General features: G+C 40.0%; 4 protein-coding genes across 9 annotated transcripts; 2 read left to right on the top strand and 2 right to left on the bottom strand.

Annotated features, from left to right (window-relative positions):
* The first annotated feature begins 1,277 nt into the window (after nucleotides 1–1,277).
* Nucleotides 1,278–28,328, top strand: tfpia (tissue factor pathway inhibitor a). 2 transcript variants are annotated; one of them, XM_061792677.1, is made up of 7 exons: nucleotides 1,278–1,516; nucleotides 16,063–16,263; nucleotides 21,962–22,138; nucleotides 22,598–22,657; nucleotides 24,141–24,203; nucleotides 24,963–25,151; nucleotides 26,611–28,328. In XM_061792677.1, exons 1-7 carry the CDS (start codon nucleotides 1,420–1,422, stop codon nucleotides 26,700–26,702), a joined length of 879 nt encoding a protein of 292 aa, XP_061648661.1. In that variant the 5' UTR covers nucleotides 1,278–1,419; the 3' UTR covers nucleotides 26,703–28,328. The 2 variants fall into 2 exon arrangements, with proteins under 2 accessions (XP_061648661.1, XP_061648660.1); XM_061792676.1 differs by having other exon boundaries at nucleotides 1,279–1,516; nucleotides 22,595–22,657.
* A 691-nt stretch (nucleotides 28,329–29,019) lies between these two features.
* calcrla (calcitonin receptor-like a) lies at nucleotides 29,020–64,048 on the top strand. Of its 4 annotated transcripts, none has more exons than XM_061792641.1 (13): nucleotides 29,020–29,252; nucleotides 48,002–48,110; nucleotides 48,356–48,509; nucleotides 48,667–48,777; nucleotides 48,864–48,976; nucleotides 50,676–50,767; nucleotides 50,865–50,991; nucleotides 51,950–52,103; nucleotides 52,180–52,240; nucleotides 52,935–53,001; nucleotides 54,087–54,273; nucleotides 58,443–58,484; nucleotides 60,833–60,969. In XM_061792641.1, the coding sequence occupies exons 2-12, from the start codon at nucleotides 48,036–48,038 to the stop codon at nucleotides 58,475–58,477; spliced, it is 1,176 nt and encodes a 391-aa protein (XP_061648625.1). In that variant the 5' UTR covers nucleotides 29,020–29,252; nucleotides 48,002–48,035; the 3' UTR covers nucleotides 58,478–58,484; nucleotides 60,833–60,969. The 4 variants fall into 4 exon arrangements, with proteins under 4 accessions (XP_061648625.1, XP_061648622.1, XP_061648624.1 ...); XM_061792639.1 differs by having other exon boundaries at nucleotides 29,026–29,252; nucleotides 54,055–54,273; nucleotides 60,833–61,206; XM_061792638.1 differs by lacking the exon at nucleotides 58,443–58,484 and having other exon boundaries at nucleotides 29,025–29,252; nucleotides 60,833–64,048.
* A 30,906-nt stretch (nucleotides 64,049–94,954) lies between these two features.
* Nucleotides 94,955–108,793, bottom strand: LOC133487008 (protein FAM171B-like). Of its 2 annotated transcripts, none has more exons than XM_061792938.1 (8): nucleotides 108,460–108,793; nucleotides 100,066–100,299; nucleotides 99,875–99,967; nucleotides 99,611–99,769; nucleotides 99,346–99,516; nucleotides 98,919–99,035; nucleotides 98,683–98,806; nucleotides 94,955–96,630 (listed from the first exon to the last, which is right to left on the bottom strand). In XM_061792938.1, the coding sequence occupies exons 1-8, from the start codon at nucleotides 108,638–108,640 to the stop codon at nucleotides 95,775–95,777; spliced, it is 1,935 nt and encodes a 644-aa protein (XP_061648922.1). In that variant the 5' UTR covers nucleotides 108,641–108,793; the 3' UTR covers nucleotides 94,955–95,774. The 2 variants fall into 2 exon arrangements, with proteins under 2 accessions (XP_061648922.1, XP_061648923.1); XM_061792939.1 differs by having other exon boundaries at nucleotides 108,444–108,532.
* Nucleotides 108,794–124,388: 15,595 nt separating this feature from the next.
* lrrc3 (leucine rich repeat containing 3) lies at nucleotides 124,389–125,448 on the bottom strand. The gene has a single exon (XM_061792313.1). It carries the CDS (start codon nucleotides 125,307–125,309, stop codon nucleotides 124,509–124,511), a length of 801 nt encoding a protein of 266 aa, XP_061648297.1. The 5' UTR covers nucleotides 125,310–125,448; the 3' UTR covers nucleotides 124,389–124,508.
* Nucleotides 125,449–138,193: the final 12,745 nt, after the last annotated feature.

Consider the following 138,193-nt stretch of genomic DNA (forward strand, 5'->3'; position numbering starts at 1 on the left):
CACATTTCATGGCCTCCAGAAAGAGTGCTGCAATTTGGCGTCACCCATCTGTCTCATACACCTGCTTCCGATTGGGGGTCATTTGGAATAATTTCCTTGTCGCAGTTCGTTAAAGTACCGCCCTGGAATTCGCCCAAAATGTCTGTTTTAAACCAAAATGATGGACCTCTGGTTGCATTTTGGGAATGGCTCCTTGAAACCTTTTCATATGTCCTGTTATGATAGACAAATGCAAGTGTGTGTGGCCTGGAGAAAATACAGCATGTTTGTATTTCGGGGTTCTGAACATGACCCACTGGATTTCACTTAGTCACACCACCTGAAAAATCTGTTTCACCAGTTTCACAGACTGACAATATCATAACAGGACAGATGAAAAAGTCTCAAGCACGCAGGCCTGAATTTGAAGAGTAAGTTGACAATTTTGGTTTGAAGCAGCCATTTTGGGCTTTGGGATTCGCCATGAAACCAGAACTGCGAGGGCCCGTTCATCACTGTTTACAGCTTTAATTCTAAGCAGAAGTGGTGTGAAGACATCCTTTTTAAAAAAGGTTGTCATGAATTTTTAATCAAAATGAGAATCAATGGCGACCTAGTGGTATATTCTACAACCTTTCAATCTGGATGGAGCAGGTTTGATTCCAAGGGCAGTGCCCTGATAGCCACCCATGACCAGTCTCAAGCCCGGATGAAAAAAGATGGGTCAGTTTTTGTCGTATGTCGCATGTTGCATGCCCTCACGGGCCTTTGATGTAAAAGAATACAAAATGTGCCAAACAAATCATGCGGGTGACTTGCTGATGGAAAAAGCCGAAAGGCACAACAACACTTAAGTGTCACTTGTAAACTATGCAACTGTTTGAAATGAAAATCAAGAAATACTTGAGGACAGATGGAGTTAATCTTTCTTTACTTTATATACAGTACGGTTCAAAGGTTTGGGGTCACTTAGGAATGCCATTATTGTATTTATTTATTTATTTTTCAAGAAAAACAGTTGTTTTTTTTCAATGAAGATAATCAATGAATCCAAATACAGTAGTCACTGTCGTAAACCAACGAACAAACAAACAAAAAAAAACAGCACTTTTCTTATAAAAATAAGTGAAATTTGTGAAAACATGACATTTCTGGTTGACCCCTTTGGACGGTAGTGTACTTTATATACTTCGCCTCTAATGACATCACCTAATGTAGTTCCTTGACGTCTGTGCACAGGAAATGACTGACCTCTTTTTATTATTGGACTATCATCGGGCGTGCAGCCAAGCGCGTCTATCAAACGGAAGTACGCGCCCATACCAGCTCACAAGTTTCGAGCACTTCCAACAAGTCCTGGTCGCTCCCAAACGTGATCCTCGCTGCGGATCAGGCTGCCGCCGTCTCTGTTAAGCCAGCCAACCAGCCAGACCTGGAACTATGCTTCCTTGCAACGACTGGAACAAGCGGTGGCTTTTGTGCGCCTTTTGTCTCTCCTGGGTCTGCCTTTTGGGGACTTGCAGCAGAGCCGCGCAAGGTAAGATAAGACAAGACTTTTCCATTGACGCCACAACGCGTCCTATTGTTTATTTCACATCCCCTGAACGTCGCGCCAAGTTTGAGCAGGTCACCAAACTTGCGCTAGTTGGCACACATATGCAACCCTGCCAAAACGCGTCCAAAGTCCACTTTCACACACGCACGCACATACACACACACTCACACAACCACACACACACTCACTCACTGCACTTTCACTTACAGCTTTGCAAAGAAATAATGAGGCTGTTGGAGTTTGATGTCAGGTAAAGGTGGTGTGAGACAAAAGGGGAATTTCTTTCAAGGTATTATAAAAAAAAAAAAAAAAAAAGCTTTCACATATTGTAGTGGAACATGTAATCTGTCGTTTACATCTGTGGTTGGCAAAGTATAGTTCGCTGGCCACACACAGCCCGCTCCCTTCTTTAATTCGGCCCACTGAGCATTTACATTATCAAGAGCCCTGTAATATTTGTTGAATTAATTTAGCCATATTTAGCCGAAAACTGTTAAGTGAAAATGTTACTTCATAATTTATTAACTTGTTTATCTTAAAATACATGATTCATTTGATTTATTGCTCCCTTAAGACTCTTTTCAACCAATTAGTACCTTTTTAGTCACTGTATGTGTTCTGTACCAAAAAGAAGTATGGCACGTACCTAACCGGGTTTCATCCGTCTTCTTTTAAAATTGTTGTTTGACACTTCTTACTTGTCTAAATCATTTTCTCAACCCCTGCTTCATTTCCTTTTCACCTGGTAAAAGAAGTCAAAGTGTACCAAAATGCATAAAGAACAAACCATCAACAATCGATCCTTGAAATGTAAGATTCCATTCAGAATTGTTTACGTTCAACAATCTATTTTTATCCCACCCGTACTATGCTATCACATACTGTAAATAATACATTAATTAAGCAAAGAGGTTTATGCTCCTTACATGGTGGCTCTCCACTAAGTTGTCTTCATTGTCAGATGTCAACTGTTTTCATTCAATATGCTGCTCTTTAGATGCTAATCAGCAGTATCATGGGGCGTATAGTTTTGATGGACTTGGTTAGCTGTCCCACTGTGACATTGTGTCTTATTTTGGGGAGGCAAGTAATTGGATGCTCGATTGCCGTTCAAGCCTCGGGCCAAAACCGCGCTTGTCATATTCAGTCTTAATTTGCAAGAAGCAGTATGATTAAATCATCACACATAAATAATACGCTTTTCTGCCAAGACACTGTTTGGCTTTTGCTTGTTGTTTTCATCCCCTGACACACGTGAAAGTGTTTTCTTGAAATTGTCATATTCAGTACAAAGTTGGAGGAAGCACTACTGGAATTACAGTAAATCACATTTACAGTACAGTAACTATGCTTCTCTGCCTGTCCATTGTTATGGCTTTGCTCGGGGTTTTCTTCCCGTGGCCCATGCAAAAGTGCTGTTTCCATGAAATATGAGCTGATCTTAAACCTCGGAGCAATGCTTGTTGGAGCTTTGCAGCGATTTTTGTCGGGCGTGACGCTAGTATTGTTATCCAGATGATGAATGACGCATGACTGCTTGCAATATCAATGAATTGGATCTCTTATGTTTGTACACGCACGCACGCATGCATGTTGAATAAGAATCACAGTTGAGGCATACTGGACTTACTGGAAACAAAAACACTGATTCCTTTGCCTCCGCCGTATCAGCTTTTGATTTTTGATTTGGTTGTGAGAATGAAGAATTAGAAACTTGAGATACTTCATGTGGGATTTGATGCCTTTTAATCTTAATAAATTGAACTGCAAAAAGCCTGAGTACGTGTGTTAGTGACCCATAAATTCAGAATAATGTTGCTTGTGTGTACCCTAGCCATGTTGTCAAAAGCTAATTAGCCCGGAACTGTACTATTTATGAAATGGATGACTGGGTGGATGGTTGATTCCAGGGTATGAAAGATTAATCTGGTGAGGACATTAAAGTCAACCCCCCGCTATCTTAATGTTTATAATCGCCTATATTAATCATTTAAACCATAAATGTGCCCTAAGCTATGAGCCAAGAAGACTAATATCATTTCATATTACATTACCCCTAAAAATAAATAGCTTACAGATGATTTGATGTTGAAAAAAAATGCACCGGAAGTGCGCGTGTACGTGCACATGCGGCAAAGACTCTTTGTAACTTCCACTAACTACTCAGGCTGCACTCAGCTCCTCCCTTGACCTATGAAGCTCTCCTCTCCGTCGCAAGGTATCACTACAGCACACAGTGGTGCCTTGAGATACGAGTAACCCGACATACGAGTTCGGACCATTTTTTTGCATCAACTCTGCAGTGGCAGTGAACTCCACTCAACTCACTTCATAAGCCGTAGTCACGTAGATCATGGCCAATTCTTCAAAAAAGAGGCTTCAAGCTGTTTATTGCCACTACCAGTTAATGTTTACTGTCAAAGTAAACATAAAGCAAAGAGACACCACCATAGATGGTCTAATGAACAACATCTATGTGGTAGTGTTATAAACCTTTAAGCAACAGATATTTGAGCATAAACAGTCCAGGAACACATAAAGACCGACAATACAATACTTAAAGGCATATTCTTTATCCTCTGTGAAAAACGGCTCATCTTATTGCAGCTTACGTGGTCACTTACAGTAGTGTTGAGACTCGTGTTTGTTTGTCTACATGACTATACCACATTCTGAGGATATCCACAAAAATTCGAGCTAACAAAAGCCAGGCACACCCTTTGTTTAACACGCTTTGCGGTAGCCCGCAGCTTCCAATTAACTCGACATCGCTGCCATGAAGATGCGGAATCAGTTCAACAGGTCATGTTTTGTGCATCCTGCCTGTGAGATGAATGACACAAAAAGAGGAGAGTCATTAAGGATGCCCTTTCATATGGCCTTGGTGACTCATTAAACTTAGTTTTGAAACTGATAGCGGTGTCTTTTTCAGCCCGATAGGGTTTTGAAGACACTTGACACTAGCCATGCAAAGAGAGCTAAGGCAACATTTCCCTAAGGGTCGGGAATGTCTCACTGTTTCATGAACCAATTCGATTATGATTCAGAGGGCTACAATTTGGTAATCAATGGATCTTGAATTGATACATATTTTATATACAGTTCTTTCTTACTGTGTTCCTGCTTCCTACTTTTAAAGGAGTGTTTTTAACTGCTGAACCTAAATACAGTGGACCCCCTTCATGTTTTTTTCTGTGCATATAGGCCTGGGCGATATGGCCCCAAAAAAGTCATATCCCGCTTTATATTTTTGCTTCAGCCTGGATCGTCGACCCCATGTCCACTTCCCTTGACCTCCACAAATAGCTCATGCTGATCTGGGCCTTGCAGTTCAGTTCAGTACTGCTGCCAAGGTGCTGTGCCCGAGTGGGCTGCTACAGAAGAGCTAGTCGGCAGTCAGAACCACTCAAGTTATCATGGTCTTTTTTTTTTTTTTTGGTCCTGATTTTGTTCCGGTGTGTGTATGCATCAGGAGCTCACCAAACCATCCACATATTTTGGCAAAAATATTTCAGACTGGCTTTTTTAACATGGTGATGGTGAAGTTAAAATGTGTCTGATAGGCTTACAACCAAATATCTCATGTGCCGAAGACCAGGCTCAAAAGGTTTCTGGACCTTCGGCCGGGTACTTCTCACTTAGCAGGGTCTTCTTTTGTTAATGGAAAATTTACTAGTACTAAATGTATGCAATAGAAAACACTAATTACACTTAGTAATGATAATTGAAAATTTGAAAGGTTATACTAACTGCTTAAAATCTTGTTTCTACCCTAGTTTACAAATATTGTAACAAATGCCAACTAATCCCAAATGTGTTTTTTAAATGGAATGATTAAATGATGACAGTACATCAAAAGATTCAAAACATAAAATATAAAAAGTGATGTGTGTAAATAATACATGTTTCAGTACTACGTGTGATGGCTTGGTCAATAACACGTTTTGGAACTGCATCCATTAAACATATAGCACAACACATTTTCACATATTTATTCATCACATGCAGCACGCTAATGCACAGCCACTGCTGTTGCAGGAAAATTGGTTATGGTTATCAAATTTGTCAATCTTGGCTATTCAGGCTCCTGATAAAAGGCTGGCTGCATTCCAATAAGGCTATGAGCCCCGTGTGGGAGAGTGCATGTCCACTCAGGCTTGTCACATTGAGGGAGATGGGAATTGTGCAAAATAAATGGTTTGTGGGTGTCGACCAATGTTTCGATCGATATATGTGGGTATGATAAAGAAGCAACTGAAACAGAAGATATTTGTTTGGGTGCTTGGAGTTTATGCCCAATGTTGGTTGCAAAATGTATAGTATGGAAAAATGCTTGTTTGAACCAAATAAATCAAATCTTTCACTTTCAAGCAGTGGCTGGACTGTTAAAGCCAGGTAGCTATTAGTGGCAGTAGTAGCTTTGCGGAAGGGTTATTTATTTGTAGTCTGGACACATCTCCATGGCATGAACACTAAACAAGGACACAAAATTTGTTGGTCCTTTTTTTTTTTTTTAAAGAGACACGAGCGGGGTTAGACAAGTCACTAAAATTGGTGACAAAGTCTCTAAGTTGACAATGCTGAGACGTCGCTTTCTCAAAGATTTTAGGCACTATTTTCGCAAAGGCCGGCGATCCTGATTTTTGTGCAAACACAAGGCGTGTTTGCCAATTCAGCAGATTGGTCTGAGTCAAGCTGGGCGTTCCGGTGCAGCGGACGGCGGCCGGAGTGACAATTTGGTGGCAGAAAGTCGGTCTAAAAACTTAGGCCTACCCAGATCACGTCGAAGTCCTGGCACAGGCTAGACCGCTGGTCTAATGTGATTTTCGTGAATTGGATCAGGGCACAGGCAGACACATACCAAGCTTTGGAGACATATTTAAGTCACCAGTGGTTATCACCAACTCCATCCATCCATCCATTTTCTGAGCCGCTTCTCCTCACTAGGGTCGCGGGCGTGCTGGAGCCTATCCCAGCTATCATCGGGCAGGAGGCGGGGTACACACTGAACTGGTTGCCAGCCAATCGCAGGGCATATCACCAACTCATTCTGTATTTAATATGTGTATCGGCTCACATTGTCAGTTGCCACATCATGGCAAGAACAGTGACAAAGCTCCACTCATGACGGGTCACTGCGATTATGCATTGCTCTTACAGGTGATGATTTGAGACATACGGTGCGCTTCTATTTTAATTTTAAATTTTAATTTTCAGGCTTTAGGGTAGTGACGAACCATACCGACCAATCACATATGATTCACAATCACATTTTCAAAAAATATGCCAGGGTATGTAGACTTATGAGAACACCTCTACACATCAGCTGCCATATATATTTGTTTAGTTCTGTGTTACCTGACGATGATGCCAAAATGTTTTTGGTTTTCACTGAGCTATTGATTACAAGCAGATGTAGAGATACAACAACTCGGCTTCTTAAATAAAAATCACAATAAATAGACATGAGATTGATCTTCCGGACGTTAGCTTCAAGAAATTTTCTCAATATAGACCATTTTAAATTTTAGTTGAATACCCCTGGTCTAGACTGTCAGTTGTGCCACATTTAAAGAGAATGAGAGGAGCCACTTTGATTGGAAGCATCTGAAGTCTGCTGGAAACACACTGGCACAGAACGCCCACTCTCTTTACACAGTTCATGGAAGTAGAGCGCTTTGAGATAAATGGTTGTTATTAGAAAACCTTTACCATAAACTGACCAAGCGACCCTGGCCTTATGATTCATTCCACTGGAGTTTGTTCACAAAAATATGGATATCTTCACTGAACCTGTAAGTTTATTTCTTGTCTGGAATAACTAGCTGCTATCTGCTGAACAACATTTCTGGCCTGAGTCTTATTTACGATAATTTTTAAGTTTGTCTGAAAAGGAAGCCCTTTCAGGAAGCCCTGAATCTCGTAGGATACTGAACTTGTGAATGATAAGTCACTCTGGAAATACACAAATGTACAAACGGCCTGATAGGATTACTTACTTACTTACTATTTTGCATAAAGTAGGAATTAGAAAGGAATTATAAGGTAAATTGAAACTCTTGTTGCCATAGTAATTATTATATGTGTATATATGTGATATTGATGGCATGTATTTTGGGTGTGTTGTCAAAATAGCTGTGCAATTCGAATAAAATGCATATGCTGTACATACAGATACATAAATATTCACGGTTAAATTCATCAACTGCTACATCAAGGGCGGCACGGTGGCCGACTGGTTAGAGCGTCAGCCTCACAGTTCTGAGGAGCGGGGTTCAATCCCCGGTCCCGCCTGTGTGGAGTTTGCATGTTCTCCCCGTGCCTGCGTGGGTTTTCTCCGGGCACTCCGGTTTCCTCCCACATCCCAAAAACATGCATTCATTGGGGACTCTAAATTGCCCGTAGGTGTGAATGTGAGTGCGAATGTTGTTTGTTTGTATGTGCCCTGCGATTGGCTGGCAACCAGTTCAGGGTGTACCCCGCCTCCTGCCCGATGATAGCTGGGATAGGCTCCAGCACTCCCGCGACCCTAGTGAGGAGAAGCGGCTCAGAAAATGGATGGATGGATGGATGCTACATCAAGGCTTTTGTCATTTGGTTTATTAAAACGATAAGCTCTCTTTCACGAAAGAGCCACTGTATTGATTCCCTTATCCAATCAAAAGTGTGTCTCCTATAGATTCTGTGAAAGATGACATTTGCAGAGCCAATTTGGTCTCTTTTTCAGTCTACATATTGGATTCAGCTGTCCATAGACCACATAATATGACGACAAGAAGACTAAAGTTCTATCAAGTTTATTGGTTATTTTGATATAATTTGATCAATAACAGTAAAGACACTTCTAAAGAAATGTAATTAAATTTTTTTAATGCTGCCTTGCTATGTCCCTTGCGATTGGCTGGCGACCAGTTCAGGGTGTACCCCGCCTCCCGCCCGAAGATAGCTCTGGTAGGCTCCAGCATACCCACAACCCTAGTGAGGATATGCGGTGTAGAAAATGGATGGATGGATGGATGATTTTATATGGGTAAATGTCTCCCATGCTGAAACAGCCACACATAAAGTCCCATTTTCAAAAAGTTATTGATGATTTAAAATTTTAGACATTCTCAGTGAAGGCAAACCTTATTGACAGAGCAAATGGTGGTGGCCCCTTGAAATACACTTCTTTTTATAACGGTATAGACAAAAGTGAATAACGGTAAAGACATAAACAGGTTTTGTGTGAGTTGCACAATTTACATGTATTGCCCTTCTAACTCTGTGGATACAAGTGCATAAATGACCTTAACTATTCATTAAACCCGTTACACTCTTGCTTTTATACAGTCATAATATCGAGAAAGACATGCAATAGTTCCCACGCTTTCATGAATTCATACATTTCATATCTCAGATTCATACATATCATATCTCCAGAAATAACACCATTTATTTTGCAGTCTGCTACTGTGTGAATGCAAAATGGCTGCCTCGTCATGGCACTTCAGCTCACAGATCCCTCTGGTGTATTGCAACAACATAATTAGGCCCTCTCCGGTGGCATTAATGTTAAAGAAGTGACAAAGAAGGACCGTTTGTAAAGTGACAAAAAAAAGAAGAACTCTGAAGACACTAAGATGCATTTGTGTTAGTTTTCATTGAAAAAGCATATTAATTAAGCATTTGGAGAAAAATCCTAAATATCCACATCTTCAGAAAACATGTTGAAAATCATGAAATTGGTATTGACACTGGCATTAAAAGTAAAAAAAAAAAATACTACTGTACAATATTTTTTTCCTTAGAAACAATGATGACCTTTTGACAGATAACAACTGCCAATAATTCAAATACTCATATCAAGAAAATTAATTGATTTTCAAAAGGAAATTCAGTCAGTAATGTCTTTACCGTTATTGATCAAATTTTGTGAAAATGACCCTTGTATATATTCCTTTTCTTATCTTACGTCAGCTAAAATGTATGGTGGAGACACCATGATGTACAATATTTAGCAAAGGACATCTAAACTGCTATGAACACTGAATTCATGCACAAACTGTGTAGTCAAGCTGTACTTGGAGCAGATGACGTGCAGCACGATAAGACGTTAGACTAAAAAAAGATGTATTGAAGAAAGTTTGCTCCTCGTGTGTACGACTCTTTTAATGTTTCACGCAGACTTCGCCATCTCCATTAGACCGTAATAGCTTTGCTTGTAATGAAAATAAGAAAATTAGGCGTGATTGGTTTCTCCATACTGATTATCTCTCTCGGAACATCCTTGTCAATTTGTTTGAACTTTGTCCCTTTTGTTTACTGGTTTGAATCTCTAATGGTCTCTATGATTGCGACCCTATTTGTGCCCTTCTTACCACTAATCTGTATCCTCTTGTGGAGAATTAGCTGAGCCATGATAATTCACGGACAATTGCATCACATCCAGATGTTGTGATTCAGGCTTTAATTGTTTCTCATTTAGCGCATGTTGTGTGACTGAGCAGTAAATATGGCAGGAAAATGTAATATCTCGAATAGAGGGACCAATGTGAGCATGTCAATCGGCGTTATCACGATATTTCACAAAAGCATACTCCTGACGTTATCGGGCAATCGAAGACAGCAACAGCACCAATGTGGAATTTATTGTATAGTCTGATACTATTTCTATGTGGCCTTATTTGTTGTTGTTTTTTCTGACAGGTTTTCACAATGATTTGATTGTTTCGTGCACGTCAATGAATAGTTCACTTCATGTTTTATAATTGGAAATATCGACTATTGGCAGCATGTCTTCCTTAATAAAACACATGTACGTGTTATTGTTTGCCATGAGCTTTGGGCATCTACAGTGGAGATGGATTTTGTAATTAAGGTGTCTGTCATCTACCTTAGCTAAACATGACAGTGAAGAACAAGAAACTTACTGCAAGTGTTTCTTGTTTTGTTGTTAAGACCATGTGGGAATTGCATAATGGGCTCAGTTTAGATTTAGCAATGAGCTATAATGCTGTTGTAAAGAGAGAGGTTGTTATTTAACTTTTCCAATAGGAAACAAGATAAGACTCTTCTGAGGCTGGTGGGAGTAAAAACAAACTGTTCAATCTGATTTGACGCGAACAAATGGCTCGACAAAGGCTCTCGATGTATGGCGCAACAATTTACTCTGCTTTGTGCCGTCTTGGCTCCCTCTCAACTTGCCACATGTACATTCAGGCGCTAATTAAAAATGAATGCATCGCACATGCCTTTTAGATAATTAACAAGATTTGCCTGCAGCCCCTACATTGTACGAGATTAGTTTTTTATTTATTTTATAAACATTAGACAATCAACATCATTCTTGGCAACAGAGTATATATTGTAGGATCTCTCAGGTGACTGTGATATCCTTTATCATACCTACAGTGTTCTAAAGCGTGGCCAACTTTGCATCTTGCACTGTTTATGAAACAATTGGTAGCCTGTTCTTGCCTGTAGCTTTGCCTTGAGGGAAGCCTTTCAGTCATTTTTCCAGCCACAAAATGTGGTCTCAAAACAACCTTTTTTTATTGTTCATAGAAATGACTTCAGATTATTTCCTGGAAGCATGACCCTAGTGAGGATAAGCGGTGTAGAAAATGGATGGATGGATGCTTTTTTTGCTTTTAGATTTCACAATCAAGTAGTACAGAAGACTTTGATCCTCTTAAAGTGAAGCTCAGTGGAGGCAAAGTTCCCTCCCTTGTTTTCAAAAATTAGGTCATCTTTCAATAAATTTCTATAGTCAGGTCTTTATCATGGTTATAGCATGATCTGCTGATCTGCTTGCTGTTAATAGCTTGTTTGATGATGTACGGAATTTGTCAGTAACATTTTATTTGAGATGGGGTTTCACACCCCCTATCTCTTAGTACTTTGATGGTGTGGCTTTAGCTGAGAGTGCAAATACTCCCTCGGCCGAGGAGGTTATGTTTTCTTTGTCTTGTCAGCACATTTACACAGAATACAAAGAGAACCCAGGCAACTCTGAGACGCTGACTATGGTATTAAAATCCACCCATTTTCTGAACCGCTTATCCTCACTCGGGTCGCGGGCGTGCTGGAGCCTATCTCAGCTGACTGTGGGCGAGAGGCGGGGTACACCCTGAACTGGTCGCCAGCCAATCGCAGAGCACCTATTAACAAACAACCATTCGCACTCACTTTCACACCTACGCACAATTTAGAGTTTTCAATGAACCTACCATGCGTGTTTTTGCAATATGGGAGGAAACCGGAGTACCCGGAGAAACCCCACGCAGGGACGGGGGAGAACATACAAACTCCACACAGGCGAGGCCAGATTTGAACCTGGGTCCTCAGAACTGTGAGGCAGATGTGCTAACCAGTCGTTCACCGTGCCGCCCTATGTTATTAACATCCATTCATTCATTAATAATTACAAATTAAAACAGTAATACTAACTATTTTAAAATATGAGTATGGTTTACCACAAAGATTATTTCCAAGCAGAGGAGTGCATTATGGACACAAGGTTGACGACAGTCAGTTTTAAATGGCTAAATGTTGGAATGAACTTGGCAAAGATACGCGTTTTTTTTTTTTACTCTAATCATGACATCTCGAGGTTACAAATGGCATGTAAAGAACTAGTTTGAACCAGAACTGGTTAAGTAGTTTTCATGTAGATATTTTTCCTGCAATTATGACTTTACTACTGCGTCAACATAGGTTAGTGGCTTGTTCCGGTTTCGCCGCTGTAGAAATGGAAGTCTGTCGTAAACCGATGACTCCCTGTATCTCGCAGCGTGTTTCAAAGCCTAATATTGGATGACTGTTGATTCTGAAAAAAGTCCAATAAATTGTGGAAAACAATAAGTCCATACTGTGAGAATTCTGTTGGGAGATTATTTTGTAAACTTGCAGTTTCCTAAAATAACAAACAAGAAAATTTTTAAAACCTCTTGTCAGGTGATTGTGTTCGGTCAGTAAGTTACTAGATACTAGTTTTCGCATAAATAACTTCTTTCCACATTGTCCCACTAATACAAATATGCTTGTACTTTATGAAGAGGTGAGCACATTCAATAACAAACTGTTTCATTCAAATGTCCATTGGGGGTAACCATAGTCATAGCTATGCCATTTATCTTGAAAAACCTAACCTAGAGACAAGCTGTGAGTCACCCATAGCCCTTATTTCACTCGCCTTAGGCAACAGTTCTCCTAAATGACAGTATAACTTGTGAGTCTTATGTGGTGGACGCACCCTTTTCTACAGTGACCAGATGTTGCAAGCCAACCTAACCTAAAATAAAAGAATTGCTTGACTTAAAAAAAAAAAAAAAGTTTAAAGCAAGTTATTAGTATGAAGTCTCAGTGAGTTGTTGAAATGTGTCTTTTAAGATGGCTGGGCCTTATCTCTGGATACTATTATACTTTATAACAAGTCATTTTTTTCCTTATTGTCCAAAGTCTGATTTCAAATACTATTTGTCTCCTTACTATTTGGAAACAGCCACATGCCAGGAAGCAAATATAGGATGCAAATACGGTGAGGATAGTTGGCTATGTTGCATTATAGTTTCTTTATGGTTTGGCCCCCTGACGAGCTGGCAGAAAGATGAGAATACAGTCAAATAGAGCTAAACAAGATGGAACTTGGCCCCAAACCGATTCAACCTGCCCGTGTTATGATCTTCATGTTCTTGGCAAAGTGCTCAGATCATTATCCAAATCTGTGTTTGTGTGTGTTTTGTGTAACTCTTGGCAATGCTCACCATTGTCTGCAGTACCGAGGGAATGAGCTGCCAATGAAAAATTGAGGCAGGAAAATCTGCCTCCTGTTTCTGCAAGTTTAATTTTTCAAACACCTGCATGTTGTGTGTATGAGTATATTTATTCATGTTAACTTGAAAGCTGCATTAGAGATTCTTGAGGGAGCTTTTTTTATTCTCAGAAGCTTGTATATATTTAGTTCCACTGTAAACTAAAAAGCTCGTTTGTTTCTTCAGCAGCTGTTAAAAAGCCACTGATAAGCAGCAATCGGGTATTTGAGCTTGCTGGTTTCTCTGAAGTCCTTATTCTTATCTATACTGTCCAAACCATACAATTTTCTTTCAGAAAACTCTCCTGAATGCTCTTGGGAGTGCATTGCTTTCAGAGGTGATTGGTTGCGCAATGGTTATCATAGCCCTGGATTTAGAACCTTTTATTTTTCAAAAGTCAAGTATGCTATTTACCACTGACTAATGGTCTTGGGACTTTCTCAGTATGTGCTAGGCCTAACGTTGGTGTCTTTGGTGAAAGATTGTATTTGTTGTTGGCTGGGTATTTTTTCTAAAGGACAACTTCAGACTCAGGTTTTGTTTATTGCAATTTAAAACAGCAGTGCCTTGGGGATCTTAGTCTCCCCCATAATCATTTTTCATCACAAAAGGTACTCGTACTGCCGCTTATATTTTTAGAGCTCACAGAATGATTACAATTGAATATATAAGATGACATTTAATGCTCTGTGAGAAAAAAAAACATTCAGTCATTTAATCATTTCCAGCTTTAAACATTTTGCCAATAATTTGCATGCTCTGGCAGAATAGAATGACAAGAAACAATTATTGTGGTGTTGCCATGATTGAGATTTTGCAGTGAGGCATGTTGACATAAGAGAAATGAGACAGGAGACCAGACAGAGGCCCAGACTGGCGACGTTGCTATGTATTTTCCTGTGCTAGGGAACACCAATTCCACAATTTATCGTAGTAAGTCTCTGCAGGGCCTCATCTCGCCAACTGGATGCAATACTAATTCCATTCCAAGCAAAAGGGGTACACACTGGGAGAATTTGATGAGTGTCAGCCCCACTCCAAGGTCATAAATTGAAGTCTGACAGGTTGCACAAATGCTGGCCTCATTCCCTTCATGACCGCTTTGCTCACAGTCCAGAGCCTAGCGTCTCGCTCTTTCAACTGTTATACCTTGCAGGAAGGTAAACTTAATTTCCAAACTTTTCAAGATGTTCCTTTAGGGTTGCATGATAATAGAGATGATGATAAAAAGCACCGACTCAGCAAAAAAAATAAAAACTAATAACAGAAGCAAGTAAAATATGAGGGGCACACATGAGGGCCGGTGCCAATGGCAAGAACTTTTATTATAAACGGCTGAAACAGAAGCTGAAGCTATTTTTGGGGGAGAAAGACTGGCAGTGTAAAATGTGCCTAAAAATCTCCTTGGAGAACAACATTTCTCCCACCTTAAAGCTTGAGTGATGCAGTTTTTGTGTGCTTTTGATTTTGTATTATTTGATTTTGCATATTTTTTCTGACTAGGTTTTGTCCCAGTTTTCATTTGTAAAACTCAGGAAACATCTGTATAACACATCCTGTCAAAAGTTGGACCTTCAAATTAAAGACACACGGTATAATAACACAGTTTCACACTTTCTTAAGCCACTTGGTGTCTTATTTACAGTCACAGTCAATAAACAAGCACAAAACAGTTTGTGACAGCTAAAATGGCCAAAGAAAGTGTGATGTAACTGTTATACTCTCATGCTTTTATTTTGAAGGCCTGACTTTTGACTGGCTGTTACACAGATGTTGCCTCAACTTGTCCAAGTGTTGCCGAGCAGACCGGGAGGCTTGTTGCCTCAAGTTCTTAATAAACCTTTGCATTGTGGAATATGCCTTCCAATTTGTTAAGCCCTTTATACACAATACAGCAACGTTCCAAGTGGCAGCCATTTGATAAAGAAGTCAAAAAACAGCATAGAATTTAGGAAAGAACTTGGACAATGGCTCCAATCTCTCTCCTCCTTGCTACTGTATACGGCATAAGCGTCTTCAATAAAAATAAAAATGATGGTAAATGGTCATATATCCACTTCATTAGTCATTTATAATAATCTATTTTTTGGTGTTTGGAATTGATTAATTGGATTTACAGTATTTCCAGTGGGAACTATTGCTTTCAATTTCAATTTTAGTCTGAAAACTGAGGTTCCACTCTATATTTAAGGACCATACCTTTTATAAAATGCTTTCACAATTTGTATACAAAATGCTCACATTATAGTTACATAGAGTAGTAGAGTTTAAATAGTGTGCAGTCATTTTAATAAAGTGCGTTAAACTAGTCAAAGTCAAAAAAGCTTGGGAAATGTGCACTTAGCATTTCACCAAAGGGATTCATTTTCTTGTATTTCTCAGTGCCAAATTCTGATTTAATTAATATGCTGTAAAATAATTGCCAAGGGCTAATTTAGGGTCAGTTGTGAATAATGTGCCTCTTCCTGCACAATACATGCACAACAGCCCAATTACACCAACATATTTTGCACAATGAGGACAATTATTGAAAGTGTTCCATAATAATCCCATCATCACGGCTAAGGCGGAAATTGTTAATGCTCTGCTGATGTGCAATCTTTTACTACTGCTGATAAATTCTGTGACATTTCTTTTGAAGGGGAAGGATTGATTATACGATGTTCTTATTGTATGTCAATGTCAGACCTCTACCACATGAGGGACAACCTGTTTTTCTTTATCTGTTTTCAGAGGGAGCTCAACCTGAACTGTTCATCTTCAACGAGCTGTGTGCCCTGAAAGAGGATCCAGGGCCTTGCAGGGCCGTGAGGGACAAGTACTTCTTCAACGTGGACACGGGCCACTGTGAGCTGTTTGAATATGGAGGTTGCGGAGGAAACGCCAACAACTTCGAAACCCTGGAGGCGTGCCAAGAAACGTGCATTGTCTCAGGTGAGTGCCACCCTACTGTTGATAATGGATGAAGCCGCTATTCCTGGGGGATTGGGACTGAGCCTTACCATGGATAGTGAAAATCTAGAGTAATACCCTGTCCTCTAAAAATGTCCATAATTGCCTATATTGATATATATTGATGGTGCCTTGATGTACGAGTTTAATTTGTTTCATGACCTCGCTCATAACTCAGTACACTCGTATCTAAAATCATCTTTCCCGATTGAAATGACTGGAAATGCCATTTATCGGTTCCTGTCTCTATTTTTTTTTATTAAGAAAAACAATACTATAATATACAGCGACTGCAATAAGTCTTTAACACGTCACAATTTTTCTCATTAAATATATTTCCAGAGGTGCTATTGACATGAAACTTTCACCAGATGTTGGGAACAACTAAAGTAATCCATACATACAAAGAATGTAGTACAAATAAGATCAGAAATTAATTTGTGTGTAATAATGTCAAATGACACAGGAAAAAACTATTGAACACGCCAACTGGTATTTATTTAATACTTTGTACAAAAACCTTTGTTTGCAATAACAGCTTCAAGACACCTCCTGTATGGAGTAACTTGTCGCATGCATTGCTCTGGTGTGATTTTGGCCCATTCCTCCACACAAGCAGTCTTCAAATCTTGAATGTGCCATGGGCATCTTTTATGGACCTTGAGTTTCAGTGCTTTCCATCAATTTTCGATTGGATTCAAGTCATGTGATTGGCTGGGCCATTCTAGCAGCTTTATTTGTTTTCTTTGAAACCAATTGAGAGTTTCCTTGGCAGTATATTTTGGCTCATTATCCCGGTGAAATGTCCACGCTCCTTTCATTTTCATCATCCTTGTAGATGGCAGATGATTTTTGTCAAGAATGTCTGTACATTTGCCCATTCATCCTACCTTCAATAATGTGAAGAATGTAAAGAAATCTTTGCCACATGTTTTGCTTCAATTCAATGGACATTGTGCTGCTCCTTCTGGTCTGCATGCCTTGGCCACCTGGGATCAGTGTAATTCAAACAGAGACATGAAGAAGAATTTTACAACTGACTCAGTAAGCCACAGTAATATTACTCATTTTTCGCAAAGGATCGAGAATATTTGTCTGTGTGTGTTGTTATATTTTCTGTCTACATGTTTTGCTCTACCGTTTGCGTTCCAATATCCATTGCTTGTAGAGTTATAACACCACCACACAAATGCTATTCATGAGTCGGTCCATGGCGTTTCCCAGTATAGAATGAATTTACCCACGTGTAGTTCTCTTTGTTGCATGTTTAGTTTGACAGTAAACTTCAACTGGGAATGGCAATAAACAGCTTGAGGCTTCGTTTTGAAGAATTGTTTACTATCTGCCAAACAGCTGCTTGTTCTGAAGTGAGTTTTGAGGTACATTCACTGGTACCATACAGCACTCGCATTCCAAGTTTTTGTCAAAAAACAGAAAATCAGCTGAACAACGGCTGATATCTCGAAAAACTCGTAAGGTGGGTCACTCATATCTCGAGGTACCACCGTATTATAATTTTATATTATACACTGTAGTGACCAAAATTATTTTTATGCTTGTTTAATCCTAAAATGTGTCACAACAAACCATGTCACATCCATCTCTTCTCTTATTGGTCACAAGATTTTAAACAAGATGGTTTGCTGTACTGATAAGTGAGTGAGACGTGAATAAAGCAGGACAAATACACACAAAATGGAGCAAATATGGCGTTTGTTGATAAATCTATGAGCTGGATAACCTAGGAGGCTGTACCACATCAGTAAAGCACGATTCCAACACATCATCAGCGACAGACCTTATTGCACTTTGAGTTGCTACTACATATGGTATTAACGATAATTACAATCTGAAGTGGTAATTGTAACCGTTTGAAATGTTATCATGGTTAGCCGAAAAACATTTCATCTTCCAGTGATATAGTGATTCAGGAGCGCCTTTCAAGTGATGACAGGGAGTAAAAGTGTTGAAGGTTAATGTGTGTCTCACGATGACACAAATAAAGGTCAACTGTCAAAGATGCCGACTGACGTTCACTGCAATTTTTTTTTTCTGTAGATTAACTCATTCACTGCCAGCCTTCCCAGTTAACATGAATATTTGACTTCTAAAGCCGTCAATGGCAGTGAATGTGTTAAGAGTGGCCGTGACAGAGACTGAATGCATTATGCCACTCAACACACTGCGTTTGGCTTTTTATGTTTGATTCCAATGTCATTAATATATCACGAACTGGAGCTTTTGAAAAAAAAAACAATGGAAGCAGCAACAAATACAACTTTCACACCGGGGAGCCAACGTGCCAATGTTGAATACTGGGATTGGTTCAAACAAACTTCATCTGAGTGCATCATTTCTGTGATGTGCTTTTCATTGTAAATCCACAAAAGCTATTCAGGAACAGCAGAAGCTCTTCTTGTTAACACATCTTTTCTTTTTTTTTTCCTTTTGGTGAAGCAGCTAAATACAGGATTTAGTATTTTTGTTAAGTTCAACAGGAACCTATTTATATAGCGCATTTCATACACAAGGTAACTCAATGTACTTTACATGGTTAAAAGCATTTAAAAACAAAGAAAAAAAGCTTATAAACAGCGCACAGTGCAAGAAATATAATTTATAAGTGGAAATGCTCTAAAAAGCATGAGGACAAGGCAGTGCTACCAATGTGTGATTGCCGTGGCTATGCAGTGCCAGACGCCCCTGTAAATAATGTGTTTCATTGTGAATCCACAAAAGCAAAAATAATGACTAGCGGAAGCTCTTCTGGTTACAATATTCCTTTTTTCCCCTTTTTGAAAACCAGCTGCAAACAGGATGTGCTGTTTTCTGTCAGGTTCAGCAGGAAATATGCAAATTGGACATGCCGTCGGTACTCAAGCATCTTTGATCTAAATAAATTGCTCTTCCGTGTGCTGGCAGTTGCGCACCTATTTACAGTTTTGGATTGTGTGTTATTCTAAAGTGCTTTCTTGCAAGACTGATTTTGGCTGCCGTGTTGATTTCTATTGAAAATGCTGCCAATGATGCCTGACCATAGGGTCATTGAAGAATTTACATACAAATATGTTTTGTCGTTGATGAAAGAAAGTTTACCTGCACAAAAAGGCACCTGGGGGCGAGGAATGATCGTGTGCAAAGTCCCTGCATACTACCAGAGTTTAAGATTGTATTCATAATGACTAAACGTGAACACATCCCATCATAATTGCTGCTATCTTATTGTCTTACGGTGTAAATATTTACACAGATATTTAATTCTTTGATTTTATTCCTGTGTACTGCTCCTGTCTACTTCACTGCTGTAAATTCTGGATTGCCCCATTGTGAGACTTAAAAAGGCTTTCTGTATTCTATTCTATTCTATCACTAAGTGATGAGAGGCCATATTAAGTTGCTGAAAATTCCATTCTTCAATCTGGCCTGCCGAGCATTTACCTTATCGAGAGTCTTGTAATACTTGTTAAATTAATTGAGCATTTTTTTTCCTAAAATTTTTTTTATTTATATATATTCATTTATCTAATTAATCGTTCATTGATTCATTGTTAATACTAAAATATAAACTTGTAAAAGAAACAATTTACATATACATTTATTTTCATTACATGATTAATTAATTAATTGTAATAAAGTATGAATTTTGAATGCAGTACTACAATAAAATGAGCCTGAATTACAATTTTATTAGCATGATGAACTTTTATTTTGTTACATTAAATTAGCCATTTTCCCCTAAAATTTAATTTAAATGTATTATTTTTCTAGTCATTTATCTAATAAAATCATTTGTTAATTAATTAATTAATTAATTGTAAACACAAAATTTTGGGAGGCTATTAATTATAATTAAATGATGATTAAATTATTTCATGATTAGAATAATCAATACATTTTATGGATTATATATACAAAACAAATTTGAAAGATCAAATGTGGCTCTCAGCACAAATTTCATAAGCATTTCTCATTCAATATCTGTTAGCCATTCAAAGGCATACGGCGTAGAATTACCATCTTAGGGAAATTAGGAAAACTAGCAAGTGATCACATCATAAAAGTTGGTCCCAATACACATACAGGTGATGTTTAAAATCACAGCATTACATTAGAAATAATAAAACTGATGTAAGAGGTTGGAAAGAGTAGTAACTGACAGTGCAGAAAAGGCAAAACGAAGGAAACACTTGAGATGTTCTTGCTGAAAATGTTGACCTTTCCATGTGCAGGGAGTGGATCTGGAAATCTGATTGTATCACTGTGGGGACAGGAAGTGGCCTTGCTGTGACCAGGTGGTCAGTGACTGCAAAGTGGGTCACGGTCTTGCAGTTCATTGAGTGCGTCTTGTGTGCGGACCCTTCGCCTTCATTATGTTATTTGCGTACACCCCGCATGCGTGCAAGTCTAAAATCTGTGTAAACGACTACACAAGCGAAAACGGAGACCAACAACAACACAAAAGTAAGCTATTATAATAATTACATTTAAAAAAAATCTAAAATGTTACACACCATTTAGCTGGCTTAGAACGGAGTAACTCGCTTTTTTTTTTTTTTTTTCAACTTGTTATTGGCAGCTTAATTGCTGAGTGGTACAGCTGTATGCCTTTTCATGCTAGAACACTTTTGCTGTGTGTGGTGGGAGTAGGCATGGCCGATATCAGATTCTGACGGTATGATAATTGGGAGCAAAAATATTGCGATTTCACGGTATTGAGAATACAGCACTAAAATGTATTATTTTGAAATGTTTGGGTAACTTTTTTGTCCATTGAACACACTCCATAGGTGCATTTGCAAATGTAAAAGAAAAAAAATATAAAAGGCCCAAGTATTTATTTCACCATTTGTAAACATGGTAACGGCGCCACGGTGAACGACTTGTTAGAGCGTCAGCCTCACAGTTCTGAGGACCGGGGTTCAATCCCCGACCCCGCCTGTGTGGAGTTTTCATGTTCTCCCCGTGCCTGCATGGGTTTTCTCTGGGCACTCCGGTTTCTTCCCACATCCCAAAAACATGCATGGTAGGTTAATTGAAGTCTCTAAATTGCCCCTAGGAGTGAATGTGAGTGCGAATGGTTGTTTGTTTGTTTGTGCCCTGCGATTGGCTGGCAGCCAATTCAGGCAGGGTGTACCCCGCCTCCTGCCCAATGATGATAGCTGGGATAGGCTCCAGCACGCCCGCGACCCTAGTGAGGAGAAGCGGCTCAGAAAATGGATGGATGGATAAACATGGTAACTTTCGTAGCTGCTGCAAGACAGCGTTACAGTAATATACTGATATTACCTTGAATTTGTCCAAGAGTTATGGAAGGCAATTTCGTAACGGTGATTTTTGTATTGGAAGTATTGCCTCCTATAGCAGCCTTTCTCCGTAAGCACATTTTGCATATCCTTCTTCTACCAAGCCACGGTACCCAAATAAATCCCCAAAAGATATCAGACGTTTTCTTTTTATCCACATTTGAAAGTTGTCTGATTTAAGTTTGATGATTCGTTTTTTTATTCTCTTGCTGCCAGGACGCATATTGAAATTGTGACACTTGGGAGCAAAAAAAAAAAGATTTTTGTCACTTTTCATGTAAATCCAGCTTCGCCAGGATTGTTGGCTCTTTTCAGGCTTCTTCATTGTGACAGCATCTCTCTCTCGGTCTTCCCATTTTTTTCTCTTCTTTTCGTAGATGATAAAAACCCATGTCACTTACCCGAAGCGGAAGGTCCCTGTCGCGGCCTGGTGACGCGCTACTTCTTTGACAGCAACAGTCAGCAATGCAAGCGCTTCTATTACGGCGGTTGCTTTGGAAATGCCAACAATTTCAGGAGCATCGCTGAGTGCCAGGCGAAATGTCAAAAACAAGGTACGTGAGATTATTTGCTCTTTAATTAAATATACCTTTCACGTCAAATCAACTTCATCTGCTTGACATTCGTCAGTATTATATAAACCTCTGAATGTGCCAGGAACAATTACTGCAATGGAGAACTTCACTTTATAGAGTTGATGACATAATCAAAATAGTTCTACCTCAAAGAGCTTGCTGATAGATTAAAGCTGACCGTGGAATCACATTCCCAAATTATTTAGCATTTAAATGATTTCAACGCACCCTCAATTACTCCAGACTGGAACACAGCTAAGAAGTCATTTATCGACTAAAAGAGAAAATAACAGCACATCGTTGGACTGTGAAAAAGTGTACTGGCAATGACTAAATATATACAGGGAAACCTTTTTCGTTTGTTTTAATACCAACTTTTCAATTTTTCTCTTGTCTTGTCTTGTCTTTTTTTTCCATCCTTTGGGGGCAATAAAGAAGACATTGAAGTTCAGACCAGTGCCAAAAGAATCAGTGATGTGCAACCAACTGTATTAACTGGTAAGACAGAGACATCACGTCCCTTCACATTTTAGTGCTAAAATGCTTGAGACTGACAGCAATTAATATTGAATAGATAATCATGTTTTATGTCGGTGTCTGCAGCTATGATAAAGTAATTCTTTTTTTTGGAGGGGGGGGGGGAAATGAATGATAATGAGAAGACCAATTGTTAAATGAATATATGCGCACAAATACACAAAATGGTTGGTAACCTTCAATTTGAAAAGAAAAAGCCCACAATTGTCACTGATACAGCTTGAAACAAAACTATTTCTAAATGTAATAATTACAATACTGAAAATTAGCTTGAGAAAATCTGCTTGAATTGCAGTCCAAAAATGACGAGGCAATCATTGCAAAGGACCGAAAAGGTGACTTTTCTGTGACTTCTAGCTATCCATTTTCTATAACGCTTGTCCTCGTTAGAGTTACAGGTGAGCTGGAGCCTATTTCAGCTAAGGACGACAGGCAGGGTACACCATGGTCTGGTTGCTAGCCAATCACAGGGCACATACACACAAACAACCATTCACACTCACATTCACACTTAAAGAAAATTAAGAGTCTTTAGTGAACCTTACATGCCAATCATAGCCCTTATACACTGTACATGGATTATAAAAGTGTACATTGCAGTCATTTCATTGTTTTATTTAATAGAAACAATTTAATGTTTTATTTTTTAGCTATTGCTGCCACCTAACGCCATATTTTATTTGGGAAATAAGTGCTATTATTATAGAGGATTTCACAAGTGCATTAAAAAAAAATAGCATACCTTTGTATATGAAGTAATACGAATAGAAAATAATTTTATTTTATTGGTGACTTTCTGAGCGCTCAGTGACACCATGCAAACACAATAACAAAGAACCATCCATCCATCCATTTTCTGAGCCGCTTCTCCTCACTAGGGTCGCGGGCATGCTGGAGCCTATCCCAGCTGTCACCGGGCAGGAGGCGGGGTACACCCTGAACTGGTTGCCAGCCAATCGCAGGGCACATAGAAACTAACAACCATTCGCACTCACAGTCATGCCTATGGGCAATTTAGAGTCTCCAATTAATGCATGATTTTGGGATGTGGGAGGAAACCGGAGTGCCCGGAGAAAACCCACGCAGGCACGGGGAGAACATGCAAACTCCACACAGGCGGGGACAGGGATTGAACCCCGCACCTCAGAACTGTGAGGCTGACGCTCTAACCAGTCGGCCACCGTGCCGCCAACAAAGAACCAACCAGTCCAATACAAATAAGAAACATAAAACAGTTAAAATGTCAAACGCTAGTGCAACGGTGAGCTAAAATAAATGATGATTAAGTTAATGAAGTAAGTAGTACAGAATAACTGTGTTTTTAGTCTATTTTTCATGAGGCTTCCAGAATCGGTCAGGTGGTAATGAACTCCAAAGACGACCCGGGAGATGATTCCAAACTGTTTAACTCCTGTATACCTAGAAAAATACGTGTCTTTTTCAGGTGAGCAAACGGTCAACATCGCTGTGGTGCAAATGAACAACACCGATGCAGAGTATTCACAAGGTAACATTATTGTGTTTTTCAGCTACAATGAGCAGGGGATATAATTTTTTTCAGTCCAGGGACCGCTTACAGGGGCGAGATTTTTTAAAATGTTTTTATTTATTTATTTTTTAGGGCCCTGCTCATAATCCTGACACCAATTAATTACCACGTGTACAGCTAAATGCCATAGGCATTTGTGGACCCACAGGTTGTCTGGGGACCCCAGTTTGAGGACCACTGCACAACAACATACAGTACACAGACAATAGTAATCTATTTGGTTGCATTTATTGGTGTATTTATGAGGCTCTGAATTTCCAAACCACAGCAGTCGTGAAAGACATAAATGGTTTTCCTGGACTATACAGAACTGTACTGCCATCCCGCTAACCCTTTTTCTCATTGTAAACTGATATAAAACACTGACATCTTGTGGTAACATCTTGATGCACAACTAGAAACCATGACCCATAGTTATATCTCTCAATTTACACTCATGTGATAGTGTTTAATATAATCTACATTTTCATAATTTTAATCTACAGTTAGAACCATTATGCATACATATTATGCCTACCAACTGATGTTTTATGTACAGTGGGTGAATTATAAGTCATCAATGTAAATATATCACTGCCAATATTATGCGTTCCACTTAGCACTCATTATACAAATATTACTGCAGCATAATAAGATTATTCTTAGATTATTACGGCCTATATATCTGGAATATGACATCAGGAGACCATTAACCAAATGCTAACGTGTGATTTACAGATGTGAAGGTGCCGGATGTGTGTTCGGGTCCTGTGGACAGAGGAACGTGTGAGGGCATTATGCGCAGGTTTACCTACAATCCCAACACCAAGCGATGTCACGAGTTCCTGTACAGCGGCTGTGGAGGGAACGACAACAACTTCAAACACCGGAGACAGTGTATCAGGAAGTGCATTAAAAGTCAAAAGGGTATTTATAAAATACTTCCTTGACATCAATTACCGGTACAGTTTTCTAATTAGCCAGGGATTTGGCGCCATCTTGTTGTTTTAGCCACCCTATAAATGTTTATAATTGCCACTGTTCGTAGTTTGTACCAAAAATATACCACAAATCTTTCAGCTATTAGTTTCGTGATAGGTTAAAAAAAGAAAATCCGACTAGGTGACCTGTAAATAGTGATCTGTGAATATGCGGTGGGATTACTGTACTTGTCATCCAGTGAATAGTGAGCAGGAGAAAAGCAAATAAAAACAGACATTTTCACTTGTGGAGGCAGCACTTCATCAAGCTGCCAAATGAGATCCATGTATGTGACACAGCACAAATAAGCCCTTTCCACTACGTTGATCCTTCAACTTCGCCGAACATTTGAGTGTGTGCCATTAATCACAAGCTAACACCGATAAAACCGTTGCTAATCTCTGCAAATACTACAGCTCTGCTTACCTTTTGGCTTTGACATAATTAGGGTTGGGCATTGAGAATCGAGAACCAATTGGAACCGGGACTAACAGTCTAGATCTCCCGGAATCGTTCAAATTAAAAAATTTCGGTTCCCAGTTTCGATGCCTACAGTCTGCCCACCCCGAAGAAGTGGTGAAAACCAACAAAGAAGAACGTGCATGAAGATGGCTTGTGCCCAACGGCGGCGGCTGCGAACAAAAGTTTGTCTTAACTTTATTAAAATAAAAGACCAGTCGCGTCAGTGCAACACTTGGAATAAGATTACATTGTGCAAAGGAGACTTTCACGATGTGTAGCGTCTGACGCCTCAGCCTACACCGTGCGGAGCTTCAGTGAAGTCAACTCTCAGTCAAATGGGTGAGTGAAACAATAAAATACTATGCCAACAATGAGACAGCTAACAAGGTAAACCGTTGGTTGCACTTTTGCACTGATGGTTTTCAGCGTTTATTTTACTCTTCAAACCAATGTAAGCACCGATGACAGAAAAAAAAGGCTTAACGTTGAGGTAAAGCTTCACCGTGGCAACTTTACATCATAATAAATTGGGATAAAATCCACATAAACGTTGTCTCACAATATCACAAACACTAACCTTGTGCCTCATCGGTGAAATTTGTCAGCCATATGCAACTCCTATTTACATTTCAGATTACAAAAAACAACAGCTTTATCATGCAGTGTAGCTTTCAGAAATAAGCAGCTCACAAATGATTGACTTGGTTGTTTAATTTCACACTTGATGGGTGGGCAAATACTCCAGAGAACCAACTATTTGTATACAAGTAACCAAAAAGTCAAGTTTCCATAAAATAGCCTCTTTAAATAGAAAATATTGGCATTGAGTGTTTTATTACATATGTCACCACCATTCTACTGGTGACATTTGTGCTTCTTCTAAAAAGCTGAATTGCACATTTTCTTTGTTTTAATTGGAAGGACTTGTCATTGTGTGCCGCAGATCGTGGGATGAAGGTGATTCGAATAAGGAAGAAAAATATCCCCAACATTCTTCACGGCTCAGTCAGAAGGCAATGGGAAAATTTGAACTAGATTCTGCACTTCTCTACAGTCACCTGTCTCCACATATTATTTTGTAGCAGTATAGTTTTGATAGTAAGTGCTGGGGGTTTTTGCTCATAGTGACCACACACAATTTACATTTTCGTGCACATGATTTCATTAAGTGGTTGACAAAAAACACTTGTGTTTTGCCAGTCTGAAAAAAAATCAATAGATGATTATATAAACATTGAGTATTGTATTTGCTTTTTCCATTTGACCGATTTAAATAATCATGAAGGTCTACCCTCCTGTTGTGAGTTTCTTCCCAAAAATGTGTTTAATCTTTAAAAAAAAAAGGCTATCAGAATGATATCTAATTTAATTGAATTTTTTTCTAATTTTCAAACTGATCACTTTGACCAACAATATAATAGGAAGGTTAATATACTGTATAACTGTTTATTTTTCCTCACAGTTAATCTCTACAATAGACAGTTTAATCTGTGGACGGGCTTTAATTCTCTGCTTTTAACTCAAACTGTATTTATCACATAGTCAATTCTGTCATGTACTCACAGCTAAAATCCACCATGAACAATTTCTTGTTTTTCCAAATAAAATAACTTTTTTTCCAAAATTGTGTGCACTGATGGTGCTCTTAAAAATCACAGAAGGGGGCAGTGTTGTTCAAAATTGGCTTCATTGGCGCATAGGTCTCATTTCTTCTTTTATAAGCTTGTCTTTACTGCTTTGTTGTAAATTTTGACAATTTTAAAAATGTCACTCACAGGGCCCTACTGATAAATGTTTCAAAATATTTTGGTTTACTTATTGACCCCGTTATCTTATTTACTGTAGATGCCATGTGTTGCCAAATGCTAAAATTAGCATTTTTTTTTTAAATCTTTGTAACAGTTGAAGTTGTACACACGTCACAACCAGGGGTGAACTGACCCCTGCATCTGCTCTTTCAAAGCAAATCCTCAAAATTATTGTTAAACTTCGACGCCTTGCTCCGCCTATAATAGGTGGCGTACCAAAAAGGTGAGTCAATTTAGCCAAGCCCATCTGTCTAGAATACCTGCTTCCTATTGGGGTTCATTCAAACACATTCCCTATTAGTCACTGATGGTGTAGTGGTACACTCGTCTGACTTTGGTGCAGGCAGTGTGGGTTCAGTTCCCACTCAGTGATGGTGTGAATGTGAGTGCGAATGGTTGTCCGTGTCTATATGTGCCCTTCGACTGGCTGGTGACCAGTTCGGGGTGTGGTCCGCCTTTCGCCTCCGGCGCCCCGTGACCCTAACCAGGATAAGTGGTGTTGAAAATGGATGGATGGACATTCCCTATTGGATTTAGTCAAAGTATGAGCAAAAATAGCTCCTATAAACCAAAATCACTAGCATCCCACCTCGGTCTTTGAGACTTTTTGGTGCATCATTGGACATGTTGGACATGTCCAATGAATTCTGTGTTGTTTGGTGAAACTGGTGTTGGAAGCTCATTTTTTCGAATTTTCCAGGGGGCGCTAAAGAGAAGGCTTTTGGGCTTGGTGTTCAGAGCCACTAAAATACATACCTGTACATTTTCACCTGGATACATGAGAAAAATCAGTTGTCGCCCCCAAAACATAATTTATTCTGTGGAATGATGAGAATAAACACAGCTATTCACACATTTTGCAATGTCTTGATAATCTTTGAGATGTCCTTGCATCCTGCACAGATTCAAGCTGTGCTGGTATAGAAAAGCAGCCCCAGAACATAACCGAGCCTTCTCCATCTTGGACAGCAGGTACCACCTGATACAGCAAGTGGTACTATTTCTGCAAAATTTGTATTTTAGATTGACTACAGAATAGTGTTAAAATAGTGTTTAAAAAAAATAAAATAAATAAAAAAATATATATATATATATAATAAAATATATAAAACTAGATATAAATAGACATTTTAATATATCAATAAAAAATAAATGTTTATATATATATATATATATATATATATATATATATATATTAAAACATTGAATAAATAACATTAAAAATATATCATATTTATATAAATAGTGTTATAATCGTTTGAATGAATTCTTACTTGCATATGCTTACTCTAGCCGCCTCGAGTTTACGCTTTAACTCTCTTGTTAGGGCCAACACTAAAAAATGTTCATGGGTCACTGTAACCCAATGCATGTTTAACCACCCAAATAAACAAATATACAAATGAACTTGACTTGATCTCCATTAAGAAACAAATCAAATTTCAATCCACATTAAAGCAAAAGTGTGCGAGTTATTTTATGAATGAGCACAAGCTCCACTGTAGTGCACGTTCACGCCATCGGCAGGCGCGCATGCACGCTGCAGCCGCGGGCTGGCTGTGACATCACAGGAAGCGGTGGGCTGCTTCCCAACGCCAACCTGACAGCAGCGGCGGCGGCGGCTTAATTTTACTTTGCAGCGCTCACCGTGTGAGCGTGTGTGTGTGTGTGTGTGTGTGTGTGTGTGTATTCTATTCTCTTTGCTGCGACGACACCCGAGACTTGGACACCGATTTTACAACGAGATCCTATTCCCACGTTGGACGGAGCCTTCCCGGTAAGACGGCATAGTAGTGAATGGTGTGCGAGTGTGCGTTGTTATTCACGCAGCGGCAGCAGCATCGCGGGTGATACGAAGCGGAACGAATGCGGCGCGGTTGCAGTTTGCTCAGCCGTGCGTGTCGATGCGTAATGCATAGATTCCTGCCACCAGCCCGCCGTGCGCTGCCCTCAATCCAATAGCAATCGCGCCAATGTGTCTAATGACAACAAGAATGCGTTGGGAATGCGCAGCTGGGTTTACACTTGGCATGCGTCTGTCTCGACCTCGCACCGGTTGACTGGGAAATCCCAATAGTCTGCTTGCTGCTTTTTCATTTTTTATTTTATTTTATTTTTTTATGGACATTGCTGTTGTGCTAAGGCGTTATTCGTGCATACTTTTGAGCTCGTACTTAATTGCAGCATCACTACACTGCATGTATTTTGGAGGAGGCACGCACGTAAAGAGTGCAACACAGTGGTTTTCAAACTGGGGTCCGCGAGCTGTCGCGTCAGGACCTGCAAAGTAATTTGCAATCAATTGTTTTATTGGCGCGCTGCACGGTCCCCATGTATATGTATATGATACGAGTACAAACCAAATTACTCCTCCTAACTCAGTTTATGAAGCCAATTCAAAGCTCTGCTATGATTGTTATGCATCACATATAGCTGACATCACATTCTTTTCTCATGTTGCATTGTACAGGCAGTCTTGTCAAATATAACTCAAAGTCACGTCAGCAAAATTACAATTATATTTATTTATTTTTTTCCCATTTTTTGTCTGCATGTGGTTTATGCTAAGACAGACACAATACAGAGATACTTTTTATTCATTTATTTATTTATTTATTTTACAACAGTTTTATAACAGTACAAGTTTCTTAACCGAAAATAACTGGTTCAAGTTAGTCACCTTGTAGAATATGTTGTTGTGATCTTTCATGCATCAAAAGTCACTTGGTTACTTTTACTGAAGTAATATTGAGTAAAAGTCGTCTGGTATTTTCTGTACTTTAGTAGTCAAATATATTTTCTGATATTTCATGTACATACGTATGTAGAAGTAAAAAAGAAAAATTGAGTTGTTAGAATTTTGATAATGTTGATTTATTTTCATGTTATTTTTATTTCTTATATATTTATTTATTATATTAGTTACCTGTATATTACCGGTGCACCCATATTTTCAATGAACTCCCTTTGCAATTTTCCTTAACCCACATCAGTACAGGTACTGATGCAGGACTATTCTTCCGTTCTGTGCATTATGCAGGCATTATGTCAACAAACCTTTTTAAAATTTTTTTATCAGATTTTATTTTGTAATAACTAAATTGGTCAGGGGAAATGTATAGGAGTAAAAGTACACATTTTATGGAGCAGATGTATTGGAATAAAGTATTGAGGAACGTTGCCAGATATCTAAATAACCAAGTAAAGTACAAGTTGTAAAAAACATAAATACCAGCAACCAAATGAATTTTTATGCATGCAAGATCACAACAAGATTGCTCTCTTCTCCTACCGGTGACAAGAATACAGAAAGGTTAGCTTTACTGATAAGCGAGTGACAAGGTAATAAACAGGGGTGCACATTACAATTTTGGTCTACTTTTCAAATGAGCACCAGAAGTGGTTGCTTGGTGCTCATTTTCTTTCATGACCCGTCGACCTCACTGGATGAACTGATGTGTGCTTAAATGTATGTGTGTGTAAAGCAAAGCAAAGCAAATTTATTTATGTCGCGCATTTCATACACAAGGTAAATCAATGTGCTTTACATGATTAAAAGCATTTAAAAACAAACAAAAAAAAACTTCATATAAACATTTAAAACAAACAAAAAAAAGTACAATTATAACAGAGTACAGTGCAAGAAATATCATTTAAAAGTAGAAATGCTTTAACAACCATGAGGAAAAAGAAGAATTTTTAACCTGGACTGAAAAACATTCACACTTGGGGCTGATGTCACTTCTGTTGGCAACATATTCCATTTTTGTGCAGCATAATAGCTAAATGCTGCTTCACCATGTTTGCTTTGGACTCTGTGCTCCACTATTTGACCTGAGTCTGTCGATCTCAGAGCCAGACTGGGTTTATATTCCATTAGTATTTCTTTCATGTACAGTGTTCCCTAACCACTTCGCGCTTCACGTTTTGCGGTTTCAGTGCTTCGCGCGTTTTTCCCAAATATTAATAAAAAAATAAAAGAAATAAAAATACAGCCATATTGGCAGCCATATTGCGGAAACATATTGCGAAGACTGGTTGTTTCATTTTGATGCGCGCGAGAATAGGTTTTCCTGCATGCCAAACAAAGAGATGAGTTGACACAGAGGCTTTGTACATGCCTGTACTGTACGGGCACTCATACAAGGCGTGTGATTGATTCCCGGCGCGACATTGACCAATGAGAGCACAAGTGGATTTATCCTGTGAGCTGATTGGCTGCGCATCATCGCAGCCTCAACCAGTATCTTCCCTTGCTGTGTCTCGCCAGTCTCGTTCACGCTGTTGTGTTCGCAATAACATTTTTGTTTAAGCGATAATTTTTTTGATTAGTTAAGCAAGCCCTTACAATGCCGCCGAAGCGGGGCGCCCAAGAGGAAGAAGAAGATTACGACCATCAGCGAAAAAGTGAAACTTTTAGATTTGATCAAAGATGGCAGAAGTTATGTATCTGCGGCACGCCATTATGGCGTGAATGAATCTACAGTGCGGTACATCAAGAAGGAGGAAGCAAACATCCGCAAAACTGCCTCCAGCAGAAGAGTCTCCGAGTCAAGTGAGAGCCTCTCCTCCTCCACCAACGCAAGCCTCTTCGCCTCTTTCAGGAGGCAATGTTGATGAATGTTAATTACTGTATAATAAATGTTAATTACTGTATAAGTTTTTATAATTAAAGATTTAAGTAAATACGTGTACTGTTGTAATCTTTGTCTTAAATATATAAAATATAAATACTGTTTACATAATTTAAACATTCTGGTACAACACATACACATCCACAAACATTCCTTGGGGGGGCAAATCCTACTTTGCGGTTTTTCACCTTTCGCGGGGGGTTCTGGTCCCCATTAACCGCGAAAAACGAGGGAACACTGTATTTAGGACCTAAACCATTTAGTTATAGACCAGTAGCAGAACTTTATAATCTATTCTAAAGCTGACTGGGAGCCAGTGCAAAGACTTTAGAATTGGAGTAACATACTCTGACCTCTTTGTTCAGGTCAGAACCCGAGTTGCAGCTGTTTAATGCTCTTGGAGACATATGTCCTTTTTGTAACTTACTTATTTTCTGTAAGCAATAAAACCTTTTTTTCGTTTAATGACCTTATAACAGTTTTTTTCCCCCTTTCGGTCTTTTTGCGTATGCTTTACATTCACTATTACATTTTATTGTCTTAGTCTGAGCCAGTTCACAAATGGTAAACAGCCTGTACATACATACCTGTAGCAATAGACGTTCATTTAGACACTTTGTATATTATTTCATACCTTGCATTCTGTACATACCTATATTGTTTTAGAATCCCGTGAAGAAATGTTGGTGTTATTTATTTCAAATTTGTGTCAAATTTGTGGAATCGCAAAGTTTGTGGTTGTGCCAGCCCACACTGCTAGCAGGAAGATGATGGGGGTGGTGTTTATTAATAACTGTAAGAATTATTGAAACAATCTAGAAGGCTAACTTTATCCAAGTGCACTTAAAAAGAACATTTGTGCAGTTCACATAATAATACGCCAATAAGTGAATAGCAGAGGATAGGTTCCACACAAACAAAAATTTGTAAATAACGAACCGCAAATAGCCCGGGTTCACTGTACAGTAATAATCATTTGATATGCCATTGCGGGTTATCGTTAAACCATTTCATCCCTCCAGCGTAGTAGACCGCACATGCACACATTATTAATGGGTTTTCGGCACAGGAATGTGGGGCCGTTTGAAGCAGAATGTCAAACAGTGACGGCACTCACGAGGCTTTGATGTAAGCCACTGTCACGGTTTGCTAAATCATCTGCACCGTTACATAAGCTGCAGATTTGGACACGCTGGAAGTTTGTGGGCTGCCAAGTGTGCACAGAAACCATGTCGAGTGATGGTGATTATGTCTAAGAGCGAGAAGACGGCGTGGTGATGATGATGATGATGATGGTCAGTGTGTCAATTTGGTGTTTATTGGGCTTTGCGGGAAGGGGTGGGCGATATATATCGCCTTTGATATAATCGTTGCTTTAACGATGTGCAATTTTACATTATCGAGTATTCATACGGTCTCGATAAGAAAACAACCGGATGGAAGAGCAAAAGGAGGAAGCGCATGAAAGTCCTCATTCGCCGAATCAGCGGACATGACTTCGTCATTTGACTCAGTGGCAAGCGAAACAAACTCTCGCTCTCAAACTAGTGGGCTGACTGCGAGAAACCTCAGGAGTTTCGCAGCTTAACAAATGGGTCAATGGTCGCTACGGACCTCAATGGAACATTTGTACAGTTTTTTGTTTGCCAACAGGTAAATGACACAGGTCACTGTACGTGCTGGCTTCCCAAACGCGGCCAATTTACAAGCGAAACAACGAAAATGGAGAATGGACGGTGCTTTTTCGATCATATATTCAATGGAGGATTTATTCATTGTGATTAACATTTACAAAGAAACTGCGTTGTCAAAGGCATCCAGACAGCTGGTGAAGCTGGTGGAGGAGCATAGCCCTACGGCCGCATTCTATGTGATTATCTCACTATCCCGTCACTGATCACCCACTGCTTTGCTTATTTAAACACAGCTGCTAAACCTGTCACAGAGAATTAAAAAAAAAAACCTTTCACGGTCATGATGTCACAATCGTCATCGTCATAGTTAACTAGTGACTGTATCGGAATACATTTCTCTTCCCTGAGTATGAGGAAAACCTCAAATTTACGATTCCACCAGCACGACTACCGCTAAAGAAAAAATAAGTAAACCTGCACACCACACTTAGAAGACCCTCACCGAGTCATTTAGCAAACACGGACTGTACCATTTGAAAAAGCAAGTAAACGTTGGCAAGACATAAAGAACGCCATCAACTACATTTCTTTCTGCAGTGTTTCAGCCAAACTTGTAATAGCTGTGTGGCCTGTAGTGACAAAGCAAAATCTATTTGGTTTATTTATTTTTTTCAGGTTAGGTTTACAGTCATCTTACCTGTTTTTGCTTTGTTTTGTTAGAAAATCTTAACTAAAATACTATTGTGCAAACCTCATTTGGCATATCCAGCACGCCCGCAACCCTAGTGAGGAGAAGCGGCTCAGAAAATGGATGGATGGATGGATGGAGCCCTAATCAGAAGTAGGTATCCTAGACAGATGGATTGGATGGAAATTGTAAAGCTTTTTTCCCTACGCCGTCTAATGTGCACGGAGTATGGTGTCAAAGTTTGATGGTCATTTTGTGAATCTTCCATGAAAGGGGGTGCAAGGGCCTTTTCATCCTTTAAATTTTGGTTGTTGTTTGCAGTGATGTGCAAATCATACTTTGAGGTTACCTGATGGATGGATGCTTGGATGGATTAAATTAGAAAAGTAAAATTTGCAGGAGTTCCTGTGTGATGTGTGGTGGTTGTGATGACCCAAGTATGAATTAGTTATCATTTGTCAATACACAGAATGTTAGTGCGCTTGATTTTTAATTGTAGCTATTCTGATTTAAAGACATAGTGATCAGATAAGTGTTTACTGCTGGTATGGTTTATGCGCATCAGAATTAAGCAGACACACAGGATTTGGAAGCATTCATAGCTGCCAATTGGCAGGGATGTTAAATGGGTCCGGGTGACCTCGCTGTGACATCTTCACATGACCTGTACTAAATACATGAGCTGACTATGCAGTAGGAATGGCGAGCAATCCATCATGTATCACCCCCCACCCTCCAAAACTTTCATGCCAGGTGTTTATTGTGCGTGTCCCAAAAACAGCGAGGAAGCGTGGTCCAGACAACGGTCTTGGCAACATAGCTCCCAAAGCCCTGGCGATCTCTATGGCATGGTGGATCTGTTCCTAAACGGTGGCATTTGGAATCTGTGTCAGTGCAATCTAATTCAAAGCGCAGTAACTGAAAAGAAACAACATTACTTGCATTTTTAACAAAATGCCATTGCTAATGTTTTATGCTAGCCATCATGGACCCTTACCCATAAGCAAAAGCTTCACTCATAAATCTATGTGCGATGATTCGCATGTAGCATAACCTCCCCATAAGTTATTGAGGTACAGTGGTCTCCATCTTATCGCCGCATCCTTTATTCCCAATTCCTCAAGGCTTATAGAGAGTACATTTAGCTCAGTGCCTGTCGCTCGTTTTCAAAGATGTTTCGCATATTGCCAACATGTTTTAGAGCATTTTGATTGTCGCCGGGGGTAGGGGACACACCTTTTTTACCCTAAGTGTTCCTATGTGTGCGGCAAAAAGCGCATTCGGAGCAGCCAAAAATCCCCTTGGACTGCAAAAGTGTCCCCTGAAAATGTCGGAATTTGAAATTCACAGACCCTCTTCCACATCCATCACAGTGAATCAGTTAAAAAAAGAACCTGGCAACAATCGTTTGTTTTACTATCCTTCAAAGACGTTTAAGTTGAGCTTTTGTGTTGCAACCCTGATTAAATCAGCAACCCAGGTGAAAAAAATATTAAATTTCCTCAAGCTCAAGTTAACATATAACATAAAAGAGCAATTTACCATTGCAGCAGTATTAATGAAAATTCCACCGTCGGATTCTGGATTCAGTTTCTAAAACCTTTTGAGGTAATATTTCCACTCATCCATTATGAAGGGCCGTGTTAATTTGGGCACACAAGGTGCTTAACGGGAGCTGTCACGGGCAAGGGGAGCTTTGTCTGTGCGCACTGGTGGACAGTGGAAAGAGGCCGTGCACTCTCTAAGGGTGTTCCGTGTTTGTGAGAGCTAAACAAAGCACCGGGCTTGACACAAGCTTCCTGATTTACAGTGTGGGAGGGGTCACCTGGCATACAGCGCATGTAGAGGAAATGGTCCCCAGAGGCTCCGTGTGCGTCCGTCCTCCAAAGGTGAACTTGCGGTGCTGCTTTGTCATGTCGTGTTTCCATGCATAAAATTATTTACATTTCCAAGTGGCCACACATGATAGGCAAAATGTACTATATGGAAATGTTATATTGGAAGTGCATTATCCATCTAGATATGCTGTTCTGGTACAATACATTTTGTATTCGGGAAACATGAAACAAATACACTAAGAGTTTCTGGGATGAAGTTTCTGCTTAAGTCGGAATTATTTATAAACACACCCCTGCTATAGCACAGTTTTTTTAATGTTTTTATTTTTTTACAGTAAACAGGCAAGTCGGAATTTAGAGTTGCGCGCCTTCAGTGTAGTACAACCTTGTGCTGCAACATGCCAGGCAGCATCGAGCCGTGCTGGATGGAGATGTATTGTTGTTGAGAGCACGAAGAAGAGGCAGTGAAGGTCCCTTAAGAAGCAGTAATAGTCATTGTTCCCACAGAGCAGAGAAAACATGTTGTATGAGTGATGTTGTGTACTTTGTTTGAGCAGCTTTGTTGCTGCTCCATGTATGTTAAATAGCTGTTGTTAGAAGTTTTAGAATATCTATGACAGCCATGCTAATTTAGGTTAGCCTGTGTTTCACATTGTACAGTATGTTAGCATCAAACTAGCAGACTTGTTTGATTCTGGTTCTGTTTGCTTAAATATTTTTTGCGTTTGAATATATTCAATATTTAAGTTTCTTTTGTTTTATATGTCAGTTTTTTTAGTATACAAATATTCCAGAACAGTTTCATATCATTTCGCACTCATTTTACAATGTTACCTTTTTTTTTCTCCAAATGACTAAGGAATAAACTTTTTAATAGCCACTCATTCGAGCAAAAACCTACACATGCGGCAAAGACTCTTTGTATGGCTGCACGATTGTGGGCAAAATAGTAATCGCGATTATTTTGATCAACATCGTAATCACAATTACTAGTCACGATTGTTCTTCGTGTTAGAGAAAAACCTTTATTTTTATTGCACTACTTTTCAACAAACAATATGGAACAGTTTTCAGTGCAAATTGAATCTTTCGATGAGATTAAATGATAGATAATATTTTAAAAAATTTACCCCCAAAACCTCTACTTTACCAAGGGCTAACTGAGTAAATATGCTATTACAAAGTGGAGTCATGAATTGGAACCTAATTGAAGAAAATACAATGCATAAAACGCAATAACAGTAAAAATCCCCGTCAGTGTAGTGAATTGTAAAGGAAGGGTCCGTCTCCGTCGTTCTGCTTGATTGGTCAGTCGTGCACGGTCATATGCTGCAAAGAACTTGACACTTGTAATTTCTCTTTCTATTGACTTCTGAAGTTTTCTTACCAGCCGAAAAGTTGAAGGAAGCAGCTACAGCGATTGCTAATGTCTTACCGTGACACACCGCCTCTCTACTACATTGGAAATCAATGCCATTTTAAGCATTCATTTTGAAGTTGGCCAAGGAGCGTGGTGCTGGCACTTTATCAAGCCTTAACCATACAATTACCCCCTGGAAGCTGACGAGGTTGTGGGCACTGCTGCAAATGAAGCACTTTTCATACGCAGCAGTGCCCACATTTTAAGTATAAAAAATTGCAGATGACCAGGCTCATTTAATCATGGCAGCCAAAATCACAATCACGATTAAAATTTGATTAATTGTGAAGCCCTAACGCTCTGTATCCTCCGCTAACAACCCTGGCTAAACATAGCTCCTCCCTGACAAACAAAAATGTTGAACAATCGAGATGTATCACTTCATCATACTTCCTTGATACCAATTGCTACTTTCCTATTAGTCAGGTCTTTGCCGCCATCTTGTGGTATCTTTAGGTTTTAGTGAAAGAGTACAAAAATACACCTGCAAGCTACGGATCCAACACTTCTAGGCCATAAATATAAAACAATCAAATGAAAAACAAGAAGTACAGAGGTAACCTACGTATTATGACTTCGCTGTGCAAACTAGTTCATTACGCACTGTTCGCAACCTTGAAAGGTCGTACATCCGGACCATTGTAAACCGAGGAGGCCATGTATGCGGACTGAGAAGGCAGTGCTACACCATGAGGAACGGACGTGTCGCAGCTAGTAGCAAATAGAACAGCACAGCAAGAGTTAGCCAGCTAGTACTTGCGTCTTTGGTTCCCTTAAAAGGCGGTACCGTATAGAAACCCAAGTTATTATTAATACTGGTTTGTGTTGCAACTGGCTATTGAGTGCCAATCCTCCGTGAAAAGCATTCAGGACAATAAAGTGATCACAGGGGATGTGCATAGCAATTAGAGAAATCCACATTTCTCTTTGTGTAAAGCGGGACTAAACAATATTAGCGTCATGGATGGAATATTACCAATCTGCTTAAAGTAACAGATTGGTTTTTACACCATTATTTGGAACAGATCTAACCTGTAGTCTCTACTGCTAAATACCTGCAGTAGACATCTCAGTTGGGTTCCCATTAGCTAACTTAGTCCAGTGTAAAAATGTAATTTCCATGTCCTGAGTGCCAGAAGCCATGCCAAAGACAGGCCTCTCCATAATTACTGCTATTAATTGTTCTGAAGCTGAACAAATCCAGAAACCGCCTGTGAGCAAAACATATGCTATTGTTGAAGGCTGTCCTAACCTTGCTTAGTGCTATTGATGTGCTTGACACATAAAATCCAGTGACCTGTGAAAATATTGACCCAAGCAGTGGAACAAATTGGTGGAATTAACCATGTTTTCCCAGCAGACTGCACTGCATGCTTTTGGTCAGGGACATACTTAGCAGGTTAAGCAATTTTAAAAACAGTCAATATGTCCCTAAAACTACATCAAAACATTTGTTAGGAGATTTACAAGTAGCTTTGCAGGTGCAGTGCATGATGGAGCTGGGTTTATTTTTAACCTGTGTATTTTTATCAAGCTATTTGTACAATTTTTCCCTTGCGCAGATGAGAGGCCCCGACAACAGGATCCCTTTGCTATGATAAAACCTTGGTACTCTTAAACCCTCCAAAGTCAACTCGAGATACAGCATACAGAAATATAGTTGGGAAATCTGCAACTGCAACGAGTGGCATGCTTGTTGTCGAAGTGCCCCTTGATCATCCTCGTTTTGCAGCTATTTCTTTTTTTTTTTTTTTTTGCTTTTTTTTTTTAATCTAGCAGGAATGGGAGCTCTGTAACAGTCGGAGGCTTAGTGATTTGGTACAGTAATAATTGAGTCGGAACAGATGAATACTTTTCAATAATCGATTATTAAATAGCAAAAGTGCAGCACCCGTGTATTTGTTCTCAAGCGTTTTTGTGAACCATTGCGTCAATACAAGTGATCTACATAACTCACTTATACTAGCTTTGAGTGAATAACAATATGTTTGAGACAATATCATGTAAGTTAGAAACTCGTGTTTTGGCTGTTCCTTCTTGGAGCACCTCTCACGAGCAGAATGAATTCATGTTAATTAAAATGTTACATTTAAGTCCCTCAAAACCCACACCAGCTAAATTAGAAAATATGGCAACATTTAACTCGAGCTGTGGCTCTGGGGTAGGTGACCAACTCACAGTGATGTCACATGACTGCGCAAGCGACTCAGCTTTCTGCGACATGAACGGAGACACACGAGACAGTGTGCGATCACATTGTTAGTTATGTGTTACTTAAGGCACATTGATGTCTAAAATGACAATACACATGGTTGATATCCACTTCTGGATTTTAGTGACGCCGAACAAATGCTGTCTAAACACAATATTTTACCTTATCCACCGCACCCATTCGGTGCGTCTAATATCATTTAAACTGAACAGGAAAAATTAAACAATTCCTTAAAGTCTTGTGCTGTCCAAATCTTTTGTAGTCCTGTTGTTCAATGGGCACCATGGTGACCAGGTTTATGACTTAAAATGTGTTGAGACTATAGTTTGTGGTATAACAACGGACAATCAGGACTGCCGGAAAAATCGTCAGTATCCCCCTACCCGCCCTTGAGGACACGCTGCCATGATTAAGAGCATGCAAAATCCTCCTGGACCCTCCACATCCTGCTCACCACCTCTTCCAGCTCCTTCCCTCAGGTAGGCGCTATTGATCAATGCAAACTAAAACAAGCAGACATTCCAACAGCTTCTTCCCTCTTGCCATTAAATTGCTCAAGGCTAAGTGACTCTCCATAGTGTGGTTTTATGTTTTTGTCTCAAAAGTAATTTTTGTCAAAAGGGCTGTCTATTGTCGTAGAAGAGGGGCTCCAACTACTGGAGACAAATTCCTTGTGTGTTTTTGACATACTTGGCAAATAAAGAGGATTCTGATTCTGATTTATGGTCTAAACTATGACTATAGGCAATTATAATTTTTTTGAGGGAGCCGTTTTTCAGATCGTGGGAAATTGCTGTAGATGTGTTCTTGGTACACATTTCATCAGCTACACTTTCAACAGTTGGTCTCAAAGGCCTGACACCTCACATTGTTTCAAGCAGCCCTTCCCAAACTTGGGACCCAGGTCAGTTTTTACTAGGCTTTACACGATCAGGATTTTTAGGGCCGATCACCGAACACCAATCAGTGAGTTTAAAAAAACGATAACCAATCACCGATCCCATCACACGATGGATCGATGTGTCTATTTAAATGACTTGTTCAGTTAATGTATATACTTGTGTACTGTATACTGAGTATCTTCAAAAGTATTCTCTATCATATTAGACAAAAAGGTAAAACATGAATGACCTCTACGGGCATTCAAGGATTGGCCACTGACATAAGCTTAAGTTTTCAGTCAGGTCAAACCAACATTACAACATGACAGAAATAATGGGTGCTAACTCAGTGTAATTAAATTACTTTATTGCAATTAAATTACGATTCAGTCGATTGTCCGTGACATTGAAGCACTTTTTATTTTTTTTAGTCCAAATTCAGCCATATTACTGCACAGTACAGAATAGTTGTTTTGGAGGTTTTTTTTCTGTGGGCTAAAGCGCCCAGTATACTTCAAAGGTATTGTAAATAAATACAAAAAAGCTTGAAAATGTTTGAATGTTTCACATTTTATCCAAACTTACCACGCCGGTATGCTTGGTCATGGTGACATTGCTGACGTACAGTACTCATCATAGTCGAGTCGCTTTCATGAGCCACGAGGAATTAGTGTGTTTCCGAGTTCCAAATCTGTTGCCAAAGGCTTGACAAAAAAAAAAAAAGTTACTGTCCCAAAAATTGCATTTTCCAGACTATATTCCTCAGAGTTAACACCGCAGCAATGCCGCTTTCGCTCTGCACTCCATGTACTATACACAATATATTTTATAACCATCATCACGTGGCCGCCACGTCAATGCCCCACATTCAACATGGCCGCCATGTAGGCATGGGAGGCACGTATTTTGGAATTGGATCTAGTCATATTGTATATCTGTGACCCGGATATACGTCAGTCCCATTCCCTGCCTGCATTGCATCACAGTGCCAGTAAACAACAGTGTCCAATTCTGGGACTAACAGACTTTGTCAACGTCATTTTAAGTGACAAACGGAAACAATTTTTGGACACATTGTTCAGTCCTGACGGTCTGTTTTATCCGCTATCTGTTATATCGGGGTCCGTTTTATCGAGGTTCCTCTGTACATATGTTTAAGTATAGGTCGCTGTTAATGCAATACTTATTGTATTTTGGTAAGTTTGGGAGGAAACCAATTGTCTACAGGTAAAAAAATTAATAAATAAAAATATAATTTGCGGAAACCCAGAGTAACAATATTTATCAGCAGCCAGTGCCTCATTTCCCAGTTTTTTCCAAGAGCTACAGTGATACTGGCGCAGTCTTTCCGGTCTTCCATTTTCATAGCTGTGTGCACATACAGTATGTGCCTGCCCTGGGACCGCATGAATGCAATGACTCAAGCATTTATGCATCATTCATGTCTGTTAACACAACTTCCCTGAAATACATCGATGCAGAAAATATTGCGTGTATTGGTTTCAATGGTTTGATTGAGAGTTGAACAAGGCTCCTCCCTCACATCTGTGTGGGACTGCTATTGTTTTCCATGACATCTGGTAGTGCCTTGGGCAACTGGGAGGTTTACAAGAGGGTCGTTCTCATGCTCTGGGATGCTTAACATCATTAAAATGATAAATTCAAATTAGTGTGGTTTTTTTTTCAGTCATATGGGAGAGATTATCAAATGCACAGCTGATCCCAGTAGAAATGCCCACTTGCTATATTTGGTATGCCCGACTGACAGAGGAAACCCTCGCAGGGAGTGTGCTTCCAAGCTGATCCTTCCTGCTGTGCAGTTCCTCTTCAATCCAAGCACTTTTCAAGCTTAACTACATCGAGTTTGAAAAGATGTCAATGCCAAAACATTTTTGTGTTAAAGGGAGTAAATATTATTATACTTCTTTTAATGCATGGTATCATTTGCTCATTTGTTTAATTAAGTTTCAGGCACCACATGAACACCTGCACACTGAAAGTTTGTTTCCCACAGAGGATGTTTGATGTTAAGGGTGTCATTAACTATGCTTAGAGCCACGTGTTGCGTGTGTTGAATGTTAAGGGGAAACTGGGCTGGTGTCCAACATCGGAGTGACAGTGAATTCCAGTGCTTAAACGCACAAAGAGGAAGTCCAAATATGCCGTATAGCTTATTGGGATACTTGCAGATGGATGGACAATGTCTATATATACTTCACCATGTCCGAATGTTCAGCAGCTTTAATGTATTAAATATATATACAGTGTGTGTGTGTGTGTGTGTGTGTGTGTGTGCGTGTGTGTGTGTGTGTGTGTGTGCACGCACGCATGCGTGCATTGTCTATTTTTGCCTTCCCACCGGATGTACCTTGATGCAACTGAGCATATGGGATCCAGAGTTTAAGCAAAGTACAGTGTAACCTAGGGATATGAGTTTAATTTGTTCTGTAAACACGCTTGTATCTCAAATCATCTTTCCCCATTGAAATGAAGGGAAATGCAATAAATCTAATCCAACACCCCCGAAAAAAACCAAACACCAAAATTCAGTGGGGGGGTTTTTTTAATAAGAAAAAACTACATCAAAACACAGTAATAGTTTGTGGCATATTTACAAATGAAATGGTTAATTATATACATTTTTGGGAGGTTGTCACAGCAAGGCCCCATGAATAGCAGTACTTATGCAGAATCTGTCAGATCCATGAGATGAGCACTCTACATCAAATAGTCAGCTTATTTAATAATACTTTTGAGTAAGAAATTCCACTGTACTTGTGGAATAAGAAACATTTTTGCTATTTATATATTGATATCTAATATACAGTATTTTTCTTTGTAATGAGGAGGTAGAGGCACTAATGCTGCTACACCCACCTAACAAAGCGGAACCTGGGAATTGCACGGTGCCAGACATCCTGCAGGACAGAAGGATGTTTACAGTGCAGCTTCTCCTCTTTAGGGACAGTGGGAGTCGATAAGTGGCGGCTGAGCTCCGGCATCGGCCACGGTGGCAGTAGCTGTTACGCAGAAGCTGTTCCCCAAGTATTCAAATGGTTGGAATAAGGTGACGTCAACTCTCGGTCAAAACCGAACATGACTAACCACTTCTGTGAGACAGTACACATAACAGTGCGCCGCCCACAGTTGCCACTGCTTTGTGGTCGGCATTAATTGACCTTAAAAGATCAATATTCAAGTGTACTGGAGTTCTCTTAGTTTTCAGCTCCAATTAGCAGGTTGGAATTGTATTTATTTGAACTGAGGACATCCATCCATCCATTTTCTGAGCCGCTTATCCTCACAAGGGTCGCGGGAGTGCTGGAGCGTATCGCAGCTATCATCGGGCAGGAGGCGGGGTACACCCTGAACTGGTTGCCAGCCAATCGCAGGGCACATACAAACAAACAACCATTCGCACTCACAGTCACACCTACGGGCAATTTAGAGTCTTCAATGAACCTACCGTGCATATTTTTGGAATGTGGGAGCAAACCGGAGTACCCTGAGAAAACCCACGCAGGCACGGGGAGAACATGCAAACTTCACACAGGCGGGGCCGGTAATCGAACCCCGGTCCTCAGAACTGTGAGGCAGACGCTCTAACCAGTTGTCCACCGTGCCGCCCTGAAGGACATCCATTGTTTTAATTTCATGCTTCTGCTTAGTATGTTTCTAGTCAAATAGTTTTAAGTGTACATGCAGTATCCTTTTGGTGCTCTCTATAAATGTTTTGATTGGATTTGACTTGAATTAATTGAATGATTGAATTACATGTGGGAGGAGAATGCTGGGCTTCGCATCACTTTTAGAAGTCCAACATAATGGCACACAAATTCTCCTCTAAAAGTACTGGAAGAATGAGGCGAATTCCTTTATTTTTGCTGTAGGTGGAAACATTTGGGTTTTGTCTCAAAGGATGAATGTGAAACAAGAGATCAGCAGTTCAGCACTGAAGATCTTACATCTGGATCCGATACGACTAAGACACATTTTCACCAAAATCTTTTATTGATTATTCAAATAAATAGCTTTGGGTTTTGCCTTTGCATGCTACAGTTACAGATAGATGTGTAATGAGTATAATTAATTAAATTGAAATAGGTTTCTGTGGGCGGCATGGTGGGCGACTCGTTAGCACGTCTGCCTCACAGCCTGCCTCAAATCCGGCTTCGCCTGTGTGGAGTTTGCATGTTCTCCCTGTGCCTGCGTGGGTTTTCTCCGGTTTCTCCGGTTTCCTTCCACATACCGAAAACAGGTAGGTTAATTGAAAACTCTAAATTGCCCGTAAGTGCGAATGGTTGTTTGTGCATATGTGCCTTCGATTGACCGGCGACCAGTCCAGGGTGTACCCCGCCTCTCGCTGGGAAAGGCTCCAGCAGGCCCACGACCCTAATGAGGATAAGCGTTATGGAAAATGGATGGAATGGATGAAAAACAGTATGAAGCTGAGAGAAGAAAATCAACACATTGGCCATAGCCAGTTCAATAATACGGCGTCTATCACTTCAAACTTATCGTACATTATCAAGAAGCACATCTCATAGATGATTAGATTTTTTATTTTTTTTTTATGCAGCGAAGACTTTCTGTAACTTCTACAAACAACCCAGGCTATACTTGCAGTAGCTCCTACCCGATATGCAAAGCTTATCTCTCAGTCGATAAACCACACTAGAACAACCCTCTTGTAAACCTCCCAGTTGCCAAAGGCACTACCAGATGTCATGGAAAACAATAGAAGTCCCACACAGATGTGAGGAAGGAGCCTTGTTCAACTCTCAATCAAACCATTGAAACCAATTATTGTACTACTTTCCTATTCCATAGGGCTTTGGTGGGATCTTGCGGCATCTTACAGTCAGAGCACAAAAAACATGAACTGCAAATACGCACAAAAAAAACAACACGTTTATTCTAAGATAGGTTGGCAGGTATTTAAGTTAGTGGACTGCGATGAAACGAGGAGGGGTTTACTGAAAGTAAGATTGTAAACAAGACGAGGATGTTAAAATAAGGAACAGACCGGAACCAACATCAGCTGCTCTATGACACAAACAAAGATGCACAGATGCACATCCACTGCGGTGCCCACCTTACCACCTGCTTCTTTGACATCCGCCAGCAAACGGAGTCAAAGGACATATGATGTTAGATGACAACACGGAACAGATGTTAATGAATACTTTAACAGTGTTTTTCTTTGAATCCATTTAACCACCCTGTCCAATTGTAAACAGTTACACCCCGTTGACAGGTCAGTTGAATAGAAATCATCCCAGAAAAGACAAAATGGGGCTGGTACACCTTCCAGAAGCTTTATAATTATACCTAAGAGTATTATCAATTGAATAGAAAGAAATATATTTAGGGCCCAAGCACCAGGTCTTGAACATGACACCCCAAAAACTCAGTGATTCCCCTGGAAAGAAACATGATTTGGTTTTACTGTAAAGCACAAGTATGAAATGATTGAAATATTATGCTACTCGCTCTCCTACAGTTGTGAAGTTTACTTTTCAAGGCTTTTTGATCCATTACTTGTTAACAATAAATTGAACAAGGTAAAGCCAGTGAGACATTATTGGCTAGATAGTTGCTGCTAAACTTCAGTTCAAATTATTTCCTGGCATGTGTAAAAACAATCCCACACACAGAATAGACATCTCTTTTTATTGCACATTATTATTCTAATTTAGTATTAATACCCAATCATTCACAAACATCTGTTGAATATCAACAAACAATCAAACTAAAGGAAATCAAAGTGGCCAAAGCCAGTGAATATTACCAAGCTTGATAGTATCATGTCTTGAAATAAACATCTTTTAATCATTCTAGCCTGCAGCTGGAGTTTATACAAATAGCACGTCTCTTCTGGGAAATTTCTGATGAGATTGGGTTCGTGTATGATGCAATTCAAATATTATGCCGCAATCTGATGGCCTTTTAAACCAACGTTAACATTAGCTTCCAACCAGTGCGGCTTAATTTTGTATTTCTCAGTATTTTGCTTGATGACGGTGTCAATGTATAATGTTGAGTAAAGAAAGATGATAAGGTATAAGAACACTAAGTGACACATAAATAAAATTGTGTTACTTAATTATGGAATATAAATAACATCAGAAGCCACTTTGGGGGACAATTTGTGGGTCAAATGTATGGTTTTCTCACTGTTTTTAACTGTTAGGCTTTCTGTGAACGATCATATATTGAATTGTATTTGTTTGGTTAGCTCTACATATTTGCAATGTTAAAGAGAACATACTAATTATTTTTTCAGAATTTTAAACAGTTTCCAGGTGTCTTCATATATGTGACATGCCTTCATCAAAATACCCTCTTTTTTTTTTTTTTTTTTTTTTAGCCTGTTTTGACTCATGTAATTGAGTCAGCGCTCACAGTGCCCTATATAATCTGTTTACAGTTAGGGGCAGAAAATAAAAGATTAATTCTTCCCTCTGCCTCTTCATTTTTTTATGTAGACATATGTCTGCTTTTATCTTTTATGTAATTAAATAAATGAAACAAAAAATAGGCTACTAATGCTTTAATATGTTAATGGGGAGTATGGATTATGGATCAAGTATGGACAAAGACACTTCATCACCAAGATGCTGAATTACACTTGTCAATTAGTGTGGCAGATATGCTCACCTTTTGGCTTTCACTCATTGACTCAATGGCGTTTCAGATTTGTATGGTACAGCTGTGACTTGTAGGTTTAATGGTTTTGAAACCACCCATATCGACCATAAGCTTTTTAGAGAGTTTAAGAGTCAAAACCAAAATTAAACGAAGCGTGAGGAGCACACAGAGAGTCTGAGCGCAGGAACAAATTGAACCACAGGAGGTAGCAACCTGCCAACTTTGATTACCAAATATTTCCATTTGAATTTCTTATCAGCTCTCTCAACACTAACATGAAATCCTGGCAGCCTGTAAGCGTTGCTGCAAAGAAGATATTGTTTTGATGAGACACGAGTGTAACCTTTTGAAATGTTTATAACGAGACTGCTGTAGACACGTTTTTATATGTTTATGATTGCGTGGTTAAATAAAAGGAATGTGAGCTCTAATGCAGTGCTGCTGAAAGTCCCTTCACTTCTTTTAAAGCCGCCTCTGCCCATCACCATCACTTACTAAATCCTTATCTGTACATTTGTGAGTACAAGGGCTTTTGCTTCGGTTTGTAATTTCGAATATTCTGTTCCAGATCTGCAGCTTTTAAATCTTCAAACAGCATCAAAATGGCCAACAGGAAGATGGAGCGCATCGGGAGGAATGGACTAGTGGCACTTATGCTAATGTATTCTTTTACTAAGGTAGGGCTGTCTACAAAACACACATTCACACCACAAAGCGCAGCCAGTAGGATTTTTAACATGTTAACCATTTTTTTAAAATAAGGGACCCTTTGCCTCATGAGGAAAACAATCCTCATGTGGGTTCTTACTGCTCTTATAGTGTACACATAACGGCACACAAATGTGACTGGATTAACAATATATGTGTATTTCATCCACGTGTCAAATCTTGTTGTGCATTTATCTCTTTAATCTCCTTGCAGATATGTGTGAAGGCAAGCCTCGAGGTCAATGAAACTCAGCAGCACCATCCAACCAACGTGTATCACGACTTGGGAATCACCCGGAACAAGATAGTCACAGCACAGTTTGAGTGCTACCAAAAGATCATGAAGGACAACCCTTCCGACAGACTAGGTAACCTAGTCGGTTTAGTACCTTTTAACGCTATCTACAACAGGCTGCGGAAAACAACAAACGCATACAGGGTTTTTTTTTTATGTTTGAAAGCTTTGCTTAGTAGCACTGAGCAGTTTGTCACACATTTTTGTTCCATCTTTGTCTGTGGTTTTAGAGCCCATGTGTAATCGCACATGGGACGGTTGGTTGTGTTGGGATGACACCAAGGCAGGCATCACCTCAGAACAACACTGCCCTGACTACTTCCAGGATTTTGACCCTTCAGGTACAGGACTGTAATGTTTTTGGGGAGGACAATAGAGTATATTTAGAATCCGAATGCATAATGTATTTTCCTCTTATCATCTGCAGAGATGGTTACAAAGATCTGCACTGACAGTGGTCAGTGGTTCCTGCATCCTGAGAGTAACCGCACATGGACCAACTACACACGCTGCAATGAACACACCAGCGAAGGCAGAGTGGTAGGAAAAAGTCCACTAGAATGCATAGACGAGGGGTTCTCAAACTTTTTTAGCCCCAGCAGAAGATTTTCCAAGGCCCACCTCATAATCCTAACGGCAATTAACGCCGTTTAAATATTCGTCAACTGGAATCCAATCCATCCACATACTGTATATCAGAATCAGAATCAGAATCAGAATCAGAATCATCTTTATTTGCCAAGTATGTCCAAAACACACAAGGAATTTGTCTCGTCAAGTAGCTTTTTTCAATGGGTAGGCATGGAAGAGGGTCTAGCCCTCAGGTGTCAAACTCAAGGTCCGGGGGCCAGATTCGGTCCGCCACATCATTTTATGTGGCCTGCAAAAGCAAATCATGTGTGTCAACTTCCATGATTCTTGCTAAAATCTGTTCCAAATTTTTGTATAATATTCATATGTAATAAATAGTAATGAACTATTGTAAGCATGTTTTGCCTCCAAATCCCTTTTCCAGTTACTTGAACAATAGTTGAACAAACCATTATCTTTGACTACTGATTTCAAAACTAGTTATCCATCAATTTGTTGTCTATGTGTAATAATATGATGAGGCGATTAAATATGGATAGGGTTTTACAATCATAATGGTCCTCTGAGGAAAACCGTATCTACAATGTGGCCCGCGACAACAATGAGTTTGACACCCCTGGTCTAGCCGATCTAGTCTGTGAAATTCAGGTTTTTAAACCGCTGTAATAACAAACAGATCCCTGTAGATAGTGGCGTTTTATCGCTTTGGATTTGAGATCCTCACAGCTTTTGCGTAGAAGATAAAGGCATAGGGGATGAATCTCGGCTTATCACTTTGATTATGAGGGAGAGAAATGCCAACACATTGGAAATGTAGGCACCTCACACTCAAATAGAGTATGTGTATGCATGGTAAAAACACAGAATGTGACGCGGTAGGGAGTAGAAAGTGTGTGTAGCAATTGTGAGAAAAGATGCCGCTGCTAATAGAGTGAATAACAAATGGCATGTCAAAAAGGCACTGAAATTCAACTAGAGCCAGACGGTGAGTCAGCGTCGCTAATGTCGTGTTTCATTGTTGTCTATCTGTTAAAAAAAAAATTCTTTGACCATCAAAAGCCCTTTCTCAGTCTTGATTTTGTTGTTTAATAGTTTGAGGCATCACCCGAAAATATATTAGCGTCACAGTTCTGCTTGACGTTTCTTTGCACAAAAGCAAATTTTCTCCACCTTTTGGTCAGAAGCGAGTTTTTCTTGGTGAAAGCAACCCATGTTCTCTTGCTGATTACTAGTCATCCATCCATTTTCCAGACCGCTTATCTTCACATTTTCAATTAACCTACCATACCACAGTACCCAGAAAACCCACGCAGGCACGGGCCCGGATTTGAACCCAGGTCCATAATAGAAAACGCTAGAAATACACTTTTTTTTCTGGTGAAAGAACTGTAGTCTACTCTTTCTTGAACCCACTTTGAAATCAGCTGGCAGTGAATGAATCCAACATAACTACCACGTACACCCCTAAATGTCATGGGAATTATTTATTTGAACTTTTCAACCTAAATATTCATGAGTAATGAATGAATGTGTAATACAAAGTAACTTATCCAAATTCACTTGAGTTGAACTCAATATTTATCCATCGTCTCTGTGAAGTCGCACTGACTTTGATATCCGGTTAACTGCTTCTCTTCCTTTCTTGCAGACAGCAATGAATCTTTTCTACTTGGCTCTCATAGGACATGGACTGTCCCTGACCTCCCTCTTCGTCTCTCTTGGAATATTCTTCCATTTCAAGTGTGTCATCGTTTCTTCATTTCAACATATGCATATCTTGTGACTTGTACTGATTTGTGTAGATGAATCATTTTGTGCGTTTTCCCTCTGTCAACAGGAGTTTAAGTTGTCAGAGGATCACGCTTCATAAAAACCTCTTCTTCTCTTTTGTACTCAACTCTGTGATCACTATCATTTGGTTGACAGCAGTTGCCAACAACCAGGAACTGGTGCAGAGGAATCCAGTAAGTATTTTTGGTTTAATGATTTCATGATATTTATTGTCTTCACCCTTTTTTCTGCAAGAGAGTAATTGTAGGTGTTGTGTGTGTTAGTTTGGCTCTCTTCCCATAAATAACCAAAAGAGCTGCTCACAGTTGCACTCTGTATTTAAAGGAGACATATGCAATTTTTCACAACATAAAACGTGTCTGGCATATTTACGTTAAAAAAAATGCACCAATTATCAAGTATTACAGCACGATATCCTCATGTAACACTGATTGACATCGCTTGGTTTTAGGGGGTTGGGGGTTGTCTGTTACCGTGACAACCAGGGTCAAAGCAAGGGCTAATCAATAATATTAGTAATCCCTTTAATGACTATTTTCAAGGAAAAGCAATTAGCAACAAATCTAGTGACTTTTACTGGAGACTGAGACTCTTCATAGTAGGGTAGCTGGTGATGTTAATCATGAAAATTTGATTGTATTTTCACTCATGGAGGCAGCACTTCATCACCAAACCGCCAGAGTATATTGGGCTAACATTGCAGCTCACCTTATTTTTGCTCTTCCATTTGATAGTGTAGACTGGCAGCCGGACTAAGCAGTCGTTTGAAAATGGCTTCACCCTGTCTAACTGCCAAGTCATGGGCGGAGAAATTCAGCTTGGAGGCAGATGATAAATTTGGGCAAAATTAAAAAGGGCTTGCTCACAAAAACGTTTTCAGAAATACTGTTAGGCAGATAACATATTTATTTGGTTGTGTAATTTCACACTTTGATTGGTGGGCAGGCACTCAAGACACCCAATTATTTGGCTACAGAAAATCTGGAAAATGCATTTTCCATTACATCTCCCTTTTTGAACAGGTGGTAATAGCTTTATTATTAAGGCCAGAGCCTTCAGAACTTTGAACAAAGAATTGTAAATACAAGGTAATTTGTGTAATACTGCATATGAAATACTTTTCTTCCTCAGACAAGCTGCAAAGTGTCCCAGTTCATTCATCTCTACCTGTTTGGTTGCAATTACTTCTGGATGCTGTGCGAGGGAATTTATTTACACACGCTCATCGTGGTGGCGGTGTTTGCCGAGAAGCAACACCTCATGTGGTACTATCTCCTCGGCTGGGGTATGTCAGCATTGCACATTTTGTGTTGTGTACACCAAGTGTCACACTTGTAACTATAGGATTTATTTTTTTCCAGGGTTCCCTCTTATTCCTGCTTCCATCCATGCCATTGCAAGAAGTTACTACTACAATGACAAGTACGGGGTCAAGCACTTGAAGCATTTAGGGATAGAATTCTGATTTTGCTTGTTTCATGTTACTTGTTTCATGTAATGTTTTGTTTAAAGTGTTACATCTGTGTTTCCCAACCTTTATTGAGCCAAAGCAAATACAGTATCCAATTTGTTACCAAGTGTTAGGTCACTGTTTCTCAACTTTTATTGAGCCAAAGCAAATATTTTAAATTAGAAAAATGTCAAGGCACAATACCACACGAAAATGTCACACGCATTTTATACACTGAAATAATGATGATCTCGTCTCAATTTACTTAAAAATGGGCTTACTTAAGTGTGACATCTGGACCTGTTTAGTTGAACACAAAGCTATTATTCTTTTAATAAATGGCAACAGGTGGATAAACAGGTTAATTGTACTGTATCTTCTGCCAGCTAGTGGAAGAGCATTTTATTGTCCGGCCTGTCACTGTACATCGCTGGCATAGATGGATGGACAAAGATACATTATTTGTAGTGAATCATTTTTGGACCAATTAAATGAAATTAGATAATTTCCATCGAATAATTAAAAACGGATAGATTTTAAAGTAGACTCAGAACTGGCTCGACTCTAAAATCCTATTGACATGCTTGCTGGTTCACCTGCCGTATGTCTCATTAATCCTGAATTATACTTTTTTTCCCCCCTCTGTTGTTTTCTTCTGCACATTAGCTGTTGGATCAGCTCCAAAACATCACTACTCTATATTATCCACGGCCCCATCTGTGCAGCTCTCCTGGTAAGAACGCCTTGGTCCGTGTCATATACATCTTTAATCCATTGTTATTGCACAGTGTGAAGCAATTAGCTGACGTTATATCATTCAATACTCTAAGATTTGTCAACCTATTTGTTGGTCTCCTGGGCCCACGTTGCATAATACAAATTCACCATATCAACTTTCGCAGTCCCTAAAAGGAACTAAATGTATACCCCCATTACACCGACGACTTCTCCGCGCAAGCAAGACTGTGTCACTTATCAGAATTTAAGGCTAAAACTATACAGTATGTGCGTCAACAAAACTCAATGCAGCTCTGTTTGGCTTTTGTCTTTTACCTTGAAATGGACGGATCTTCACCCAGTCTAGCTGCCAAGTCATGGGTGGAGAAACTCAGTGCATGGGGTGGTATTATGTAAATTAGACATACTATCAGTGGGCGAAAATTCTGAAATCCTCATTAGAAGCTCTATAAAGCTAACCCCTACCTATTCAATAATTCTAATTTCTGGAACATATCCTCCACTATTCACTGAAAAATGTACCTAGTTGTAGTTTTTTCGTTCCTACACGATTTGTGGGTGCCTTTGGGGAGTCTTTACGGGTAATATTGCGAGACTAGGTTCGCCCAAAAAAAATGTACTTCATTTTCAGTTGCAAATGATTATTATGTGGTAAACTAATATATCCCCTCCTTTTCCTTAAAATCTGGCAAGTAATATATCTTAGTTTAACACATTTTAATCATGTGCAACCGATGTACATGTTCGACTGAAGTAAATTCAAAGGACATTTTTTAGTATTGAAATTATATTTAAGTTTTTGGGATCATAGTTTGTGGTATATTTAGGGTTAAACTATTAAGATAGGCAGTGATTTAAAAAAAAGAATTAGGGGCACAGGCTCGTTCCCCACCTCCGAATAGTGGGAGTTTACTGTATCATGTCAATTTCCACATTGTTACGTAACAAAGGGCAAACTTTCTCAATTCCTGAATGTAAGCTATACACGCCAAATCAGTTTAGTTAACAATGCAACTCTTTCTATGTCACTTCGATTTGCATCCCTCAGGTCAATTTGTTCTTTCTATTGAACATCGTAAGAGTGCTCATCACCAAGCTCAAGGTGACCCATCAAGCCGAGTCGAGCCTCTACATGAAGGCCGTGAGAGCAACTCTCATCCTGGTACCGCTTCTGGGCATCCAATATGTCCTGCTTCCCTACAAGCCGGAGGGGCGGGTTTCCTCAGAAATCTACGACTACATCATGCACATACTGATGCACTACCAGGTGAGAAGTGTGAATGACGCGGGGCTTGCATGTTCCAACATGTTTCGACCTTAATGTTGATACACCGGTGCCAAATACTGTAGTGTTGATCTTTTTATCACCGAAGAATTGGTGTTCTGCACTAATTTGCCCGACCATAGCGCCTACTGTATTTGATCAACAGCTTATGTTAAATTAAAAAAATGGTGAATAATGTATGCATTGTTACTACTTTGTTCTACTAGAACTTCTGCACTGTTTGTCGTGATAATTCTCATTGTGAAATATATCAGCAAACTTTATCTAGAAGCTTACTTTTTAAAGGAGGCATATTCTGCATTTTTCAATTCAAAACAGTTCGCAGGAAATATGACATGCTTTCTTCAAAATATCACAACCATCAATAATCTTTCTGAAATCAGCCAGTTTGAGTAGATGGCCGATAGCAAGAACGACTTTCGTTACCATGACGACCAGGGGCCGCGCTCAGGGTGGTTGCATGTTGAGCCCGGAGTCGAAAGAAGCGAGTGTGAAATGCGTGGTAAACAGGGACCCCCGCACATCAGCATGGATTGTATTTTCCCTCAGGGGGCAGCACTTCATCACCAAGCTGCTGAATTACACTTTTCAAGTAGCGTGCGGCTCTGTCCGTGGCACATGCAGCAAACACATCACTAAACACATACTGTACATAACTGGCGGTGACAATTTTACTGACCATGTTAGCCCAAGCTAATGCGTGCATCCAACAAAACTCTGCAGGTCTGCTTACCTTCTTGGCTTTGACATGAGAGTATTTCAGACAGTGAAGTCTGGATGTGGCTTGAAAGTGGGGGATCTTCACCCATCTTAGCTTCCAAATCATGGGTGGAAAAACAAGCAAAAACTGTTGTTTGGCAAATCGGTGTGTAGTGTACTGACTAAAATGTGTTGAACTGTATTTGTTTGAATTGCTGTTGTGAAAACTAGTTAAAAGTTTGTTTGGTTCTTTGTGTGGATGGATACTGGGGTGTCCTGCGTTCCGAGGGGTCTGTGAACATTTCAGGGTTTTTTTTTTTTAATGATTGATTGAATGGGTGGTGCGTCCAATGGGATTCGGAGAAGGAGGTGGGTCGTAGGAGAAAAGAGCGGGAGATGCGGCGGGGGAAGAAGAGTTTTTTTTTTTGGGGGTTCTGGACCTGGTTTTCCACGCGAACGGATTGGTTGGTTTTTCCACGCGAACGGATTTACTGTTTCAACGCGAACGGATTTACTCTTTCAACGCCACGGGTCCTGCCTGCTCAACGCCACCGGGCTGCCGCTTCGACGCTACGGGATCCAGTCGCTGTGCCTACTGAAGCGTTTTGAGGGCGCGTTCCTACGCCAATCGGTTTCGGTTTCTTTTCGGTTCGACGGTTTTGTGAGTACTGCCAGTGAGGGCTACATGGATCTTGTCTGTATGGATTTCTTGACAATTGAGCCTGACTCCAGAAACATGTGTAATGTGCTTGTAGTTACAGATCACTACACACGTTATGCTCAAGCTTTTGCGACTAAGGATCAAAAGGCGTCAACAGTTGCTAAGGTCCTGTGGGAACAATATTTTGTCCACTATGGTCTACCGAAGCGAGTACACTCGGATCAAGGCAGAGATTTCGAGAGCCGCCTCATTCATGAACTGTTGAGTATGCTTGGTATAAGGAAGTCTAGAACCACACCCTACCACGCGCAGGGTGACCCGCAACCTGAGCGTTTCAATAGAACTCTTCTCAACATGCTCGGTACTCTTGATGCACAGGACAAAAGTAAATGGAGTAAATACATCAGTCAGCTGGTGCATGCATACAACTGCACGCTAAATGAGTCAACAGGCCACTCGCCATATTTTCTCATGTTCGGTCGAGAGGCTAGACTGCCAGTAGATGTGGCATTTGGAGTCTCAAGTGATGGTACATCCACCAAGTCCTATCTGAAATACGTCAAAAACATGAAACGAGAATTACAGACTGCCTACCAGCTCGCCGAGAGCATGGCTAGAAAAAAAAATGAAGGGAACAAACAACGCTACGATCAGAGAGTTCGTTTCTGTCCATTAGTCTCTGGTGACTGGGTGTTAATCAGAAATCTTGGACTGCAAGGAAAACACAAGCTAGCTGATCATTGGAAACCTACACCATACGTTGTGGAGAGTCAACTCCCTGGTTTGCCTGTGTTCAAGTTGAAGCCAGAGAACGGACAAGGCTCTAACAAAGTATTGCACCGAAATCACATTCTGCCCATTGGACAGGAAGTGAAATTGAATGTGGAAAAGAACGAAGATACACTTCAACGCAAAAGGAGAGCCAGCAAAAGACTCAAAGCAAAGAGGGCTGAAAACTGTAATCTTTCTGGTGTACCAGCGTTTGATCATGTTGAAAAGATTGAGTCTGCATCTGACTCAGAAGAGGATGAAATGGGTGTGTGGTATGATTATCACTCCATATGTGAGTCAAGACAACCGGAAGCTCAGGAAACTGTTCAATCAGAACCTGTCAGCCTGGATTTGGATCAAGTTGTCCCTCCAATTAACCAAGAGATGGATGAGGTTACAGTTGAGGCACCTGCGGCAACAGATGACGATGGATCCGTAGTGCAAGATGAGACTTTTGAAAGTACTGTTGATACTGGAAGGGACACTGAAGCACAGACATTCGATGTAACGACTGTGAGACAAGACAGTGTTACAGAGAGTTCCGACGAGGCACGACGGCCTCAAAGACTGAAAAGGGTTCCTACCCGACTAACCTATGACTTGTTAGGGAGTCCAAGCTCTGTGGCAGTTAGTACTCATACTGTCTCTCTAGCTAAGGTTGATGATAAGACAGATGGCTTATCCCCATCACCTTTGAGGTACAAGAGCACTTTTTATAAGTGGATTGGTTTGAGAGGGGAGTGTTTATCCTGTTCATAAAAGGTTATGTTGTTATACATGTCATGAGGGCATGACCATTTTTTTTTGTGGGGGGAGAGTGTAGTGTACTGACTAAAATGTGTTGAACTGTATTTGTTTGAATTGCTGTTGTGAAAACTAGGTAAAAGTTTGTTTGGTTCTTTGTGTGGATGGATACAGGGGTGTCCTGCGTTCCGAGGGGTCTGTGAACATTTCAGGGTTTGTTTTTTTTCCCTCTTTGCTCACAAATACACGAGTGAACAATAACAACCCCGGACGAGCCCCCACATGTAGCCCTCACTGGCAGTACTCGCAAAACCGTTGAACCCTCAGTTCACTGGGGAAAAGAAACCGAAACCGATTGGCGTAGGAACGCGCCCTCAAAACGCTTCAGTAGGCACAGCGACTGGATCCTGTAGCGTCGAAGCTGCAGCCCGGTGGCGTTGAGCAGGCAGGACCCGTGGCGTTGAGCAGGCAGGACCCGTGGCGTTGAAAGAGTAAATCCGTTCGCGTTGAAACAGTAAATCCGTTCGCGTGGAAAAAACAACCAATCCGTTCGCGTGGAAAACCAGGTCCAGAACCCCAAAAAAAACTAACTCTTCTTCCCCCGCCGCATCTCCCGCTCTTTTCCCCCCACGACCCACCTCCTTCTCCAAATCCCATTGGACGCACCACCCATTCAATCAATCATTAAAAAAAAAACCCTGAAATGTTCACAGACCCCTTTGAACGCAGGACACCCCAGTATCCATCCACACAAAGAACCAAACAAACTTTTAACTAGTTTTCACAACAGCAATTCAAACAAATACAGTTCAACACATTTTAGTCAGTACACTACAGGTGAAATTCAGAAGAACTCACTCAACATTTTCGGTGAAATACTTCGGAGATATTGAAATAATTACTTAGTTGTTGACCTTGTCCACCAAGACTTTTTTTTTTTATTATTTACCTTCTTCTGTAAGTTAAAGTCAAGCATGTCCTCTGTTTATGTTATGGGCAGCAGGAAGGAAGGTACAAATTATGCAAGATGAGAAGTGTTGAAGTCACTCGGCTCTTGGCTGAGTTATCTGATCATTGCGAGGGTTTCCAGGATGGGCAGGGAGGGAAGTGCAGGAAGTGGTTGTTATGCAAGAGGCCGTATTAACTAAACAAACTCGCAAAAAGACACCATCTGAAGTTTGGCGTCAATCTCAACAGAATATTGAATGTTTTCGCATTATACTGCATGTTTATCCCATCAGTGCTCTCATGGCCTTTTTATTGGTTTGAATGACAGGGACTGCTGGTAGCCACCATCTTCTGCTTTTTTAATGGAGAGGTAAGACAGAGTTAATTATTTTTTTGTTTCAAACATTCATAGATTTGCATGCAATGCATGCACAAACATATTGATCCATATTTCCTTTGACAGAGTGCGGTTTCTGCATTATTTTCTAATTAGGGCTTTGCTCGAGGACTATAGATTTCTAAAATGTTGGCTAACAACCAAACACTGCTCGTTGACAAGCGCTGCCAAGGTTTCGTATCTATTAATATTGTGTAATTATATTATTGCTAATTATATATAACACACTCCAAGACAAACCAGACCCTAAATTCAGTGAGAACTCTAATGGCAACCACAAATTCCTCTCCTATTTTTTTTTCAGAAACCTGCAATTAAAGACAATGTTGAATTGGTGCCCCATTTGTAGATATAACAGCTTCCACTCTCCTGGAAAAATTTTGCATTGTCTCTGGGATCTTGTTAAGTACTTTAAGTCTCCTGTTATGTTGCGGGTCAAGGTCAAATTGACCAGTACAAAAGCAAAAAAAAATTTTGTTTTTTATGGACGAAACTTATTCTATCCATCCATTCATTAATCCATATTATCTACAGTGCCGTGAAAAATTATTGGCTCTCTATATTTTTGCAAAGTTTCCCCACTTTAAGATCATCAAACAAATGTAGATATCAGACAAATATAACTTAAAATGCTGTTTTTACAGTAAATGGGGATTTAATTTATTAAGGAAAAAAAATATTCAGTTACCTGATCCTGTGTGAAAAAGTAATTAACCCCCTTGTTAAATTGTGAATTAATTATAGTTAATCACAGTTTTTGGTTAAATTTCACTGATCACACCAAAGCCTGACTATATCCTGACCTGTTCAATCAAGAAATCACTTAAGCAGAATCCGTCCCGAAAAATTCAAGTCGGACAAACGATATTAAAACGCTGCCAAAAAATGACAGGATCGAAAGAAATTCCAGATCATTCTAGAAATAGAGTAATTGACATCTATCAGTCTGGAAAGGCTTACAAAAGCGATTTCTAAATCTTTCGGATTCCAGCAAACCATAGGGACAGCCATTATCCTCACATGGAGAAAAAAAAATGGAACAGTGGTGAACCTTTCCAGGAGTGGCCGGCCTACGAAGATTACCCCAAGGGAACAGTGAACAATGACTAATCCAGGAGGGCACAAAGGAACTCAGGACAACTTCTAAAGAAATGCAGGCCTCCCTTGCCTCAGTTAAGGTCAGTTCATGACACAACAAAACGGAAGAGAATGAGAAAAAAATGGCATCCATGGCAGAGTTCCAAGACGGAAACCATTGCTGACCAAAAAGAACAAAAAGGCTCGTCTTATTTTTGCATCTAAAACTTATGAATGATTCCCAAAACTTTTGGAAGAAAATTATATGGACTGACAAGATGAAAGTGGAGCTTTTTGGAAGGTGTGTGTCTCATTACATCTGACATAAATATAAAAATAATTTCAAAAAAAGAACGTTATACCAACAGTCAAACATGGTGGTGGTAGTGTGATGGTCTTGGGATCCTTTGCTCCTTCAAGACCTGGACAACTTGCTGTGATTGATGGAACCATGAATTCTGCTCTTTGACAGAAAGTCCTGAAGGAGAACGTTCAGCCATCAGTTTTTGACCTCAAGCTGAAGCGCACTTGGGTTCTGCAGCAGGATAGCGATCCAAAACACACCAGCAAGTCAACTTCTGAATGGCTTAAATAAACAAAATAAAGGTTTTGGAGTTGCCTAGTCAAAGTCCAGACTTGAATCCCATTGAAATGCAGTGCAATGACCTTAAAAAGCCGGTTCATGCTCGAAAACTCTCCTTTTTTGCTGAATTCAAACAATTCTCCAAGAAAGAATGCGCCAAAATATCTCAACAGAGATGTGAATGACTCAATGCCATTTATAGAAAATGTTTGATTTCAGTTGTTGCTGCTGAGGATGCCCCCACCAGTTATTAGGTTTAGAGGGCCATTACTTTTTCCACACAGGGCCAGGTAACTTTGAATAGTGTTTTTTTTTTTTTCCCTTAATAAATAAAATCATTATTTAAAAGCAGCATTTTAAGTTCACTTGGGTTATATTTATCTGATATTTACATTTGGTTGATAATCTTAAACATTAAAGTGGGGAAACTATGCAAAAACATAAGAATTTGAGAAAGGGGCCAGTACCTTTTCACACCACTGTACTTCTGCATCGCCGAGGTTGGGTTGCGGGGGCAGTAGCGTAAGCAAGGCAGCCTGGACTTCCCGCTCCCGAGCCACTTCATTCAATAGAAGAGTTGAACTGGTTATCAAAGTTTCTTGCAATTCTATATTGGCCGACGAACAGCAGACTGATGCCTTCCTGTGGTTTCTCTGGCCAGGTCCAAGCAGTTTTACGGCGGCACTGGAACCAGTACAACCTCCAGTTTGGCAGCAGCATCGGAAACCATTCGGACGCCCTGCGCTCGGCATCCTACACGGCTTCCTCCATCACCGAGGTGCAAGGATGCTACAGCATCGACGGCCAATCGGAACACATGAACGGCAAAGGATGCCACGACACGGATGCTTCCATCCTAAAGACGGAAAACGCCTTTGCCTGACCACGAGGTGTCTTCCAACTCAACCCTCAGCAGCTTTGGTACTACGTGACCACCAGCTTCCAACCACTGAGACTGGACTGTTCAGGGTTGAAGGAAAAAGACTACATACAACTCACCATTCTGTCACATTGACATGGGCCCATTAATTGTCATGATAAATGTGATTTATAGAAGGCCTTTTATTACAGTGCAGTACAATGAATGCTTTTGATCTGGTTAGTGCCAAATTGGCAAGTCCTTGCCTGCGTCATTCATTAGGCCCTGGAGTCTGAAGGCCCTCCTGGAATTGTTGTTTATCTTTGTCTTATATCTGTCTTCTTCCTTCTAAATTTGTGTTTAGGGTGTGAAAGTTAGAACAAAATTAGCCCCCAACACCAGTTTCACAGATCAACACGAAACTGGCTGGACTGTCACTATTATAACAGGACACATGAAAAAGTCTCAAGAACCCATGCATGAAATTAAACAGGAAGTTGTCGTTTTTGGTGTGAATCGGCCATTTAGGCAAATTTCTCCGCTTGGACTCTTTACAAACTCCTACGAGGGAATGCACCTAAATAAACCCCAGTTGGAACTGACTATCCTATAAGATGAGTGACGATAAATTGAAGTCAGGCGAGTGTACCAGTACACCATGAGTGATCTTCGATATATACGTTCTTGCCAACAGCACATCAATGAGTGTAACATTTGTTCTATACAGCAGCTATATTCCTCTCCTTGAGATTTTAACAAGTGGAACATACAGTATTTTACCCAAATGAGCCCCAATTGGAAGTAGTATCCTCCACACATGGGCGATGCCATATAACATGGTGTCAAAGTTTGATCATCGTTTCAAGGATTCAGCAAGAATATGGAATTTAGCTTTATTTTTTTTCCCCATAAATAACACAGAACAGATGTTTCATGTAATAATATATTCATATTATATCATGTATTTCATATTAATTTATCCATTGGTATTCTTGTTGATAAAAGTAATTACTGTATTTATTTGTGCTGTTGATAAGCTTACTTTTTAGTTCATCAAGTAATACAGTGTACTGTATTAGCTTTGGCAACTTAACAAACCTTTTCAAAGCATTAATGTTTTTTTTTGTCGTCGTTTTAGATTTAAGAGAGAATTGGTTCAGAAGCAGAATTTATTACACTTTTTTTTTAATCAAGTAAACTGTCGTATGTGCTCTGCCTTGGCCAGACACACTGGTGGTATTGGTATATGGAAGTAGGCTGGGGACACATGACAATTATGAAATCTTTTTTTAGACGTAGCGGTAATTATCGTTTTTTATTATCGCAGTGCTTTTTTTATCATATTCATTTGAGAACAGCAACTTCAAACACTGGAAAGAGAGAAAAATGTGCCGCAGAATTCATATTGTACTTGATGCTCGTAGGACTCGCAACATTTGAATGCACAAAAGTTTGTTACTGTTACTGTTGAACACCACTACAGTGCCATATGATTATCTATAAAATGATGCAGTATTAAAACATTTTTTTATATTGCTTGCCATATATTGGAGATTGACTTTTTTCCCATTATGTGTATACCTTCTGGCAGAGTGAAACACGTGAAAGAGGTTGATTTTGAAACATCACATACAGTTGAGTTGTTCCAATTACTAAATTGAATTTGAACATTCAACAACACTTTCCATATTATCCATGATGCCACGATATAAAAAAAAAAAAAAAAAAGAGCAGGTGTAAATACGCTAAATAGAGAGAACACGAGTGAGAACCGTGTGTGGGCATGGTTTATATTTACAATATTTACGAGTGCAATATACTCCGAAGCCTTTAAGTGTGGAGTATTATGTGACAGTGTGTGAGACGTTGGTAGATCAACCAAAAAAAAAAAGAAGTGATAGACAAGGGCAACCGCTGTATTATTTACCGCCATGCTTTGTGAGGTTCTCACATCATTTCTATTGAATGTGGGGAGAATCACCATAGGTTCTCCGTGGACCGCCATATTGTCAGCGAACATGCTGTATGTGTATTTTGTAGATAGTTTCTTCAACCTCCCACTGTGAGAGTAAAACTCAAACAATATTTCATTTTTATATTGGACACAATTCCCATCTGCGAAAGCACCAGACGTTCTGACCACTACCCCCAAACCCCACCCCACCGGCATCTTCACAGTTAGCTAAACAGTATATTTTTTTTAAGTTTTAGTGATTGTCGGCAAACAGGAATAAATACATGCACACATGAAAGAGAATGTATGCGATCGCGAAAGCAACTCAAGACTTTCGCGAAGCCAGTGGACTGATCTAAACCCAATTAAGCATGCAAAACAATTAAAGCTGATAGTCTTCAAATTTAAAAAGTCTGTCACTGTCCAAATACAATGCAGATTCTTTTTATACGATAAGCTCTGCCACCCATAGGATGAAATTGCAATGGTTGCAAGATGTTACATTTCCATTGACAGATGATGGAGGGTTGGAATTTACCAGGTGTTGATATATCATAATGGTCTTGGGAAAGTATCACAACCATGGTGACTCCATTGTGTATTTATGTACAGTTTTACTTCTTTTTATGATGCTAAAAAGAGGTTGCGAAGTCCCAGTGATGCTAAAAGGAGGTTGTGAAGTCCCAGTGACCCTTGTGGTATCACGGTGTAAAGTAGTATGACAAAAGCATTTTGGACGATGTTTGTCGTTTATGTTTATACTGTACTGTATTCTACTTTGGTAGTCTTAAGTGACACCACTCTGCTGTTTGAATGTAATTGTTGGCAGATTCTGTGATGTGAAAAAAAAATCTTTTTACATACGTCTATTTTTTATTATTATTCCACTGAACTGAACAATGTTGCGATAGTGTATTTATCTTCATACAACAGTATAGCACAGCACTTGTTTGTTGTTCATAGCTTATTTTAGTATGTTTTTGTTTATTTCTTTAGTTTATTGTGAATGAATATAACTCACCACAGTTTTCTTACACTGACCTAATAAAGGTAACTACAATATTTATTGTTGCCATAATTTTCCTTATTGTTGAAGGGCATTTAGGTACACTTCCGCACAATCTACACTATGTTCCAAATTCAAGGATTTCCGGATTTACACATTATATGGCATGAAATTTGATACACAAGGTCCTAGATTAGCCCAATAAATCTCAAGACTTGTAGAATACGATTGGAATAAGAAATTGTATTTATTATTAAAATATATATATATATATACATATGTTGTTTTGTTCATTTTCCTGTATAATCAATGCAATTGAAGTTGAATGTTTTCTTCGTCAACAATTACAATGGCTTTACTTATAATTGTGATTTGTGAAGCAAACCATCATGACAAAAGTATTTTTCGGGCAAAATTACACAAAGTAAAGTAAAATATGATGCAGAACAGTTAAAAAACAAATTGGTTATACAGACCTCATCTTTAATGGTCAAGGTACATGTTAAGCAAGGAGCCCCTCTTTGATATCACCTTATCAACACCGCCATCCATTGAACTAGTAAGTCAATGGATAGTTTCTGCCAGGATAACATTTGAGGATGCAAGAGTTGTCTCCAAGAGGTACTGTTTGGAGGGATACTGCCTTCCACCCTCCACAGGTTCTCAATAGGGTTGAGATCAGGTGATGATCATGGCCACACCATGAGTTTTTCATCCATTTATACCCTGAGCAACTAAAGCTTTAATCGTATTCTTTGTAGTGTTGGATGGTGTGTTGTCTAGGATGATCAGTTCACTCCACATAATTTTCAGAGGTCATTTTGATATCTGTAGCACGGTGACCGACTGGTTAGTACATCTGCCTCACAGTTCCGGGGACCGGGCTTCAAATCCCGCCCCAACTGTGTGGAGTTTGCATGTTCTCCCTGTGCCTGTGTGGGATTTCTCCGGGCACTCCGGTTTCCTCCCACATCACAAAAACATGCATGGTAGGTTTATTGAAGACTCCAAATTGCCCGCAGGTGTGAATGTGTGCGAGAATGGTTGTTTGTTTATATGTACCCTGCGATTGGCTGGCGACCAGTTTGGGGTGTACCGCGCCTATCGCCCGAAGACAGCTGGGATAGGCTCCAACATGCCCGGGGATAAAGCGGTACAGAAGATGGATGGATGGATTTTGATATCTTAAGGTACCCTAAAGGTGCTACTTGTAAAATATTACATGACCTGGCACCTTCCTATTTTGCTGACCTAGTACTACCTTATGTTCCATTCCAAGCCTGCCTGTGAAAATTATTGCGGTAGAAATGTTTAAATCTCCATTTAAGACTTATTTCTACACTCTGCTTCCTGTTAAACCACTAGCATGCATGCAACAAATCTCTTTCGCTGCCTCATCCCCTGACATCTGATTTGGGCCTGTTTTACTGCCGCTTCTCTTCTCTCCTTCCCCCTCCTCTCCTGGTCAGAGAGGGGTATCGGCAGGGATGAGCAAAATGTGGCTGTTGCTGTAAGGATTTGACATCAACCGACCAGGACAGGTCATGATGAGAACCACTTCCCTAGAGGAGTCGGCTCTTCATTTCATTAAATGAACTCTCAAGCTGTTTCAGGCTCATAGATGTTGTCCACTCTGTCTTTTGCAGGGTCAGGAGGGTTAGGGTTTTGAGTTTTTCTTTGCCAAAATAGGGGGTCTAGACTAGGGTATGCTGTTGATTTTTGTGAACTGTGGGCCTGTGAAATCCTTTGAGACTCATTTGTGATTAAGAGCTGAAAAATAAACTTCACTCGACTACAGACTTGTTATCAATTATCCATCCATCTATTTTACGTTCCGCTTATCCTCACTAGGGTTGCGGGCGTGCTGGAGCCTATCCCAATCACCTTCGGGCGAGAAGCGGGGTACACCCTGAACTGGTCGCCAGCCAATCGCAGAGCACATATAAACAAACAACCATTCGCACTCACATGCACACGCACTCAACCTACCACGCATGTTTTTGAGATATGGAAGGAAACCGGAGTACCCTGAGAAAACCCACGCAGGTATGGGGAGAGCATGCAAACTCCACATAGGCTAGGCCGGGATTTGAACCCCGGTCTTCAGAACTGTGAGGCAGATGTGCTAACCAGTCGTCCACCGTGCCTTGTTATGAACTATTCCAGGTCAAAATATCCATCAAGCAACCCTGACGTTGCAGCTTTTTTGGGACATGTTGGTCATCACCAACCATACATCTGGACCATCCAAAGTAGCATGGCATTCACAGGTGAGTAAAAAACTGTTAAGGAATCAGTCTTCATGTATTTCTGAGTCCACTGCAAATGTTGCCTATTCCAGATTTGCACACAATTGCAAGGGAAAAAGGTCCCACAGAAACAGTCATTGTACAAGCTGCTTTCAGGAGTTCAGGAGTTCACTCACGCCTAAAGACACACTTCCACCCTCAACATTTCCACACACCACTGCCTCCCACCACTCTTAGTCCCCATATGGAATTTCTTATGACCCTTATCTAGCTGTTAAGCAATGTGGCTGGGAGGGAGGGTGCTAAAGGGGCGGGGGGTGCAAAAAAGGGTAAATGATGTTTCCTGTTGTTTTTTGGGAACAGACATATCTGTGTGGCTTTCTAACACTCTTACATGACCTGAATAACTAAGGCTACTACCTATTGCTTCAAACCACAAATAAGTACACTTCACACAAGTTTGACCCTGTTTTTATAGGTTCTATCAGTGTGATTGGTGAAAGGCTTTTTCTGTTGTGTGGCTCCAGTAGTCTTAAAGCAATGAGTACCTTCTATTAAAAGAGGAGATATGCTGTCGTGAAAGGAACAAGAGTTTTGGAAGGAAAAACAATGAATACTGTATTCTTTGTGAGCCAACTATGTGGACTGATCTAAACCCAATCGAGTATGCTTCACTTTAATCACATGTTGAGCGTTTTATTTCAAATTCATTACAATGGTGTATGAAGACTCAACAAAAAAACAAATGTTTTCCTTAAGATATCAAGGAAGTTAATGCATTTAAAAAACAAAATTGGGGAATAGAGCAGATAACAAAAAAGTCAGTTTGCTTTTTACCCTGCATAAATTGCCTTCAATTCAAGCCTTCAATCTGAATCAACTTTCAGAAATTCCCCCTGTATTTTCTTCAGGCAATGTTAATTCTAGTTTGAGTAACTACTAGTAAAAAATATTGTTCCGGAAAATTGAGCTGGACTCTGTCAGAGCTCCTCCCCGATCTGTGTCAACTGTAGCGGAAGTCTGACTGGATAGCTTTTCAGTAGGGGCCTCCAGGGGATCACAAAATGGACAGGTGCAGATATTTGAGAGTATCGCTGATGCTTTCAGCGTCAAAGTGTACCATGAGGGGTTCACCCAGTTTCCCACTCCTTGAGACTCCCCAAAAAAGGTTTATGATGTGCTATAATAAACATCTCTCATCGCTGAGTTTATTATTACTCTTTTGGATTTCGTCTCCACCTTTTCTCATCACCTCTGTTCCATGTGTCTACAAATCAGCTTCCTCTAGCCCCTCGTGTCTTGTCCAGTTGTGCTTCATTCTTTCATCAATTTGTTTGTATTTAGTTCCCTGGTTTCTTTCAGTCTGTGTCGGTTCATTGTCGTTGTTAGTCATGGTTCCCCAGTCTTGTCATGTCATTTATTTTTCTTGTCATAGTGAGACTATTCCCTGTGTTTTTGTTTGTTTGTTTAATTTTTTTAATGAAATATTTTGATTATTCCACATTATTTTCTTGTTTGCCTTTAATTCCACATTATTTCCCAGTTTGCCTTTTTGTGTTTGAAAATAAATCCTTTGTTGATATTGCACCTCCTCCAATTCCCATTCCCATCAGACTTGGAGTTGTTGGGGAAGTTTGATGACAATTGTGTCGTAACACTGCCAGTGAAGAAAGTGACAATCGAGAGTTTCTCCTTGACCACACACACACACACACACACACACACACGCACACACACACACAAACGCACACACGCACACCACAACAACATGTGTCATTACAACACATTTAAAATACTGTACATGTGCAAAGTGCAGAACCCGAGCGGTGTTGGACTTCTGTGCTCATCACAGATTGTCTATAATGAACACCATGTTCAAGCATAAGGGTCTCCATATGTGCACTTGGTACCAGGACACCCTAGGCCGCAGTTCGATGATCGACTTTGTGGTTGCGTCATCGGACTTGCAGCCGTATGTCTTGGACATTCAAGTGAAGAGAGGGGGGGAGCTGTCAACTGATCACCACCTGGTGGTATGTTGGCTCCGATGTTAGGGTAAGATGCCGGTCCGACCTGGCAGCCCCAAATGTATTGTGAGGGTCTGCTGGGAACATCTGGCAAAATCCCCTGTCAGAAGGAGTTTCAAATCCCACCTCTGGCAGACTCCACCCACGTTCCGGGGTCGGCGTGGGACATTGAGTCCGAGTGGACCATGTTCCGCGCCTCCATTGCTGAGGCGGCTGACCGAAGCTGTGGCTGTAAGGTGGTCGGTACCTGTCGTGGCGGCAACCCTCGAACCCGTTGGTGGACACCAGCGGTGAGGGATGCCATCAAGCTGAAGAAGGAGTCCTATCGGGCCTTTTTGGCCTGTGGGACTGAGGCAGCTGATGGATACCGGCTGGCCAAGCAGAATGCAGCTTTGGTAGTCGGTGAGGCATGGGAGGAGTTCAGTGAGGGCATGGAGAATAACGTTTGGAAGGCTTTGAGGAAATTCTGGTCCACCATCTGGCATCTTGGGAAGGGGAAGCAGCGCACCGTCAACACTGTGTATAGTGGGGATGCTGACCTCGACTTGAGATGTTGCGAGTCGGTGGGGAGAATACTTCGAAGAGCTCCTCAATTCCATTGACACGCCCTCCCATGAGGAAGCAGAGTGTGGGTTCTCTGAGGCGGGCTCTCCTATCTCTGTGGTTGAGGTCACCGAGGTAGTTAAAAAGCTCCTTGGTGGCAAGGCCCTGGGGATGGATGAGATCTAAAAGGCTTTGGATGTTGTGGGGCTGTCCTGTTTGAAACGCCTTGGCAAAATCGCATGGACATCGGGGACAGTGCCTCTGGATTGTCAGACTGGGGTGGTGGTCCTCCTTTTTAAGAAGGGGGAATGGACGGTGTGTTCCAACTACAGGGGGATCACACTCTTCTTGAGAGGAGGGTCCGTCGGGAAGTCGAATCTCAGATTCAGGAGGAGCAATGTGGTTTTCGTTCTGGCCGTGGAACAGTGGACCAGCTCTACACCCTTGGGAGTGTCCTTGGTGGCTCGGGCATCAGATTAGGATGCCTCCCGGACACCTCCCTGGTGAGGTGTTCCAGGCATGTCCCACCAGGAGGAGACCCCAGGGACGACCCAGGACACACTGTCGAGACTACAGTATGTCTCCCGGCTGGCCGGGGAACGCCTCGGGAAACCCCTGGAACTTTTGGATGAAGTGGCTGGGAAGAGGGAAGTGTGGGCTTCCCAGCTAAAGCAAACTTAGTCTTGAACAATACGACTTTATTCACATATGATTACGACTTCTTATCCCAACAAAATACGTCTATGTTCTTGGAAAGATTGTTCTTTTTCTTGAAAAAAATGTTACAAATTTTAATCCCCCAACAAAACTTTTTTTCTCCAAAAATTACGACTCCACGGCTCCAAAATTAAAAAAAAAATCCTCAAAAAATATGAATTTGTTATAAAAAAACAATTCTCAGAAGTAACATTTTAATTCCTATGACATTAAGGGGCATACGTGGTGGTTATGTTTAAGAGGTGTTAGGATTATGGGGGGCGGAGGTCCTTGTTAAATATTATTTCCTGTAAGGGGTCTCTGGCCTCATAAAGTTTGAGAATCTCTGCTCTATTGTTTGCTGCTCAGGATTAATACTCAGAAATTTGCTTACATTATAGCACTGACATCCAGGGGGAAATAGCAGTGCATAATAAATGTTCTCATCCCAGTTTACTTGGGGGAAAATCAAACAATCTGTGAACAGTCACAATGGATTACTCTCCTATACTAATCAAGTGCCTCAAGCTGCCAGAAATGCAAACAAGATCACATGGTTTAGAAGTGTCAGTCTTTCACTTCACAAAGAGATAAATAAATAAACAGCAGATGCAAGGAATTTAGTCACCATAAGTATACAATATCACGGACTTGTACAGGTAGGTGTTCTCATTTCAACATGTTTTCCCTGGTTCGGAATACTATTGGGCAAAGAAATCCTCTCTGTCAGCAACTGGCAGGTTTTTGTTTTGGTTTTTGGATCTGTGAAAGTGCTTTGCTCGTGAGTCTACATCCAGCTTGAGGAGCTTCCAGGAAGCAACAAATTCCCATCTGAGTTGGAGCTGTTGGGGAAGTTTGATGACAATTGTGTCGTAACACTGCCAGTGGAGAAAGTGAGAATAGATGGACAAAGAGTTTCTCCTTGACCGCACACATGCATACACCTACACACACACATACACACACATACACATACACAATGACAACAATATCGTCTCACAACACATTCAAAATACATGTGCAAAGCCTCAAGTGCAGCAATCAATAAAACAACCCTTCCCTTAAGGAGGAAAGTTTTGGGAAAATTGATTTAAGACACCTGGAAACTGTTTAATTTGTGAAAAAATGTGTGTAATATGTCACCTGTATAGATGCATACATACATACACTATACTGTATATTAATAAAAATGGAAACAAATGCACCTTTGTTCAAATGACAGGTTTTGTGGTTTTAAAAAATGAGACACCGGCACGGCGGGCGACTGGTGAGCCCATCTGCCTCACAGTTCTGGGAACCGGGGTTCAAATCCCGGCCCCGCCTGTGTGGAGTTTGCATGTTCTCCCCGTGCCTGGGTGGGTTTTCTCCGGGCACTTCAGTTTCCCCCCACATCCCAAAAACATACGTGGTAGGTTGATTGAAGACTTTAAATTGCCCGTAGGTGTGAATGTGAGTGTGAATGGTTGTTTGTTTCTATGTGCCCTGCGATTGGCTGGCGACCAGTTCAGGGTGTACCCCGCCTCGTGCTCGAAGATAGCTGGGATAGCCTCCAGCAGGCTGCGACCCTTGTGTGGATAAGCGGTAAAGAAAATGGATGGATGGAAAAATATTAGACTAAGGGAAATCATTTCAAACTTTTTCCTCCATTAAACTCATTCACTTTCGTAGAAGTTTACAACTAGAATCCAAGAGTTTACAGCTACCTAGGAGTATCTCGTCAAATATGTTTTTCAACAAGAAGGCTTTGGAAGAGGTTCTCGCCCAGCCTGTCTGTGAATATCTACTCTGCAAGCAATTGTAATGACTACCAGATCCTTGGAGATGGTGGCATTGTATCACTTTGGATTTGAGATCAGCACAGCTTCTCAGTAGAAGATCAAGATTAGGCGGTAAATCTCAGCTTGTCACATCAACTCCAAGGGAAAGAAATGTCACCACGTTGGAAGGGGGGCAAGTTTAGGCACCTCACGCTCGAACAGAATACTGTATGTGTTGCGGTAGGCAGTAGAAATTGTGTGTTGCAATTGTAAGAAAAGATGATGACGTTCATGGAGTGAATGACAAGCACCAAATAAAAAAAGTCACTGCCACAAGTGTGCTTGTGTCCATTTTTAAGAACAAGGCTGATGTGGAGAGCTGTGCGCACTATAGATGAATAAAGTTGATGAGCCACACAATGAAGTTATGAGAAGTAGTGGAGGCTAGACTGAGGACAGATGTATTTGGTAGCAACAGTATGGTTTCATGCCTAGAAAGAGTACCACAGATGCATTATTTGCCTTTGAGGATTTTGATGGAAAAGTACAGAGAAGGACAGAAGCAACTACATTGTGTCTTTGTAGTTCTAGAGAAAGCCTATGACAAAGTACCCATCCATCAATCCATCCATTTTCTGTACCGCTTATCCCCACTAGGGTTGCAGGCGTGCCGGAACCTATGCCAGCTATCTTCGGGCGAGAGGCGGGGTACACCTTGAACTGGTTGCCAGCCAATCGCAGGGAACATCTAAACAAACAACCATTTGCACTCACATTCACACCTACGGGTAATTTAGAGTTTTCAATTAACGTGCATGTTTTTGGGATGTGGGAGGAAACCGGAGTGCCCGGAGAAAACCCACGCAAGCACGGGGAGAACATGCAAAATCCACACAGGCGGGGCCGGGATTTGAACCCTGGTCCTCAGAACTGTGAGGCAGATGTGGTCACCAGTCTCCCACTCTTGGTTGTATATCTGTTGATAAATTATTCTGCAATCAAAAGTCCTTTTTCACTCTTGTTTGTTCTCTTTGATGTGTCCCAAAAGCAAGAAATGTCAAAGTTAATATTCTACGTGACATTTCACAAAGTTCTTGTTTTCTCTGCTTCCCGATCAGAAACTGGTGTTCTTGGTGAAACCAACCCATGTTCTACTGTTGATTACGAAAGAGCTGAAAAAGCTAGAAACAAACTTTTTTTTCTGGTGAAAGAAAGGAGTCTACTCTTTCTTTTGGTAGGTTTGGTAGTTGTTGTCACAGAATAAAATACCCCGAGGGTCTTGACAGCTCAGTCAAAATTCTCTACAACATTTGGCAATATGGAGAACAAGTTAATGTGACCTATAACCTGTACAACTCAACTGAAACAACAATCTTTTGGAGAGAAGTAAAAAAAAAAAAAGAGAGATGTGGTTGCACAACTGTGCACACCCTCTTATAGAGCCGACTGCATGTTCATACACATTTCTATTTTCTATATCATACTGTATTTGGATACTTTCCACATGCAGTGCATGTGTTTGCAGTGCAGACTAAAAGCCTTTTAGTCCAATCTGTTGTTGTGCATTTGTGTCCATGGACACAAACACGCACTCGCCGTGGGCTGTGCGCTCGTCATGCTTCCATCACCCTGAGATAGACACCGGAGGTTCAGGGATTTAGCCCCCGTGCTAAATCTGGAAGCTACGAGAGATCACAATAGTTAAACTGACACCAACAAAGTTGAATTATGAAATACAGTATGTAAGCAACCTCACTTGAACCTGATATGTAGGTCTACCAGCATTCACGCCTGGAACAGATATGACAGAATTGACTACATATTAATTATTGACATTGCATGTGTTTTGCCATCCTGTACAATGGTTTGATCAAACTACAATGCAGCCTTAATTTTAGAAATAAGACTTAAATATCATAAAATGTACATACATTTCAGGGGGTATGTGCTTTAAATGTACATTTCAACCATGTCATCCTGCATAACGGCAGCATCATTGTGTCAAGATTGCAGTAATCCGTGAAAACAATAAATAAATACTGTATACTCTTTGCAATCTCAGTACCACAACTGAGATCGGAATGGGTACACAGTATTTTACAACAATTTAAGCACCGCTTTCCAGTCTTTTTGGAATTTCTCAATTGGACGTTGTCACATGTCAATCATTATAGAAGCACAACTGATCCACAGACAGCACTACGGCCATGACGTCCTTTGTCTAAGTATCAAATAAGGCCTGGCACATGGCAGTAAATGTTTTTACTTTTAAGATTATTCATGAGATTGAATCATTAGGTAACATCATCAATTTGGATACAGTATATAACCAAGTTTGTTTGCTTAATACTAACTAGCAATTTCTCAAACATTATTAGCATTCAATATTATCCCAAAGTTGGCATGTTTGTAACTTCATTCAATTCAATTAAAGCATCCAGCCAGTCATTGAGTATTACTACTGACCACCACTGAATCCTTTGGAGCCCTTGTGTGAAACCATGAAAACATTTCCCTTAAATCACAACTGTCATTCAACAAGTAGCCATAGAATGTCCGTAAAGAAACAATACATTTCAGCTGGGCAACTTAAAGAGGAAGACAAAGCCTGTTTATGGAGCCAACTAGTCGGGACGTCTGATCAATAGACAAAATGCAAAGTCCGGCCTTCGCTATCACTCAAGGAAATGTCTGGCCAGCTCGCTAATGACTAAGGGGTCCACGAGCATTGAGATGTCTTCCTGCAATTGTCATCGACATGCACCGGGCTCGAGATTTACATTTCGTTGAGGTTCTCCACCCAAACCAATATGTCATCCAGTGCAAATTTGAAGGAAAGTAGAAAGAAGAAAAATTAGTAGGTTGGAACATTCACAGTCATTAGTTAGAAATAAGTCAGGGGTTTTCAAACTTTTTGGATCCGAGTACCCGTTACAGGGTGGCAATTTTTTCAAGGACTCTCATAATCTTAATGGCAACTAAACATAACTGCCTCGTTTTCCTGAGAAAGGAGCAAAATCCAACTACATTGAATTAAAATCAATATTTATCCATTGATGTCACTGATGGTGTAGTGGTACACTCGCCTGACTTTGGTGAAAGCAGCGTGGGTTCAGTTCCCACTCAGTGACGGTGTGAATCTGAGTGCGAATGGTTGTCCGTGTCTATATGTGCCCTGCGACCAGTTCAGGGTGTAGTCCGCCTTTCGCCCGAAGTCAGCTGGGATAGGCTCCAGCGTCCCGCGACCCTAACCAGGATAAGCGGTGTTGAAAATGGATGGATGGATTTATCCATTGTCGCTGATGTGCACTGCTTCAACTAACAAAATGGCTGCGAACAGAGAGGAGATAGTTTACTACAAAAGCAGTCAGTGCTGCCAACTTAGCAATTTGGTTGCTATATTTAGCGACTTGTTCGACCCTTGTAGTGACTATTTTTCAAAAAAAGGGACAAGCTAATTCTCGCAAAGAAACAGACAACATGAGCAGAATCATTTTCAACAATGTTTTCCCTACGATATTTAAGGAACGTAATCACGAAGTCAATTGCTCTGACCATTGCCAAAGTTTTGTCTTGGTGATGAAGTGCTGCCTCCATGAGGGAAAATACAATCTATGCTATCTTTGTCTCTGCAGTTTACACTTGGAGCACAACATGCCCCCATCTCTCACCCATTGCCTTGTTGGCATGGTAATTAAATCTATACTCGCCACTGGCTCAGCAGTATTTAGTCCAGGGTGAGCACTGGCTTACTTGCATAACAGTCGGACACCCACTCAAAACAGGCTAATTTAGCAAGACAAAAAATAGGGATGTCAAGTGTCCACTAATTGTTGTTGCTTGGGGTACTTTCACCAAAGTATGTCAAAGACCTTTTATTAAGACAAATGGGAACGGTTTCAACCTGTGGAAAAGTACAAAACATCTCTTTCAAACTGTCATATGAACTTTCTGTGTAGGATTCTTACGAGAAAGATGATTTTAAACTGGAAACTCTCACTGTATACCTGTAGAAGTTCAATTTAGTACTCTGAATGGGGAGCTTCGTGCTAACTTCAGGATGTACAGTAGGTAATATAAAAAATAGAAATCAACTCCGATGCAGTTCTTTTGTCCTGTGAGTTTCCAACACCGCGGCACAGATGACTCATCACAACAATGACTCACGTGACCTCTGAGCCCACTTCAAGTGACAGTCAACTTACAGAAAATAAAATGTGCTCTCACACAACATTGGATTGATTATATAAAAACACACGCAGCATAGCCACCTACGTATAAAGTGTTCAACACAGGCTTTGTCAGGGATAGCCCGTTCTTCACTCCAAATGACATCATCATTCGCTTATGTATGTATGTACTGTATATATCTATGTAATATGTAACATGTATATTCGTGTGTATGTTTTTATATCTACTGTAGCTATATCTACAGTATGTCTCCGTAAATGTATGTGGATGTGTAGAGGCATATATGTGTGTATCTATACGCATATATTTGTATATATTAGGAGTTGTACAGATTAGTCGACCTGTTGACTTTCATCCTCCATAATGACAGCTTGACTTTGACTAGTTGCTCATCGTATTTTAGCTGCTTGCAGCGACAGACTTGTGCTCTGAATAATATGAGTCAGTCACTTTAATTGATTTGGAATGTCTTCTATTTCGGAATGCTCAGGTTTGGTAAGTGAGCAAATAAAGGGAAAAAAAGCTAGGGTCAAGCAGGATTTCAAACAACTTCGGTCGGCACTATCAACATGGAAGGAGAGCAGGGAATTAATTATTTCACTGCACACAAAGAAGTCCGTATGTTATGAAAAATATAACAGCTGAGTTTCTGCTTGTTGTTGATGTACTTGCTGTTCTGCATAAATCAGGAAAAATAGATTATACAACAACAACAACAACAACAAAATGATAAGAAAATCCATCTGGGCCTGAAGATGCTCATCTGGAGTTCAACCATCATCAGATTACACTTGAAAGAGTTGAAAAAGAATTGCTTGCGGTGTAGCGTTGGCCTCAGTATTGTACAATAATGCCAGTACAAAAATTTAAACTAATGGCATAAATTGGCCAAACATCCTGTGTGTAGTGGTAAAAAGTTGGATCTCAACCTGGATCCCCCACAAAATGTAATAAAGTCTTCCTTGGCCCCAATCCCATTTCGGCAGAGAATTTCATCAGCTATCTCGCTTTGCAGGCACGCAGAGACACACACAAGCACCAACATTACTTCGTAACTGCTGATGGGAGTCATTAGTGTTGCTGTGGCTCATAAAACGCAGCTTGTCTCATTGAGCCAGCAGGTCTGGTGCTATTAACTTCAGTGTTAGTAACTCACTTCATGTCACTAATGTAAAATAATATTTTGTCATTATTAGTATTAGGTGTGTTTACTGATCTGGTATCTTCTTGGTAGCTTTATGCAAACATCAAAATTCACTTCCATACGAGAGACAATAAGTCTATTCATTGCACTCTCATGTTTTCAAATGTATACTACAATCTATTTCCCGTCTGGTATTTGCTGATGTTATATTTTCACAAACTGGAACTGTGTTCAGAAACTATATGTGAGGCGGTGGCTCATCCGTAAATACCTTGGGAACAGGGAGGACAGGAGGTCAGAAATTTGAATCCCACCATGGAAGCCTGACCTGGTTCCTGGTTGCTTCCTTGTTTGGTATTTATTTGATGTTTCCAAATATGACATATATTCTCCATCATCAACGTTTATCTGCAACATGCAGATGCCTGCTTAACCTTTCTTCCTTATATACACAAATGTACATAACCATAACTGGACTTTTATCACCCTTTCTTCTTCTTGTATATATACAGAATATTTTATGCAATATACCTGACAAGTAACACGAAAAATGGCAGAGACGAATAATTAACAGTAATAAAGTTAGTCAAAGCTTTAAAAGAAAAGAAAAAGTATGTATTTGTGTTTAGGGATCTGCACACTAATTGAGAAGTGCAATACATGTAGGAAGTGCTGGCTCCATAAATAAACATGCTTTTGTCTTTGGAGGTACTCTGGGTTTTTGGGGTGAAAAGTGTGTGCAGTAATACTTGATCAAAGTATATTTTGCAGTCATGGTTAAAAACATGAAAACATTGCCCCCCCCCCCCCCCCCCCCTCTTTTTAACAGAATCAACATTTGAGGCAGTCAAAGATGTGATGTGAAGATGATTACATGGAGTGTAGGTCTTTGTGTGACCCGGAAATGGTAAATAAATGAACACAGCTACAAAACAGACACTTGAAGGATAAGTAAACACTTTCTGTATAACATTTAATAGGTGTGGCAGGTGAAGATGTTTTTGTATTTATAAATCCTCAAAGTACTTTCTAGGATGGGCAGGAAGGATAAGGTGGGGGGGGAAGAACACATTAGATAGGCTCACACAGGGGAAATATGCTCAATTTCAAAAGACAGCAACTTGTTACTTTCCATTCATTCTTTAGACAAACTGCACTGATATATTCCTTCTTCACAGGTCAGATTGATCGGAACATGTTTCTTATCTGCTCGACGTGTAGCTGAAGTGTTAAACTGCGCTGCCTCGCTCACTGCTGCTGTCCTATACCGTCCTGTCATGTTCTATTTGCTGCTCGTCACGTTCCTTCCTAACGTGGGTGGAGCGCTGCCCATCCAGTCCACATGAAGATAAAATCAAAATCCTATCTAAAGTTGGCGATCTCTTGGATGGATGTATTATGATAAATCAATAAACAAAGCTTTAATTATACAAATGGTTTATTTTTAAATTGTTTATTTTCTCCAGTAAAGGCATTAACCAATTATTTGATTAAATTAAAAAATATAAAAAATAAAAATATGTGAAATGTGTTTCGCAAAATGGTTTGTTATGAATATTTTCTTCACAATTAGTAAATTAACCAATTATTTAATGAGAAATACACATAGACAATGAATGGGTTGGTTGACAATGCACTGCGCTGTGCTAAGTGCAGTGTGAAAAGCCCTTAACACAAGGGTTAATAGTGTTAGTGTTGTTTCAGGGCTAAAAGGGGAAAAGCCACAAGTGAAAAATGTATCACATTATGCTTTGGCTCATTTTCATTTTGCCTCAAATAGAGTGATTAGCCTCATAAATATGTAAGCCCTCTACAAGGTTTTTTGCTCATGGTATGAAGACATACAGAGTGCACGGTGTGACTCTTCCATTATGAATGACCTTTTACCACTCAAGCACAGAGAACAATAGAAATAACAACTGTGGAAGTTCTTCCTGTCCCTCGTTTGTCCTTTCCCCAGAGAGATAGAGAGAGAGAAAGAGAGAGAGAGAGAGAGAGAGAGAGAGAGAGAGAGAGAGAGAGAGAGAGAGAGAGAGAGAGAGAGATACTCTTGGTGTGTTTGTTTTGTAAAAGTGGGATGTGGGGGACCGGAGGGGGCAATGAGGACCTGGCCTGATGTCCATCTGAGAACACAGGAAACTGGGGGAGGAAAAAGGAAATAGTCATACTTTTGTTTTTGTTTTTTACAGGGCTACCAGCCAGTGAGTGTCTGCTAAGACAAAGCTGATTGTCCCCTTTGAAGATGAGTCCACAAAGTAACAAAGTAACAATCGATCAGTCGCAGTTGACATCACAACACATCAAAAGGATTGTTTATCAGTTTATTTTTGAAAGGGGACAATGCAATTTCATAAAACACATGAAGTATACATGGTTAAAAAAGCCAGAATTAGCCAGAAGGCTAGTTTTCATCTGTAGTCTCCTGGCCATGATGTAAAAAAGCAGTAAAATACATCTACAAGACAATATAATACAGGATACATAATCAAACTATACTATTAAGAGAGAATAAAACCATAATTTTTTTGATCATAACAAAAAAACAACATAACATACTTGTCAGGATGGAATCAATCCTGGAAGGAAGTCACGGTGCCAACTGGCTGCGGACTGGCTCCCGACATAATCGAGTACAAGAGACTCCTGCAATCAACAATCTAATAAAATCAAATCAGCCCTAAATTAGAAAAAGTACAATTTAATTGTGCTGTTGCTTGTCAAATATTTCTCATTAGAAATCGTGAATGCCATAAAATCTTCTTTTCCTTTTGGCTTGTTCCGTTAGGGGTCGCCACAGTGTGTAATCCTTTTCCATGTAAGCCTATCTCCTGCATCCTCCTCTCTCACACCAACTGCCCTCATGTCTTCTCTCACAACATCCATCAACCTATCTGGTCTTCCTCATGCTCTTGGCTGGCAGCTCCATCCTCATTACCCTTCTACCGATATACTCACTATCTCTCCCCTGGACGTCTCCAAGCCATCGAAGTCTGCTCTCTCTAACTTTGTCTCCAAAACATCTAACCTAGACTGTCCCTCTGATGAGCTCATTTCTAATTTTATCCAACCTGGTCACTCCTGGAGAGAACCTCAACATCTTCACTTGCGCTACCTCAAGCTCTGTTTTCTGTTGTCTCTTCAGTGCCACTGTCTCTAATCCGTACATCTGGCCTCACCACTGTCTTATAAACTGTGCCCTTCATCTTAGCAGAGACTCTTCTGTCACAAAAAAAACACCTGACACCTTCCTCCACCCGTTCCGACTTGCTAGGACCCGTTTCTTCACTTCCTTACCACACTCACTATTGACCCCAGGTATTTAAAGTCCTCCACCCTCGCGATCTCTTCTCCCTGTAGCCTCACTCTTCGCCCTCAACCCCTCTCATTTATGCACGTATATTCTGTCTTTGGCTAATCTTCATTCTTCACCTTTCCAGTGCATGCCCCCACCTTTTGAATTGTTCCTCCAACTGCTCCCTGCTTTCACTGCAGATAACATGTCTGTGAACATCATGGTCCATGGGGATTCCATTCTAACCTTATCTCTCAGCCTATCATCACCACTGCAAACAGGAAGGGGCTCCCTGATGCAGTCCCACCTTCACCTTAAACTGGGTCAGCTGTGGCCCAATGGTTAAGATCGCCTGCCACCTTAGAGACGTAGGTTCAAGACCCCGACCAAACCATCCACCAACATCTCCCGGATTCACGGCTGTGGTGTCCCTGAGCAAGACACCGATATCCCAAACTGTGCTTAAGTTGGCCCCTGTTCCAGTGTGCGCCACCAACAAGTGTGTGTGTTCACTGTGATGGGTAAAATGCAGAGAACACATTTTGTGTGCATGCATGCATGTTCATGACAATAAAGATGATGATTCTTCTTCTTCTTCTATTCTTCTTCTTCTTCTTCCTAAACTCCTCCGTCACACCTACAGCACAGCTCAACACAGTTTTGCTGCCCTTATACATGTCCTGTATTATTCTAACATACTTTGCCACTCCACATGCAGTGCCACAATTCCTCTCTGGATATTCTGTCATAGGCTTTCTCTAGATCTACAAAGACACAATGTACTGTAGTTCCTCTTCTCTTTACTTTTCCATCGACATCCTCAAGACAAATAATGCATCTGTGGTACTCTTTCCATGCATCTTCTCACCCACTAGAATTCTGCTGAACAAGCTGGTCAAAAACTCCACAGCCACCTCTCCTAGATGCTTCCATTCCTCCACTGGTATGTCATCAGGACCAACTGCCTTTTAATTTTTCATCCTCTCTAATGCCTTTCCAACTTCCCCTTTACTAATCATTGCCACTTTCTGGTCCACCACACTTGCCTCTTCTACGCTTCCTTCTCTCTCATTTTCCTCATTCATCATCTCCTCAAAGTATTCTTTCCGTCTATCCAGCACACTACTGGCACCAGTCAACACATTTCCATCTCTCGCCTTAAACACCCTAACCTGCTGGACATCCTTCCCATCTCTATCCCTTTGTTTGGCCAAGATGTATAGATCATTTTGTCATTCTCATTCTCAACTCACGACATTTTTCTTCGCCCCGCATTAGCTGAATTTCCACCGGCGCGCTGCAGGTTAACGGCGCCGGTGGCAGACGGCGTTAACCTGAGCCACGACCGATCCAGTATGGAATTCTTTGGATGAATGCTCATATTTGTTTGCCAAAGTTTTCAGACGGATGCCCTTCCTGACGCAACCCTCTGCATTTATCCGGGCTTGGGACCGGCCTACAGTTTGCACTAGCTTGTGCCCCTTATAGGGCTGCACTTGAATGCCCTAAAACAATAGGATAATAATGGAACCTTGAAGAAAAAGTACGGTATTCAGAATTCGCAGTAGGTGGTAGAAAGTGTGTGTTGCGATGACGATGATGCTTAATGGAATGATTGACGAACACCAAGCCACTGACATTTAACATGAGCAATGTTGTGAGTCAGCGTCGCTCAGGGCGCGTTTCTTAGTTGTAAATAAATTATTACAAATTTGACATCAAAAGCCCTTTCCCAGTCTTGTTTTGTATTTTTATTACTATTAGTTTGAGGTGTCACAAAAGCAAAAAAAAAAAAAAATCTATATATATATTCTGTCTAAGTCACTGCTCTGCTTGACATGTTTGTGTCTTTGGGTCAGTAACCAGTGTTTTTGGTGAAACCAACACGTTCTACTGATTACTAAAGAATTGAAAAAGCGAGAATACAAAAAAGCGAGATACAGTGGACCCCCGATATTGCGGAGGATAGAGACTGAGCCAGGCCAAATTCTCACTAATAATTGACACCCCTAAAAGAGTTATAATATTTTAAAGCTACAGCTCAAATAGTGTTTCAACTTCTTACAAACATCTTTAATCATTGCTGTACACTTAAAAATACAGTAAACTGTTTTTTATTTTTTATTTATTTATTTTTTAGCTATGCAGCTACCTAGTAGTGCGCTGCATGTTGGACGTGTTTGCTACAGTAACTTGTGTTCTTTTTTTCTTGCTGCTATTATGTGTAGCTGAGCTTCTGTGGTCACACTCAACATACGACAGAATTGCTTTGGAGAGCTGAAAAACACACCCTGAGCTTCCTCTTGACCTCCGGGAGTATGGTTTACTGCTCTGCAGGAATGGACCACATTAATTCACACACGTTTTTATACTCCAACTAGCAGCTCTAGGATTACTGTACAATGTCGTCCAAGCCCAGTCGGCACAAACAGCACTGAGGTGAAATGACTAAACCATTAGCCAATGTGACATAGGCAGCCAAGCAACGATGTGCAAAGCTAACTAAATAGCCAGTTGCAAGCTAGCCATTCAGCTCCAGTGACTGCACAGCCGCTTCAGATGGTAGTGTGTGCAACTGTGACTAAGTTAACAACAGTGAATGAGAAATAGGCCTACTGCTCAACGGACATGTTTTAGGGTAGTCAAGTGCAGATCATTTTATACCAAAGTAGTTAAGTGCTGTATCATGCAAGTTGTTTTAGGCTAACTTTCCACCAGGAGCCGTGAGATGATTTCACGACAACACGACATGTACGTCATAGATAAACACAGCGCAAATTAACATTTTAACGCTTGATACCTTAGAATTGTTCTCCCAAAGTGCTTACATACAAACTGTTAAACAACAAAAATAACACAAAGTTTTTGGTGACTTCTTGGCAAATCAAACAAAAATTTGAGTAGGTGGAGTTTTTTCAAAATTAAAAATTTGCTATTGGGCGAAGTCGCGATTGCCGACCCTTGCATGTGCGGGGATCGACTGTATTGTCATGAAACACGGTATTCTGTGGGTCTCGAAAGATCAGTCAAAATGCTCGAAAACAGCTGGCAATACGGCAAACTGTTATGAAAACGGCTGCCAGTGAATTAATGAGTTGAAATACTGTATCTCAAAGCACACTGGACACACAGTAATTCTTGTACTGCTAAAAGCCGGTTTTGAGGGGGTGGCCTTGTCTCATGCAAGTCAGACGCTGTAAACTGAGAATAATTGAGACGCTGGAGAATGTTATGCAAGACATGCTTCAGTGTGGTTGCCAGGACCTGGACTTAATGTGTGTCATGTTACACAGGCCACATGCATGTTGATCATTTGTAATGCTCTGTGAAACTGGTTATGAAATTATCTCTATCTGTTTTAATATGTTGTTGAGATTTTAAGAAATGTGTTATTTTTCAACATGAAGCATATTCAATTTTATTTACCTAGCGCAATGGCTTTCAAACTGGGGTCCCGGTACCCCATAGGGCCTGCAAAGTAATTTGCAATAGAGTATGATGTCATATTACTGTATATGGAAAAAAGCATGTAAATATTAAGGCTGGTGTGCCAATAAAACAAACACACAATTACTTTTCCTTACCTTAGTGTGGGGGCAAATAAAAGCGTTGTTGAAGATTGTGGCATCATCTAAAACTGACATCTATGCATGAATAGTTATTTTCTTTGGGAGAAAAGGAGTCTTAATGCATCGTCTTTTTTTTTAACCTTTTTTTTAAAAGAATATACCTCTATTTTAATGAATAAAAATGAATAAAACACGCATTATTATTGATTCTTTATTCTCATAACATTATTTTTCTCGAAAAACAAGATAATTTGTTATTTTAACATTAGGAATTATTTAATATTATTATTATTTTTTTTTTTTTTCCATTTTTGTTTTAAATTAATTTTTTATATTTTGTTGTGTTCGGCTGTTAGGTCAAGCAGAATGGAGGATCTGTATCCCTTTTATGCCGGAACAGTTTTATTGTGTCACAGTGGAGTTTTTAAGCTGCCGCTGTGGTTTCTTAGTATTATAATGGATATGTATTGAGAATCAGAGTCGATCAGTTTAACAGAACAAAGTTTCTACAGGAGAGAGAGAAGACAAAAGACAAAGCATTAATTGTAAACAAGATGTGAAAAGTAATATATATTTTGAATTATATATCTAGACCATCCATCCATCCATTTTCTGAGCCGCTTCTCCTCACTAGGGTCGCGGGCGTGCTGGAGCCTATCCCAGCTGTCATCGGGCAGGAGGCAGGGCACACCCTGAACTGGTTGCCAGCCAATCGCAGGGCACATACAAACAAACAACCATTCACACTCACAGACACACCTACGGGCAATTTAGAGTCTCCAATTAATGCATGTTTTTGAGATGTGGGAGGAAACGGGAGTGCCCGGAGAAAACCCACGCAGGCACGGGGAGAACATGCAAACTCCACACAGGCGGGGCCGGCGATTGAACCCGGGTCCTCAGAACTGCGAGGCTGACGCTCTAACCAGTCGTAGTAGTGCTACACCCTGTGAGGGGAGGACAGGACAAGATAATACAGGACAAGGACAGGAGAAGAAACATGCAGGACAAGGGTCGTGAACCTGGCTGTACAACTGAAGTGTGGTGGGAGTGATTATGTAAATTATAAAAGTCTTTAGGATGAGAGTGTGAGTGAGGGGATACCCAAGCAATTCTCATATTCATGAGTTATTTGTCGCAATAAGTCAGTAGCCCCACACCCAGCAAAAAAGTCCCAGTGGTGTGTGGCGGCGGACACATGCAAGTGAATTGACACGGTTTCGCATGCACAATGACTGACAGAAGTGTCCTGTAATTGCTGTGACTGCCCCGCGGTTGATGACCCCACCCAATCAATTGAGAGGCGGGACCGGGTCCAGAAGTCCTACCCGAGAGCAGCCCGGTGGGCAGGACACGTCCCACACCGTGGAAACCAGGGCAGTCCGCCGGCCCCACCGAGGCGCCACGACAATCGGCCACCTGGAGGAGGCCGCAGGGACCCAATTTTTTCGTTCTGCTGATATATTTTCTAACGCAATATATTCTATGATAAGATTTATTATTTAAAAATAGATAATGTTTCATTTAATTTCAGATGGCATTTTGTTCAGATGCCATTTAAGTTCTGCACAACTTAAAGAACTTCTTAACCTGCCTGTTTTTAAAACCCTCATTAGCTCCCTTTTGTTGTTGTACATCGTCATGTTATTTTGTTTACCTTGTTTGTAAAGTTTATATGTTCCTTTAAATATTATGGTCTAACATTTCATGCTACTATGTTAACCAGGTCTCTCGTAAAAGATATATCTAATCTTAACGAGACCACTTGGTTAAATAATGTTTGTATAAATAATAATTAAAAAAAAAAAAAAGGGTCAACCTACTAGTTACATTTCATGTCTGTTTGGATTATGAAGGGGTCCTGGGAATAAAAAAAATTTCCTGAAAGGGTCCCTGGACACAGAACGTTTAAGAACCTGTGACCTTGAGCATACAGTCACTCAGATATTCATATTTCAAATGTCAATTTTTTGGGGGAGACTGTATTTTATTACCGTTCCTGTTTTGCATTCTGCATACAAACTGTATACTTGGCTGTGTATGTATGAAACACTGTATAAGCGAACCCCTCGATCTGACAACAGATGACATTTTAAACCGGATAATTTGTCACTGACTTCTGCAATGGAAAGGGTCCAGTCTCTGATCTAAGGGCAATACAACTGAATCAATCCCAGATGTAAGCACAGAAGCATATGCATGGGGGAAAAACTGTATTTTACCTGCAGCGTAAATGTAAAATGCCAGCATTTGACAAGCGTATAAACACAGAAAGCACAGCTCGTGAACTTGGGCATTGCAAGACAGCTGACGACCTCCTCGCATATGTTTGTTGAACCTTTGTCACGACCCTTCCTGTGAGGCATTTGTGTTGAGGAAGGAGGAACCCATTACATGCTGCACAATATGAAGAACAAAAGGGCACTGTACCGGATCCAGGAAGGGTTATGATTTGTTTACAAGACAAGATGTATTAATATCATGCCTTGGAATGATTAGAACCATTTGAAGCTATTTTTTGCATATGGATAAAACAAAACACGTACTTGGTATGTATGAATCCCAGGGGGAAATCTACTCATTACAAATTTGTTACTGTGAATTCTTCAAAGGCGGTCCATTGCTTTAAGTTCATCAAGCAACATAAAAAAATAACATTTTACATTGCATTATGAATACACAAGTGTTTGTAATGTTTAATTTTGCTTATACAGGATACAATTTGGCACGGTTTTGTAGTGGTTATCAAATATGCGTCACAGTCCAGAGGTTCAGGTCCTCCTGTGTGTTTCCTCGCATGTTTTTTTTCTGGTGACTTCAGCTTCCTACTATGCTCCAAAAATATGTTAAGTTCATTGAAGACTCGAAATGGTCCATAAACTGTTAATGTGACTGTGAATGGTTATTTGTCTATATGTCCTGTGATTGCCAATCCAACCTCTTAGTATAAATCAGATGGAATGGTCGCCACCTACCCCGCTATACTAATGAGGACAGGTGCAATAGAAATTGGATGGGCAGATGCAACACCCTGGAAAAACCTGCACTTTTCCCGAGATGCGTCACACCTGTGGAGGATGTGGGTGTCGCAACATCTGCACAATCCCACATTTGACCCCAGATGGTCCATACCTGTGGAGATTTGTGTGGTTCAACACCTAAACCTTTTTTTTGCTGTTGTTGCAACAGCACACACAAGCCAAAAAAAACCTGACAAAAAAATTCAGTTGATAAAATGTTTTCCCCTCCACTTACAGATTCATTGCAGATTCATTTGAAATACATTACAAAAATGAGATCACTACACAAAACCAGTTTTGGGCCATGGTTGATACAGTATTAAACCATCACACTTAATGAGATTTTTATTTGCTATATTGCAAGTGATATGAATGGTTTATTCATAGAGTCTTAAATGGCTTGAGGCCTTATATTGATCCCTGAGGTACATCTTTTTGTACAACACAGTGTGGAATCTCGGGGATATTATTTGAACCATCTGCGGGAAGCAAAAAAATAATAATCTAGCCCAGAGCTAGCTCATTGAGCAAAATGTTGTATCAACAGCATCAAAAGCATTTGGTGAAGGAGAAAGATCTCAGCAATGTTCTGTTCTTTTTTTCCCCGAAACAAGTGATAATAATAATGTCATCAACAAGCGCAGCTGCAACATGTGTTATTCACCGACCTGGACTGAGGAAATGCTCAGAAAAGGAAAGGAAGTCTCATCCTTATGATTTGGCCAGTGGATCTGGGGAAGTGGTTACATGTAGGTCAATGATGACAGGTAACTTCGCTAAGTGAGTTCAGGATGACTTTGCATTGAACGGTAAACCAGCCACCACTTTATCTACATGGCTTATCCTGTTCTCCCTATACTTGCTGATTTTGGGCGAAAGGCAGACTACACCCTAGACTGGTCGCCAGATTAACACAGGGCACACTCTCACATTGACAAGATCACTTCAAGGGGAAATAATACTGTATACAGTGTATCTAACTCTGTCCAACTGCATTTCAATACTTTATCCATCTCAATACAAAGACAATACAAATAATGTTGCTGGACCAATCCCAACATCTGGTGCTCTCACGGTAGTGTTCTGATCATCATACTGACGTCTGATCTTGTAAATTATTTGTTTAGGAAATCTAATTTCCTGCATGGTATACTAGGGTGCCTAATGGTTTACACAGTTGCATGACTTCCAATAAAGCACATGTATAGCAAGAGATTAAAGTCATGACAATCCTGATGTTCAGTATGTCCTCATGTTCCAGTTTTTCTTCGATACATACTTCTGACCAATATTCTTGCCAAGAGCACAGAAATGAGTTTAGCATATGTTAGACAACTGATATGTTTAATGGTGTGAGCGCTCCTTGAGATTATCTGCCTTTACAACTGGAACAAACAAAATATATTTTGCCAACGCAGAAACAAACAAAAAAAAAAATAATCAGGCCCTGACACAGATTTAACTGATCAACACATAATTGGGTGTATATGTCTATCATAACAGGATGCATGAAAAAGTCTCAAGGACCCTTGCCCATAATTGCACATGGAATCTCATGTTTTGGTTTGAAAAATACATTTTTGGGAAATTCAAGGCCTCAAACCATATTAAAGTTGGCGGGGAGCAATCCGTTCCTGGTACCAGTTTTACCAACTGACATGGAATTGAGTACATTACAACAGGATGCAGGGAAAGATCTCAAGAACCCATTGCTAAATTGAATAGGAAGTCAGCCATTTTGACTGAATTTTAGTGCTCCTTAGGGAAATCGTCCAAGTGAGCCCCAATTGGAGGCAGGTATTCAAAACAGATGGGTTCCCTTGGAGCATTATATTTTCGTGACACTAAAATAAGTGGCCCTGGACTCAATTTGTACTGATTGACACAAGATTGGGTGGACATGTCTGTTATGACAGGTTGCTTGAAAAAATGTCTTACGTACCATGCCTTAAATTGAACAAGAAATCTCCCATGTTGCATCTAATATTGGTCGACCATGGTCGAAAAAAAACAGAAAAAAAAAGGGGGGGGGGGGGGCTGCGAGAGCCTGGTCCAGTGTTGCTTTAGATATTTGCTTTATCGTTTTCTGCTCTTTTGTAGAAGATACCGATCACCAAATTGATCCTGCAGAATCAATAGCATCTCTAGCAGGGTTCATATGTTAATTGGGGACATCGGCGATACGCTTTCCTGGAATGACACTGCACAAGAGCAATAGAAAGGGTGCCGGGTAGCATCAGCCCTGTGACAAACAGATCAATCACAAAATAGTTTTATTCTATGAAGAGGACAATAATACATTTAACACCTAGTACTTTTTCCCTCCATTAGTAGGTGAAGTCAAAGTAGCAAGTCAGCCTATTTTTGTTTATTAGGCTAACTACATGAATGTGTTTGTATCGCACTAGTTTAATGCAGAATTATGTCTTTTACTGGGCATGGATGGAAAGGCTGTGTGGGACGGTCAAGAGGCTGACATGTTTTATGACCACAGACTATTGGCCAACAGCGTTACATAAGAACAAGCATTTGTGCACCAGGTGTTGATGATGAAAACAGACAGGAGAGAGGAATCAGCTTGTGAAACGTGCAGTTGGGCCAAGAACCCACATCGCCTCTTGTCCACGGGGAACCAAATGTTGCAGGAATTAGGGGGTAATACAAATAAAGTATGCGCTTTCAGTTTTCGTTTTTTCATCTTTGCTCTATCAGTTACCTCCCTACAACGATTATACTGAGAACTCTGTTCATTTCAGACTAACTAAGTACAAGACCCTGCAATGTGAATTCGGAGTTTGTTTCTAAATACATTATACAACAGTAATACCAATGATATATAAATAAGAGTCAAACAATGGAAATCAAATGAGAAAGTGGAATAAATCCAATCTAAAAAATATATAAAACTGAAAAATATATATAGCCAAGCACTCTGTATTAAATGTGAAATTATGTTCACTACTGTATTCAGTTAACTACAGTGTTACAAATACGAATAATGTATTTAAAATAGGCAACTGCCATGGACCTATTGCCTTTGAAAAAACTAAAGCAAATCCACAGTCCTCTTTCTCAAGTCATGTAGCACCAATACAAAACACGTGTGTGCCTTTGTACTGCATAGACAGTCTAATTTTCCTTTTTAATTTCCAGCAAACGCTTCCTCAAGGCTCAGACGGCATTAGACTTCGTAGCTCGCCAAGACTGATCTGCTATTCCATTACAACGTGCTAAAGATAGCCCCGTCTTCCTGACCTCGCTGCAACCCCAAAGAAGATTATTTGCCTCAATTAAGCTGACATTTGAACATTTGCCGCAGTCTCCCATCCCATTTTAAACCACGACTGCATGTATACGCATTCCATCTGAAGCTACCAATTAGCGGTTTAGCCTTATAACCAGAGCCATAGGGCCTTTTCGTCGTTTTAGAGGCAAATTAGTGATCAGCTTTTTCTTTCTGTAAAAGTATTTACTTTTGCGATTCTCATCACTGATTCACCATCAAGCAGATGTGTTAGCTGAGATCCAGTGATGTTGTCAAAGCCTGACCCTTATCTCTCCGCATACAGGTGGCAAAGCACAAACACGGCAACTCAAACACATTAATCCGGCATGGATAGTGCTTCCTTTTATTTGCACAGCTGAGGCCCAGGTCACCTTGTCTGGAAGACAGTCGTGATGCACTTGGACCGCCGGGACAGATGAGAGCCCTCTACAGCCCGAGCCGTAAGGGGAAAATGCAGTAAAATAAACACGTGAGTCCTCAGGTTGCTCTGCTTTTACCCATGGACCGTTTCATGTTTCTCACAAGGCTGTTTGAATTTCAGTTTCGCCTCATGATTTGCACATACGTCTTAATGTTTCCCATGATTGTAAAGCTTGCGTCCTCTGATGTTTATTTGAAACCTTCTATGAATGCTTTTTTTCTGGTAAAAACAAATCCAGATAAACCATATCAAATCCAGTTCGAGGGGACATATTTATGATTGAAATATAAATATCTTTTATATAAATTGTTTGGTCTCTATGGGGTGCCTGCCCAAATGAACCATCCATCCATCCATTTTCGGTACCGCTTATCCTCACTAGGGTGTGGTGGAGCCTATCCCAGCTATCTTCGTGCGAGAGGCAGGGTACACCCTGAACTGGTCGGCATATTTTATTGTGTTGTTGATTAATAACAAAAAATAATAATAATAACAAAAAATCTCTTTCAATCCAATTGATGAATAATTGATGGGATAATCGGTAGCATAAGGCCTGGACGTATCCGCACAATAAATGACAAATGTAAGTCCGCATCTCGGTAATGATGAAATTGATGACAAAGTGCTTTACATGGTTAAAATACAGAGACAAATATTAAAGCTGTATGAAAGATGTTAAAGCAAGAAAAAACTAAAACACATTAAAACAAATGTATTTGAACTGTTTAACTTTAACTTAACTGTTTAACAAATGAGGGAGGATTCCACAATTAAGTGAAGTGCTGTCTCCATGGGGGAAAATACTGTAGAATCCATTATGTCTTTGAGTGAGCTTGCTTGTGGTTTGCAGTTCGTGCATCCTTTTTTTCTTTCTTTTTATTATTTATTTGTGTTTCAACGTCAAACCAACCGAAGCTTCAGGCCTATTCGTCATGGTAACATAATCTATTCTTACCATTGGCCCACTAGTATGTAAGGCGAAGTGACCAATGGCTCACTTGCATGAGACTGAACAAGCCCATCCGCCCTCTTAAAACAGGCTAATCCTTGGGCTATTTTTTTTGATGAACATATGTCACAGACATGTTAAGACACACAGATGTGTAAAAAAGTCATCCATCCATCCATTTTCTGAGGCGCTTCTCCTCACTAGGGTCGCGGCCGTGCTGGAGCCTATCCCAGCTATCATCCGGCAGGAGGCGGGGTACACCCTGAACTGGTTGCCAGCCAATCCCAGGGCACATACAAACAAACAACCATTTGCACTCACAGTCACACCTACGGGCAATTTAGAAATGTCAATTAACCTACCCTGCATGTTTTTGGGATGTAGGAGGAAACCGGAGTGCCCGGAGAAAACCCACGCAAGCACGGGGAGTACATGCAAACTCCACATAGGCGGGGCCGGGGATTGAACCCCGGTCCTCACAACTGTGAGGCTGACGCTCAAACCAGTCGTTCACTGTGCCGCCGTAAAAAAGTCACATTGTCTTTAATTCCCAAACACAACGAATAGACATGAAAAACAAGTTCATGTCAACATAAATCTGCCTCACCTAAACAAATACTACATAACAGAATATATGTGCTGCCCACAAAAGACAAAATTGAAAGTCACTATCCATCCATTGCATTTCATGTGACATATATTAAACTACAAACACCGTGAGGAACAGCTGCTTTGCATTTGTAACCTGAGCTGAAAAGGCATTGAAAGAGATTCCATCCCAACTTTATGAGCAACATTTGTGTTGTGCTTGCGAAAGGACAGTTTTGAATTAAGAAATTGTATCAGGCATTTATTCATCACTGTCTTTCTGAAAATTTTAACATCATCTTTGATCCACCCTCGATCAGAAGCACATATTTTTTTCTCTTCACAGCACATCCTAATCATATTGTTTTTAAAGCAGAAGCAGTTATCTTGTCATTTTGGAGTTAAATGTAATCACAATTTGGGCACAAACAAAAAAAGTGGTGCATGCCCCACCTTGATCCAGCAGTTTTTGTTTTTTTTAACCATTCTAGTGTGTTATATTTAATAAAGTGTGGTGCTGGTGGACAATTGCTTTCAACACAAAGGGATGTGAACAGTGAGTTTTGGGTGTTCCTTTGTTTTGCTGGCAGTTAAATTCCTGGGTCCACTTCATTCCTCCATTCTGCATTAATCTTTATTGACCCAAGGCATATCTTTTAAATAAGAAAAATATCACATCCCTGCTAACAAACAGAACAGCAAGCTTTCTTAGATGGTCAATGCAAAATATCTTTTTAAATTAAGCAACAGCCAGATAAGTTACAAGTTATTAAACTAAAATTCTAAAATTTGAGGACATTCAGTTTGTGTACCGCTTATCCTCACTAGGGTAGAGAGGACCACTGATTTGAAAGAGGTGTGAAGGAAGCCATCTATGTAAAATTAGAAATTTTAGGTGTGGAGTCCCCCTATTTAAATCTCTGTTGGGTGTGTCCCTTGCATAACTACTGGTTAATCACCTCCCTGGTGGCAAAATGACTCAGTGGCTACTTTTCCCATGAAGTGAGATAATCTTTGGAGAGTGATGTAGGGACATTGGTAAAAGCAGACAATAAGAGATGGCGTAAACCTCCTTCTGTTTAGATAGGGCCTTTCTTGTTGGACATAGATGGCTTTATGACAACTCTTTCACATCAGCAGTCCTCTGTCCAGAATTTGGACATTACTGTCCTCAAATTTAGAACAACCAAGAAGAGTCCAGTTGCCTCAATTAAAGTTTCGAGGATCCCTAGTGTATGAGCACTAGATTTGGCCCAAAATGCCTGCTTCAAACCACAATGGCCAACTTTCTGTTCAATTTCTGGCATGGGTCCTTGAGACATTTTTGTCCACCTGTTATGATAAACAGGTTCACCCAATTTTGTGTTGATCAGAGAAACTGGTGTAGGGGGGACATTATTTTCTTTTTTTGGGGGGGGGGCACTACCAGTTAGGTTCTGGGGGATCATATTTGGAATCTTTAAAATTTTCACCACACTTCCTTGTTTTATGATAAAGTTCCAGTTAAAAAGAGCCAGAAATTGATGGTAATTGCAAACACTGTGGCAACAAAATTCATGTCCAGGTTGAAATACGTACGCTGCTAAGAAGCTTAGCTTTCGCTGAGAGAATGTCTGCCACGTTCTCTCTGCTGCAATTAATCCTACAGCCTCTCGATATTATCTGTGCAAACACTCAACGAGTTTTAGAAATCAGCTGCACAGTCCATGCAGCAGGGCCACTGACTGCAAGAAAAAGAGAATGTGTCTGGCTTGCAATACCATCACTATAATGAGGGACATAAACAAAATGTAGGAAATGAGATATCACTTGAGAAGGAAAATAATCACTCAGGTTATCTATAGCCAACCACTTTCAACCACAAGCTATTTCTGAACCCATTCACACCAAGCCATTCTATTTTCAACAGATAGTGTGTGTGTGTGTGTGTGTGTGTGTGTGTACCGTGTGTGGTGTTGCATTTTACAGTTGTGCATTCAGAAATAGTGTGCCTGATGTCACGTTTTCTTTCCATACAGTACTGAAGCTCTTCCTATTCTTGCTCAGCATTGGAAGAATAGTCATATCAATCTGTTTACTAGAATCTTCGAAACTGGCAATCTCTTGGGGTATTCAGTCACACTCAATCTTTTGCAGCCTTGATCTGAGAGATTCGTCAATATAATATATAGAAGTGGTTCTCAAACCTTTTACACCAAGTAACACTTAAAAGCCACTGTAACATTATGCACAATTTGAACATTAACAGTCCGGAAGGAAAAATGAATTTCACGTGAAAGTAAAATACAAATTGTACTGATAATAATAATTTATAACTTGTAAATAATAATTTCTTGAACACAAACATTAATGGTAGAGTTGCAAGTTTTAACTCCATCCACGGGTGTTCAATAGGGTTTAGATCGGGGTAGCTAAAGGCCACTTCAGAATAGAGTGCTGTTTTGTTGACAGCCATTCTTGGGTGTTTTCAGGACTATGTTTTGGGTCTTTGGGTCCAGTGTTGAGCCAAGCTTTCCCATTCCAGGCTAAAAAAAAAACTTTATTCATGCAGGAATATTTCACAATCAAATCACAGCTTAAAATTGTCCCAAAGCTAAGTACAGGAGGAGTAATTGGTTTATCATGTTTGTTTTATTGGAGAGACAATCCTGTTATCTACTGTAGGTATGCACTTTAAGTGATGACAATTGATTGCAAATTATTTTGCAAACCCCCAAGTTATGGCTCACGGACCCCAGGGGGTCTGACGACCCTAGTTTGAGAACCAAATTGTTTTTCACATGCAAATGATGTACAATAATGCCTCTGAATTATTATTGAAGGGACTGTTCATTCATTGTCGATACAGTTAAACAGTGTGATTAATGAAAGCTTTGATTGATTTAACTATTCCTTGGGATATAGTTAGTATAACCATTAATCTATTTTCCATTTTTTGCCCCTTTAAACATTTATATTCTACAATTTGTTTGTGGCATTTTCAAACATTACATCAATGCAGATAGAACAAATTTAAGTGTTTTGGTATGTGTGGTTAGACTCTCATTTAACTACTGCTAACAGGAAACAAACCTTGTGAAAGTCTGACCTCTAGTGGATGTACCTTACCAACATGCACTTGCTCAGTCAAATCCATCGGTGAAGAACAAAATGCAAATGTCGTGTTGTTACAGCTGTCTCGAGTTTAAATTATTGTGAAATAATAAAATTAACAGGAATCTTAGGACAACACTTGAATTACACACGTTTAGTTTATTTAGAAATCTGGATATTGACATTAAGCCAGAAGAAAATAAACAAAGAGTTTATTTTGCATGAAGAAAATGTTTAGTTCATGAGACTATATGGCAAAAACAACTCAGTGTGATAATGTTAGGGTTTTGGAGGTTTTGGAAAAGATTGATTCCACTGTGGTAAACACAAATTGACAAACATAAACTTCCATTTGTTGAAGAGCTGGGGCACCACTTGCATGAGGCAGATGATAACTGCCTGTTGAGATATAGGTGTGTATCTGTGTGTGTGTATATATATATATATATATATATACATATATATATATATATATATATATATATATATATATATATATATATATATATATATATATATAAACCTGCCTAAAAAGGAGAACAAGGCAGACACTTCTGAAAGCCATCAGGTTGTATTTTAACTCTTTCCTTGGATGCAAGTTTTTATTAAATTGTATCTCTTATTATTCTCAGTGTGCTTGTCCTGTCTGTTGTCTACTAAGGGTTAACATTTTTGCCTTGACACCCGACAATCCAAATGAGTCATTATCAATGACAAAAAAGCTTTGCAATTTAACTTGTCAATTGATGAAACTAATGAAGGAGAGAATGAATCACATCTTGTTCAGTTACAGTACAATGAGTGAAAACGAATCATATTTTAAATCAACGACTGCTATATCGCAGATGTAGCTAGAATGCTGATTGTGTGAACTCAGCCACTCACATCATGACATACAGTAATTACATCTGATGCTATTTCACTTCAAGCACTGCAGACCTGAACACTGACTGGTGATTTTACTGCGACGGATGTTTGTTGCTGGATGTCCTCTTTACAAAAGTAGTGTTCCTCTCCAGAGTTACAGCTCTCCTCCCGGGTGTCTGGTTCATCTCGATCATATCCACGCCCGAATCCAAACTGGTTTCTTGACTTTCCGCCGCTCTTCTTCTCCGCTGCTGCTCTGCCACGGCATAATGGATCTCGGCCGCAGGTTTGCCCTCCAGACTCACAAACCAGGCCCGGGGAGGCTGCGAGGAAGGCATTTTTGAAAGTTCTGTCGCGGCGTCCATCGAGTGTCTACTGGTCCGCATTTTACTTAATGTTTCTGGAACTGATGCAGATTCCAGGAGACTATACTGGCCTCTGGATGTTGGGACCTGAGCATTTTCCAAATTGACAACCTGTCTTTTGGGATCTCCTCCCTGGTTCGCAGTGGCAGAGGAACTAGGTGACACATTTTGGCTGCAGCTTTCTTCACTCAGTTTCTCCGAGCCACCAGTATACAAAGCCACTGACTTGCTCCAGTGGAGCTCCTCTTGTTGGTCTTCCACTTGGAAAAATGCAGCCGCATGCAGAATGGCAATAGGCTGGTTGTAAAACACCAGAGAGTCTGTTAGAGAAGCCGGAACTCGTATCAGCTCCGTTGTATTGCTTGAAGGAATCACATCATTGGCTTCAGCCCTGCCGGCCAATGCATTTGGATTGGCTATAATATTGCCATTATAGATGGATACGCTGACATTATGATGGTCATCCCTTTTTTCGGTAAATTGAGAAGATCCTTCAATGTCTTCATTGCTGCCGGTCGTGGTGGATTGGTCTTTTCTCATCAGTGGCACCATCTGCGTCACTTTAGTTTGCCTTGCAGAGTTTCTAGAGAAAAACAGACACATCTATTGAAATTCATTCTGTCATATATCACATCATTGTAAAATGCAATACATCAGTCCCTTCCACCAGTCCATTATGAAAGGGTATTGTGAAAAATTGGCTTTTCAATTGCTTGTGTAAAAATAGCCTGGCCTCTGGAGTGTCTGCCCACCCAACAAGTTTGAAATTATACAACCAAGCAAATATTTGGCTTGCTGCCTATTTCCAAAAATGTGTCTGTGAGCAAGCTGTTCTGAACTTTTCAAATTGTGTTGTCACTATCCGGCTAATTTACATAATAACCACCCCTTTTACGTTTCCCCCAAGAACAAATTCTTATACGGGGTCACTGGTTGGGGAACTACCAAAAAAAGGCACCGAAACCCTGAACAAATGGGCTCCAAATGTTTTTAGAAAGGAAGTTGGGAGAACAAACATACAAATTATATTAAAATGACAGATGAACAGAACTCGACCTTAAACCAAATGGAAACTAAAGGAGAGACAGTTATGAAACTTGGATTAGGTGAAAGCAGAAAACAAATGTCTCACACACAAATTCAGACTCAACAAAGTGACGGTGATGGTGTTGACACTTGATGACATCCAACCAACGTAATAGGAGTAAACGTGAACCCCCGCTTTATATACCTTCAGCTGGTCTGACTGTCACCATGTAAAGGAGATAAACCCACGAGAAGACCCACCATTTTCAAGTCATGTCTGTACTACGCTGCCTGAAAACCTATCCTGTCAAAGAAATAAAAGATATGCAGAGCTGCAGTGGATTTATTTTCTTTTTTTAATGTGTTAGCTAACAGCGTTAGCATCTGATCAGTGGCATACGCGGTACTCGATTACCAGATGAGGTTGCCGACGCAGTGAGTGTGTGAGGAGGCATATGTGTTTGTCGATGTGTCCATTGCATCGCCACAGGCATTGATCAGCAAACTAATAGGCATATGTATGAAGTAGAGTGTATAAAGATGTTCTTTTTAAAAAAAAAAAATCTAATTTACTGATTCATTTTCATCCATTGAGTACGGAAGTGTAATCCATTCACTTGGATTAAAAAAAATAATAAGTTATTATAAATAAGTATTTTTTTTGAGGGCTTTGTTTTTTTAAATCTGTTTTTCTGACTAATTATTTTTCTCTAATTTCCCCCCCTGTTTTTCTGACAATTTTCTTCTTTTTCTGACAAAAAAATTTGCACCTGTTTTTCTTACTATTTTTTTCTGAGTTACACACGGGACGTACGGGACACATCAAACTCATGCAAGAACCTGCAAACTCCAAGTGACTCTTTGCGGACTGCGTAGGAAGCAACATGACCGGTTTATTTAGTTTGATCAAGTTTTATTTTGATATGGGTTTAAGACACTGGAAGATAGTCCTCTCTTTGAGTCACATAGATGGTATAGTTATTAGTCATTAGAAAAAAAATTCTCAGAAAAACAGGGGGGGAGGAATTACTCAGAAAAACAGGGGAAAAAATTACTCAGAAAAACAGGAGGAAAACAGTCATAAAACAGTGGGAAAAATTAGAAAAAATTAAAAAAAACAAAGCCCTCAAAAAATTACTCTGAAAAACAGGAGGTTTTTTTTTTTGTATTTATTTATTTATTTTATCCAAGGCACGGTGGCTGACTTTTTAGAGCGTAAGCCTCACAGTTCTGAGGACTCGGGTTCAATTCCCGGCCCCGCCCATGTTCACCCCGTGCCTGCGTGGGTTTTCTCCGGGCACTCCGGTTTCTTCCCACATCCCAAAAACATGCATTAATTGGAGACTCTAAATTGCCCGTAGGTGTGACTGTGAGTGCGAATGGTTGTTTGTTTGTATGTGCCCTGCGATTGGCTGGCAACCAGTTCAGGGTGTACCCCGCCTCCTGCCCAATGACAGCTGGGATGGGCTCCAGCACGCCCGCGACCCTAGTGAGGAGAAGCGGTTCAGAAAATGGATGGATGGATATTTTATCCAAGTGAATGCAATACACTTCCATAGTTGAGCATGAGTTCAGTGATACGATGCGATGCCATACAAGCCTTCCTTACCTGTGACAATACAACAGGCCAGCAAGAAGACAGGCAAAAAGACAAAGCATTCCTCCAAGAATGACCATCAGGAAAGGTGAATAATGGACAAAGACGTCCCTGAGGATGTCAGGTCTAAAGACATCTAAAGAACAGAGATTGAAGATGGAGATTTATGAATTTATTTTGGTTTAAAATGTTCACCCATACCCTACTTATGCCATTTAAAACCTGCATCGCTTAAGGTCAGTGCTTACGTCCAACAGTTGGCATAGGTGCAGCAATCCAGTAACCAAGATGAGGAGCGGTGAATGTCCAACTCAATTTTCTACCTTCTGACACCACCGACCCTAATCCCTGTCTCATCCAGCCACCTAAATGAAACGATAAAATACATAAAGCAAAATACTTGAAGTGGATGTCCAACACTGCACTCTTTACTAAATGTGGCAGTGGAATTTAAGATTAATGATGATTTCCTGGTCAGTGTTATCTGTTGAGATCAAATCCAAAACATATCTTACAAGTGAAATAAGAAGAGACATGAAGTCAATTATTTTGTCACGTCGGTCAAATTATTTCCTGTAAACTTCAAAATCCACCATTCTAATCTCTCAAATTAGTTACAAAATATGAAGGACGCTTCATTGTTAGGAACATCGCGTGTGTGATTTGTCTACCCACCAGTGGTGCGGTTATATAACCATGCTGGAACTGCATTTGAAGACTGCAGTTCACAGTTGTCGGGAAGAGTTAGGCTGATCTTTATGGGTCCACTGATATGCAGCTCTGTGTCTCCGGAGAACAGTCGCACACTAACTGCCGCAACTGGATTCAATTCCATGCTGATGTATCCTTCGGAAGAAAAAAACCACAATGACAATGATTATTTTTGTTTTCCCTCTCAGCAGATCGTGCCACGTTAAAACTATCCATATTGCCAAGCAACCTGTTGTTCTGCTCATGATGGCCAAGGTCTTGAGAAAGTCTCGTTCCTGTAAAGGTGGCTTCGGGATGGTCAAGTAAGCTTTAAAAGAGGCGATGTCACTGCCCTCGGTCAGGTTCAGCAGACTCTTTGGGAACTGGACAACAGGCTCTAATGAAGTATCTGGAAAAAAATCAACAAACAGTTGAATGTAAATGATCACTTTTATTATTATATATTTATGAAATTTGAGAAATAGTGCTGACAATTCTGGCAATTGTAAATTACCAGATGTTTTGTCAGTGATCAGGAAAGAGTCTTCAAAAATCCAGATGTTTCCTTGTGTCAGACGGCATAGTGGTACGGTCACCGAAGAAAATACTGAAACGGGAAAAACCATGCTTTACATTTGTTGTGAAGCCATAATATCACAGATAATAATTTCAAAATACTTTACTATGAAAAAATCCAAATCTCACTTGGTGTCCTCATAGTTCTGTATGGAAGCAATGCGCAAATGTAGCCGTCCTTGCACGCCACAACTGTGACAGGTGACCCAGTTTGAAAAGGTACTTGGAGAAAAACACTGCCGTCGTCCGCTGTAAGAACTGTGTTGGTTCTGGTGTAATTGACGTAGAGATCCACCTCTGCCTGACTCAGGTACTGACGAGTCAGCATGTCAGTGACCTGTACCTTCAGGGTGAAGCTTGAACCTGTGTGAATATAACATTGCTAAGAAAACAGTAGACTGAAGTGGTTTTATTTAGGATGAACATGCTTGCACAATTTAGTACATTTTTCAGTAGGAAAGCCCTTAAAATAGGGATTTATCTGGTCTATGAATAATGAAATTAAACATATAATTTCTCAGAAATTACACCAAGGTAGTTAATTTTTTGTCACTTTATGTCTAAATTATATATATATTTTTCCTGTCAGTTAGTTTCCTGTTTCTCTTCATTTCCCCAAGGTGGCGCTGGGAAGCGCATACATGGGAGCAATTGTAATCAACTCCCAGTCTTAAGCCCTACGACCACACCAGGAAGACCCTGGATCATTCATTTGTCTCCTGCTCGTTTGCTGTATGCATTCTGTCTCATTTCCATATTGGATTCTGTAATTGTTGGATTTTTTTTTTGTGCTTCTTTTTTCTTGCAATAAATTCCGGTGCTTTTATGTTGCAAACCATAAGAGAAAAGACAAACACAGGGAGCACGAACTAACAGGAAGAAAACAAAACATAAATCAAACAGAACATGACATTTTCAAAAGAGGAGGACTGCAGGCCTCAAAGTTAATAGCACTCTATTGACATTATTACAACTCATCCATCCATCCATCCATCCATCCTCTTCCGCTTATCCGGTCGGGTGACGGGGCAGCAGCTCAAGCAAGGAAGCCCAGACTTCCCTCTCCTCAGCTCTTCCGGGGGGGATCCCGAGGCGTTCCCAGGCCAGCCGGGCGACATAGTCTCTCCCGTGTCTCCTGGGTCGTGCCCCGGGCCACCCTCATGTAGGATGTGCCCGGAATGCCACACCAGGGAGGCGTCCAGGGGGCATCTTAACCAGGTGTCTGAGTCACCTCATTTGGCTCCTCTCGTACTCGTAGGAGCAGCTCCTCGACTCTCATACCCTCCCAGATGACCGAGCGTCTCACTATCTCTTTTCACCCTATCTCTAAGGGAGAGCCCGGACACCCTGGGGTAACCTTTGAAAAATACCTTATGTGAGATTAAAGCAGTGGATGGTATGAAGACAGACATGAAGAATGAAGATGCCTGTAGTTCCAAATAAAGCAGACACAGCCACCCTGGACAACTCAATGGGAAACCAATTGGAGGACTCCTGGAACAATATTGATCAAGTAATCCGCAAAGAGGTTCAAGGCACAAATACAAACGGACATATGGGCAATTAGCAAAACTGAAGATTGATTAAAGAGAGCTACTAAATCAGCATGCACAGAGCCACAGATCTGGATTTGCATCTATGTAATTCTCTTATCGCCCCATTCATAGACTAATGATACTGTGCCACCTTATTCACAAATCCAATTAGCTGCGATCGCACTGTGAAGGCAATTGTTCGTTCATGGCCATGAGACTAATGTGGGAGAGCAATAGTGTTGCATTCACAATGCAGAAAATCCTCAATCATATATCACTCCCTGACGCTTGAATAAAGCGTGCAGTGGCATAAGTCATTAAAAATCGATGCTCACGGTATGCAAGCAATTCATTAAAAGTGCCAAAATCAATAGCAGTGTACAAAGAAGTAATAAAAGGTTTGTGTGTGTCTGTATATATATATATATATATATATATATATATATATATATACACAGGGTGATTGAAAAGTAACTCCCTATTTTTAAGTACTTATAATTTATTTCTGAACCATAATTCTTACAATAAATGAACATGCGCGAAGAAAGTGTATTGCATGGAGTTTTATTTAAAATTCGATATGGACGCTAGCATTAGCCACCAGTTTCTCAAGCCGCCTGGGAACCGCATTAACTGATTTCACAAAGAACTCTTGTGGGATGGAAGACATAACTTCTCGTATTCGCCCTTCAAGTTCTTCCAAAGTCGTTGGTTTGGTAGAATAGACTTGCTCCTTAATCATGGAACATACACAAAAAAATTTAGAAAAATATTAAAGCATAAGAATAAATTATAAGTATTTTAAAATAGTGTGTTACCTTTAAATCACCCTGTATATATATATGTATATATCCATCCATGTATATATATCCATCCATCCATTTTCTGAGCCGCTTCTCCTCACTAGGGTCGCGGGCGTGCTGGAGCCTATCCCAGCTGTCATCGGGCAGGAGGCGGGGTACACCCTGAACTGGTTGCCAGCCAATCGCAGGGCACATCGAAACAAACAACCATTCGCACTCACAGTCATGCCTACGGGCAATTTAGAGTCTCCAATTAATGCATGTTTTTGGGATGTGGGAGGAAACCGGAGTGCCCGGAGAAAACCCACGCAGGCACGGGGAGAACATGCAAACTCCACACAGGCGGGGACGGGGATTGAACCCCGCACCTCAGAACTGTGAGGCTGACGCTCTAACCAGTCGGCCACCGTGCCGCATGTATATATATATCTATATATATCTATATATATATCTATATATATATATATATATCTATATATATATATATATATATATATATATATATATATATATATATATATATATATATAGATATATATATAGATATATATATATATAGATATATATATATATAGATATATATATATATATATATATATATATATATATATATATATATACACATACACACGCACACACATACACACACACATACATATATATATAGACGAGTCACAGATAGGACAGGACAGGATAGATGGCACTTTTTACAACAAGGCCACCCTAAAAAAAAAAAGAACGATGCTTAAAGCAAAAACTTTATACCAAAATGTATTTCCACGACAACAAAACTTGGGTATCTTATTCCACTTACTGCATTTATAGATACCTGATATTCTTAGCTGAACTAAGATAGATTTCCTGACAAACATGGGGTGTCAACCACAAAAACGTCTCAAACACTCATGCCAGATAAGACACACACAGTTGTCCATTTTGGTTTAATGCCACCAGTCTAGGGTCATTTTGGTAATTTCCCAGGGTTTTCAAGGAAAATCTTGCACTAGAGATTTTGTTGGTTTGCGACCAGATTTGAACCATGGATTGGATGGACGACTATGTACACTCCAGAAAACGTGAATTTTGGAAGTCATTAATGAGTGGTTCCAAATTGTTTATTGAAAGCATGTGCCTCAAATTCAAAGCATTCACATCACTGTCATCACAGCGTCTGAATACGCTGGTGTGACTTTTCCTAATGCTGCTCCTCGTCGAGCGGCCAGGGGCTTTACAAGAATGGACACGCCACTAGTTTACTCAGTTTACATAACAGTCCAGCGTTGCTAAGGCAGATAATGACATGATCCTACATCATGCCACTTCATCACAGACATGTGAAACAAGCATTTACATTATGGGAATGTTATCAGCCTTGCTCAGTTAACTGGCATATAAAAATCAGTGCAGATAGACTAGATAATGCTTGTTACGAGCTTTGCGTGTGAGTTTTCTCCCTTATAGACGACCCGGATTTTGGGGGTGGGGGGAGGGGGGCTCGGTCTATGTGGAGTGGAGGTGTCTCGTGCCGGATTACAATAATCTCCCCCATTTGGCTAACCGGACCATGTGGCAAAGAGGTTTATGATGAGAGTTGAAATGCGACATCTGAGACTATTGACGTGGATGACAAATAGATCCTCCACTTGTATGCGTTATAGCTTCAACACACATTTGTGCATTTGCAGAGGAAACAATCATTTGAAACCTAAACATTCAAGCAAGTATATCATCGTAATCCCACTATAAACCAGTACCCCATTTTCACAAACCCCATTTAAAAGAACTCAATCATGATTGGTTGGTTCTGTGAGAGCACCACACAACCCCAAACAGATGGTCCGACAGTGATTTATCGCTTGAAAAAACACACACACACACACACACACACACACACACAAAACCCTCGCCCACTCCCGCTGATATAAACATGGGCAGTCTTGTTTGTGTGAGTGTGTGTGTGTCGGAATTAGGTCATACATTCCGCAGAAAGAGGAAAACGCAAGCCAAATCCAAATCTGTCTCAAGTGCAGGTGCAGCGGCTACACAGTGTTACAAGGGAAAAAAGACCAAAAAAACACTGTAATTACCAGAAAATGGACTGTATATTTTGGAGGTTACCTCTCTAGAAATCTCTGTTTAGTATTAATAACCCACCCTTTTGGGGGACCTCTACAAGCCCAAAGACTCACTAATTTTTGCAATTGTCTGTATCGTGAACCCAGGGTACCACACCTGAGTAGCCACCCCTGGAAAGTTAGAAAAAAATAACATCTTATCCCAGTTTGACCAAGTGGACGTCTATCATAACGGGACACACAGAAAAGTTTCAAGGGTCCGTGACTCAAATTGAACAGGAAGTGGGACATTTTGCTTTGAAGACATCATTTATAATGTGTTTTTCAATAAGGAAAATAGTACTCTATAATATTGCACTTTACAAAAAACATATAGTATCGACATATTAAATACAGTAGAATGTAAAGAATTAAATTTGAAGTAAATTATTAATAAGATTAATAATTTAGACATTATTTAGACAGGGCTTTGGCAGTATCATGTGGCATCTTAGGGCATTTCCGAAAGAGAGCAAAAACGTGAATAGGTGACTTTTTCAGCAAATCGCTAGACATAGGTTCCACGGGGGGGGGGGGGGGGGGGAACAAAAACATCCATATCCACATAGGTGGATTTGTGAAAAGTGGTTTACTACTGTAGAGTGTGAAAGCTTTTCTACAATTTCTATAGAAATTCTTGTGAGAACAGGCTGAGAGCCAAAAGGATGGTGAACAGCAAGAAGCAAGGCAAGGGGGTGGATTGCATTGCACACTCTTTGGTCCAAGTGTGACTGTGCCAGACAAAGTAGAGCGTGGGACAGCCGGGCTCGTGATGAGGACTGCACTCCTACCACACACAGCATGAATTAGTCATGACTTTGTGGATAATGCCACTCTGCTGAGTCACATGAGACGAATGTGTGTCCATATCTGTGTCAAAGAAACAGTGAACACAATTTATGCTTGGAATGAGAAGCACAAATGAGAAGTGATGAATGGGCCCTCGCATCCCTACGCTCGTCAGGGACCCGCAAATGTGTATGTGTGCATGTGCACTTCCGGTGTATGTTTTCTTCTAAATCAAATCATCTGTAAACTATTTATTTTTAATGTAAATTTTATAAAATAGGTTTGAAATGATATTACATCTCTTTTGGATCATAGTTTATCCTATATTTATTGTTGAAACTATTCATATAAGCAAATATGAACATTTCAAAAGGGGGGGGGCGTCAATTACTCATGGTTTTTCGCAAGTCACATTAGGGCTTGGTTATTATTCCACATAAATAATGGGGGTTTACTAGCCTATATACAAGGTTGAAATTTGGGTGATAGGATAAAATCTCCAATACAAATTTGTCTTTGAAGGCCTCTGAAAATTGTCAAATTGACCTTAGAATGGTCATTTCAAACCAACATGGCTGTCTTTGGGGCATGGCTTTGGGAGCCTTTTTTTGTGGGTCTACTCAGGACAGACTTGCCAGCCAAATGTCATGTTTTGAAATGGAACTGATTTCAGGGGCTGAATTTTCGACTAAACTAAACTGCGGCAGCATGGTGGCCGACTGGTTAGAGTGTCAGCCTCACAGTTCTGAGGACCCGGGTTCAATCCCCGGCCCCGCCTGTGTGGAGTTTGCATGTTCTCCCCGTGCCTGCGTGGGTTTTCTCCGGGCACTCCGGTTTCCCAAAAACATGCATTAATTGGAGACTCTAAATTACCCGTAGGTGTAAATGTGAGTGCGCATGGTTGTTTGTTTGTATGTGCCCTGCGATTGGCTGGCAACCAGTTCAGGGTGTACCCTGCCTCCTGCCCGATGATAGCTGGGATAGGCTCCAGCACGCCCGCGACCCTAGTGAGGAGAAGCGGCTCAGAAAATGGATGGATGGATAAACTAAACTGACTGGACTAAAGACTAGAAAACAGAAATAAAAACTACTATCACTACTACTACTACTACTACTACTAAAAACTAGATGAAACTTATTTTAACAAATTTTGGGGAGTTTTTGCCTCTACCGTGCCATTACTTTGTCCACCCATTAATCGATTATCCATTTTTTTTTATAGTGCTTGTCCTAATTAGGATCGCAGACGAACTGGAGCAAGCTTCACATCACAGATTGAGTGATGCGAAGGGATTTCTGAGCAGCCACAGATATGTCAAAGTACATGTACATTTACCAAGACAAATGTTGTTGATTGAGATCCATAAAATGTACTTAGAAGGAGAAAAACACTTTCTAATGAGATGCCAGCAAATAGCGCTCACCACTTGAACAACTGTTCAAGTAATGAGATCTTGGAGCTCCAGCTGCTCTGGGCCTACTGAATGTGCACTTAATGACATTACTCTTCAAAAAAAATCCTCTGTGATTAGGACAACCACAACCGAATTACCACTATTAGATCGATATTAGTTTTTTGTGGATGTCCAAACGTTGTTCATTGAGGGTAATACAGGGAAATAACCTTGGGTTTAAAAAAAATAAAAAATAAAAAAATACGTAAATTGTATTTTATTTCAAAATAATTGAAGCTCATTTTAGAATTTTACTATTTATAGTTGATTGGTTGATTAATGTATTATTTAATAAAAATAACTAAATTGTTCATGATAGTAGAAAACTGTTTATTTCAAATATATACAGCATTGTATTTGCAATAAATAAATTAACCAAAGAATAAAAATAAATAAATGAAAAAAACATTTTATGTAACCAATTATGCTGAATAAAACCTACTTAATGAATTGTACCAAATTTACCAATGTAATTGTCATGTTCTCCCTGTGCTTGGGTGGGTTTTCTCTGGGTACTAGGGTTTCCTCAAAAACATGTATGGTAGGTTGATTGAAGACTAAATTGCCTGAAGGTGTGAATGTGAGTGTTAAAGGTTGTTTGTTTCTATGTGCCCTGCGATTGGCTGGCGACCAGTTCAGGGTATACCCCGCCTCTCGCCCAGAGTCAGCTGGGATGGGTTCCAGGAAGCCCGCGACCCTACTTAGGAGAAGCGGTACGGAAAATGGATGGATGGATATTTTTTATCATTCTCTTTTTAGATAAATTACAAAATGAATAAAACATTAATACATTTTAATCCACCAAATTTAGGGGGAAATAACAGTCAAATTAAGCAACACATAAACAGTTATAATCATCAGTAATAGTTTATTTTAATGCTAAACACATCCATTCAAATTGAATTTTTATGATTATAAAAAAATATATTGTTAAACACACATTTTTATAATATACATATATCCATCCACCCATTTTCGGAGTCACTTCTCCTCACGAGGGTCGCGGGCGTGCTGGAGCCTATCCCAGCTGTCATGCTAAACACATCCATTCAAATTGAATTTTTATGATTATAAAAAAATATATTGTTAAACACACATTTTTATAATATACATATATCCATCCACCCATTTTCGGAGCCACTTCTCCTCACGAGGGTCGCGGGCGTGCTGGAGCCTATCCCAGCTGTCATCGGGCAGGTGGCGGGGTACACCCTGAACCGGTTGCCAGCCAATCGCAGGGAACATACAAACAAACAACCATTCGCACACACAGTCACACCCACGGGCAGAGTCTCCAATTAATGCATGTTTTTGGGGATGTGGGAAGAAACCGGAGTGCCCGGAGAAAACCCACACAGGCACGGGGAGAACATACAAACTCCACACAGGCGGGGCCGGGGATTGAACCCGGGTCCTCAGAACTGTGAGGCTGACGCTCTAACCAGCCGGCAACCGTGCCGCCTATATATACACAATATTTGTTATTCTTTAATAAGCTAAATTAATAAATAAATACTAAATAAAACATTGTTAAACTATTTTTTTTACATTCTCTCGCTGAATCTATATACAGTATATCTATCTATCTATCTATCTATCTATCCATCTATCTGCATTTTTTTAATGAAGATAAAAGAAAAATCTCTGTTTCGAATTACCAGTTTAGTGCGTGCGTGTGTGTGTGTGTGCGTGTGTGCGTGTGTGGGTAAATTAATTCGATGTAATATTAAATTGACTTAATGCAACACAAAAATATTCCTGCACTTGATCATGTAAACACGTCACGACATGTCATTGAAGAATATTGTTTACAGTGCTGCACACCAACCGGACAAGCGTTCGAGGACTTGCTGCTGTCGCTTGGGAGCCTCTCGGTCCGTTGAGAACGAGTTCCCCTCATCATCGACATGCAGAGGAGGGGGTCTCGTCCCGGTTACGCTGGGGGAGAGCTGGCCTAGCGCTTCGATCTCGCATACAATCAGAGCACTGAGCAAAAACGAGATCAACATTTTTTCTTTTGGATACAAAACAAGAAGAGAAAAGAAATCCACTGCTTTAAAACAAAAAAATAACACTCAAGCGCGATCTATAACTTGTTCGTGGGGCATCCATTTAATTTGCTGTCAGCCTTGTTGGGTGAGGAGGGGGTGGGGGGTTAAACTCCTCCCCTCAAGGCTGCGTGAGGACGCCTCTTCTTTTTTGCTTTCTTTTTTTTCACATTAATGTCATTTTCATGCTGTATTTGATTAATTTTAGATCATCACGGTTGTTACATGTATATATTTTTTTTATTTCTATTGCAAACGTCTTGTTGTGCGATGATCAATGAGTTTGAGGGTTAATATGTCTTATTTCTCATATGAACAGTACAGTTTATAATAGCATTCGCTAACATAAAGGTGCGTTCAAAGACAGTATGATACGACGAAGCTGAATTTACTCACGTAACGAAACAGTCCTATCAAAGCAGAGCATAACACTTGCATTATCTTGTTTTCACCAGTAGATGGTAACAGAGAAACTCCAAACGTTTCTTTTAATTTGAAGTGTGTATAAAATGTGTGTAGTATTTATATACTTATGTATATGTGTATATAAATAGATATGAAAATACAGTTATATGTAGCTCTGCATTTCTGTATATATTCGTTGGATATGTGTGTAAATGTATATAATAGTACACATGTATATGATAGAGTAGTAGTAGTAGTAGAGTTTCATGCTAGAACTGTAGTGCAAGTCTCTTGTGTATTTCTGCAATGTAATTATGCATTAGTATGAAATCAAATTAATTGTTTCTATTAATTCTCCCTCTGGATTCTCATTTATTTCTATCTTATGTGTTACTAAGCGACTTTGTGTGAATTGCTATCTATCGTGTTTGGAGGTTGTCTTGAATGCTGCTGATTGTTAATTCCACTGCTACATATAGACTACCTCCCTAAGATCATTTAAATGCGCTTGAATAACTTTCAAGCGATCATGTTATATAACCTGAGCTACGTTCACTGTCACACTATTTATTTCTGACTTAAAGCCCTCAACTGAATAATCATCGAAACACTTGATTTAACTTAAAACTTAAATCAGCTCTCAGTATCTGAAGGATAAAGCCTTTGGACAACACAATAAGGCCCTGAGAGTCACATAGCATTATCGCCGTTTCTACAGCATTTTGTTAAATAATCAATCCAAAAGGAATAGCATATTACAGGGAAAGGGATTTATGTATCAATATACAGGTATGCACTTTATGGACTAAATTATTGGCATACTAAAAACTAAAGTGGAAGAAAATATAAAGTTGGTACTGAATGTCTGGTGAAAGAATGGGCTTACCTGTACACAGACCTATAGTGTTTAGAAAAAGAGTTCACACCCCAGTTCAAATTCAGGGTATACAAAATGTTCCGCCATTAATGTGACCTATAATCTGTACAACAATTAAAAACAAACAAACCAAAAACAGAAAAAAACAAGAGGGGAAGTAAAAATAAACAATTGAGAGAATGTCTTTGCACAAATGTGCACACCCTCTTTTAACTGGGATGTGGCTGCATTCAAAATTACCCAATCACATTCAAACTTATATTAAATGGGAGTCATATGTTTTATTTATTATTATTATTTTTTGCTTTCTAGCAGAAGTCTGAAGCATTTGCCAATTGGTCCATACCAAGCTATCCCCAACAGGTGAGAAAATGTGTTCTGGTTGGATGACACAGAGAATGAACTTTTTGGCTATAATCCCAAACGCTTTGTTTGGCATAAACACAACACTGCTCATCCTCAACAGAACAGCATACCAATGGTGAAGCATGGTGGTGCAACATCATGCTTTAGTGTCGTTGTTTTTTCAGCTGGAAGTGAGACTTTAGTCAAGTTGGAAGGAATTATGAAGATTTTTTTTTTTAACCTGTCCTGTTCAGCTGCATGCCCTTGCAGAATGGTGGATCTGTATACCTTTGTGCTGAAACTGATTTGCTGTGCAACATGGGAGTTTGAAATACTCCCTCTGCTGATTATTATTTTTTTTAAATTATACTGATGTTTATTGAAAAAGCAGCAGGACAGAAAAGGGCTCACACATTCACTGCCATTGACGGCTTTAGAAGTCAAATATCCATGTTAACTGGGAAGGTTGGCAGTGAATGAGTTAAGATTAAAACTAAGGCATCTAACCGGACCCTATGATTGATTATAAATTGATACAACTGCCCCCCCCCCCAGCTGTTTGCTTTGCCAACATGCACATAGCATACTAGTTTGACTTTATCAGTTGTGTTTATGAATAATTAATTCACTTCAAATAAATTTGTCAAAGCCTTTATTGTGTCACATCCTCACATTGCAGCTCTTCTCTGACAGAGAGCAAATTTTCCACCCAATTATATCCCACGCTGACAAGCATAAATTGGAGTTTAAACACACAAGTGTGGCGGGAAGTGGAATGCATGCTAAACTGAGTCTTTGGGATGAATTTGTCTCAAATTAGATACAGTAATGGTTCATTTCTCCATACAAACAGCTTCATCTACAGGGATAATTTTGGAAATATGGTCCCAACCACCCGCCTGTGTATGCACTCATGTCTTGTTGCTTTTCTCCATTAATCTTCTCCAAGCAAAAAAAAATAATTCTTGTTGCTCCTCAAGACGTAGTACTGCTTAGTGTAAAGGTGTGGTTCCAAAAGATGAAAGTAAAATAAAAGTAAGTGCATTTTTCAGCTCATTGTGCTTATATTTGAACTGTCTGTGTTCATTTTCATTAATCATGAAAACCTGATGTATTCAAAATCAAAGCAACAATATCAATACAAATTATAACCCTCACTGGACAGCATTCATCACATAGTATGGTGATGTACAATGTTAGTTACAGTGGATACGGAGAGTATTCAGACCCCCTTAAATTTTTGACTCTTTTTTATATTGCAGCCATTTGCTAAACTCATTTAAGTTAATTTTTTCCACATTAATGTACACACAGCACCCCATATTGACAGAAAAAAACAGAATTGTTGAATTTTTTGCAGATTTATTAAAAAAGAAAAACTGAACTATCACACAGCCATAAGTTTTCAGACCCTTTTTTTCCATCCAAAAATTGCAACAATATTAAATGTTTAATAAGTGTGCAAGGTCAAAGCAACATAAACAGAGGCTGATGGGAAAAATGTTTGCCTTGGCAACTGTATTCAATTATCAAAATAGCAGAGATGGACCAGAGGCAACAAAGTGATGTGCGGATGTGAGACAGAGTGGCAGACAGTGTCAAACACTGAGTAAGACCTTGCCTGGGGAGACGGGTGAATCACTTGCCATTAATATTGATATAGACATAGGTTTTTACAACAGGCCACATGGTTTGGTAGTCGTTTGCACGTCTGGGTTTGAATCTTCTTCGTTGCAATTAGGACAGGACAGAATACTACAGGAGGAGTTAACATAGGTGTTGCAACTGGTATGCGGTTATGGTACATTGTTGGTAAATCTCATAGCCACGAGCATCAGGTGATTGAAGCATTGAAGATGATTGTAAATATCGGGAAATTGCGAAATATCTGAAATTCACATAATCATTGCTTTGTGACTCTTTCGCCCTCCATGCGTGGGCTTTAAACACATTTTAAACCTATGCCTATTCCTTTTGGCCTCATTGCACCCACCTACCCGTGCATGGAGAGAAACTAGGGCACTCTCAGAGAGCAAGAACAGCGGCAGCAATAAAATTACGAAGACAAAAGCAACCTCCTCCTCTAACTGTAGAAAAAATAGCTCCCAACATTAGTTTTACCTATTAACACGAAATTCAGTGTAGATATCGATCATATCAGGGCACACAAAAAAGTCTGAAAGACCCATCCATCCATCCATTTTCTGAGCCGCTTCTCCTCACTAGGGTCGCGGGCGTGCTGGAGCCTATCCCAGCTGTCATCGGGCAGGAGGCGGGGTACACCCTGAACTGGTTGCCAGCCAATCGCAGGGCACATAGAAACTAACAACCATTCGCACTCACAGTCATGCCTACGGGCAATTTAGAGTCTCCAATTAATGCATGTTTTTGGGATGTGGGAGGAAACCGGAGTGCCTGGAGAAAACCCACGCAGGCACGGGGAGAACATGCAAACTCCACACAGGCGGGGACGGGGATTGAACCCCGCACCTCAGAACTGTGAGGCTGACACTCTAACCAGTCGGCCACCGTGCCGCCGTCTGAAAGACCCATGCTAGAAATTGAACATAAAATTGGCCATATGGGCTTGAAACAACAATTTTGGGCAAAATCTAACGCTCTTACTTTGGCAAACTCCAACTAGGGAAATTACTCCCAAATGGTGGCAGGAGGTATCTCAGACAGATTGTAAAAGCTAAATTCTGAAGCTTTATTCAAGATGGCATTTAATGTAGACTGAGCATTGCATTAGAGTTTGATGATGCTTTTGAGAATTCACCATTAAAAAGGGGGCTCACAGCTTTAATCTATAAACAAATCAGAGCTCCACCAGGATCTTGGAATGGATTGATTTTGACGTCAGCGTTTCCGCTATATGCTTTTAATTTGCAGGGGTCATACTGAGAGCTGTGTCCAATATGCAGCTTAATCAGAGAGCCACACAATTATAAATTGTCTTCAGTATGATGTAAGGCAGTTCTACACCACTGAGAACTAAAACGGCAATGTCAAATTGTTATTCATTTTAAATGTGTCCACCACACCTTTAGATTCATAACGCTTCAGATTGCTTCGAATGGACGGGATAGTCAGGGTTGCAGTGTCGGTCAAATTATAATTGGAGACAGTTCACTGAAATCAATTGCCTATTTCGTCTGGAAGGAGGAGATCAGAGTAGCAAGACCGAGTCATAAAATTAAATTCATGGGCCTCAACACCAAAGCAATTATGTTTACGGAGAGGCATTAAAGAACATCCTCGGAGGTGATGGAAACGGTCAACAACAACAGAAGGGGAAAACATTTTAGTGACTTTTTTGGCAGTACATGCAATCATAATGTCACACAAGATCAATATCTATCAGTCCTGTAATCAAGTCCTTACACTGTAGATCGAGAGAATGTCCCTTATTAAACAGTCGAAGTAAATGACCGCATTCATTTACCGGTGATCATTGATTCGGCTACTGAACTTACTGACTCAAATTGAACTGCTGTTCCTAATGAGAGAAGATGTTACGCTGAGTGCAAAGGGGCTCATTGCATGCTCAGTTTCTGTGAAATAATGATCCGGTGCTATATGTTCAAGGCTTGTGATCTTTTCATGTAAAGACTGAGAAACACGTTGTATGTTCCATACACCTTTTATTTACAACTAGAAGCCAAGTCATGGTAATCAACCGAGACGCAACCCTGGGAACAAAGTAAAAAGACAACCACCAACACTGCAACACACAAGAAAACTCATGTATTTTAAAATTATCTGTTGTGTTTTTCATCTTAATTAGATTTGTGTTCAGCAACTTCTATAAGAAATACCTGTGATAATTTTGTGACATGATAGAAGGTGCTGGAGTTTGCATGTTCTCCCCATTCCTGCATGGGTGATCTTTTTTTTGTTTTTAAATTATTTTGACATGATGTCCATCCACTCTGCTTGTGACAAAGGCTCAGAGTCTGGGAAATCAAGTCTCTACTCTGCAAACATAAACTTCAACCTTGGCGCAACAACAAAATAAAACTAGAAAGTCACTCAAACGCACTTTCAAATTGACTTTATTGATTAGAGTCTGAAAAGTTTCAGGGATACCAGGCTTTCTCAGACTCAGATGAGGGTTGATGGTCTAGGGGTGGGAGGCATACATAGTACTTAACCACCAGGGCAAAATGTGACAAGAGTAACAAAAAAAGAAAGAAATCCTGTGTGGACAACCACCCAGGTAAACCATGCATTACAGTTGGTACTTTTGGGCCTGGATGAAATGTTTGGTCAGATGGAAAACCAGCTTCCTTTTCCAGGGCAAGAAAGAAGACAAGATTGGAATGGTGATAGTCCTGTGGAAGTACTAGTGAGATAATTATGTGCATGCCCTTGTATAATGGCAGTTTGAGTAGAAAAATTATACGGGCTACTTAAAAAAAAATAATAATAATAATAATTGCTAGATATTATTGTGTGTTCTGTCACACTTGAGGAAACCATTGTGAATGTCCAGCAAGATGTGAGACCATGAGAGATGGAAGGATGGGCAGATGTTTGAGAAGGCTGGCCGGGGGAGCTCAATGTGAGGATTTGGTATGACATGATAAAATGGGGCAAAGCTCGGAAGAAAGGATGATGATTATTGTCACTCTCTGACACAAGCAGCTCAAATATATGACTTTATGTGGGGAATTTGTGACTTTTTGATCGCATGTCATACGGTGGGAAGAATTTATTGTACAAATACAAATATTAGCGTATATCTGGCAACATTGAGGCGAGCTAAAATACTAACTAGTGTAAATATATGCCTCAGTCAAGATCATGGACATTGATACGTAATGGAAATTATGTCATTGTATCTCCTCACAACACTATACATCCAATCCAGTTGTTGTAATGTCACACCTACACCACTTACAGTACATCCCAAGGTATATACTTTTATGCTATCTGGGGATGGCTAAAGTAATGTTTTTGAAATGAAAATGTTAAAAATAATAGATCTCCTTTCGTCAAGCAAGCAGGTCATCTAAAAAAAGCCTCTTTGGCCTGCTTTGTTAACAATCTGTCAGGAGTGGAACTGCTGCAGCTTGCATAAAGAACAGAGGTGATTGGATGATGAACATCAAGGTAAATCAATACACTGTCAGATAAACACGGAATAATCAGTCTGTCGTTATCGTTTCACTCTTGAGAAGACACTCTTCTGCGACCAGATTATCTTCTTTAGCCCTATTTATGGTTTGACTCACATTTACTTTGTACTGATTTTTTGTTTTTGTCAACAAACACTTCAGTATTTCATTCTGTTTTTTGTTTGTCCTTGATTGTGGTAACCAAATTATGCATTGGCGAGCAAACCAGTCGAGCGAATGAATGCTTTTACTGACCCATTGTGCTGAAATTAAAACTTAGAATTACTCTGGCATTCAACTGAAACTAAGCTTTATGTCTTTTTGTAATCTAATTGTTATTAAGTATAGAGAGGTTTTTCTCAAACAGGTGAGACATTTTTCCAAGAACCCCCTCATAATCTGAACGCCAACAAAATATAAATACCCCTAGATACCATTTGAATGGTAAATGGTAAATGGACTGTACTTATATAACACTTTATCAACACTATCACAGTGCCCAAAGCGCTTTATAAAGCCTCACATTCAATCACTCACACGCATTCATACACCAATGGGCGGCTGCTGCCGTGCAAAGCGCTGCTAGGCCCACTGGGAGCAAATTAGGGTTCAGTGTCTTGTCCAAGGACATTTCGATTTGCGGACAGTCGTAGCCTGTTGTTTGTCTTTATGTGCGCCTCTCTCCTACCCTTAAACAACTCTGTGTGTATTATCAGGACGCTTTTAAAAGTACCAGTATGGGTTTCAGCTCTGACAAAAAAATTGTTTTTTTTCTGTGGTCAACACAGAGTTTGGCCAAGTCATGGACTCTGTGAATAGCCAGTTAGGAAGTGATACGATGCTCGCACTGTTGCTGGACACAAATATCAGGAATTAAAAAACGTCTGCTTTGGGGAAGAAGACTGACCGAAAGGACTCTTTGTTCAAAGTATTGGACATTTGAAACATTTAGAATTTTCATCCTTGACCATTTTCCGTGCAGATTTGTGGAGAGAAAAAAAATATCCCTCTCAGCGCACTTCACACCACTGGATGATCTGTAAGGATAATTTTAAGAGCTGCCAGATAATCTGTCCTTTGCTGACTTTGTTGGAAGAAAAGATTTGAGCTAAAAACTGGACACATCTATTTTAATGAGTGTACCAGACTTCACTCTTCCCTGGGAGAGCTCCTCTCCACCCAAACCCTCTTCTTTCTTGCTATTAAGTTGTTAACTAAAAACATAACTGAACACACAACTGTCTGCAGTCAAAGGTATTTTGACGGGAACAGTTTTAGCCTGGAATGGTTCAACTATATTTATATTATTTCCTATAGGGATATACAGTACATGTACTGTAAACCCTACCAAATCAAAGCTTATTTTCTCATCAACATTACTGAAATGTGCTTTGACGTCCAAGCAAATGTGCAATTCCATTAAAACAGAAATGCTTGGAAAGGGAAAAATGGCTCCCAAAAGGTAAATTGACAACACTGAAAAAGTACTGTACGTGATGGGGAATTTTTATTTCTCATTTCTCAAAGGTGTCATTTAAGTTTGAATGGAAGTAGATCGAAAAGTTGCCCTGCGATTCAGCCAGTTCAGGGTATACCCCGCCTCTTGCCCACATTCAGCCAGGATAGCTTGCACCCCGTGAGGACAAATGCTATCAAAAATGCATGAATGGAGGGTCAATGAGGAACTTTTGATACCTTTACAATCTCTGTATCGCTTTCATTTTACCGCCACAATATAAAGGCTGCAGTGAAGGCCACAGTTACAAAGTTAATCAATATCTGAAGCTGTATTGTACTGCGACAAGCAGACACTCTGAGCTGACAATATCTGAAAATGGCCTCTGGGTGAAATATTTGAGAGGCGGTAAAATAAATTCTTGTGTCAAACATGTAATGGTGCATTGTCATGACTAAATAAAAAGCAGTATGAGCAAGTCTGAATTTGGGCAAGGTGCAGTCTTTTCTACCAGCCCAGACTAAACAACTACTAATCATCTGTGTTTGCTTAAAAAAAAATACTCTTCTCATTTTCAAAACTGCACACAGATATGAGGTGTTGTTAGGGAAATTATTCAGGATTAGGTCTCCCACTTACTACTCAAATGCTTTCACACACACAAACAACTGAAAGGCTCTCATAAACACTGCTCAAACGCTCTCATAAACACTACTCAAACCCTCTCATAACACGAGTCAAATCCTCTCATATGCACGAGTGGAAGTCTTGCTCTCATAAGCACTACTCAAATGCTCTCATAAACATGACTCAAGCCGGCTAATAAAAACTAGTCAAATCCACTCATACGCACGAGTGAAAGTCTTGCTCTTATAAATACTACTCAAATGGTCTCATACACACCACTCAAACACTCTCATAAACACTAGTCAAATCCTCTCATACATCCATCCATCCATCCATTTTCTGAGCCGCTTCTCCTCACTAGGGTCGCGGGCGTGCTGGAGCCTATCCCAGCTGTCATCGGGCAGGAGGCGGGGTACACCCTGCCAGCCAATCGCAGGGCACATAGAAACAAACAACCATTCACGCTCACAGTCATGCCAATTTAGAGTCTCCAATTAATGCATGTTTTTGGGATGTGGGAGGAAACCGGAGTGCCCGGAGAAAACCCACGCAGGCACGGGGAGAACATGCAAACTCCACACAGGCGGGGCCGGGGATTGAACCCGGGTCCTCAGAACTGTAAGGCTGACGCTCTAACCAGTCGGCGACCGTGCCGCCGTAGTTCAATTCAAAAAGTCAAATTATAGATATGCACTGCACACACTCAAAGTGAAGTATTACATATCTAAAATATGTATAATTTTGATGATTATAGCACATAGCAAATGAAAAATACAAAGCAAAAGCAAAAATACAACTTCAAACGAAATAGTTAATTAATTCAAGAAATAAAGTGATTTTTAACGTAGAAATTAGGCTGGAATTTGCACTCTGAAAAATTTACTTCTCAACTATATTCTAATTCATTGAGCTATACCTATATTAAAAAGAGTCATGAAATATTTGACTCTTAGTGTGTGTAGTCTATAGTACATCTCTATGACACAAGTTTCACAACGACAATAAAATTCCTTCATTCCCTCTGGCCACCTCATTAGGTACACCGGCGCAGAGGAGCTTATATGCGACTATCCGGCCATCCTGTCTGCAACGAACCGTATACATTTCAGATTGAAACTCTGTCTTGAGTCGAGGAGTAAACACACGCCCACTTGCGCTTTAGTCCGAAAGCCACATTTATTCGGCAGCACCGGCGTTCGGTTAATGGCGTCTCTCTCTGTGTAGACGAGCCACCCTAGTCCTACGTTTACACGACACGACTTCTGATTGGCCAACCATTACGTCATATGTTACAGCACTTACACATTAAAAACGGCCATACTAAATCGATGAGGAAAAGCGTTATTGTAACACAATAATCAACAAGTACACAACATATCCATCCATCCATTTTCTGTACCAAGGGCGTTCTGGAGCCTATCCCAGCTATCTTCGGGCGAGAGGCGGGCTACATCCTGAAGTGGTTGCCAGCCGATCGCAGAGCACATAAAAACAAACAACCTTTCGCGCACACATTCACACCTACGGGCAATGTAGAGTTGTCAATTAACCTGCATGCATGTTTTTGGGATGTGGGAGGAAACCGGAGTTCCCGGAGAAAACCCACACAGCCACGGGGAGAACATGCAAACTCCATACAGGTGGGGCCGGGATTTTAATCCTGGTCCTCAGAACTGTGAGACAGATCTGCTAACCAGTCGGGCACCGTGCCGCATCATACGACATATATACATTATAAATATATATGTATATACTATACAGTATAAAGCTATGTAACGCTACTGCTTAAGTTATGCTTATTATTGTACTTTTTGGCCGTTGAAAACAATCTCAATTCGACTAATTTAGTGGATTTTAACCCATCGACAGGGACTTATACAGTCTATGCAAAATTTCCATTTTAGTCTCGCTTTGGGTTTAAGCCTTTTGTGTGTAACCCAGAAAATATTGTGAATCTGGTAGTTTGACGTTGCTGTGTATTTGAGTTGTAGAGAGCTGACAAAAGAAGCTCAGTGAATTCTGCAGCCCGAGGCCAAATCCTTTGGAGTCTTCTCATGGTTGGCAATTACGATACATGAAAGTGGTACAAAAGCCTTATGGATTTGATTTAATTTGCCTCACGGGATGAATAAAGTCTGTCTATCTAGCTGCTGTATTAGCAAGTTAGCTCACTTTAAGTATAATTATTTGATGTGAATTCACCAAATTCTTTGTTATTAGACACACTTAAACATCCTTCATGATTCTATTTTTCAAGTTAGAGAAATATTAAACTATTCACTTTTTGTTAGGATTGAAATAAATGTCCTTTTGTAGTAGTGATTGCTGTTTGATCTCACCACACAATCAGTAAAGCCTAGATACCATCCCAGGTCTGTAAATCCCCAGTTTGAAAATCCATAAATTTTCCGTACCGCTTTAGCCTGACAAGGGTCGCTGGCGTGCTAGAGCCTATCCCAGCTATCTTCGGGCGAGAGGCGGGGTACACCCTGAACTGTTCGCCAGCCAATCGCAGGACACATAGAAACAAACAACCATTCGCGCAAACATTCATACCTAAGGGGAATTTAGAGTCTTCAATCAACCTACCATGCATGTTTTTGGGATGTGGGAGGAAACTGGAGTGCCCGGAGAAAACCCACGCAGGCACGGAAGAACATGCAAACTCCACACAGGCGGGGCCGGGATTTGAACCCTGGTACTCAGAACTGTGAGGCAGATGTGCTGACCATTCATCTACCGTGCCGCCACTATAAAAATAAATTTATTAAATATTGCTCAAGGTCATCTCCTTTTTGGCTACAGTGAAAATCTGATTTGCTACGCTCCACTGCCTGTCACTTTCTGACATCATTTTTTATTTTTTTTTGGTGTCTATTGATTTTTATATGTCCTTCAAAATCTGAAATTACACAACGTAAGAATGAGATCGTGCCACTGACTTGGCCATTGAAGGATATTCCATGCAGCCATACATGCCCTTGACATTACATTGCATTCACCACGTTTGGCTGCCGAACCAATTTCTGCGTATGATGTAGTATGCTCTTTTCATCATGGGGACTGTTCACCTGGGTTTCATCTTTCCAAAGACTGATTCCACAACATGGGGAAAAAAAAATTTCTTGCAAAGTCTACCATGTCTTTGCTATTCATGAACGTTTCCAGTGTTTTGCATCTACATTCGTTGTAAACCCCTTGATTTCCATTCACAAAGCTATCCCTTGATTGTAAACATTATACACCTATCTTGTACAGTGATTTCTTGACTTTTGATGAGTTTGTAAAGGGCTTTTTTTTCTCCACCAAGGACAGGATTATACAATGAGGAATGAGTAAAAAGAATAGGGCTTGGAAAATATGTTTTATTGATAAAACACTGGTACAATGTCCACTGAAATGCAAATAACAATTAGGACAATTAGACAAAATGAATAGAGCCCTTTCATTTCCTTCACAGAAATACACCAACACCAAAGACCAACTATTTTCTAGATGAAAAAAAAGATGATCACACTCACATGTTCTGAATGACAGCCAAACATTTCATTAGTGCTTTCATAAAGGAATTTTTTTTTTTTAATTATTATTTTTTTTAAAACAAAAAAGGCAAGACAGTTGGCATGGGCATTCTTACTGCTTTATATGAAAACATGTATAGAGCAGAACAACCATTTTGAATTCCATGCATCACCCAACTTGCTTAGAATGTGTACGCTGATGGGAATATAAAAACTAGGCTATCAGACAATGGACAAGAAGTAACCTACAACTCATTTCATGTATGTATGTATTTATTTATTTTATTAAGTTAACAGAAATAACAGAACTCAATTTAGATAGCAACCCTACAAGACTAATTTGCTGCTACAGTCACCGACAGTACACAATGCTACGGTGTACAGGTCCCAGACAGTAGGCACTTGTAAACGATCGATTCTGATCCAGGAAATTGAACGACATTCAATAACAAATACATTTGTGTGAAATCAGTGTCATGCTACTGTGGAATCACCAAGCTTTGTTCCTCTCATATTTTACAAGCAGCTGAAATTATATCATTTGACACTATGTACAAGACAACTTTCCTAGACTTTTTTATTTGTTTGTTTTAAAAATAGAAATACAGAGTTATTGGAAAAGAATGAACTGAACCATGGAATGAGTCAGTGACCATTTGAAAGAGGAGTTTTCTCAAATTTGAATGGCTGCCACAGGTGCGCTGTTGTCGCGTTGTTCCTCCAGCAATGTTCAGTTGTTTGTTTACCCTCGGAATGGCAAGTCCTCAGCAAAAGGCGTTTTGCGTTCTCGAGTTCATAAAAGCAAATCTGGTTGTCACGGTGTAGTGTGCTTTTCGACATTAATCTGCCCTCTCCAAACATTTGACGGTGTTTCCACAGTTTCAAGATCATCAAATATCAGCAGCGATCAATTTAGCAGATCGTGATATGTTAGTATGAGCCTGGGAGGAATTCTCTTATTGTATTGATGTTAGCTGTGCTGCAAGTGGTGGCCACATTAAACACTTGTAAAATAGGAAATAAAAGTTGAATGGGAGTAGAATACTTATTACTTGTTTAGAGTTTTCTATTGTTTTTCCTTATTAAATAATAATAATAAACTGCTTTTCATCTTTCAGTTTTATAACTTTTGAAAGTTGAAATGATCGTTTCCATGTTGTTTATTAAAGTTAGTACGATACCAGAGTAAAACCACAGAAACCTAACTGACCAAATTCTAATCCAATATTATTCTTAACTACATGTCGATTTTACATTTAAAAAAACAACAACACAAGAAGATGGATACTGTGCTTAAATCCTCACCAAGGCAACATCCATCCATCCATTTGTCATCCATGAGCTGGAGTTTATTCCAGCTGATTTTGAGTGAGAGGCAGGGTCCACCCTAAACGTTGCCAATCACTCGTCGGGCTCCTACATTAGACAAACAATTACTCACATTCACGTCTAAGAACATTTAATTTCACAAAGGAACGGCGAACCCAAGATTCAAGTCCCAAACCTCAGAACTGTAAGGCAGACATGCTAACCACTTGTTCACCATGCTGCCCCAATGCAACATACAGAAAATTGTAAAAAAATATTGTCTCATTAATCTGGATCAGAAATGAATGTATTAAATTTATCTTAAATTGAATAATGAATTTGTGTAATATTTAACATCAGAAAAGAGCTGACTGCTGATGGGCTATAATCAAGTCACATCAGTTGACTTATTTACTTGATAATGAAGGCTAACAAATGTACTGTATGGCTGTCCATGTCACTTTCTCAAAATGCAACTTCTATTTTTTTTTTTCCTGAAATACAACTACATGAGGTAATGTTTTCATTACAATTGCACAATTCTTAACGGCAGAACAGCATTTATATCTACAATACACAAACACTAGACTAGCTTACTGCTGCTGTTCATTGTCCTAAATGCCAGTGGCAGAAGGCGGCTCATTTCCAGTATAGAGACATCTGGATGTCTGCAAGTTGTAGAATGGCTGAGACCAAACCCCACTGCAACCTGCAGAGGCTGGTCTGCAGACAATTCACCGTAATAAAAGTTAAACCTACACTGGGGACATAAACATGCAGGTAATGGAGTGAGAGAGTGATGCTTGTTAAGTGGCTGTTTGTGTGCTTTAAGGATTTATGTTCTGAGGTGGATCATACACACACACACACACACACACACACACACATGCACACACACACACACACACAAAAATGAACAGGAAGTCAGACATTTTAGCAACTTCACCCAAATGAGCCCAAAACAGAAGCAGGTATCATAGAAATGGGTGAGGCTAAATTTCAAAGATTTCCGATGAAGATGTGGACGGCTTATAGCATCCAGGTTTGTTGATCACTTTGAGGATTCATTATTAACTTAGTCACTGCCAATAGCGAATATATTCACATTTTTTTAATTGGGTAGGCATGAAAGATGGTCTCGCCCAGCTTGTCTGTGAAATTCAGGTTTGTAAACCACTGTAATGACTAACAGATCCCTGGAGATGGTGACATAGCTTCGCTTTGGATTTCAGATCATGGAGTTCATGGAGTGGCTGGCAAACGTCATGTACAGAAAGTCACACAAAGCCATGTGGCACTTTTCTTATTTGTATAATTGTAAATAAACTGGAAGCCCTTTCTCAGTCTTATTTTTATTGTTTTATAGTTTGAGGTGTCAAAAAGCAAAAACAATATGAGCGTCAACGTCAGTGTTCTGCTTGAGATGTGGCTTTTCACAAAAAGCTATCTTTTTTCTCAGATTTTTGTCTACCACTGATTACTCAAGAACAAAAAAAAGGTAGACACAAACTTTTTTTGTCCTTTTTTGAAAGGAGAGACTACTTGACTCGACTGTTTCTTTTGGTAGATTTGGTGTTTATACAGTATTTTCAAAGAAGAAAATATTATGTGGGTATTGAAAGATAAGTCAAAACACTAAAATGGCTGGCAATATAGGGAACTCTTCTTTGAAAACAGCTGGCAGTGAATTAGTTAAGAGTGCTCCAATGACCTGTTACTTGCTAATTGCAGCATTATTTTTTTATGATACATGGGGTCCTCAGTTTATGACGGTCCAAGGTTAAGAACAATGCGCAGTGAACTAATTTTCGCAGGAGTGCATGCAGCACAAGACACGCTGAGTTACTGTTGTACTTACTGTTTTTCATTTGATTGTTTTATATTTATGGCCTACGAGTGTATATCATACAAAAACATTTTCTGTAATTATGACTTGCTGGACAACGGAAGAGTTCTGGCTTGCATACAAATTCCGTTTACTTTGCAGTGCCAGGAACAAAACTGTCCTAAACCGAAGGTCCCCCTGTAATTGTCATACGAAAGGGCCAAATTTGTAAACCAAACCAAAAGAATTGACCTTTTAATAAAGACCTAAAAAAAGTTTTTTTGTCACTTTTGTAACAACAATATAACTCACATATTTTGAGACAAACAAAGACAAAGTGCCCTGCTAGAGAACAGTGCTGATGGTGTCAAAATCTTTCGTGATCTGCGAGCTACTCGGCAAAGACTTGAGGTACTCCAAGTGCCTCCTGGCATCCTCCTGGTTGTGTCTCACATAGTAGATGACATATCCAATCACCATGGTGAACCACCCAAACATGGTGACGAACATGGCTACATCAGTAGTCTTGTGGTGAAAGTTGCAGAAGTTGATCCCTGAGTCCAGAACCTGGATTACGGACCTGCCTGTGTATTCCTCCTGCACGGCGGTGTGGCACACCACGTCTTTCACCGACTCCGGGTCCAGCCTCAGCTCCCGTAGAACCTCCTGCAGTACACACTCGCAGTGCCACGGGTTGTTCGAGAGGTTGATTTTGGCTCTGAGGTGGGCGAAAGCCTCCTTGGGCACACTTTGGATACGATTATTTGAGAGATCAAGAACCAGCAGGCTGTCAGAGAGGCCATGGAACGCCGCGACGTCCACAGTCTCTATGTCATTGTTGGACAGGTCCAACTCCTGAAGGTAGTTAAGCTCCTTGAAGGCAAGATTTGGGATCTTGGTAATATGATTGGATGCCAATATTAGAGCAACCGTATCTCTGGGGAGATCAGACGGGATCTTGTTCAACTTTCGAGACATGCATTGGACCACCGTCATGCCACTCTTTTCTGTGCAGTGGCAGCCAGTTGGACAAGATGACACGCTTGAAAATAATATTCCTAAGAGCAAGCCCCAGACGACTGTGAAGCCATTGATTTTATGAGATTTCCTGGACACATCAGGCCCCAATAACTCCTGCATGTTCATACCTCAAAAGTCCTCTTGGGTCAAAGCACTCATCCTTTCAGTTGATTTTACAATTCATTGCCATTAAATCTAATGTTATTTAATGGCTTTAATGATGCAGTCCTTTTGGGGGTTTTGCTTGAGATAATCCTTCACGTTGTCATTGAGAGTTGATTTCAGCAGACTTTATCCAAATATGGAATATCCAAGCAGGACTCTGTAATATTAGTATAGATATAGCGTGTGAGAGTCGGGGCAGGCAAAGTTGGAATCATCATCATTTTCATCGCTGGAAAAAAAACAAAGAAATTATGTTACTTGCAAGAAAAAAGAATACACATTGTTATCGTCAGTTCTTAAATGTAGCATGAGTTGGAATTGGATTTTATGCATAATGCTTTCTATTTCTCTAAATGCTGTACAGATAATTCTGCATTATGAATACAAATGGCAGTTGCCTTCATAGTTCCCTGTTCACTCCAAATGAGTCAACGCAATGTTTACAACCTGTATAATGTGATTATTGGGAGAAATCCATTTCATTGAAACAAATTTCATAAAGCACTTGTCATGTTTATGGGTCGTCGGCAGGATTCTTTTATCTAATGAGAAAAAAACATGACAACCAATAAAGGGGAACAAAGCCAGGCTCAAGCAGGACTCTGAACAACATTTTATTCCCAACTATCAAAGTGAAATTATTACACCCCACATGAAGAGGTTCATGATGATTTGGAAATACCTCAAATTCCCACCATGCAGAACCGGCTGCTGCAGTGGGTCCAGAACAAGGACCGCTTTCCCAGTTAGGCCAAGTCGTGCAAACGTTACCTGACTGCCTCAGCAGCAAACACACCAAGAGCAAGAGAATTTATTTTGTTTTTTTCTGGCTGGAAACACCACAGCAGGCAATTACTTCACCTAGCCCACATCCATGCACCTGTGTTCTAACATGTCTGTCTGTGTCCATTGTTGATGTTCTGTATATAGATTATTGCAAGGAAATCCCTTCTTTATTTCTTCTTTATTCCTGTAATAATACAACTTTTGTTCTTAAAAAAATAAATAATAATAATAAATAAATAAAGGGCGGCACCTTGGCCGACTGGTTAGAGCGTCAGCCTCACAGTTCTAAGGACCCGGGTTCGATCCCCGGCCCCGCCTGTGTGGAGTTTGCATGTTCTCCCCATGCCTGCGTGGGTTTTCTCCGGGCACTCCGGTTTCCTCCCACATCCCAAAAACATGCATTAATTGGAGACTCGAAATTGACCATAGGTGTGAATGTGAGTGCGGATGGTTGTTTGTTTGTACGTGCCCTGCGATTGGCTGGCAACCAGTTCCGGGTGTACCCCGCCTCCTGCCCGATGACAGCTGGGATTGGCTCCAGCACGCCCGCGACCCTAGTGAGGAGAAGCGGCTCAGAAAATGGATGGATGGATAAATAAAGTCATCCTGTGATAATGTCAAATTTATGTGATCATTTTCAAATGCCCAAGCTACATTCCCAGATTTGTGGGTTGGGCAGTCACCGGTCTCCGGTTTGAGAACCACTGCTCTAAAGATTGGAAACAATTTCCTCAAGGACGGCTGGTTGACGCTCATTCACTGGCTCATTATAAGACTAGAAGCGGGTTCTAAAAATTGCTCCATCTGTCCAATAAGACTTTTTGGGTAATTGCTCACACAAATGAAACGCTTGCTGCGCCTGAGGTCATCCACCCCATACCACGCAGGGGTCTCACTCTCATTCCCCACAAGTATATCTTGCCAGGATTGAGTAGCTCACGGCCACTGACACACACATGATCATGAATACGCTCCTCGTGTTTGTATTCTTCTGAACTCAGCAGGATATGTGACTCACATATACACATACACGCACACACACAAAGGGATGTTGTGGCATGACCACATCATTAAACTCATATAGAAAACACATTGTCTATAGATAGATGATATGAAAGAACAGAACAATATTAACATTATATATATTTGAGTGGCGGTCCTAATGCGTTTCATGTGATGTTTAATAATATTACATGTGGTTATGATTGTACATTCTAGGCTTGGCTTGGAGATTCATTCATAAGCACACAGAACTAAAGAGGTACTCACCATTTGGACTTCTTTAAGAATGCAAAATCTACTTTAAAAATAATCCGCATCTAATGAGGCTGTGTCACGAAGTTTATCATATCACATTGAAAGACAAAAAAAAAAAAATTAAAATAAAATATCCTCAGCAACAAAAAGGTTTCAAAAGTATAACCGGCTACTTTATCAAATGCACATTGTCCCTAAAATAGAATTTTAAAAAGGCAGCTTTATCATCCTGGAAGTTATTCATCCTCTCTCTTGGAGATGGTATGTTTCCAGCGAGGAGTGTTCCGGTTGAAAGGTGACGATGACGAGGAGGAGGATGCTCTTGCTTCCAGGTGGCGCACCGTCTCCCGAACGTCTCAGAAACGTGCCTCTCTGTCCGGATGGAGTCCGTAGGTCCCTCCTCCAACACTCCTCCCACCTGGCCCACTGCCGCCTCCCCTCTTCCAGGGCTCCAAACTCAATGAATATTGATTGAATATTTCCGCCCCGGTTGTGAATCAACAAACAATCAAATCTGTCTGAAACTCGAAGGGGAAAAATCACATGAATTGTAAATATAAAATGTGGTCGTATTGTAAAAAGAGTGTGAAGAATAGTTTTCTTTTTTTTAAAGGGCTATGCAAGGGAAAATTTACTTTTTAATGTCTTGTATACAAATAGTTGGGTCTCTGGAATGCCTGCCCACCTATCAAGTATGAAATTAAACAACCAAGTGTTATCTGCCATTTCAAGGAGCTTTGCCTTTTCTGTGAGCGAGCCATTTCTACTTTTCCAGAAATTACACATTTTCTGTGAAAATAATTACCTTTGAAATTTTCCAAAATCGAGCTCATTTTTCCGCATTTCCCAACTATTTGAGAGCATACACTTCAAACTTCAAAAATTAAAAAATTAAGAACTTGGTGTTTGGCGATGTGTCTGCTTTTGACAAAGTGTAATTTGACTGCTTAGTGATTAAGTGGTGCCGCCGCAAGTGAAAATATGATCAAATCTTTTAGGGCACTCCACAGTATGGACAGCGTCAAAGCCTTAGAAAAAAAATTCTGGACATACTTTCACTGCCCTGCGCTGTCTTTGGTTAAATCCGTGTTACGTGGTTTAATGTTGTTAAGCAGGGTCGTCAATCCAGGCATTGCCTTGTATTAGCTTTAGTCAGTTTTTGGATTTTTCGCAATTTTTGGCGAAATGGTTTGTTCTGTGGCTGTAGGCTATTAAACTCGTTTTGGGTAAGGTAAACGGTAACGTCCTTTCTCCAGAAAAACCCAGGAATATGATGCGTAGGGCTGAAAACCCTTTAATGAAAACATTTAAATATCCCTTACCGGTGGTGATTGGTCAATAGAAGGCCTTAAGGCACCACCCTACCTCGAAAAGGGCAAAAGTGAATAAAATGAATGAGAAAATGAAAATATTATGATACAAATATTACAAAATATACTCTATGTATATCTATTTTTAGATTACTAGTTGGATGAATAGTATACAGTTAATGATGAGTAAATTTTATGCATTTATATCTGGTTGTCTTATTCTAAGACCTCACTCCCAGTTCAAGGCGCAGAGACATTTGACTCTCTTACATTTTGACATGCGCAGTGGGGTCCTGTTAAATAAGAAAGATATTGCCGAGGTAGGGCATTGAATTCAAGCTCCTGAACCAATTACCGTTAAAGAGAGTTACCGTTAAAACCTCTCGTACCCCTGAATGGAAGCCAAGTCAGCCCACGTCATGTCTGATCCCAATCTCGCACCAGTCACTCTGCAGAATCCCAGATGTTGAAAAAAAACAACAAAGTGTGGAATAATTGTTTATTAGAGAATGGATACATGGATGATTTATGACTTTTGTTGTCAAGAGAATAAAGGTGGTAAAGCCCATGACAATCACTGTGGCTGGGGGTGATTTTGCCAGCATGAATTCATTCATTCATTCATTTATGTATTTATTTATTTACGCTTTGGAAATAGTTGATTATGTTGCATTGCATTGCATAGTGACGTTATGTCACGCTGGGTGACAATAAGGCACGAGCGCATGACACTGTCTAGACTTTGTTTTCTATGGGTTTGGTTAGCATGATTCATTTGGAGTCTGGAGGTAGAAGGCCGAACATGTTCTGCCCTGGAGGGACTCAGTCTCCAGAAGTCTCCAGTGATTCCAGTGAAAGTCCTTCGATTTTTTTTTTTTTTTTTTTATATAGTCACTAGAGGTGTGGGGAAAGTTGCTTAATATAGAGACACGTTTGCTAAATTGGCAACACTGAGTACCCCTCATGTTGTTGCAATGCCCTAACACTGCCACCAGTTGTTATGGTAACGAAAGGCTTACTCGGCAGTGTGACAACTAATAAGTGTATGTCAAATGTGCTGTAGTTCTTTATCCTTATCTTATTTAGACACCTAGGACGATGTTTAATGAAAAAAACATAATATGTTTTCTTAGACGAGGTGTCATCAAACTGAGCCTTCTGCCTCGTTTAAATCAATTCACCAAGTCAAGAGGCACAGGCTTTATTGAACTCTGCATGCAGACTATTGCTTATGCTAATCAGATTACTTGTTGAATCAATTTTGAAGATCAATCGTGTTTACATGGTACAGGTACCGGTCAAAAGAAAGTTTGGACACCTTCACATTTAATTTGCATGGTAAAGTTTTCCCTAAACTTTGACAGGTACTGCATTTTATATTGTTATATATCAGTTATATACATTTCAAGATATCAATCCTCAAACCGCTAGGACACATTGATGAGGTTTTTACATTATGCCCTGTAGTCACGTGCTCTTTCTCTATGATATTTACTAAAATGTGAACAGTTCATATGCTAACATGCAGCAGTATAACAACCTGGTCAGCAATATTGTTTTCTATTGTTCAGTTCATCTCTATGAAAATATCAAGCAAAACCCAGCATGGGTAATGGCTGACAGAATGTTGAAACAAGAATACGTTTTACAATGGGTCTTTTTTTTAAACCATGCAGGTGTACCTAATATTGTGACCAGTGAGTACAACCGTGTTTTATCTTACCAGGCAGAGTAATTTGGGTTGGGGAAATTGTGTTTTCACTGACCTCTTCAATTCCATTCCATTTGCACATCCCATGGGTTTAAAAAGTAGGCCGCGGCTCCCATTGTACCAGGAGCTGTGCAATTTGTTTTTTCCTGCAGGTTACAGTCTCAACCCCAGTTGGTGTTATTCACTATTATTTAATGATGGACAGGAATCAATAATCAATTGTGGCCATAATATAGATATAATATTTGCACATAAAGGTAATTCATGGCCACAACACTCTAATTTGGTGTCACAAAATAATAATTATGGGCAAAATATAGGTATAAGGTATATGCAAAATACTTATTTGTGAATTTATTCTCATTCCCATGAACAGGTGTAGGGAATCAAATGGAGCACAACTTCCCTGGAAACTGCAGTATGTCATGTTTATTTTTGTATTATTTAAATGCCTCTCAGTAATTATGACTCCTTCCACTGCCACACTTTTTAGAATGTCTTTGTAGTAACTACTGTTACTATTTCTGGAGATGCTGCACTTTGCAGTTTGCTTCTTCAGCTGTCCGGCAGGAGCCACAGCTACTTTGTGGCCACAGATTTGTTGACTGTGGCTGCAAATGAACAATTCGTGCGCCCTTGATATCCATATTGTGGCCACAATTTATAAAATGTTCATGTGTGGGGCTCCATAGCTTTGACACTGTTTGGGACCGAACTTTCTCCTTTGAGACTTAAATAACTTAATATTTAATATCAGAACAAGCCATGTCATGCATAATATAACAATGTCCAAAATTGGTACTGGCTGTCACATACTGTACGTACACACAAAATATGGGTTAGGTTCGCATGAGTGGAAATAGTAGAAATACTTGTCTTTATTTGCTTTTAGTAGATTATTTTGAAAATATCCTACCGTGAGGAATGAGAAGGTGAAAATGTTCTTTAACTTCAGGCTTTTACTAGACAATAAAGATATTGAAGCATCACAAATTATCAAGAGCTAACCAATTTCAAATCAAATTAAAACTGCACGCATCCTATATGCGTGCAGCTTTAATTGCTCGCTTGCCCTTCTTCGTGGCCAATCTTCAAAAGGATCATCAAACTTTGACACCATGCGCCACCCATCTCAGATGATCCATCCATCCATCCATTTTCTGAGCCGCTTATCCTCACTAGGGTCGCGGGAGTGCTGGAGCCTATCCCAGCTATCTTCGGGCCGGAGGCGGGGTACACCCTGAACTGGATGCCTGCCAATCGCAGATCTCAGATGATGTCAGGGGGAAAAAGCTCTGCATTTCTGTCTCAGATACCTTTTTCTGATTTGAACTTATTTGGACAAATTTCCTTATAGGAGCCCTGGAATGTGCTTAAATTAGATTAGAATAGAATAGAACTTTATTGTCACTGTCACACTGTCCGAAACTTTTTTTTTATTATTATTTTTTTTTTTTACCACAAATACACTCTTGCAAAAACAAAAACAAAAAAATAAAAAATTGTGATTCACTGGTTTAATAACAAGCACAATTCCAAGTTGGCATTGGTGCATTATTAGGGGAAAGACATCATATTCCTTTTACAAACCCAATTCCAATGAAGTTGGGATGTTGTGTTAAACATAAATAAAAACAGAATACAATGATTTGCAGATCATGTTCAACCTATATTTAATTGAATACAGTACAAAGACAAGATATTTAATGTTCAAACTGATAAACTTGATTGTTTTTAGCAAATAATCATTAACTAATTTTATGGCTGCAACACATGCCACTGATTATTATATTTTAAAAGTAACTAAGTTAGATTACAAATAACTTTATTGGCTACATTCAGCAGATGTCGACAACACCTGGCCCAAACACCCTCCAAGCTCACTACGTCAGCAATGTCACTGAGCAAAGTATATGCCGCTTATCAGAAGCAAATGCTTAACTTTGCATCCAACAAAACTCAACAACACTGCTTACCTTCTTGGTTTGGCCATGATAGTGTTTCAAACAATGCAGCCCAGTCATTGCTTGAAAGCACCGGATCTTCTCTAAGCCTAACTGACAAGTCATGGGTGGAGAAACATTGTGTCGAGGCAGTTATTATGGAAACGGGCCAAATTGTGACAACACAATTAGACAGGATTCATAAGTGCTTGCTCACAGACACAATTATGAGAATAGGAAGATAAGAAAAGATTTACTTGCTTGTGTAATTACTCAACACTCCAGACTCAATTATTGTATACAAGATATTAAAGTCAATTTTCCGTAACACTACGTCCCCTTTAACTTAAAAAAGAGCTGTACATTTCATTTGATTTGTATGAATTTTCACATCCCTCCAGGTCACTCTCCATTATCCACTCTGTCAGCTTCAAGAGAGACTGAAGCAGATGTCAATAGACTAAATTAAAAAAAAAATATTAAAAAGATATTTGTTCAAGTCAAATAGAAAAATCACGACATTCCACTGGCAGTTGGAATTTTATCTCAAGATACATCTGCTGCTTGAGATTGTTTTATCACCTTGGGGGTGTGGGGGTGTCAAAGCAGTATCATGGAATTGGCTATACAGCATGCCACAGCCTGATAGAAGAGAGCCAAGGTCAGGGAAGTGGAACACATCTGTTGCAGTAGCGTTACAAACACCTCACATTTGCTGCCAAACACATCCTGCAACCTTTTGCATCAGCAACGTGGGCCAAACTCTCTTCAATCAATTTCAAGGCAACAAACAAAAGGGCCCAAGGTTGGGAGGTTGCATCTAGATGCCCATCAGCACTGAACGCATCAATGTATTCATTTATTGAGATTAATTCCGCAACAGTAGGACTTCCACAGTCTAAGGTTATTTATTGATTTATTTTTTTTTAACTTGTGCCTCCTCAACGACCGTCACATGTATGAGGCTTACCATATGAAATAATCTGGTGTTATTCCACATTTGTCACGTGATTAACATCGCTTTGAAGTGCTTCTAATGAGCCGCATTTATTTCTATTATACACAGTTTGAGAACACATTTGACTGGTCCCTGCCTGTAATAGCCCGTGGGACGACGACTAACGGTGCCAAACAGACAAACACATTCATCCAACTCAAGAATGGAGAGCCAGGGGAGATCACTCACTGATGTATGACCAGCTGGTTATGCTCAAAGACTGCAAAAACATATTGCCGCTATGATGTCCACCAATGGGGGCAACGTGGTGAACTAATGGTAAGGATGTGTGCCTCGCAGTTCACAGTTCCTACCATGTGTTGGGTTTGCATATTCTCCCCGTGCTTAATGTGGTTTTTCCCGGGTTGACTGAAGATTCTAAATTGTCCATTGGTGTGAATGTGAGTTGAATGGTGTTTGTTTGTATGTGCCCTGCGATTGCTTGGCGACCAGTCCGGGCTCTACTCCATCTATCGCCCTAAAGTCAGCTAATGAGGACAAACGCTATCAAAAATGGATGGCTGGTTTATGTTCCATTTAGCATAGAAAATACACTATTTATGGTTTGCTATGGTCAAACCTTTTAAAAAAAAAAAAATAATTCTGTGCAACCTACTGTATCCTCAACTATTTATAGCTTCCAGACATAATTTTCCATCCATCCATCCATTTTCTTTTCCCGCTTATCCTCACTAGGGTCGCGGGAGTGCTGGAGCCTATCACAGCTATCATCAGGCAGGAGGTACACCCTGAACTGGTTGCCAGCCAATCGCAGGGCACACATAAACAAACAACCATTCGCACTCACATTTACACCTACGGTAATTTACAGTCTTCAATATGTTACACCCATTTAGCCATTTCTTCTGAGTCCACTTTTAAATGCAGATATCAGTTTTATGAAATTTAATTCACCTTGGCAGTGTCCTGGAGAGCATAAGACAGTCTAATAACAGCAGACACGCAAGGTGAAGGTGAGGCAGAGGCTCGATTAGTTGCTGGAATAAGTCTAGACTTGTAAAAACGCACACTGTCTGCATGGTAAAAGGTACATTGGCCAAATGTGATTTATTTTTAGTTGTTATGCGCATGGATTACCAGAGCGCAAGGCCTCGTAATATGAGAAATGGGTAGTACACTATTGTCGGTCCACAGATGTAACTCGTCATGGTTAGATTCAGCTGATTTACAAATCTAATTTACTCTTCTCCAGGCACTAAAATACCTCAAGGCATGTTTACATTTATTACACAAGCATTTGCAACATTTGTATTTGATATAATTTTGTAGTCTAATAAAGATTTGACAAGAGATTGTAAAAGTAATGGCAACAGTCAAACATAAACTTTTTTTTTATTTTACTGTTTTTTGTTTTGTTTTTTTATTTTTTATTTTTTTTTAGCCCAAGTCCAATCATTATTTTGGCCTGTGACAAAGTTTCAAATTACACTGTAAGCTTTTCTTGGTGGAAAATTACAAGCGCTCTTATCCTAAACACTATAAATCCATTTTGATCAGTCTGAGACAATGTAAATGTCTTTACGCACCAAATTTGACAAAAAGAAATATTTTCTGCTGTTTTAACAAAGCACTGGCTCACTCTGGACATGCACAACAAAATGTAATAGAGTCTGTACACAATGATTTTCATAGCAAGAGCAATCACTTTTAAAAATGTACCTTTGATCACAGATCACAGATATTAGATTGTACCATGTTAGTACAGACTAAAAATGACCACGATATTTCAACCCCATATTGGGCTGAATCTTACTTATTTGGCAGGCATGGTGAACTTGTTAGCACATCTGCCTCACAGTTCTGAGGACCGGAGTTCAAATCCCAGCCCCACCTGTCTGGAGTTTGCATGTTCTCCCCATACCTCCTTGGGTTTTCTCTGGGTACTCCGGTTTCCTCCCACATCCCAAAAACATGCGTGGTAGGTTGATTGACCGCAGGTGTGAATGTGAGTGCAAATGGTTGTTTCTTCTTATGCGCCCTGCAATTGGCTGGCGACCAGTTCGGGTGTACCCCGCCACTCGCCCAAAGATAGCTGGGATAGGCTCCAGCAAGCCCGCGACCCTACTGAGGATCAGTGGTACAGAAAATGGATGGATGGATCTTATTTATTTGTGGCATTTTCATACCAACCTTCTTTCATGAAATTCTTATTTTGGGAATATTTTCAGTACCACTACATTTGCGATGTTTTGTTATTCTGCTTTATGCAGCATAACATAAAGAAAATTGATGGATGAAATATCACAATTTTGTGTTGATGATATTACGTCAATCCATGTCCTTACCCTATATATATATATATATATATATATATATATATATATATATATATATTTTTTTGTAGAAAAGCTTTTAAACGAAATATTTGTATGCTCGGCCAGCACTAAATGGTCTCCAGTAGCCAAAGGACCGCAGCTTTTTCCTGCAGGGTTTGGCATGGATCAAATATAGACCAAAAGGAAGAATAAATATATCCCTCTGTAGTTGCACAGCTGCACCATACACAACTATGAATAACTGCTGATGTCCTGTAGCTGCAAGCTGTCAATCACAAACATACATGTTTTGCAAAGAAATGACAAAACGTGTATCCATCAATTTTACAATAGTGATTGTCCTCATTAGGTGAGCTGGAGCTAATGTCAGGTGACTTTGGTCGAGAGGTGGGTACACCATGGACTGGTCACCAGCCAACTCCAAACACCAAACACTTTAACCATTTAAATTTAATAAGCTTGTAATACTCAACGAGAAAGCTTTTTAGAGCCGGATGGGAGCACTATCTACATAACTAAATAATGAAATAATGTCCATGAAAATGTGTTCATTCATTACAGTCCGTCAGGCTGGTATAATGAACACAAAACTGGAGCGACACGCACAACCCAGATCCAACAGGAATTGATTGTGAAAAGAAATCATTTATAATACTTAAAATGTTCCAATGTATAGCCTACGGTTTGCCTGCATGAATAAGCGCTACATTGATGCTGCTATTCTATTCTTCTTTCGCTTGGCCATTGTAAAAGAAGGCGCGATATTTCACAGTTAACCTTGACCTGTAAACAATGTCAGTTATTAATCTCTGTAATGAGGCGAGGAAGTAGGAATGTGCAACCCGAATAACTCGTTGCTTTTTTAAGTTTAAGTAGACCATATTGTTTTGTGACTGTTGAGGCAAAAAACTACAGGAGCAAACTGCTATTTGTTTAGGAAAGCGGTTTCCCCACAAACATCAATTATTTATCAATTAGAACACTATGTTGTCACAAAAGGACTGTTTGTTGACAAAAAAATTATATTTGACCACAAAAAGTTATGATATATTATTCCACAAAAATTTCATAATATACACGGTTTCCCCACGAACATTACCGTATTTTACGACCTTAAGGCGCACCGTATTAAAAGGCGCAGTCTCAGTTACGGGGTTTATTTCTGTATTTAACACATACATAAGGCTCACCATATTATTGGGCACAGGCATGGTAAAACATACGCTAGCTTAAAACATACGGTAGCATGCATGCACGCTAAAACAATGTTTTTAAAAGGGCAGCGGGAGCAAAACTGAGTTCGGTTGTACTTTATTGAAGTATTTAACTATGTACTCACATTATTTTTTGATCAATCCTCATCCACAAATCCATCAAAGTCCTCATCTTCTGTTTCCGAAATGAACAGCTGGGTAAGTTCTCCATCAAACATGCCAGGTTCCCTCTCGTCATTGTCAGAGTCAGTCTCGTTGCCGTGCGGCCCCTCAGAAATGATGCCGGCTTTTACGAAAGCTCGAACAACAGTGCAAGCAGACATGTTAGCCCAAGCATCCACAATCCCTTCACAAATGTTGTCGTAGCTTGCCCGGTGCTGCCTCTTAGTCTTAGTAAAGCTGTGTTCGCCATCTGTCATCCATTGCTCCCACGCCGCTCACAACTTTACTTTGAACGCCCTGTTTACATCGATGTCCAGCGGTTGGAGTTCCTTCGTCAAGCCTCCCGGAATGATAGCAAATCCCAAGGTATTGCACTCAGTCGAATGATGACTGTAGAGACGCTTCTCCCGAGTGTTCTTTGCTCATTAATCAATTGCTCGAGTTGGTCATCCAACTCGGGCCACCTCGCCTTGTTTCCGCGGAAACTCAGCTTCGTCTTCTTGACTTGGCGAAGCTCGTTTTCCTGCTTCCTCCACTTGCGAACCATGGACTCAATGATCTTGAATTCTCTTGCAGCTGCTCAATTCACATGTTCCTCAGGGTAACTAATTGCTTGCAGTTTAAACTGTGCTTCGTAAGCGTGTCTCTTTGTAGGTGCTATTTTCAGGGGTCCTTAGCCAAACCGATGCACATACCGGAACTATATACCTACTGGGGGCGTGTCTTTGCCGTCCTCTGTCACACGCACCCTTCCCCCTTTATGTCCACATGCTGTCCTCAGTCACGTTCGCCTTCCTCTATATAAGCAGCATGTTGGCAGGAAATGCTCCCAGTCAGTCAACCAGAGCGCTCATTAAAGTCACACAACATTTACAGATTTTGGAACTCGGCGCACACATAAAGCACGCCACATTATAAGAAAAGCATTGGAGAAAATTTAAGACTTTTAAGTGCGCCTTATGGTCGTGAAAATACGGTAATTATTTACCAAGTAGAACACGATGTTGTCACAAAAGGAGTGTTTGTTGACAAAAAAAATAACATTTAACCACTAAAAGTTACAAAAATGCAGTGGTTCTGCAGGAAAGTGTAGTTTCCAACAAGTTTAATATTTAAACATTTAAACAAAAAGACTGAATTTGACCAGGAAATGGTATATATTTGGTCA

Source organism: Phyllopteryx taeniolatus, chromosome 12 (assembly GCF_024500385.1).
Source record: "Phyllopteryx taeniolatus isolate TA_2022b chromosome 12, UOR_Ptae_1.2, whole genome shotgun sequence".
Lineage (NCBI taxonomy): Eukaryota > Metazoa > Chordata > Actinopteri > Syngnathiformes > Syngnathidae > Phyllopteryx > Phyllopteryx taeniolatus.

Excerpts from the sequence above, each read along its gene's own strand:
- LOC133487008 (XM_061792938.1), bottom strand. The coding sequence starts at position 108,640 with ATGTTGATCTCGTTTTTGCTCAGTGCTCTGATTGTATGCGAGATCGAA. Across the intron at positions 99,770-99,874 it reads GATCACTGACAAAACATCTG|ATACTTCATTAGAGCCTGTT; the intron begins GTAATTTACAAT and ends ATTTTTTTCCAG. Across the intron at positions 99,036-99,345 it reads GTTATATAACCGCACCACTG|GTGGCTGGATGAGACAGGGA; the intron begins GTGGGTAGACAA and ends CGTTTCATTTAG.
- tfpia (XM_061792676.1), top strand. The coding sequence starts at position 1,420 with ATGCTTCCTTGCAACGACTGGAACAAGCGGTGGCTTTTGTGCGCCTTT. Across the intron at positions 16,264-21,961 it reads AGAAACGTGCATTGTCTCAG|ATGATAAAAACCCATGTCAC; the intron begins GTGAGTGCCACC and ends TTCTTTTCGTAG. Across the intron at positions 22,658-24,140 it reads GCAACCAACTGTATTAACTG|GTGAGCAAACGGTCAACATC; the intron begins GTAAGACAGAGA and ends TGTCTTTTTCAG.
- lrrc3 (XM_061792313.1), bottom strand. The coding sequence starts at position 125,309 with ATGAACATGCAGGAGTTATTGGGGCCTGATGTGTCCAGGAAATCTCAT.
- calcrla (XM_061792638.1), top strand. The coding sequence starts at position 48,036 with ATGGCCAACAGGAAGATGGAGCGCATCGGGAGGAATGGACTAGTGGCA. Across the intron at positions 48,977-50,675 it reads ACACCAGCGAAGGCAGAGTG|ACAGCAATGAATCTTTTCTA; the intron begins GTAGGAAAAAGT and ends CCTTTCTTGCAG. Across the intron at positions 53,002-54,086 it reads CCATCTGTGCAGCTCTCCTG|AGTGCTCATCACCAAGCTCA; the intron begins GTAAGAACGCCT and ends GAACATCGTAAG.